At 34.9% G+C, this 121,896-nt stretch overlaps 8 protein-coding genes across 15 annotated transcripts; 4 read left to right on the top strand and 4 right to left on the bottom strand.

Annotated features, from left to right (window-relative positions):
• Positions 1–7,934: 7,934 nt before the first annotated feature.
• Positions 7,935–23,434, bottom strand: LOC130630466 (RNA-binding protein RO60-like). Of its 6 annotated transcripts, XM_057443975.1 has the most exons (9): positions 23,102–23,434; positions 22,210–22,289; positions 20,339–20,437; positions 18,249–18,678; positions 15,873–16,938; positions 14,498–14,662; positions 12,941–13,057; positions 12,182–12,439; positions 7,935–10,028 (listed from the first exon to the last, which is right to left on the bottom strand). In XM_057443975.1, the coding sequence occupies exons 4-9, from the start codon at positions 18,272–18,274 to the stop codon at positions 9,663–9,665; spliced, it is 1,998 nt and encodes a 665-aa protein (XP_057299958.1). In that variant the 5' UTR covers positions 18,275–18,678; positions 20,339–20,437; positions 22,210–22,289; positions 23,102–23,434; the 3' UTR covers positions 7,935–9,662. The 6 variants fall into 6 exon arrangements, with proteins under 6 accessions (XP_057299958.1, XP_057299956.1, XP_057299961.1 ...); XM_057443973.1 differs by lacking the exon at positions 22,210–22,289; XM_057443978.1 differs by lacking the exon at positions 18,249–18,678 and having other exon boundaries at positions 23,102–23,433.
• Positions 23,435–31,258: 7,824 nt separating this feature from the next.
• LOC130630465 (RNA-binding protein RO60-like) lies at positions 31,259–42,348 on the bottom strand. 2 transcript variants are annotated; one of them, XM_057443972.1, is made up of 7 exons: positions 42,243–42,348; positions 39,523–39,609; positions 35,998–37,316; positions 35,711–35,887; positions 35,521–35,637; positions 34,671–34,928; positions 31,259–33,405 (listed from the first exon to the last, which is right to left on the bottom strand). In XM_057443972.1, the coding sequence occupies exons 2-7, from the start codon at positions 39,572–39,574 to the stop codon at positions 33,040–33,042; spliced, it is 2,289 nt and encodes a 762-aa protein (XP_057299955.1). In that variant the 5' UTR covers positions 39,575–39,609; positions 42,243–42,348; the 3' UTR covers positions 31,259–33,039. The 2 variants fall into 2 exon arrangements, with proteins under 2 accessions (XP_057299955.1, XP_057299954.1); XM_057443971.1 differs by lacking the exon at positions 42,243–42,348 and having other exon boundaries at positions 39,523–39,727.
• Positions 42,349–46,072: 3,724 nt separating this feature from the next.
• On the bottom strand, positions 46,073–54,095 carry LOC130630464 (alkaline phosphatase-like). Its single transcript, XM_057443970.1, has 9 exons — positions 54,005–54,095; positions 51,844–52,041; positions 51,135–51,266; positions 50,546–50,773; positions 50,141–50,386; positions 49,341–49,481; positions 48,329–48,436; positions 47,856–48,131; positions 46,073–47,214 (listed from the first exon to the last, which is right to left on the bottom strand). Exons 1-9 carry the CDS (start codon positions 54,051–54,053, stop codon positions 46,970–46,972), a joined length of 1,623 nt encoding a protein of 540 aa, XP_057299953.1. The 5' UTR covers positions 54,054–54,095; the 3' UTR covers positions 46,073–46,969.
• Positions 54,096–59,711: 5,616 nt separating this feature from the next.
• Positions 59,712–70,211, top strand: LOC130630058 (serine protease hepsin-like). Its single transcript, XM_057443456.1, has 10 exons — positions 59,712–59,752; positions 59,947–60,152; positions 60,447–60,599; positions 60,774–60,786; positions 60,969–61,029; positions 61,089–61,218; positions 62,148–62,330; positions 62,962–63,144; positions 67,688–68,005; positions 68,899–70,211. Exons 1-10 carry the CDS (start codon positions 59,712–59,714, stop codon positions 69,027–69,029), a joined length of 1,419 nt encoding a protein of 472 aa, XP_057299439.1. The 3' UTR covers positions 69,030–70,211.
• A 2,387-nt stretch (positions 70,212–72,598) lies between these two features.
• Positions 72,599–80,239, top strand: LOC130630463 (uncharacterized). The gene is made up of 4 exons (XM_057443968.1): positions 72,599–73,447; positions 76,497–76,557; positions 76,746–76,852; positions 77,724–80,239. Exons 1-4 carry the CDS (start codon positions 72,995–72,997, stop codon positions 77,979–77,981), a joined length of 879 nt encoding a protein of 292 aa, XP_057299951.1. The 5' UTR covers positions 72,599–72,994; the 3' UTR covers positions 77,982–80,239.
• Positions 80,240–89,554: 9,315 nt separating this feature from the next.
• LOC130630461 (uncharacterized) lies at positions 89,555–94,280 on the top strand. 2 transcript variants are annotated; one of them, XM_057443966.1, is made up of 2 exons: positions 89,555–91,112; positions 91,528–94,280. In XM_057443966.1, the coding sequence occupies exon 2, from the start codon at positions 93,178–93,180 to the stop codon at positions 94,276–94,278; it is 1,101 nt and encodes a 366-aa protein (XP_057299949.1). In that variant the 5' UTR covers positions 89,555–91,112; positions 91,528–93,177; the 3' UTR covers positions 94,279–94,280. The 2 variants fall into 2 exon arrangements, with proteins under 2 accessions (XP_057299949.1, XP_057299948.1); XM_057443965.1 differs by having other exon boundaries at positions 91,191–94,280.
• An 8,411-nt stretch (positions 94,281–102,691) lies between these two features.
• Positions 102,692–104,416, top strand: LOC130630462 (N66 matrix protein-like). Its single transcript, XM_057443967.1, has 4 exons — positions 102,692–102,759; positions 102,868–103,203; positions 103,566–103,643; positions 103,721–104,416. Exons 1-4 carry the CDS (start codon positions 102,700–102,702, stop codon positions 103,859–103,861), a joined length of 615 nt encoding a protein of 204 aa, XP_057299950.1. The 5' UTR covers positions 102,692–102,699; the 3' UTR covers positions 103,862–104,416.
• A 6,377-nt stretch (positions 104,417–110,793) lies between these two features.
• LOC130630057 (uncharacterized) lies at positions 110,794–112,065 on the bottom strand. Its single transcript, XM_057443455.1, has one exon. The coding sequence runs from the start codon at positions 112,063–112,065 to the stop codon at positions 110,794–110,796; it is 1,272 nt and encodes a 423-aa protein (XP_057299438.1).
• Positions 112,066–121,896: the final 9,831 nt, after the last annotated feature.

The following is a 121,896-nucleotide window of genomic DNA, read 5'->3' as shown; positions in this document are numbered from 1 at the left end:
TTTTTCAAATTTTGTGTTTTCAACGGCTTGTTGTCAGTTTATTCATCAGCGTCACATTTTTGAATTTTATGATAGTAACCATATTTGTTTTGATTTTATTTCACGTTGTCATTTTCGCTTAATTTTTCGTAACCAAATCCTGGCGCGTTTTTTCATACGACGGGCTTTCATGAAAAGTTATTGACAACGTCATTCTAGATAGCCCCCGTTCTTCTTTCATATAGTCCCTAAGAGTTAAAAGATTTAGAAAACTCGTTCGACCTTTTAATTTCACTACCGAAATCAGTAATTTCGTAAAAGAAAAACGTGATTCATGTTCTCTCAAAATGATTTCCACCTATATTTGATGGGGTAGAATGGGTAAGCACAATATTGTTTTAAAACGTCTGCATTTCGAAATTATTAGGCGACCTGATCCTGTTTGTCAAACTTTGTTTGACAAACAGGATCAGGTCGCACAATGCTACTTTTTCATATGTGCAGATGAGGTAAGTAGCCTTTGAAATTAGTCGCATTTTTCAACATGTCTCCTTTGCATTATAATACAAGTCAAAGCCAATGATGGTGCCGACATTTGAGCAAAATGACCACGGTGACGTCAGCAAAAATTAGCACGGTTGGATAGAAGTAGAAATCTGATGAAATAACCTATGTCCTAAGTTTGTTGTAAACGTTGGAAAGTTTTAATTGCGAGCACCTAGTATAGATATGGTCTACATAACAAATTATGGGGACGTGCTTCGGAATTTGCCAACTTGTGTCAACATATTTTGCCAGGTTAGATTATATTTTTTTGTTTGGTACAAATTGAATTTTTTTTCTATCTTCTGCTTGCAAGCCAAGAATATAGCTGGCAGACGAAAATTCTGACAAGGACATATATGCACTGTTTACTTTACACACAAACAAAAAATTTTCTCACGGAAGCAGCGGACACACTAAGCTGTTTAACTGCTTTTGTTTTCGAGTGGATATACATTTTGCTCTATAGACAACAATACCTTGTTTCGATATTATTCCTAAACACTCCATACATGATTCTGCAAAGATGGAACTTCTATTTTTCACAATCTATTGTTTCCTGGGTAGGAGATTTTAATATTATATTTTTCACTTATTTGAAATATTACCTTTTGTTTTTAACGATGTATTCGTAATATTTCATTTATTCATTTGCGTTTTTTACTCACAACCAGCGCGGGTAGTGTGACTTTGAAACCTCAGTAAGTAATATATTTCATCCTGGCTGAATGTGTCTCTTGATACGCAGGATCATTTTTAACGATCTTCATAATATAAACCTGCTAAGAAAATAAAATAGCTAATTTCTGCTGTATTAGTATTATTGAAATTGTTTACCAAGGATAGCCTCTTCAGTTCCTAATGGTACTGCTATTAACGAAGGTCCTGCAAAGGGGGTCTTACTGCATTCCATGCTTCCATTTAAACTAGAAAAGTCGTGCAAGCACAGCAATCGCTCAACTAGACAACCACCTAAGATTTTAATCCTATTTTCATGCTGAACGCTAAGCAGAAAGCATAAATTCACACTTTTATAGTCTCTGGCATGACTCGGCCGGGGTTTGAACCCAAGACCCACTCACTGGAAGCGACGGCTCTACCACTAGGCTACTAAACTTGCTTATCTATCACAACAGAGACGCTCAGCATTAATGCTTAGATCCGTATAGACACGAAACTTGTAACTAGTGTTGCCCAGACCTTTAAGTAACAAGTTATTTAAAAATAAAATTTTGCTAATGACGACATTAAATTAGCTAAAGTGATATAGAATTAGATTAAATTTAAGGTTTGTAATATATATTTGTAAAATTTTACATTTGCTTTGTATTTAGTTACAAATAAACAAAAATGTATCAATATCTACCAAGAAGTCCTCTAAAGCCCCCAAAACACAGTAACAAAGTTTTCCTGAAAAATTTTAATTAACTCGAAAATTTGATTATCATGGTAACACATCCGCATATTTTTTTAAAAAGAATTTTCCAAAATATTAAATTAAGTAAAAGTTAAGAAAAGTAACAAAATGTCAAGGTGTAATAATAATCAGTAAAGAGTTATAAACAGAAGTTGAACCCAGGACGGGCAAGACTTATCTGCGTCAGAACAAGACCGAAATACCAAAATACAATCTGCTAGCCATAATTCCTGATCACTCCACTTTGGTATATCAAAATGAAGGTCCATATGAGAGAAAATTGAATTAACCTGCCCAACACTCTCAACATAAAAATCGCGTCTACCGAAGAATGATTGTAGTGATAAAAGACGTAGACATTTCGTGTTTCTGCCAACAATTTTTGTGGTAGAAGAGTGAAGGTTTTCGCTTGCCAAAGCGTATATTTGAGTACCTTATCAGACTTTTTGTAAAAAAATAACCTATCTCTTCTTAGGTGTACAAAGCTTTGTCTCAATGGCGGTACATGCACCAAGTTAGCTTTTCAAGAAGATTGTTTATGTCCACCTCTCTACACGGGAAAGTCTTGTGAACACAAAGAAGAGTTTTGCGGTCATCCAAATCCTTGCAAGAACGTAGGTTATTGTGATCATGTAACAGAAAAATGTCATTGCGTAACACCGTTTGCAGGTAAATAGAAGACGAAAATTGAACATTTCTTTGCACATTTTACTACCTCTTTACCTCCAAATGCAACAAATATAAACAGTTTTTTGTATTATATCCAATAATTTTGTCTTCTCACCATGCATATCAATTTTTTTAAATCTGTTTTCCTTTATTTTCTTCAACAACATCACTAGACCAAATGTTTTCCAAGATGTATACTGTAAAAGCTTACCTCCCGCGAAAAAACAAGTTGATTTCATATAAAAATGAGGTGTTCTTCTAAGGGTTTATCAAGGTATATGGTGATGTAAACATGTTCTTACTTATCCAGTTAAATATTTTATACTTACATGAACATTACTTCGTTATGATAAATATCATTCCAACCACCAATCGTATTGAGTATCTCATCGATGATGTCATAATTCAGCGTAATTAGCTAAAATTTCTAGACTTATATCTCCAAAATCAATAAAGATTCATTGAGAACTTTTAAAGCTCTTTTATATGAACCCAACTTGTTTTTTTGCAGAAAGTAAGCCATAACAATATAGCTCCAGCAATGTAAACCTTATTCTGACAATAACAAATCAAGTCTCTAAATTATATATATTCAAAATGACTTTGTGTAGTTTTATTTCGGAAAACTTGCAGAGACAATTTTATCACTGAATAAGGCTGAGCAATATGCTGAGCATATGTTTGAAATAAAATTTCGTTACTAAGCTTGAATATTTTATAAAGCATTATGCTCATAAAAAGAAAATAAAGTCCTAGTGCATTTGAAGCTCTCATTTGAACAACAGAATCCGTGCAAACACGATATAACTTAACCACACAACCGCCTAAAACATCAATCCTATACTAACGCTAAACGTTAAGCAGAAAGGATCAATTCACATCTTTATAGCACCTAGTACGACTCAGTAGAGATGAGATCCTACTCCTGTGCTGGAATTGGACGCCCTATAGCAAGGCTAGTAGATAAAATAGTTTGCGTTTGCAATGCGTTCTCAACCAAGACTGGCACGAGTACATCAAAAATAATGCACACGCAAGTAAAACCATAGAAGTTGATAGGCACGAGAAATACTTATACGGGTGATTATTTAACATGTCACATCCGTTTGCTAATTCTCAACAGGGAATGTTTCAGCCTGATTGGACCACGGATCATGACGGGTGAGTATAATTGATATAAATCGTTATGAAGAAGGACTACTTTGCGCATCATGACATACTCCCATAACATCATAACAAAATCTATGTTTTTCCTTTTTTCCTAAACAGGGACAGTAGCAGCTTAGGGGTAGAAAGGGGAAACGGCCTCCGACATTCTTGTCCATCATTTGTGCAGAGGATGTGTTTTTACCTAATTTTAATATTTTATGTTAAACAAAAAGGTGATATAGAACATTAGGAGTGTTGTCAAAAACATTACAACTAAACGAACTAAAACACAACAGAGGCCAACGTAGCACCATCTGTAGTTACAAAGACGTTTTTAGGCTTTTGTAATAACATAGGAAAACACACACACATCCTTCTGATGTGTGTGTGTTTTCATGTAAATTTCTGTTCAGTCTCTTCTACTATCACACCGGATAAATTTAACCCTGTGCAATTTTACCTTAAGTTTTGTGGCCAATTTTAAACTAAAGCAGGATCCATATAGCACACAAAGTAACATGTTCCTAAATTGTTTCTCCTATAAGCAAAACGTAAGTATACTGTAATTAACTGATTGTGTTTTTAGCAAAAGCATATCTCAGCCTGATTTGGAATTTTGATATACTTAAAAAAAAGAAATTTAGGGAGTGACGGGGCTAATGCTGGATAGGTAACTGTCATTATAAATCTTTTATCTACGACCTCTGTTTCTTTTATAGTACGATACTGCAAAAAGGTGAATTGTATTCCTGCATGCAAGGAAAATTTAGAATGTGTGATATCAAAGAATGGAACATCATCAGCGTGTATTCTTGTGGAGCCTTTTGGTGGCACGTGAAGTGAAGGGGACATGCCAGTTCCAAGAATTTTCGCAGTTGTATTTGTTTTATTTATTAATTTCTTTATATAAACGATATAAATGATTATTGTGGAAAGTTTATCATTTCTTGAACATGATAGTTTAGTGGGCGACGGTTTGAGAGATTCTTCTTCCATCATCGGGCAAAATAAAACGATGTTGAACATCTCTATAATAATAGCCGTATCCGTCTGTCTGTCTATTAAAAAGGGTTACCGATAATCCTTTGATCTTTCTGCGATTTTTACAAACCAGGTGGTTGTTTAATAGCTTTTTATTTTCATTTGTTTTTTTGTATGTTCTAAATTGTTAAGATAAATAAATTGTCACGTTTTTAGTCACGTACAGATCTTAAACGCACCAGTTTTAGGATTTTTGGCTAGGAACGAAGATTTTGGAGGCTAGCTAGCTAGAACCTTACTTATTACTACTCTGTTATGGTATAACAGCTTTTTATCCTACCCACCATTTATTTTTGTGTTGAAACTGTAGCCATTTAGCTAGCTCCAATCTTTGGTTAAAAAGTGAGAGTATAAAAATGCAGTTTGGCTTCAACAATATTCTTAAACAAAAAGTGCTAAATGCAGTTGGCTAGGTAGCTACATCTTTTATTATTTTTTCCTGGAAACCTTTTGTGAAAATAAAATGACTGACAGATTATTTTAGCTGAACCGGTAATGACAGGCTGTTCCCTGTGTTTTCATTAAAACCGAAGTTGCAATGAATTATTTTTGGAAAGGGGTATTACGCCTATACGCCTGTCCAACACGGTTTAACTGTAATAAGCGCTTATCCCAGTGTCACGATAAATTCTTTAACTTTCACAAAAACTTATTCCGCAAAATAAAATAATATTGACTGATTGTTTTTGCTATGATGGGGTACCGACTGTTGTTTGTAAACTGTGTTTTTATTTCAGCTATCGTTGCGGGGAATATTTTTTGAAAAATATGTTACAGTCGCAAGACTATAATGGTGTATGCGCTTCACTTAATTTACGACATACTGTATACCTGTACTAAAGCGCTCCACCTGATCGTGTGGCACAGTTTACGGCTCTTATTAAGCGCTCCACAGAGTCTTCAACGTCAGGTCACACCTTGACTTTGGCTTACCCCGGCGTTTCTACACCAGGGTAAGCCAAACGTGAGACGCGCTTTAGTGATATAAAAAGGATGGGCGGACCCATGGATTTTTCCACGGGCCATCGACTAGTCTATATGATAATGCCCGTATACGTCTGTCTGTCTGTCTGTCTGTCTGTCTGTCTGTCTGTCTGTTTGTCTGTCTGTCTGTCTGTCTGTCTGTCTGTCTGTCTGTCTGTCTGTCTGTCTGGATGTCTGTCTGTCACGCAAAATGGTAGCTTAGCTGCGACGGGCGAACCCGTGGATTTTTCACGGGCTAACAACTAGTGTATTTATATAATTGCAGAGGATTAAAATTCATAACAATTAACCAATCAGGAACAAGTTGTTAATTATAGTCATTAACGACAAATAAAATTTTCGGACCTAGATAAAAATTAGGACTTCTTCTGTAGGGCTGGTAACCAAATCCCAGGAAGTCGATACGAGATGCTGTTGATGTGTTTGTCACGTTCTACACTATAACGGTTTCCTTTATCTTCCTAGCATTTCTTCTGGATTCTCTGTCAATGACTTTCTTCTCATGCAAATTAAACTGATGAATTTTACTCCACCTGTGGTCCACAATTTCATTTTACTTCACATCTTCGTTTGTTATTGCGCGCATATGTTCTCCATACTAATGATGAAAAAAAAGTAGGACCGGATTTTGAAAAAAAAAACAAAAAAAAAAACAGAAATATGCAGGGCATATATAATAACTAAGATAATAAGTAAGAATGTATATCACATTGTTTTACAAGATAACATTGTGATTTCCACAGACAACACGTTTTTTAGAATACTGTTGCTAGGGGTTTAGTCTGAGATTTCGCTCAAATAATGTTTAGCAACTAGTCACACTGAACCTTGGGAAAATTAGGCAAGTCAGATTTGAATCTCCAAGATCTTAAAAGCAACCTGTAAAATAGATCTTTAAAAGAGCGAAAAATCTTTTAATTAAAAAAAAGAGATGATAAAATTAGAGCGCAAGAAGCTAGTGTAGACTTTCGTAAAATTTAAACGTAAGGTACCATGCAACACTAATAAGATAAAAAAAATAACAATCTCTATCACCAGTCATTATTTTCAGTATCACTTTACTTTATTTACCTGTTTTTCACCCCAAAACTGCTATTACTATTGTCCCAAAATTTCAGTCGTTATTGCGTGTCTAACAAAAAGGATTAATTGGCTTATGCGTGGTACTGCTTTAACTTCCTCACAAGCAACTTCTCAGTAGTTTTAGAGGTCAAGCAGGACAGGTCAAGCATCCTACGCTTTTTGTCGTCTAAGACTTGGGGGGGGGGGTCTGTTTGACTAGGCATAACTTTTGTAGGGCACGTACGTTAGTGCTTAAATTTGTGACTTCTCCAAAATTTTATTGGGGTTTGTTGTGAAAAAAACATTTCGAAAATTTTTACACTTCCCGGAGAGTATTATTTAAAAAGTGCTAACTTAAATTTTTTTTAACTTTTTCCTGACAAACACAATAGAAAAAAGAGGAACAATTTTGTTTTGAAATCTTGCTAATTTCACCTGGTTGACCACTTATTTCGCCTGGTTGACCACCTATTTAGCCTGGTTAAACTAATTTAGCCTGGTTGACCACTTATTTCGCCTGGCTAACCATTATTTCGCTTAGTTCACCAAAACTCGCCTTGTTTATCAGTTGATTCCGTGACCAACCACGTGACCCACGACTACCAGTACGTATATACAATATAGAAATTTTTCAGAACAAAATTGTTGATATCCACATGATCAAAACTAGCCTAAAAACCCTTCCAATTGGAGTTAAACATGGGCGTAATTTGAAGCATGAAGATGATCATTTTGTCAATGAGATTTTCCGCTTTCTCAAGACGCATCCAGTGGATTTGAAAAATATAAAGTTAACGCTTATTGCCTTAGAATGGCGAACAAGCAACGAATTCAATGAAAAAAACATACCAGATCATAAAAAAGGATGTCGTGGTTGTTATATTTTTAACTACATGTAGATTACTGCCGGTCAACCTTAACCCTGTCGGCCAAATTCCACTATCGTATTCTGTTTTTCGCCCAGTTAACGTGATTTTGCCCACAAATAGAGAACTTAATTATTACAGGCGTCCGTAACGCACATGTGTTATGGATCTGACAGTCAGACTGGTATCCTGGAACTTTTATTTATATCCTAATTTCTGAGCTATAGAAAAACAGGAAATTCAAATATTCTTTTCAGTGACATAATTTACAATACTCTATTTTAGCTATAATCATGGACGAAATGAAACACCATAAAAATTATTGACAGTATGTCAAAAATTTCTATCACTTGACCGTTACACTCTCCTCCCTTTACCAATATCAAACTTAGATGTTGCAAATTATTTCGACCAAAACGACATCTTTCCAACAACTCGAGACAACATTAAAGTAAGGCAAGGGGGAATTTTAGCAGGTGTTTCATTAATTTTGTCCGCGATTGTAGATTAAATTTGTTATTAAAAACAAAAACAATAGTGAACAATACCATCTAAAAAAATCCAAAGGAAACCTTCGTTGTTAATGTTACTTGCACAGCAAATGTACATCCAGCATACATACAAACAACTCCTGGAATATCGGTTAATATGGACTTTTTGAAGAAGGAAGTCAACTAAAGGTAAAACATCTCGTTATTACGATTCTACGATTTAAGAGGTTGGTCGATGGCTGTCAACAGGAGTGAATTACCGTACATGTGTAATTATACGTGAAAACTATGGCAATTTAAATTATCTATAAATCAATTAAAGTCAGTTCTGTAAACTAACAGTCAATTTAAAAAACTAAAACCGAGACAGACAGACAGACAGACAGACAGACAGACAGACAGACAGACAGACAGACAGTTCGTGTAAAGATTTTGAAAAAACTAAAAATGCTTTTATCATAATCCTACCTATAAATTCTATTATAATTTATTATGGATTTAAATAACACTCATCGTAAAAAAATTACAACAACAAAAAAATTTGCATCAAATCTTAATTAAACATTTTGGCTCAATGTTGCGTAATATTCTCTCTTTCGCAGGTTAAACTGCTACTTACTTGTTACCTACTTGTGGGTTTTTTCTGATCAGGTCGGCTCGTGCGGTAATCGAAATCGAACTCCTGTCCTAATCGGAATCCTCGCAAAAACACACACATGACTTTTAGAGCAAACCTTTCTGATAATCCCTATTGCTGTTATTCCTTCTTCTTTTTCATTTCCTCACTTCAGACTGGTAATTGCGTACTAATTGCTTAGTTTTCAGGAAAATCTGAGCCTCCTATTCCTTATAATAAAAAACATGTACAATGACAACCGAACAACAATTGTAGCAATATGTAAAGGTTTTGCGTTAAGAGCAGTTGATATGCGCACGCATTACTGTAGGTAGAAAATATAAACAAAAGATCACAGTAGTCAAGTCCAATAAAAAAATCGCTTAAAATTGGCGAACTTTTTTTTAAATAAAGAAGAATATAGCTGAAAAATTATTTCCAATGTCTTTTGGATCTTGCCTTTCCAATTTTCATAAATTTGACTAATAAAAATTTACCCAAAATGACCCTGCATATTTCCTACAAGAATGCACGCGCGGATGCAAAAATCCGCAAACCCTTTTGTGAACATCTAAAGACAGTAGCAAATTCAATGTGTTAAAATTGAATGAATGCAATTTTATTAATTCATAAAAAACCTTAAACCTAGTGAGATTTGCGAAGGTGTGACTTTGAATATCTATCGATAATGATCGAACGGGTTTACTTATTTTACTAACTGGTTATGGCTTTTATCATTCAGCTACTCATTTTGTTCCTCACAGTACAGGGAGGTTAGAAACTCTTTTTCTGCACTTTTTGTTTCTCAAACGTGTGTAAAAAGGTTCTTTGGACTACTAACTTTGTTAATCGTCACCCTCGCTATCTTCTTCGTCATTTTCCACCGCCCGACAGCAAGGACAGTCATCCTTCTTCGATAAGCTGACAAACTCGCGAATTGTTGTGAGCATGTTTTGATCGAATCCGCACACGTGGAGAACAAAAGGATCATCAGCTTGAACGATTGTTTCATCGTTACTGCTCATTGCGCAGACAATTAGTTTTGCATCAGGATTTTCCATGGTGCTTCGATACTTTTGCAGCATATCTGTGGCGTCTCCCTTGAGACCTTTGCAAGCAGTAAAAAAGATAAACACATCCACCTCTATTCTCTTGTCCCTGGCGTTCTGGATAACAACAGTCGGGTCGATTTCCCCGCCCAAATTATTAGACTATAAAAACACAAAAAACGAAGGTATGGTTAAGTAAACTTGAATATCATCGTCGTTAGCCCGGCAGATCGCCCGTCTCTATAAAATTGCCGTATTCTGTCTGTCCTCAATAAAAAAATCATTAAAATAAAAAAATAATTATTTTATACGGATATTAAGTAGATATTGACATTAAATCTAAGCATTGTTGGTGAAAACTGGTAATTTTTGGCCGGGTTTGGATAATCTTAAAATATTCTTTTATATTCTTCTAAGCAAATAGGTATTAAGCAACGTTTTTATCAAAATAATTTTTTAGTGACTCAAGCACTGCGTGAAAAGTTAAGTTGCATGTAAAAGATACGTGTGAACAGTTGCATAAACTGGAAGCGATTTTAATACTTAAAGGGATTAGTCACAATTTCCGCCTCTTTATACAATGACAAACAAATGGGACGGGAATTACATTATTTTACTGGAACTTAAGTTCAACTCATGGTTATTAATTTTCAAGGTTATTTTAATAAGTGCGTTTTTCCATACAATTAATTACAGAAAATTGGAAAGTAGATTTTTTTACAAATACCTTAAGGAAATTTTAGCGGGAATATTTTTTTTTTCAAATTTAGTTGAAACTATTTCAGACGCTTAATTCTAGAAAAAAGTTTTCGTGATTTTTTTTGCATGATTCGCAAAATTTATACTGCAACGTACTGAATACTAAGCTATTCACTGAAGAAAATCGTTTCTGCTAGGCGTGTTAACCCACGGCTTTTGCGGTTTCCATTAGACCGCTAAAATTTGCAAGTCAAGAAACGGCAAATATTAAATGCCGCAAAAAATTGAAAAATATTTAATTGTCAGAAATTAATTTCTGCGAAAAGCACTTTTTAGCTCACACTTTTTAGCTCGCAAAAATAAATTCTTGCGAAAAAGTAATTGTTTCACGAAAAAGCAATTGTTGAATTTCCGCGCCCGAAGGCGTAGGAAATTCTTTAAAACCGTCGTTTTTTTATTTTGGGGCATTTTTTGAGAAAAAAATCGATCCTGGGATTACACGTTCCTCCGTCACAGATGTAAACTTCGTACCTAAGCTCCCTAACTACTGGGAACTCATCCAAATGACGTTTCAGGACAAAATTTGTTTTCGACAAAATTTGGCACAGTTAACAAAAAACGTATGCTGAACATAATGGTGACATAATAATTTTGATTTTTTGCCACCTTAAATGTCATTTTAGGACAAAATTGGTCCAAAAATTAAAACTACTTCATTTTCAACAAAAATTGGCAAAGTTAACAAAAAAAGTATGCTGAACATAATGGTGACATCGAAATTTTGATTTTTGTCACCTAAATGCCATTTTAGGTCAAAATTGATCCAAAAATTAAAACCACTTCATTTTTGGCTAAATCTGGCACAGTTAACAAATAAAGTATGCTGAAAATGATGTTGACATAAAAATTTTGGTTCTTTGCCACCTTAAATGTCATTTTAGGCCAAAATTGGTCCAAAAATTAAAACCACTTCATTTTCGGCTAAATCTGGCACAGTTAACAAATAAAGTATGCTGAAAACGATGATGGTACAAAAGTTTGATTTTTTGTCACCTAAATGTCATTTTAGGCCAAAATTTAACCAAAAATTAAAACTGCTTTATTTTCGACAAAAATTGGCACAGTTAATAAAAAAAGTATGCTGAAAATGATGGTCGCAGCAAAATTTTGATTTTTTGTCAACTAAATGCCGTTTAAGACCATAAACGTTTCAATCGCAAGACTTTCAACCATGAATGATAGGCTGTATTTTTTGTTAGCAATTTATTTTAAAATGTGAGTTTATTATGACACGTTTCGTTTTGTTTGCGTTTGTTGTAAGATATAATGTCACTTGTGTGCTTTATCTTCAGAGGTTCATGCACCAAACCTCCTCGAATGTTTGGCACAATAACACAACGAATTAGCAGGTTTTCATCAAATATTTTGGTAGCGAGCGGAAATTCTTAGAGCCCCCAGGGCTTCTTGTTTCACTTGCAAAAATTAAATTCCGCGAAAAACAACTTTCTTGACTCGCAGAAATTAATCCTCGCAAAAATTAGTTTCATTAACGGTGTGTTATGAACAAATTCCTCGCAAGCTATTCTTTGCGCGTATAAATCTTCACACTCACTAACCTTTGCGTACTCCTCAATCTGTGTCACAGTTTCAGAAATGGTTTCAGCAACCGGCACATTATCCGCTAAATCCTCACCAAATGCCACCACTTGGCAACGGGGTTCCATTTTACGCATCACCAGCGTCAAAGCAGCCGCTGCAGTGACTGGCGAGATGACGTCACAATGATAACACTCGCTTTCCTTCATTATCGTACTGCAGTCAATCGCCAGATAAAATTTTTTGTTGGTTGGACTATCAAGAAATAGTTGTCCACTCTATTAAAGAAAAAAGTGTTAAAAAAGTGGACACGCATTTCAAGTGGCGAAGTATTAAAACAAAGAAAGGATGTTATTATTCCATATACATTGAAATTCCTTGATATTTCCTGGACTTACGGGATTATAAACAAATGACAGAAACTCGAACACACACCAAAAATCAACAATCAACACAAAAGTAAGAGATATTTAACAACAGAGAACAGTCTAAATTACATTTGATATTTTTAATTTGAACTGATAACGTAACGTTAAAAGACGATATTTGTATCAATAAAGTTTCTAATGTTGATGAGATTGATAGGAAGAATTGTCTTGCGAAGAAGAATGCACAAATATCAAGAACAAACGAGTAGCGAATTATAAAAATTTAAAGAATACGTTATCTATGTTTGAAGCACAATGTCGAGGTGAAATAAAACTTAACTGGAATGTTGCTACAACAGTGTAAGTGGCTTTTATGTTTGATGATGAATTGAAAAAACAAAATAAACATACGTCAAAACTCTGATGAAATGCTTCATCTAACGCTCCAGAAATTTCTGGGTTTGGATTCCACTTTAATTTTGATTGATCACTCTCACCCTTCTGGTAAGTGTGTAAAGCTATTAAGATCTAAATAGAATTCATGTCACTACAGCTAAAATAAAATTGTGTAGATTTCATATGCCTTTGCCATTTTTTAATCCATGAAGACTTCTGTTGAAGTAGCCTCATGTACATTCTAAATAAGTACATGTGATTGATTCTCTTTCATTCAAATCTCATATAGAAAAAATAAAACTCGAATTAGGGAGAGGGTCGAGTTATAGAATAGAAAGTTGAGTGTTCTAAAAACATATGTTGAATAAAAACGAAAAAACAACGAATTTTCCATTTATATTATCAGCGTCTGTCTCAGTCATGCTAACATTGCTAATCCTGCCTTCTTTCCACTTCCCGTAAGCCTTGTTAGGGACACATTGATAAACAGACAAATATATCAAGACATTTAAAAGTAAAGTAAAAGCGGTTTATGGTAAAACTTAGACATAGGCAGATTCGACTTACGGAAAGGGAGATAATACCCAAAATTCCCAATAAAAACCTGATGGAGCGTGGCCTTGTGGTTATGGAGTTCGCTTCGTAATAACAAGGTCCGTGGTTCGGTTCACAGCGCAGGCATCTTTAGCAAGTGGCTTCACTACAGCTACGGGTCAACCATGCCATGTGAGGGAAATTGGGTAGGTAATGCCGGTGTATACTTAATGTATACATTCCGAACACAGGACCCATATTGATAACAGTGTTTCCGAACAGTGAAGTTGCTATATCCTGTATAAATACCCGGAATAATAATGATATTTTATTTCAAAAGCGTGGGCTTATCCGCAGATAGGCTTGTGTGGACTCAAAAAAAGCGTCAGCGACACAAGGACAAATAGAAATGCCTTGAAAGACAACAGAAACAGGACAAAAGGGAGAAAACTGTATTAAATATTAAACAATTAACATTATTCAGTCCAGAGGACGTGGATTATTTTTAAAGGACAACGATGGATAGGATAGTCTTCTTCGTAGAGATTCTTTTTCTTTTTTTTTTGCCATCACTACGGCCAACTAAGTGAAATTCACTTCCAGGTTTTGACTATCTGTAATCATCAAGACTTCTTGAGACTTAAATTGTAATTCCGTGTATTTGTTACCTATATGGTGCCGAGATTAGTAAAAAGGGAGTTAAAAAAATAAATTGTGCGAGAATAAATTAGTCGTGTATAAATAATTTTAATTTTTTTTTTAGGTATTAGCGGAAGTGAACTTAAACGCGGAAGGACTTACACGCAGGTCAACTTAAACTCGGGCGGGGCTTACACGCAGGTCAACTTAAACTCGGGCGGGGCTTATACGTAAGTCAACTTAAACGCGGGTGGGTTATACGCGAAATTTTACAGCAAGTTTCTTGAAGAATTTTCACAATGTATTTAAATTCGTTTGAATTACAGAGATATTGCATTGCAGAGAAGCGAACGAGCAATAAAATATTAAATAAAAATAAGAAATCGGAAAACATCTTACTGACAACGGATGTATTCTCGCCCTCCTTAAGATTTCAGGATCACGCAGTGCTGAAGTGACGCGATTTACATTTTCCTGATCATCGAATAATTTTAGTTCAGTCATTTTTCCCAGGTTGCGTATCATACACCCCAAAGCCATATTTGGTAGTAGACGCTTCCATACCTTAACAGACAAAAAATACGTGATACTACTGGAATTTAATATTTTGTAGAAGCACAAGACATGTAATTCTCGTTCATATCCAACACATTCTTAGACGCTGTATCCACGGTCAAACTATACGTGATACTACTGGAATTTAACATTTTGTAGAAGCACAAGACATGTAATTCTCGTTCATATCCAACACATTCTTAGACGCTGTATCCACGGTCAAACTAACCAATCAGGACTACGTAATTAAGTGAAGGAAAAGGAAAGACATATAGAATAGTTACGTTCTAAATACACGTTTCCCGAATTACATGTTTTTAAAAATTTTGGAATTTTGATGTTTTGACCTTAACATCATTTTCAGCATCAGTAAATTGGTGTGTGTAAAAATTTTTAACTTAATCCGACATGGGAAAGTGCTGTTTCGGTGGCATCATTGTTAGAGTCAAAGCCTTCTTAATTTTCGACTTGTACTAATAAGCCTCATCTTCGAAGGTTAATTACTACAAAATTAAAAAAACTGTTGTAGTAGGTTGTTTGTTTGATGTATGAATATGAAAATTTCACGATGCATCAATTTTCAAGTGAGGATTTCGAAAATTACATTCATTTTCTTTAAAAAAAGCTGAGAAAGAGCTGCGGCACATCAAATAAATTCGGAAAAGGCGTATTAAACATAAAATTTGAGGCAAATAATTATTGCTAAAAAGATTGCTTTTTAATCATACACACACTAGTCGTTAGCCCGTGGAAAATCCACGGGTTCGCCCGTCCTTTTTATACCGAATTGCGTGCTTCTCGCTATTGCGCAGCTAAGCTACCATTTTGCGTGACAGACGGACGGACGGACGGACAGACGTATACGGGCATTATAATATAGATGAATATGGAAAATATACAATGTTGACTCTAGAATATACATCAGATCACCCTAACCCTCAGAAAAGGAGACAAAAAAAGAGACGAAAGAAAGAGACAAAAAAAGAGACAAAAAAGAGACAAAAAAAAGAAACAAAAAAATAGAGACAAAAAAATAGAAACAAAAATAGACAAAAAAAGAGACGAAAAAAGGAACAAAAAAAAGAGACAAAAAATAGAGACAAAAAAATAGAGACAAAAAATAGACAAAAAAGAGACGAAAAAAGAGACAAAAAAAGAGACAAAAAAAGAGACAAAAAAGAGAGACAAAAAAAGAGACAAAAAATATATATATATATACCTCAGGATACTGGAAAAATTTAGTTGGAACATGCTCTTTGCAAATTCCAAATGATTTCCGCTGAATTTCTTCAGAATTGTTTCTACGATTCATTTGACCATACAGATAACAGACGTTCTCCCATTCCTCTTCACAACAAAGTTTTCCATATTTCTCAATTAGACTGCAAAGGGTGTCTATGTTTGCAGTATCGTCATCAGGAGTCAGTGCTTTGATTCTTTCCAAGACGTCGATCAAATCAATTACCCTACCTACTGTCTCATTCACAGGTGAGGTTGACATTCTACTCTTCAATGAAATGTACTTTTTATGGTGATAACCATATCTGCTATAGGTCAACACCAACTCTTTCCCTTCTATTAAATTAGAAAATTTCAAATGAGTAAATAAAAGGATGTCTTCATGCGACCAGTTATGACGTCTTTTGTATTTCGTTACCAAGTACAACAATCGTAGAGCATTTTTGTTGGCGTCTGTGTAAAACGACGCAATTCCTTTCTTCCTTTTTGCTCCCCAGCCTGTTGATTTTTTACAAAAAATCTTTGTTTCTTGTGACCCTGCATCAGATGATGAACTTGCTGAAACAACGGCAGAATCTGAAAATTGCCGTCTTCTTTTTGTGACTCTTTTTAATCTTCTTGAAATGAAGTTGTCTGAACGCCTTCTGCGGGCTTCCACAAGCTGCTGTTGAATGCTTACAAATTGAAACAGGTGCGTTGGAATTCTACATACTTTATTCAGCTTTGCATAAGCTTGTTTCATCACATCTCCTCCTCTAAAACAAGAGCAGCAAGCCAATGCAAAAATCAGTGCTCCGACTTTGGGCACTCTTTCACAATATTCCATGATGACATTAATAACAACTTCACCGTGCCCTTCTCTCAATAGAGAATTCAAGTGACCATCTACTCGACCATGCAGAATGGGCCCATCACCTTGCTCAAGGTCTCTGATTGAATTAACATCAATTCCAGTTACAAGAAAACGCTTGAAAGTTAACAGTTTGCAATGCCTAACCACAGGTGCTTCTGCCATGGTTCTTCTCAACAAATTCTTTTTATTAACCCTATGCAAAAAAAAACGTCTTCAATATTCATGCTAATTTTTGCACAATGCACGTGTGGTAAGATTTTGCAGTTCTTAATATTTGTGGACCAATAGTTAAAAATAATTTATCATGTGTTTTCCCATACATTTTATTTCTCAGGCAGAAAACAAAAGAACAGATGAGGGCTATTTTAGGATGAACTAATCATTCCAAAAGATTGTTTTGTTTTTCTGAGGTTTCAACTTTTGTACTTATAAGCTATTTCATAATTACCTAGCACCCAAATTCGCCATTTTTTACCACCCAACCACCCCTTAACAAATCTAGTACCACCTAACCTCCTTGTTACGTAATATTTCGAATCTAAGACCTCATCTATTCATTTCTTAAAGTACCAAAAACCTACATGTAATATATAATAAGCCAAGCTAATGCTTATAATATAAGCACTAGCTTGTAGATGTATATAACAGGGTCATTAATTTAACACAAAAGATGATATTTTTGGTACTTTTGTGTAAGTTCAGAGGCAAGAAAGATGCAGATCATACACAAAAATATCTAAAAATATAAAAATGTGTGGCATAACTCTTCATAATTTTAATCTCCTTTTTTCACAGCTTTTTTTGGCTACTTAAAGGAGTGGTCCCATGAAAAATCAAAAAAAATAATTTCATCTTATTTTATCTAAAATGTTTTATTTATTATCATAACAAAAAATTTATTTCAACAAAACTTCTTTTTTGCTCTTATTCGGCCCTATTTTACAATCCTGTTTAAATAGCTGTGACGTCATAGTTGGCGAATGGATTTTTTGTGTGCTAAGAAATTTAGCAAATAGAATGATATTGTAGAGAATCATAAATCGCAATTTCATAATTAGAAATATTTTTTTTAATTTTCTTTTCTATAATTATAATCACATATTATATATTATATATTTTTTTGTTTATTCTTCCGAATAAGGGACATAGACACCATCCTCTTCAGCAGGGAAAACTTGTCTTATTTTCTACACGATAAACAACGGTATAACTCGATGACTGCATTTTCCAAGTCGTTGGAAAACGAACTAAGTGAATTGCTTGTAAGCAGCAAACGGAAAAAAATTTTGTTTGTAGGTGTGGCTTGCAAAAATTCCCCTCTTGTTCTTTAAGATAACTTATACGAGGCAAAGTTGCTTGAAATCCTCGTTCTCTGTTATACATTTTAATCCTAAAAAAACAACGGATATTTGTACGATACATATTATTATTATTTCATACTTTAACAATACTTTTTATGTAGCCTAATCATATTTAAAAAAAATTATGTTGAAGCACATATACCTTCTAATTGTTTGTCTGTATTGCATCCACTTCCGTTGAACAAAGACAATCAATCTCCCTAGTTTCAGTCTCTCAGTTATTGCACTTGCACCATTCGTTTCTGCCAACACGAAAACTTTTCCAATGTTTTACTAAAAATATCGTTTCTCTCTCAGTTTGAATGTTTTTATTATCACAGCGGGCTCGAATTGAAAAAGTTGAAGCCCGTGAATTTAAAAAGCTCATCAAAGGTTTCCATCTTATCATCTCATCATCTCCAAAATTGTTTTCTTCTTCCATAATATCATACTCTAAATCTTCATCGCTGTTCGACATCTTGCTTTCTTCTGGGTTCATATATGTGATAATCTGAGTATCAAGCTTTTCTTTCTCTCTATGTCTCTCTTTCCCTCGAAACTAACATCGCCAATTATGACGTCACAGCAAAAGGCTTTTTAAAAAAAAGACAATCATTGCGCATTGATTTAAAGATCAATAAATAATTTTTTTGAAAAACGAATTAAAACTTTATACTAATTGAATAGTGGAGAATCCAAAGAACGAATAAAATTTTTTTTTAAAAATTTCATGGGACCACTCCTTTAAGTGTATTACAATATCAGGGCTCAAATTGAGTTTAAACTTAATTTTCAAAAAAAAATGAAAATCCAGTAAGCCAAAACATTTATGAACTTTTTCTTAAGTAGTTAAAAGGACACTTTTTTGGTACATGTTTTTTATAAGCATTTTGGTTATAACCATACCGGAACTTATGGAAATAATTTATGCAATAAAAAGGTATGTGACAAACATTTAAAATGACTTCTTTCCCTTATAAAAATAGGATTGTGAAAATAAGAAACCATATTTCTGGAAAAGCATATTTTTGAACTTGGAACAAAAGTTTGTTAGGCGTAGTTCACCGTGTTTTAAAATTTTCAAGTGCTTTAAAAAACAACAAAAACAGTACTAAACAGATACTGAAAAAAAATCGTTGCAAATTAACAAAAATTGACTGATTCACGAGAATTAGTCTTTGCCAAATGCTCTTTTTTGAAGTCGCAAAAAGTCTTTGCTTACTTATTTTATTTTATTTTTATTTATTTTAATTATTTTATTTTTATTTTATTAAGCGAATATTTATACTGGATTCATGCATTTTAAGTGTATCAATAAAGGCAAGCCTTTAATACTGTAACCCAATTCCATTTTAACGTCCCTCTGTTATTATTATTCTCCCAAAATTTAATGAACTATGTTTAATGTTTGAAAGGGAATGTTAAGAGATTTATGGATTCTTTGAGCATGGTCCTTTACACAAAAAGAATGGGAAGGTACAATACTGTTTTTGCATTGGTGCTTCAGTTTTAATGTATATACAAAAGGTTTTTTCATTTTCTTGTCTGAAAAATTTCTATCTGTCTTAAATCTGTTTTTTTTTTAAATTTGTTGTTATTGTTGTTAACAAAATATGAGAAATATCAGGGTTTTTAGGAAGTGTAATGGTAATGCATGTTGGAACCCTGTCAAGACACATTACCATTTTTAAGAATTATCACAGAAGGTGAATTTTACACGGATTAAAATAATTTCGAAAACATTCCCTCTCTTTTCAAGCATGACATTTCTGACTACAACTACACCCTCACAAATCTTTCTAAGTGGCAGATGTAAGTGAAAACCTTTTTATCATTTGACTTATACCAATTAAACTTTTATTTATTGATGTAATATCAAAATTCACTTATTGCAAAATAAAAAAAAGTAGCCCACTATCTTTCCAATGTAAGCACTCCTTATCTATCATTTTGTAATAGAGATGCAAACTATAAAGAGGTTGTAACTCTTTTTATGCATCTCTTATACAAAACTTTTAAATGGGTTTGAAATTTGTTATATTGAGAGTGTATATACAGATGCTATTAGTAAGTTAATGAAGAACTTTGTTGTGGTAAATAAAAGACTTTCCAAAAAGAATACAGAAAATAAAGTAGATTAAATAAAATTGGTTAAAAAGATATTTTTCTTTCCCCGAAGTTTGATGGGTATGGTTGTATATCATTTTCACAGATTTTATAGAACATGGAATTTTAAAAATATTCTGTACTAACCATGAAGACAACAGAACCAGCAATTTTTCTTTTGTGAACCGTGAACTGAACCACCAATGTAGGTGTTGCAAACCAGCAGTCAAGTTACACTTGAAATACCTATTAAGAATGTAAAGTATACTAAAATTTATTTCTTCATAAGGATACATTTTTGTCACATTAAACTCACACATAAAAAAAACTCATCATTGCAGAGTACAGTTCTATTGCTGTAGATAGGACAAAAGTTACAAAAACATTTATATATAGTAATAGCTGAAAATATATACAAGCATGAAATGAAAGTAGAACACATTCATAATATAAGCAACAACAAAGCCAAGGTAATAACACATCTCTATATAATATTAATAAGCGTGTACAAAATATATATATACATAGCATAACTCACAATGTAAAATATGTGAAAATATGTCATGCAAGGTGTGATGCTAAAAGTCATTGGGCAGAAAACCAGTGAGCAAGGGGCATGTGAAGGTAGAGAAACATACTATCAGATTTCCAGTCCCCCAATAAGGATATGACATCCAGGGGAACACCTGCCTCTAAAGCAAAGGTAGCACCCCCACGGCGAAATGAGTGGGTACCATATAGGGAAGAAGAACACCCTAACTTTGTCAACACTTTTTTCATAAAGGACATGAAAGTCCGATATGTCAATACAGTGTTGGGTAGCATTGAGGTTTTGTATCAACAAAAGGCTTGAGCATCAGCCAGAACAACTGGAGTGAGAGAAAAAGCATGCAAAATAGCCTGAACTGGACAAAGAGGAGAAGAAGGAATAGCTACCAGTGGAACAGTAATTGTGCGCTAAAGTTTTTTTCGAATCTAAAAATTAAATATCAGAACATTGAGTTTTTATTGAAAGTTTCACTATAATGACCACCTAATTTTGCTGTCATCAGCATGGTCATTCTTTTCAAATGCATGGGCTCTGTTATAAGGCTGTTAAAAAAATAATTTCATGAGGAGTTGCAGTTTAGCTGGAATGATACATGGCTAGACACATAAATATCAAGGGATATACCCTGTCTATTTTTCCACAACGGCCATAGCTTAGATGGAGAGTCCTAGAGTATCCAATGCTTATTGTGAGCTATGCAGACCCAATTAAGGTCATCACTCTGACAGAAAACTCTATGTAACATGCAACAGTGTGACATCTCTACTATTTCTGGGGTAAGCTATGGTAAGATTCACTCGTCAATATTAAATCAAGAGGAATCGAACCCCGGTCTCACGCATAAAGTGTGTAAGATATAACCATGAACTACTTGGCATATATGTTGTTGCAGAAAGAAGTAAATAAGTATTATTTGGTGAATAAAATTTATAGACTTATTTATACACTTCATATATATTGGCTTAATATAAATAAACAACAACATAACAGTTGAATACCTGTAGACTAAACTAAACTAGGAGTAGATCTTCTGGTTAATTTTTATAGTTCTACTTAACACAACTAGAGAAATTTGAGGTCATTTTTGGTGAAAGATAAGGGCAAAATATTATGGCTTGACTCTGTACTCCCCCGATATTATTTTTTAAAAACTTTATTATTTTTAGTTCACTCCTGGTGGTGAAATTAATGTGAACATGCACAGTAAACGCTTCTGTCTTATATATAATTAAACATAGTGTGTCACACAAGTTTAAATATAAAGTGTATGGCAGAGGTCTAATATAAGAAGATGGTAAATATGATAGAGTGTGAAAATAAAAGACAAATTTTAGCTGGGGTGAAAATATGTAAAACTTACCATTTACTGTGCAGTAAGAAAAGTTTTGTAGACCAGGGACAGCAACACGGTTGTTAATTTAATAGACATACAGTATTAGTTATTATTTTAAGTTAAATAATACATTACCTAATCTTTCCTCCTCAAGTGTAGTTGCGGTGGCTGGCTGCGCTCAGACTTTTTATAAACACCTTCAGTATTATTCACTTCTAAGAATTTTGAATCTCATGGGTCACACATGCGTAGTTTAATTTGTTTAATTTTAACTACTATCAAGGGCCGAGAAAGTGTGTACCGGCATTCAGCGAAACTACTTTCACTTCTAAGAATTTGATTGTTATGAGTCACACGTACCTAGTTTGATTTGTTGAATTTTAATTAGAATTGAGAATCAGGAAAGTGTGTACCGGCATCCATCAAAGGCATAAAGCCGCGAGGGAAAAACCACAGGTGTAAACAAAAAAGAGGAGCGGCGGAGCGATAAAAGTGTTATTTTTCCAAATGCTACTTGTAAAAAAAAAATGTCTAAGTTTTTAATGTCATTTAATCTTAGGGGCTGTTTATATGAGCCTGGTTGGCAGGCTGGCCCGTTTACCGAGATCTGGCTTGTTCCTCATTTTCCTCATATTTTAACTCATCTGGTTTATATGGTCAAACGGGCTGGCTCGGTAGGCGAGATCTCGTTTCTCAGAGACGAGACCGGTAGGCGGGATGACGGGATGAACATTTTCTCATATAAACAGTAACAAATCGGGCTAGCCCGCCTAGGAGAGATGGCTTATTATGCTCAACTAATAAAATCTTTTGTTATGAAAAGTATTTCTTTTGTTCTATATTATTTAATGTTTTCATTGTTCAGAGCCAGCCCTCCGAACCGAAGTAGTTTTTTCTTATAAACACAAGTTAAAGTTAAAGTTAAAAGGCAAGTGAGCCAGCCCGCCTTCATATAAACAACCCCTTAGAAGCCTTGGTGTAGAAAAGAAATGTATAGATAAAGCAAACAAAAACTTCATATTTTTACCTTTATTTGTCACATCGCACTCAGCGACATCTATGAAGTCTTCTATCTTGTCATTTCAAGAAAGAAAGTTCACTGCAAAATTACATTTTCAAATTTTTTACCGCTTTTTATTAGGTTTAAATACTGTATATTAATTCGATCTTTGTACTTCCCTCGGTGTACTCTACAACACAAAAACTGTGATTTCCTACCTGTAACAAAGTGAAAGTACAAAAATGAATATGTTTGTACTTTCCCTATTTACGTGGCTTTTCCCAAACAATATTTAATAAAAGTTTTGTTTTGTTTTTTTACTGACGTAAAAATTTTTAACAATCCTAGCAACAGATTATTCCTTTCGTTTTAACCTTGGAGGAAGTCTTACCACGAATAAACAATTATGATTAATAATCAAGTTCGCCCCAGTCCTTTCTTATACGAGGTTGAATGATTTTTCGTTATTGGCCAACCTTGTCCCCAGTATTTTCAGGCCATTCAAATTTAAAAAGCCTAGTAGTTCTGGGGACGAGGTTGGTTATTGACTTGATTTTTTGAGTAACAATAAAAAAACACACGTTGGACACTGAAAGAATACTGACGGATCAAATCTCGTTTTTAGGTCTTCCTTTTTTACATTATTGTAGCTATTATATCAAAAGATGCATAGTACTAGGATTGCTACCCAAAGCATTATTGTGTTGATATTTCACCACAGATTTACACCTTCCTAGAAATATAGAATCATTCTTGTAAGCACCCTCGTCCCCAGGGTTTTTTGCCTCTTTGACATGAGAAAAAACCCAGGGGACAAGTGTGCCTTGTAAGAAATTCTAATAAATTGCCTTTGCCCAAGACTTAATGTCACGCCATTTTATTACACGTTTTATTATAAGAACGTCCAAATTGTCAGCTGAGGCTGGATGTGCTGAACATGCCCTGGGGTTCTTGCCTTCTGAGTATGTCCTTAATAAGTTTTTAATTTTTGAAAAAATCTCGCCTTGACATTCGTATAAAATAGATTCTTATACAAAGAGGTACGAATGCGCGTTTTAAGAGCTTCTTTTACATTACAGAGAAAATTGACGTAAGAGTTGGGACGAATGAGATTGTTTCAAGACATAGCCGCAAGATTTTTCCACCTAATCTCAATTGCTATATTATATCAGCAATTTCATGGTCCAGAACCATGAATAACAAAGCCTTCTATCCATCAATCAAAAGTTAAACATTATTTAATTCAATAATAAATTATCAATACTACCAGCAGGATACTTAAAATGTAGTCTTGGTAGCAGATGTAGTTATTCAAGTTTTTCGTATCAACCATAGCATAAACTCGTCGTCATCGACAGACGAATAGAAAGTGATTAAGACAAAACAGTGGTGGGTACTCCATCGTCACCCTCCACCTTTATTGCACAGTGTAAGCGTTCTAAGGAATTTTGTTTATAAAAATCCAGAAATTTTTTGTAATTCTTTCAGAATTTATCAATTTTTTTTTTTAAATTTCAGTAGTTTGTCAAAGACGATCAGGCAGCTAAGGTCCGCCCAATTTCGCTCGATTCTGACATTTTCTTGGACCTAATTTTTGGACGAATTCCGTATGTTTTCTTACAAAAAAAGAAAAATCGAACTAAATAACATAAAATTATAGTTGAGCGACATATATTTATATAGTCCATATAATTTATATATTTTGTATCTTAAGACCTCGTCTATTCATTTTCTATAGTACTAAAAATCTTCATTTAACAGACAATAGGGCAAACTAGTGCTCTAATATGAGAAATTGATACGACAGGGCCATTTATTTTACACACAAGATGACATTTTTGGTACTTTCGCGAGAGCATACACATAAAGAAACGAAAAATATCCGTAATACATAAAAGTTCTCCATTACATAACAAGAGCTCTGCTCCCTCCTCCCCCCTCTTGCGCCCCCTCCCCTCTCCTCAACAAAAACGATCATACCCCACCCTCAAGCGTTACGTACATATTAAATTGCCCCTAAAATTAATTTCTAAGGAATTTTTCATTTGAAGTTATTTAAGACGTTTAATGTTTCGGACGCTAATGTCTTTGTACATTTCTTTTACCCGAGATTTTTTCCGATTAATGTAGTTTGTGAACAAAACAAAAAAGGCACACTCGATTCCAGGGCTTTTTTCGTCTAGTCTCGCTGTTATAAAAAAGAGATTTGTGAAATATCCACTTGTGACCTCAATGAGTACTATAAATATAACTGATACTATAACAATAAAACTCAAATTCAACCTAGTTTCTACGTCTTTTTGTTTCACAACAGTACTCGGCGGTCATTTAGATATTTAAGAAAGAACGTTTAGACCCTGGGTATGAGGTTGTCAAACAACCTGATATGTCACGGAGACTTAAAGGCAACCTTTGAAGACAAGGGTGAACTTGTCAGGGCTTTGTCGTTCTCAGCTTAGTGAGAAAAAAAAGCATGTTCTGACAATCTCGTCCTTGGGGATCTTTTGTCAAAAAAAGAAAAAGAACCCTGGGGACGCGGTTGTACGTCCTGGATGTTATATGAGTAAATACTTTACAGTTTGAAAAGGTTCAATTTATTCTCATTGATTTAGACTTCGGCTACTTTGGCACTTGCCTGAGTAGAATTTGCCAATGCTAAAATCTTGTGTATCTTAAACTAGTAATTGGTCTAAAAGCAATATATAATTTTATTATAAGCGTTTAATTAGGTTCCTTTTCGCCCAGGACTCGAGTTAATAATTTGCCTCCACTCAGGATTGTTCGCTGAGGCTTCTCTCTCCTTCGATCTGCTTTGTCAAAGTATTATGGTTTTCACGGTAGTGCTGCATTTCGCTGATTTTATTGTTCTCGATTCCTTTGTTTTCTGCCGTAAAATCAGTCGACTTCGGCTGATTCCTGTGTTTCCCGTTTAAACCGAAGTTGTGATAAAGTTTTTTTTATGAGCCGGTCCCCCGGCTAGTCGTCTCTTTAATAAAAATACCATCTGTCTGTTTGTGCGAGGGAAAACAGTTGTGTTACGGAAACACGAAACGCGATAAAAAAAGCACAGGCGAACCCGTAAATTATCTACAGGTTAACGACTAGTTAACCTGTAGATAAATTGATGTGATTTTTAAAATCCTAACCTGAAACTTGATAAAATCTGACATCTTTAGGTTCATTAGCTAGCAAACAACCTGTTAAAAACAGTTTTTTAATTTTGTACTAATTGACCTCTGCTAAAAACAGATGCTTATTAGTACAAATCAAAAATTACGAAGACTTTGACCGTAACATTAATACAACCAAAACAGTATTTTCAAATGCTGGATTAAGTTGAAAATTTACACACATTCAATAATGCTGAATATGATCTTAAAATGAAAACATTAAAATTCTAAAATTTTAAAAACATGCAATTCGGGAAACGTGAGGAATCGCTTTCTACTGACTTGCAGCAACTAAGTGGAAGTATCTGAGTTTGAATATATGATAGCGTAATGAAGATTGGAAAAAGGTTGCTAAGGAAAACATTACTAAAGAAAATTTATTCTCTGTGTCGCTTATAATTGCAGAAGAAAAATAGTCGTGGTTTTGACTTGACGAAAATCATAGCTACGCTTTGAGGTACTGTTTATTTTTAATTCCAATAATCTCAGAGTAGAAAATAAAGATTGCAGTGTATTGCTGTGCTTTCAAGTGTGAAGATAAAAATGTTTAGTTTCATATTCAACAAATTTTAACAAATTCAAAAGAGCTTTAAGTTGTCCAGGATTTCTTTTTTATTGAAGTTAACAAGACACTTTATAACAACGCAATCAATGGAATAGCTAGCCAGCTGCTTATTTTCTGTAGCTGGCAAGTGTATAATGTATAACAATTTATTGACTTTCATCTTGACTTTGTATGTTTACTTTTGTCGATCCAACTCTTTTGGCAACAGACACCTTTTAAACGATTTTTTTAGCATGCTATAAGACCTTAAATAAAACACTAGTTTTGGGAGGAAGACTTTCACAAGACTTTATGATGCTTTGGTTTAAAATCTCCAGCGTCGTGTCGAAATAATCCCTGGTAATGGTGCTAATTAGATACAATTCGGATAACAAAGAGTCATGGTTTTATTTAATGGGCAAAATGAAAAAGGCTTTTCATAATTGCTAAAAAAGTTGTTATACTGACAGGTCTGGGGAATGGTTGTGGCACTTACCAATATGGCAAAAACGACTTGAGCATATAACACTATTGCAACCCTAGCCAGACGGACATAAAAATGTATATAATATAGCTTACGATATTCTACGTCAAAAGGTATTCAAGCATGTGTAGCCATTATCGCATAACAGCTACGCAGTATTTTCAAGTTTGATTCAACACTTTAAAAGTTTGAGCCAAAAGTCGTATCTTAACAAGATACGAAATCATTTTAATGAAAAATAAAAAATGTTTCGCTTTTATTAGACTAATAAGGATAAATATTTTTTGGAATAATTGTATATACGCTAAATCAGTGTTTATTTTTTCCTTTTTGTATATTGGCTATTACTGCTTAAAAATTCAAATAGTTGGCCTGTACCAGCACAAAATCTTGATATTCTATTTTTTAAACTATAGTATATATTTGTTGTTGCGTTTCTTGTTGTTGTTGTTTGTTGTTATGATCCAATAACATAAATAAATCCTATTTACATATATACCTATTTTTGTGTTGTGGTTTTCTGCTTATTCTGGTCCCAATATTTTTCATCATCTGATAAAGCCTTTACTTGTTTTTAGAGTGTTTCTCTTATAGGCCTTCTGTTTCATTCTATAAAATGTTTTGCATCAATTAAACATGGGAAGTGTCTGTTAGTTATACAGTTTTGTATCACTGAGCATAAGAAACTGTACATTTGTTACTACTGAATTTAGTTTCTAAGAAATTTTAGCCTAAAATTAACTAAAATATACCTTGGAATAGACCAAGGCCATTATTTTCACTATTACTTGCAAAAACCAGACTGTAAATGTGCTGAAATAAGTGATCGCACTGTCGTTAAGCTTCGGGGACACGGAAACAAATTTTCATGCGATTGAAACAAAAATACGATTTGTTGCAAACACATAAAAATGTTTCCGTGTGTTCCCTCGTTAAATTACTAGAATTTGCAGCATTTTTTCCTTAAAGTTGTTGTTGCTAAAACAAAAAAATAATTAAAATCAATTTGAATTTTTTTTGTTTCAGCAACAAAATTTTCATGTTTCAAAAGTAGAAACCTGTCGTGTCCCCGCACCTGGAGTAATTTTTTGCAACGTTTTTGTTTTTTACCAATCAAATTCGTTCATACAAATAAAAATAAATAAAAAAAACATTTTATAACATACAAGCAAGATGGCGGACGTTACAACCAAGGCAAAAGCTTTCCGATAAAGAAAAATCAAACCTTATCAATTTTTTTAAAAAACACGAAGCACTCTGGTCTTCAGACGTTCACTTTTGGAATAAAGAGAAGGAATCTGTAGTTAAAAAAGATTTGATCCAACTCTTTTGATGGAAAATAAACAGAAACTTTCCTTGACAAAAACTTCCATGCTCTTCGTACCGCTTGTAATCAAGAGTCAAAAAGATATGAAGAGAAAGAACCAAAGACGAAATGGAAGTTTTTTGAGCAACTCTCCTTTTTAACAAAAGAATTTGAATAAGTAGAGAAAAAAGTTATTTTTAATTCAGAAGAGAAGGAAATGTTGATTAACTTTTTCAATTCAAATCTACCCCTTTGGAATCACCCCCTTTTTGAATATAGAGATCGTAATTTGCTAGATTGACTGCTTGAAAAATTGGTTAAAGAATTGGTTAAAGCCTATAAAAGGGAAAAGGCAAGAGAAGATGGTTCAAAGGTTTCAGGTTCGGGTTCCTGTGAAGTATACGTTTCTAGTTGGGAATTTTTTAGTCAAATGGAGTTCCTTGACAGTATAGATGATGTGGATACGTGTTATATATCTCTTGATAGTACAGCATGTGCACAACCACCGAAAAACATCAGGAAGCAATCAAGTTATGCCGAAAGCTGGGCTAAAGCGGAGTTGTGGAAATTATTGACTGCTTTTTTGAAGTCACAACAAAAGGTGACAATAGAAAATACAGAAAATGATGAACTAACAGAACAAGCTATTTTATTTGGAGAAGTTGTTGCTGATTCACTCTTGCGGTACGACCCTAAAGAATAGTCTTATTTGAAAAAGAAAGTTATGGACTTGTTCTACGACTTCGAACAAAAAAAAATGGTTAGCCATCCAAGTTACCATAGCACGTCCTTTTGCATCAATTGCACCTGCTTCAATTGCAAGGGAATCACTTCCAACCGGGTCCATTTTTTAACATGGTTAACACCCATGCTTCAGCAAATTAAAATGCACAGTTTGATCCATTTCACCTGTTCTAACGATTCCTACACATTTAAATTAGACACGTATTTTGTTCTCTACGTTACATTTTTGTATTTTTATTTACTTAAAAACGTTTTTGTTATGTTATCATGTACAGCCATAAAGAGAAATCAATAGACTTATACACTAAAATATACTATTGTTCCTATTTTCCTTAGACATCAAGTCTAGCACAGCGCCACTGCCACGGCACACATCCTTCATTGTAAAAATAATCTAAATAAAAAAAAGTACCATGATTCGGTGGATGGATCTTTTCTCCAAGATCCCTCAGTTAACTTGCCAGTCATCACATCTTCATTATCAACTAAATCCCTGGGAACATAGATTTTTCCGTATTTAGAATCCTTTCGCAACCGATTATGAAGTGATTGCAGCGGCCGTGATAACTTTTTCTGGTTCCAGTGAAAATGGACGCTAAAACACTGTCCAACGATTGGCTAAAATACCAAATTCATTTTCAGAAATGCGTCGCATTCTCGAAAGTCTGTAATTGAATACACGCTTTTCGAACGTCAAACCTTTGTGAAGGTATGGTTTCATCATAAAAGTGGAAAAAGAGGAAATGCATTATCACATATGGTATTCTTTTAGATTGACCAGGGAGTGGTGCAGGCTCAGGCAAATTAAGTGCGCCAGACTCCAAGGCAAATTTTAAGGGGCTTTGGGACCAGTTACCGCCATCCGAATTTCTACCATTCATTCCAACATCTGCGAAAAGAAACTCATATTCAGGTCCAATCATGCTCATTAAAATTATGCTTACTTTAAAATTATCGCTTACTTTATAGTTTCTATAGAGTGCTTTGGTTGTTGTAAAACAATATGCTTTCCGTCCACTCCACTCAGTCCATTTGGAAAATTCCACAAAACTTTTTCCGATATCTTCATCCACTCTTCCGTTGTTTTTGGCGTTGTAATGTTTTCTGAAAACATCGATAAAACCAGCGCACACTTCTTGAATTATATAAAATATTGCTTTCTTACTAACCCTGAATTGGTATTCCAAGGATCTGAATGATTCGCCGCTTGCAAGATATCTTAAGGCGATGCAACACATGTCCTCAGGCTTTATACATTCTCTCATGTTGGTATCTTGTTTTTGCAAGATGGGGTAAGGTGAACCACCTCATTGAAATGTTTAACGTCCATTCTTACATAACCTTTAAAACCTTCCGAGCCCTCTTCCTAAATCATGGTAATTCCCATCAATTTGTCGGCGAAGCAACCATGGTCTTGTCCAAATAGAGCGCATTTGCGTTTTCGTTTATTTCTCTTCATCAAGAAGAAGTGCTATTGATGCTAATACCACATTATTTTTTACAACCGCCATCTTTCTTCGTAGCTACATGCAAATTTGTTTATAAACTAGCTCCCATACGACACGGGGGAAAAATCATGTGCTTGAAAGCAAAGATTGCAATTGCATGAATAATGTTTCCGTGTCGCCGAAGCTTCAGGGGGTAACACCAATACTGGCTTTCTTTCATTAACCTCTGCGAAAAATACGCGTATGTTTCGTTTGTCTCAAAATTCGCCTAAGGTGAAAAAAAACCTGGATCCGCCCTGGGACGAGGTTGGGTAGCATTTAAGTTCACATTAATAATACTGGTGAGAATTGAAACAATTTCAGGAATGTAGGAAATTTAATGAAGGGAAAGAATATGAGCTTTATGGAATTCATACAGTTGAAAAGTCCAGAAGAGTAGACAACCTCGTGCCCTATTGCAGACATAGAAAATTTGAGAAAAAATATCATTGTAAGAGATTTTATGATATCTTTTAGCAATTTAAACTATTACATATAATGTTTTTTTACTAAATACAGAAATACAGAAATACACTTCACCAGCGCTTCTTATAAAGACCTTTTAACAGTATTTCATATATGTTTACATCATATACGTTAATATCATATATGTTGACTTCATATATGTCCTCTTTATATATGTTGTCTTATATATGTAGACTATATATGTGAAGCCAACATATACGTTGGCTTCATATCCGTTAATTTCATATTGACTTCATATATGTCTTCTTTATATACGTTGGCTCATATATGTAGACTATATATGTGAAGCCAACATATACGTTGGCGTCATATGATGGTTTCATATATATATGTTCACAAAACACTACAAAAGGAAAGACGTCTTTATGGGTTTATAACACTAGTTGCAACTTTTATTTAATGTACGACATCTTTTGTTATCAGTTCGCATTTCTTTAAATCAGCTTTAAATGTCTTCTGAGTTAAAAGTGCTAGTTGTGCGAAAGTTAAATAATTAGTATACAAATCTAAAAAAATGGGACAATAAAAAATCATTTCTTTTTCTTGCGTTGATTCTTTGATAATACTTAATTATTTTGTCAGTACGGGAAGAATCTAAATGGGGGCACGGAACCCTGAAATTTATTTAATAATTATATAACAATGTTAACCTCAATCAGGTTATGCAGAAAGCCCCATTGACATGTAGGGTTAACAGTGTTATTCGCTTCGGTAAGCTCCGGGTTTGTACGGAGATTTTAAGGTATGACTTTTATCGTTGCCTTTTCAATACAGCTTTTAAACATGAAAATAAAAAACCTGCACACCCTGATTTAGGCGTTATACCCCGATCGACACTCTTCTTATGTTTTGACCAAAAAAAAATTGTTTTAAAAGTACACAAGTCGCAATTTTGCGTAAAACAGGTTAGGTCTCCTAATTTTTTGAAAGCCTTTAATTTTTAAACATTTTCTCTACGAAGAGTCAGCCAAAATGTTAAGAAGTTGATGGCTCTTATAAAAAAATTATACTTGTAACCAATATACCTTGAAAAATAAAATATTTAAATGAAACATATTTTTAAAAAAATTGACGGGTACATTACGTCACAGAAAACACTTGACAACGACGTCATAACACCCGTCGTTTTCTGCCGTCAATAGTGAAACAACTAAATTATTCAAACCACTAGAATAAGAAGGTGGTTGATGAACATTTAGTAGCACAACCATCCTTAAAAGCTAAAACTTAGTATAATCACTACAGTACTAACTTCAAACTGGTATAAAACAAATTTAAAATTACTAATACGTACCCTTAACGAAATTAAATTTTGCAAATTGAAGCTTGAAAATTTTTAGAAAGATTAATTTTTACGAAGTGTTGGTAAAAAAAGTTTAAAAGAAAATGCAAAAAAAGAAAGCAACTTGCATTAATTTGTATATAGTTGTAGAATTGATATTGTAGAATTTATATTGAAAAAGTATATGAGAAAACGACTCAATTAACTTTTTTCTTATCTTCGCGTATTTAACAAATTTAGTTTAGTTTCCGTATGACATTTATTTTCGTAAATAGTCCCTATTGTCACTTTTTACAAAGACTTAATTTCGCAAAAATGAGATTTGCGAAATTCGCAAAAAACAATTCCACAAATAATTAATCTCGTTCAGGATAGAAAAACATTATTATACATAATTTAATAAAACTCAAGAAAAACTTCATTTTATACACCTTACATCATTGTCCTTGTAGCACATAGCATTTAGCCAACTGTTGTCTCCATCTTTGCTTTCACTGCTTTGCAGTCAGTACACACATCGCATTGTCCACTTAGAGTATCCTTCGCGAATTCGGAAATAATATCCGGAACACTGGTATCAAAACCGCAGATATCCATCATATTGGGATCGTTCGGATCAGCAATTGTAAAGTCGTTGGTTTGCATAGCACACACAATCAGCTTGGCATTCTTTCCTTTAGCTGCATTGTACTTTCGCAGCGCAATGGGCGGGTGAATGCGACCGGACCACGTGTCTGAATCAGTGTACACAATAAAAACGTCAATATCCAGGTTTTCTTGGAGCGCATACTGCATTGGCAAGGAGCAATCGGTAGAACCGAAATTCATCTGTAGTATAAAAAAAAACATGAACAGAGTTCTTGTGGAACACTTAGTTCCGTATACACGCACATAAAACAGATGTATCTGCGCAATGCTATAGTTCGAAGGGGATTTCTAACAAGAAAAAAAGACACACCCTATACTTGATAACATTACAAGTTCTTTTTTATTCAGGTGTGATAACAAAGTTGACAACAATTTTAGAAGGGATTATGCAGAAAGAGAATAGACAGAGTAGAAGTTTAAGATTAACGGGCTGGTTACATGGAGAAAATCAGGGTTAAAACCTCAACCTTAACCAGTCTAGAAAATGCTATGTTATTACATGGAGATTTCAGCACAATTTCAGCCTGGGCTGAAGTTTTTTTAACTCAGCCAAGCTGGAATATTTATATTATAATACCCGTATGCGTCTGTCTGTCTGTCACGCAAAATGGTAACAACAGTAGCGACACACAAGGTGGGGTTAATAAAGGACGGGCGAACCCGTGGATTTATCCACAGGTTAACGACTAGCATGTTCTAATTATAGAATATAAGTAAGTTTTAACTATCAGAAACTATCACAGAAAAGATGGTAGCGCAGTATACTGCACAGGATTTTGTAAACAGACACAGCTTATCTTAACAAACAAATAAAAGCTTGCATTGTATTTTAACAAATTTAATAGCTATATACATCTAACAAAACTGAAAAAGATGTCTATTTTTTTTCTTGGATTTGTTAAGTCGATATTTACATCTTCGCATGCTCACAGCACGCACATGGTTTCTTAACCTAGATTATTTTTTTTTTTGCAATTACATGACCATTCACCCTGGGGAAAAAACCCTAGCCCAGTTTATCCCAAGTTAAAATTTCGCACTGGGCGAAATCTCAACCCGGTTTGAAAATATCTTCATGTAATCACAATTCTTAATGTGAGTAAATTTTAAGTTGTAGGCAAGATGAAATTTTCGCCACCAAGTTGAAATTTTAGCCTTGGCTGAAATTTTTCATTTAATCACATGTAATCACACCGCCCCCTCACTCCTCTGCCCCCTCCCTCAGCCTACGAAACAACAAAAAAGTACGCTAAAAAATCGGTTTTCATTCTTGCACAGATCACAGATCGTATTAATAAAAATGACATCTAAATAATAAAAATAATATGTTAAGAAGTGATCAAAATAGGTCATATTAAAGGAAATAGCTAGCTTGTTGTTTCTAAAAGAGATTGAAATTTCGCAACATCCAAAGTAAATTTAAAAAAGAAATGGGGAATACACACCCGACTGGTAGCTCTCAGTGCTTCATTCAGAGTCATATCTCTCTTAACTTTTTCTTTCAGTGACACAAATTGGCCCCCAAAAGCCATAATCTCACACTCTTCTTCAATATTCCAGGTGACCATTGCCATTGCCATGGAAGCCATGGCGGGAGTCATGTTCTCGCATCCATAACAACCCTGCCATGTCATTGATCCACTTACATCTAAGCACAACATAAATTTCTTGCCTGTCTTGAAATTTTTGCTCAGGTCTGTACTCTAAAAAAATAACATATATATTTATACCCTTAATCTTTTACTTAATGGTCCCTTCTAATAAATGTGCTACTAAAAGTCAAAAATGATTTTTAAATGCTATTATTTAATGTTTTCTAATAATAAATAGCCTTCGTCACCCCCTCAATCTTATGACAAACGTTCTACCAGCCTTTCTTGTTTCATTTTTTAGTTTAAAAAAACATAATAATACTTTAAAATAAAATTTCTCCCTTTTTATTTTTAATGCCTTTCTTTATAACGCCCCTTTATAATATCAAAAACGCTATAGAATCTTACCATGAAAGCAAAACAAATTATTTTACTGGAAATGCCAGAACACGATGATCACTCAGACTTTGGTTTTCATTTTACTGACATACTTTTCTGACAATATTCAAGGTGTGAAATTCTTGCAAATAAAACACTTACTATTGAAGATATTAATTCGGTTTGTCTGTTCAGTATTCATATCACTGTGGAAAGTTTATCATTTCATGAACATGATAGTTCAGTAGGCGAAGGATCTCCCGAAACGTCGCCAACTAAACTATCATGTTCAAGGAATGATAAATTTCCAAAGTAAAACACTTACTCTGAAGGTCAAATAGAATGCCGCATCAAGTGCAGTACAAATTTCTTCATTTACAGGCCATGTTAAGTCACCTTTATCACCACGACCAGTTTGATACACGCGTAGAGCAAGTAAGATCTATGAAAATAAAGGAATAATGTGAGCTTCAGAGATTTTATGCAGTGAAAAGTAGTGTTTAAGTAAAGCTTACCTTGATGGGATGAATTTTAGCCTTTTTCAATCGGTTTACATCAGAAAGTGCAGCCTTGATAATGCTGACATTAGCATTCTCTTCGCCGGACTCTTGGAATAATCCAAGTGATGACATTTTACCCAAGTTGCGAATCATGGCTGTCATTGGCATATCCAACAACATTGCTTCCCAAACCTAAAAGTATTAGTTAATCCACTTTCTAAATTGTTTTTCCAAAACGTTTACAAAAATATTTATCTCGTCACTAAATTCACATCACAGCATAAATTAAAAATTTAACAAACCTTTTTCGATTTGAGGAAATTGGTGGGGATATGTTCCCGCACAAGTTGGAAGGGAACTCGTCTTCCATTTGAGTTTGGTGCTGGTTCAAGACTGCGGGGATATGGGAGTATTGTAAAATCATCATGTTCATTGCGTCTACCATACTTTTTAAGATACTCCAGAAGCTGCTCCTCGTCACCTTCTTTTTCATAAGATAACAGGCTGACTTTATGAAGAACATCAATGTGAGCAATTACTTCAGAGACAATATTACTAATCCCTGGTGTGCTCGCATACTTGTCTGCTACAAGTTTGTATTTTTGGTAGCCACGTGCGCAGTACGTAAGGACAAGATCTTTTGCAACCTTTTCTTCACCTTCCATTTTGGGGTGAGCATAACCCAGAACCTGCTTGTGAGACCAGTTGTGGCGGGACTTATATTTGGTCACCAAATAAAGCAATCGGTTTGCATCTTTTTTCTCATCAGTATAAAAAGATGCAATACCTTTCCGTCTCATGCGACCCCATCCAGATGATTTTTTCGGAGTAACATTCACCTTCTTAAATTTTTGTTCAGTTTTTTTCATTCTCCTTTGCTTTTTTGCAGGGCTAGGTTCGATACTGGTGTCAACATTCTCAGAAGGTCCCTTAGACTCAATTTTCATTGACTTGAGCAACACCTCTTTCTTCTTTTGAGGTTGGGGTTGGGGTGGGTTGGATGCTCGCCTTGCATTGATAGCAGTTTGACATAAATCAAGGAAAAAAAACAGTTTGGTGGGAATGTTGCAAATAGTGGAAATCTTCTTGTAAGTCGCTTGTTGAATTTCTGTATCTGCAGACATCGCACATGTCATCAGAGAAGTCAGTATGGGTTTTTCATTGGCAATTCTTCCTGCTGTGCTGTATTCTTCTAACAAATCCAACACAGCTTGACCATGTCCTTGCTTGATGAGTCTTTTAACACACTGCACACTGTCGAAGAGAATATCTTTTGAAGTTGTATAGTATGTGCCGCTTTCCGAACCAATCACCAAGAAACGTTTAAGCTTCATGAAATCGCACACTTGAAATGAATAACCTCCTGCAGAATTCATAACTTGTCGCTCATTGTAAGGCATACTTTGAGGTATTGGTGTGGTGCTGAAAGGTTTTAACTTATACACCGTTGATGTCATTGGTGGCTCTTGATCGCCACTATCCGTAACAGGATCGTTTACTTTTGCCTGAGATGACAATGTTTTAGTGATTTTTTCTAACTGTGCAGCAAGTTCAGTAGCATCATAAGAGTCAACATTCTTGGACAGCTGAGCAAGTTTTTGTTGCACATCAATCATAGTTTCTAAGAAAATGGAAATTAAAAACAATTACGTTAAGACAGAAACAGACATATTTTTTTTAACAAAAATGATTAAAGAAACCTGACCTAACCTAAACTATCATAAGGAACCTAACAGGGCTTGAAATCAGTCTCCAATATAGATTCTTATCTACAAGCCCAACAAAGGAAAAAGAATTGGATTTTCATGGTTAGAGGGTATTGTCTGCCATGTTTTTATTAGTATGTAATATGTTGTGTTTAACATTTTAAAAAACCAGTGTAGATTTAAATGCAGCATTTGTACATAAATTAACGTATAGTACAATGTGGTATTCAAAAATATATTTTATGATTACAAACATTAAATGCCACAGACTTTCTGAATTTAAAGAATCAATTTTTATTTGAGGAGTCAAACTCAGCACCCTAGAAAGCATCATTTTTTATGGGGAGGGATCTTAGTGTTTCCACTATGGTTAGGACCAAGGGTTTTAAAAATTTGCAGTTTGATGACAAAAAATACATAAATTATGTATTAAAATTTTATTGTTGTTTTGATTGTAATAATAAAGTTATTGGGGAGGGCTTAATAAGTGTAACAAAAAAGATTTACTGAAACAAGCTAAAAATTGTGAACTAGTGTATTCGTATTTGTATATAATAATTACTAGTGTCACCTTGTGTTAATTAAAGAAGGGGACAGAGAAATATTAATACAGGGTTACCTTGCCTTCTGACAACCCAAAAAAATCCTAAATATAAAATCCTCTTCAATAATCCTGAAACATTTTTTTGTTTTTGTTGAAAAAAATTTCTAAAAATCTGCTAAATTTTTGAGTAACATCTATTTTTAAAAGTAATTTTTTATGAATTTTATTTTCTGGAATATAAAGTCCGAAATATTTATCTGCTTCAAATATAAAAACTTGATGAATTCAATTTGATTCTTGTGACACTTAAAAAGTTACACTTGACTAATTTAAATTCTCCTAATATTATCTCCTAAATTTGTGTAACCCTGGTAATTAAAAGAATTTCCTAAAAGAACAGGGAACACCCCCGTAAATGATCCTATCATATAAAATGAGTTGCAAAATAAGTTGGAACCTTGTTATAGCAAGTCGGCCCTAATATAAAAACAAATTCAAAGGAATTTGTTTTTATATTAAAAGTCTATGTTTTGATGACTGCCTCTTTTGACCTCCTTAGGATATGGTGGTTGCACTATATTAATAAGAAGAGTTATTTAGTGGTTTTCTTATCATCTTTTTCCTGGACTCCAATACCATTGTAATTGCAACCAATTGTTAATATTAGATAATATTTTACTGTGTTTAGTGGCCATGGAATGTTTTTTGTATATATGTATATTAAAAGTGTTTTAATTTTCATTAAACTACATTAAACTTTGTGCATATTTATGATATTTGGATGCCTAATGTCCTCCACTTCTACAAATTTAATGAACTCCCCACTAAAATAATTATACAAACAAGTTAGATTTGATCATTGTTTGAAAAAGTTTACCAATTCATATACGTTTAAATGCTTCATAACTATTTGTTTTTCATGATTGCCAGTTCTTTATGAATATGTCCTTTTATATAAAGATTCGCTTTTCCAAATATAAATATAACTTTAAACTAGCAACTGTCACAAACTTGTATAATATAGGACATGTTACATCTTCTTTTATAAGAATTAAGAATACTTCAGATGAAATTAGACAGAAAGTCAAGAGTATCCTATAGGAATATTCTCATCTTGAAATTTTGTATACATTCTATAAAATGGAATATAACCAAAATACAACATAAACTAGTATCCTATTTATTTATTCTCTGAAAGAGATGCCATTAGCAATGCGTTGCATATTAAAAACTCAACTGAAAAAGACCACTTTTGACAATAGTTTGATCTTTGTATTATTCAAGTGTAAAGCTTTTAGGTTTCATGATTTTTAGTAGGGGCTTCAGGTTGAGAAGATATGACCTTTATGGGTTGGAGGTGTGTTTCATGTCTATGTAATTTTAAAATAGACAAAAAAATAGCAGTCACTGATAAAAAGCTAAATTTCACTCAGGCCATTAGCAGGTCTATCACCAAGACTGCTATAATTTTTAAAACGTGTATAACTCTAGGCTCAAGTTATACTTTGAAAACAGATACAAAAAACAGTAAAAGAAGTTGTAAGTCAGCGCCTATTTATTAAATATTTCTACATTACCATCTGAATCCTTCTTTCCCATTCCAAACCAACTCTTTAATGTGTCTGCCATTTGAGAGAATTGTAATTTTTACAATATATAATTACCTAAAATGGAATAACAATGTAACGAAGCTTAGCATATTACACAACACCTAAATCATATTCATGCTTGACAATTCCAGGGTTCCTCAATGCTAAGGTAGGGTGGGCTGTTTATTATATACGAGACTTATGCGTTGCCAGACCTTAAGTAACTTGGTCAAAAAAATTGCTTGTTAGCATTTTTGCCAATGAATTGCTAAAGTGGGTAAAAATTAGCTTACAAAAATAATATATAATACTAGTTCATAAAGCCTGTGGAAAAATCTACGCAGGATAACAATGACAAATCACCGACTTTTGATAACGACGTCAATGACCCGTCCATATACAAAAACAACTTTAGAAACTTTGATGAATAAAATACATAGGATCATGTGCTTTTGACGTTAGGGAAATAAAGGTTCAAAGATTTTGCTGAGATGTAAGCATAATCCCCTAAAAGTACAAAAAAATTTCTTTGATTGTTGAGCAAGAGAAAGTATAGGATCATGTACTTTTGACAAACATTTACAGAAATATTGTGGTTTAAAGGTTTTTTAATGACGTCATAAACCTGTTCATTCCGAAACGGATTTGGGTATCCATGTTTGGGAAACTTACACAATTTGCTTCAAGGTGGTCCCTAGTTACCCATGCGGTGAAATTGACTGGCGTTACCACCTTGTTTCCAAGTTATTTAGTTTCCAAGTTTTAAGTGCACTGTAAAGGGCTTCATTAATTTAAATTAGGATATTGACGTTAAAGTAGTGATAATGTCTTGCCAGTGACGTCAAAAAATTTAACATTAGAGACTTAGTTTTTCGGCTACATCAAGGAAATATAAACACATCCACTTTGACTGTTACAGACAGACAGGCGGACACAGTCTCTGTTGATGATTTCATCAAAAAACATTTTAACCACAATATTTCTGTAAGCATTTGTCAAAAATACATGATCCTATACATTGGTTGCTGACGTCATCAAAAATCAAATGACGCTTCTTTTTCATGCCTCAGTGGATCAGGGTTAATTGAGTAGTAAATTTAAATTAGCACCCTGGCCAATTATATAGATAAATATAAAAAATGTTTCTTAAAAATTGCACTTAAAGGGAACCCAGGCTATAAAATGATGTTGGACTTATATTTCAGAGCTTAAATAGTTGGTTAACAAGTCTTTTTAAAGTTTTTAAAAAGTTCATTTCGTTCTAAGATATTTACATTTGAGGCCTGGGAGGAGCAAACAAGTGCCATTTTGGCAAAAAAGTTTATGTTAATCAATTCACTTTTATGAAAGCATTAATAAAGTTTGAATGCACATGCCTTAATAGTTCTAAAATTATATACTGATGACAGAAAATGTCAAAGTTTGCTGTTACTTAAATATAACATCATAATTTATGCAGAAAAATTAAATTTAAAATTCTTTAAAGGTAAATATCTTGGGAACGACTTGTTGACCAACATTTTAAGCTTGTAATACAATTCCCTTTAACTTAAGAAAATGGGCACATTTTCCACAAAAAAAAAATTAGGAAAAGTCACAAAATATTAAGAACTATATACCTATATACTATAAGCCCAGAAACAGAAGGGGGGGTGCCGGTCAGGAATATGGTTAATATTTGTATTTCTGGAAAGGCTCTGCATTTATATAAAAGATAGAGATTTATATATAGAAAAAAAGGAAAATTAATTATCTTATATATATAAAACTTTTAAATTTGTATGAGAGTCAGGCACCACCAAATTTGGCCCTAATTTCGCAAACTATAAATTTCTAATGGGTGGTCAATAAAGAGGATGAGTGATTATTGGGAATTGGATAGTATATTTTATAAAGCAGCTTCCAAAAAACAAAAATTAGGGATGAAAATATAAAAGCTATAGAAATGATGACTCTAGCAACTGCTAATGTCCAAGTAAAAATATAAAATGTGTTTCAAGAAAGAGAAGAAGGAAGACACAATACAAAAGACACTGAAATCAATTTTAATAATTTTTCTCTTCTTAAGGCAAAAACAAGTCATAACAATTTTAGTGAAAGATTTTTTGTTTCACTATAGCTACCTTTCCTTGATCATCATTTTTAATGCTAAAATCCTAACATTATATACATCACATCAAAACTTGTTTATAATGTTTTTCTAGTAACACAAGGCAATGAAAAGATTAAGTGCTGATTCTAGAAGAAACATGACTGATGCATTGTGACGTGTGGCAACTAATAAATTCAACTATAATACAAGCGAAATAAGCGTCACCAATAGTAGTTAAATATGTAAAGGTGATGACAGAGAGGTAGCTAACCAAGCTACTACTAGCTATACTCTCCAGCATATACTTACTAGCAAAAGAATGAAAGAACCTTCACAAAGCGTTGGGAAAGATATTTAGCTGAGATTATCACTATTAGGGAAATTCCATTTCTTAAAAAAGAAAATTTAATGAATCATCCAGTATTGCACCATTATGAGACTGCCATAACTATTTTTAATTACATGGCACAACTGGAAAGAGAACGATTGGACAAAGCAAGTTGGCCAAACAAAAAATACAAAGATAAGTTCGTGCATTGAATTCGTCGAGATTAAGTAAATTTAACCATACTGCAATGTACACTTAAAAAAATGTGAAAACGTTATATTTTCAAACCTTTTTTCGCTAGATATGGCTCGTCCTGACCAAGACTCAGTCTTAACATCCCTTCACTTTTCCCCTCATGTTGTTATTTCTTTCCCTGTTAGCAGGGGAAATTCCCTACCAATTCAGGAATATCGGGTTTTCGGGTAAGCTGTTCCGTGGCAGTAACCCTTTTAAAAATGGGAATTTTTTCTACATAATTAGTTACGAAAGGATATTTTCAGACTATATATCCATATTTTTTCTGTTATATCACACTTGTCACGATTTTATAGATAAAATACTATTATCTTTCACCAAAAATATTTAGCCTCAACAATCCCTCCTTAAAATAAATCATGAATAATTAATTGTTCTGCTGAATATAGTGTAAGTCTAAAGCGCTTGCGAATTTGTACAGAAAGAAATGACGTAATTATTAAAGAGAAACGTTAAAAACAACAAAGATGGCGCATTATGCAGAAATATAAGACGATCTTTATTATGCTACACTGCACGTGCTTTAACTTTTGATAGCATTTTCGTTTTACTTTAAAATTTTCAGACATGCTTGGTGAACCATGTAGCCATGATAAGGTGTGCGGAAATCTTTTTATTCGGAATATTTTTCTTTTAACTGCGTTCAATGCTGCAGGGGATGCTAACAAAGAATCTTTTAAAAAAATAAAAGGCTATTGTTAAAAAAATATGAATAAACAAAAAAACTCAGCACACCGTTTCAACAGGGTTAACCCAAGAGGTTTATTTAAAAACAGAAGGTGATGAAAATAACGAGATTGTAAACAGTTGGAGCTCATAAATGACAATTTTTTTCTTGTTCATGATACATTTTTAAATAGAAATTTCTGCTGACTCAGCAATTTTGTTGTTAAGCTAAAATCATTTTATTATGTACTAAGGCCTATATTTTTAGGAAATAGTAAAAAAATGGTATAAATAAAACACTGAGTAAATAATTGAGCAATTTGGACAGCTAAAAAGGGCCAGGGACAGTGAAATTAATTGATTTTCTATAATATATGTGATATTCGGTCTCACTCGCAACCTCCAACCCAGGGCCTGGGTTCGAAGTTGGTCTCACACGCTAATGTCCCCACAAGTCAAATATTTGGACTAACGCACTAATGTCCTCAAAGTTGCAAATATTAATCCACGGACAAAAAATTGTCCACAAAATGCAGATTTGTCCCATTCTACGTCGTAAACGTAAGGAATTTTTATTTACAAAGTTAAAATTAAAGAATGTCTTTAATACGTGCTTCTAGTAGGCCTAAGATGCAAAATCTTATAATCCATTGAATTCCTTAAATAAGGCCCTGCATCCAACATTGTCCCCAGGGTTCTGATGGTAAGGTTTGTATTCTTTATCTGACACTGATTGTTGTTGTTGTTCCAGTTACCCTGCACGGCAGAATCCTAGTGACTTTGGTTACACAGAAAATAATGCCAAATACAGAGTGCACCTCGTGTATGTTGCGTTTGAAAAGTAACATAACGTAAAAACAAAGCGGAGTTTCAACCCTGGGGAAGCCGCGTCTTACGCGGTCTTAAAGAGAATTTTGGATTGTAACTGCATTTTAACCTGCTGAAATACGCAAGAGCTTCACCCTCAGTTTAAAGGCTTTCCATATAATTTCTTTCCGGTGATGAATTTATCTAAGGGGAGGGTGAAATGTCCTAAATCCACCTACTAATTTTCAAAAAAAAATTTACATGCCACACGAGTTTCGGTTGAGATACTAGCCTAACAACAGAGCAAAAAAAAACGCGCGATTTGGTATTTAGGAAGTAGATAGACAACATGCTAAGAAATAAGGGAAAACTAAAAGCGAAAAACTTTGTCAAAATTTTTGTATTTTTTGTAAACAAAGCGTCTAAAAAAAACCTGTGTAATTAACGACAATTCATTTTCCGCTGCCACTACACCATCTCCAAGGCGGATATGGTGTAGTGGTAGCGCATTCGGCTTGTAATCTTAAGGCTTCGGGTTCAGGTCCCCACTCCAGCGCACTTTAAATGTAGTGTTGTCAGCCCCCATCTACTGACCGCTAACCGGCTGGTGTGGCAGGCAAGCAAGTTATAGCAATGATATATGTATCTCTGGCAGGGGAGGAAGAGCCAACCGTTAGGGTAGAATCCCCAAGGCCATTAAACTTCCCATTGCTTACTTACTTACTTCCTTTGCAGTATGGTGGTTGTGTGCACTATTCTCACTTTATTTAAGCTTTCCGTAATGAATGATCACTGGCTAGCAACCATAAAACTGGAATCGGATAGTTAGTCATTTTTTTACTTTGATTCAACTAAGTCATCATTCATTCGCATCGAGTTGACGTATATCTTTATTTTAAAGAAATTATATGTTTATATTTATATTTATTACAAATTCATATTCAGTGAAAATAAAAATCTTATAAAGTCGACTGCTGTTTAACGAACACTCAGAACGGATAAAAAAACGACGAAAAGGCTTTCTAAATAAGAAGATACCTTAATAATCGGACATGTTTTCGTTATACGAAACTGAACTTTACTACCGAATTAACGAATAGGAAAGAAAGTACGAATGCTTGACGATAAAACATTCTTATTCTAACTTCGTGCTTCCCTAACTACTATTGATATGAGTGTTTCTGTCCATACTATTTATGGTTTTTTTTTTCACTTTTCTTGCTGTCCAAGCGGACTCTCGGTCTGTGATCTTTTTATTGTCCAAGTCAATAATATGGTCATTTTTCCACCTATGTTCGGCAATCTCATATTTGTCTGCATCTGCATTGCGTACGACTCTTTCGTGCTCTTGCACACGTTCTTTGAACATTCGTTCCGTTTCACCAACATTGCTCATGACACGGTAGTCTTTATATTATTAAATGACGACGAATGAACAGATGAGTGGTAATATTTTCAAAGTTTACAAACTTGTCGCTTACGAAACGAGTGCGTTGACCCAACATTAAAGAGTTGGTATAATTTATGTTCCAGGTGGCCCGTAATTATCTACGCAGGATACGATGTCATTTATCTCCATCCGTATTAAGATGTTGGCCCTAGGGATATTTTGTACACTGCAATGACTTTACTAATTTTAAGAATGCTATAGACGTCATTCTAATGTATTGGTGTCGTGCCGCCACGTCGCAAAGTGCCTTTTACAGGCGAACATACATACATATTATAACAGACTAGTAATAAGGCCGGTGAGAAAACAAATTGAGCGGGTGAATAGACCAGTTTTTTTATTCGTTATGGCTTTACTTGGCTGCCAATACAGATTGGGAAATGCTGACTAATCGTTTTTCAGAGACGAATGAATTGATTAAGAACTAAATTTAGACGCACCTAGACTTTATTCCAGCAAACATTTGTTGCAATATGGAGTATTTTATGTCTGTCTGTCTGTCACGTAAAATGGTACCACAAGTAGCGAGATGCACGCAATGCGGCATAAAAAGAAGGGGCGAACCTGTGGATTTTTCAACAGGCTTAGCCTAGTATCTAATAACTGCAATTTCTATCAAAAAGGTAGAAGAATGTAAAAAGATTACCTTGTGGTATCTTTAAGAGAATTTTTTTTGGTGGAGAGGGATTTCAAGAGAAAATAGCAAATTGAGGATGTACGAAAGCAAGCTATGTGATAAAAGTTGCAGGAAATTGAAGTTAAACTTAGAAGATGCTAAGAAGGACGGTTAATCATTAGAAGTGGTCAAATTCTCATGCAAACATTGGTTTTCTCTAAAATAGTCGATCGTTTCTTATTATTTCTTCTTAATCCCTAGTTTTCAGGTTTTCTTAGGTATCAAACATCCAGGGGGTTAAAACAGGGGTGTCTGAAAGATTTCAAAAATGTTTTTTCTTGACAACATTAAGAGAAAACTTCTAAAATGGGATTACAAAAACAGTTTCACGCACGTCTCCAAAATAAAAAAATATTCAACGTCAACGTCCGTTAAGGTTGTTTCAGGAAAAGAAGTATTTCTAACCATTGTGGGGAAATTTATTCTTGGCTAAAATGATTATATAAAATTGATATGGCTACATTATTTATAGAATCATTGCTTTTTAAAAATAAATGGTAGAAGTCTACTTTCAAATAATATCCTCGTTAAAGTTCTGAAATATTTCCATTATAATCTACATTTTATATATGGAGTATAATTTTGAAATTTTTATACACTCTAACTACTGCACAATTTCTTTATAAGAACAATGAGCTTTATGTGACTCTTGGCACGTCTTTCTTTCTTCTATTTCTTTGAGTTTGTCTATCTAATAGTAAGTCAGTAAAAAGTCATTGCAAATCCCAGAATATTCCTAAACTCGTTCTAAATTTTTGTCTGATGAAAGTTACAAAAAACGACAACAAAAGCACGTAATTATGTATGCATTTAACAGGAGCGAGTGATAGCTTAGATAGCTTCCAAAACTTTTTTTCTTATTCTGACAGTAAAAAATTTAAATAAAGTCTTAGCCAATGTGGAGGTTTTATCTTTTAACTATTTTCCAGCGCAAACCAAACCATGGTTGGGCCTTCTTTGTAACCATATTGCTCTCTCTTTTTCCAAAAATCAATTTGTCAGCTCTGCTTAGTCTAGTTTTGCCAAGATATGGCAAGTCGTTTGCATCGAAAAAGAATTCCGCTCGCAGATAATTCCCGCTTTTGTTATTCATTGCAACCTAAACTGTTCCTAGGTATAAGGCATCATTTATGTAACGTCTTTAAATAAAATTATTGTTGTTTAAAAATTCTTAATCATTCCAAGTTGAATATTACACAAAGTTAAAAAAATACTCATGTACAAGAAGTAATGTTGAATATTGTGAACACTTTCGCTAAAGTTTCTTCGATCCATCAACCCTTCGCTGCGACATATTGATTTTTTGCTCTCTGATAAACATAATGCGTAATCTAGCACGTGGAAGATGTAATTCTGTTCGACAACACCTCGAAGAAGATGAGCTTGTGGACCAAGTGCATATACAGCTGGTAAAAAAATAAACGCATTAAAGTATTAACAACAACAACCACAGCAACATCAAGAAGAAGAAGAACAACAACAACAACAACAACAACAACAACAACAACAACAACAACAACAACAACAACAACAACAACAACAACAACAACAACAACAACAACAACAACAACAACAACAACAACAACAACATAAAAAAACATCAACAACAACAACAACAACAACAACAACAACAACAACAACAACAACAACAACAACAACAACAACAACAACAACAACAACAACAACAACAACAACAACAACAACAACAACAACGACAAATAGAATGATAAGGTCAACATCATTAAAGATAGAAGCAGCAATAGAGATGACAAAATCAACAAAAACTTTTTTTATTAGTGCTTGTGTTTTTCCTCTTTTCTTTAATAAATTTTTCAGATATTTGGTACGTTTTGTAGTATTTTTTGTCATCATTTGTTGGAAATTATACGCCCTACAACTTCATTTACGAATTCCAAAATATTCTATCTTATTCGCAAATACTAGTACGAAGAAATTAAATCACTAACATTTGTTGTCTTGAAGCTGCTGAAGACAGTTCATGTTTTTTTGGGTTATTTATATTTCTTACAACTTTTTCAAAACTTACCAACGTCTTCTCCACCGTGGGATTCCGAATTTACATTCACCAAACTCGGCCACACAAATTCAGGATCTCTTAGCTCCTTTTCTGTCACTGGATTCCTTGATGCGTTAATTTTTGCTCCGGGACCATTAACATAACCTAATGTCGGGTATCTCATGCCATCATTAGCAATAAATTGATCAGCATTTGTCAACCCAAAGATGGGGCTGCCACGTTTCTGGTAGCCACCAAAGGTAAAGACATGGGAATGGTCAGCAGTAACCAACAATAACGTCTCTTCTAAAAAAATATATTGTTGAAATCCTTAAGCGATATATTTTATCAAAATCTCCATCGATTGAGAAGTTACCAGACTCATATAAATGCTTGTCATTTACAGCACAAGCCACATGGTCGTTGTAAAAAATACAAGGAATAAGTTTGACGTGTGCATTCCCTTCGCAAACAGCAAAGATTATTCAAATTGAATCATCTACCCTTCTTTGTTAGTTCTTTACTCTTTCGCACAGCATTGGCTAGTTCCACTGTATCGTGAAGAGCATGGAATGCTTTTGATTTGTGATGGGCATGGTCTATTCTTGCACCTAAAAACAAAGAACAGAAAAAAACCCTAAGCACATGCTATTCAGCTGTAATTTCTAAAGTGATATGATATTTACTCTTCTTCGTAGTTGCTTTCTAACATTTGTTGCTTTCACTAATTAACCTGGATATCTATCTTTATTGCAGCCCCGTACATGGGTTAAGTATACTTTTGTTAATTTTGTTGTTGATGGTAGGGGCTTTAAAAAACAAGCTATCTACGATGGCGTTGTCGATTTCTTAAAAGTTCGTCATACAAAAAACGCGCCAAAAATTGATTAGAAAAAAACTAAACGAAATTGACAACGTAATATATACACAAGAACTATATAAACAAAAATTATATAAACAAAAAATATATAAGCAAAATATCTTCGAAAAGACAAAGATTTATAGAGAAGTTGTGAATGTTTACAAAGTTCCGTATATGCGCGCACATTCTAATTGGCAAGAAATGATGGACCACATAGGGCAAATTGACTATGATGCTAACTAATAAGATTGAAAATGCATTGGTGTTTTTATTCTCAGAACTATAACAATTCTTCTCTGTTTAATGATGACCTTACCAACTTTAGCATCAGTGTTTTTTTACTTAATATCTTCAATCGCGGTCTAATGTTTATATTTTTTACCAATGTATGCGTACGCATGTCCATTTGTTCTCGACACAAGATAAAAACATTACCTCACGCTGCAACTTATCTATATGATGAGGTATGGAAATGCCTCTTATTAAAAAGATATTTTGTCTTTACCTTTCCAAAATACTGTAATAACAGTTATTATCCGTTACGTTTGTATTAAAATTAAAAAAATATATAGAAAATATAGAAAATATAGAAAATATAAAAAATATAAAAAATATAGAAAATATAGAAAATATAGAAATAACGTTATATCTACCTTCCACTAAGAGAACATAACCTTTAGGGTTCCTTTCCAAAGTTTTGATAGCAAATTCAACCATTTCAGTTAAAGACGGCTCTCCAGCAGTGTCTTTCTTGCGATTGTGGGAGAATTGCATGTGGCTGTAGTCGAATAAACCTAACAAGAAAAGGCTTGTACATCTCCACATAAAATCTAAACTGTTTTTTACTGACTAAATTTTTATTCTACGTTGTCCTCACTGTAAGCTGTCCTCACCGAAATGGAAGTGTTAATTTGCCAGACAGATTGTTATCATAAAACATTTTTTTGCAATTTTCTTTTCCCTCTTTGTTTTATTCATACTCTCTACAACCCAATCAAAATGTTCAACGTAGACTGACGATTGGGGAGGTGGAGGAAATAAAGAAATTCAATTTCTAGAAATAGCTAAAACCTTTCTATCATAAGTTAACAAAAAAAAAACCGTCGAGTTGTGGTGAAATTATCCTAGCTTTAAAATTTAACAAATCTGAATGTTTATTTAAAGAGTTTATACAAAGAGTTTTAGCAATGTTCTCATATTCGATTTATTTACTTGTGGATTCCTGGAAGTTGATTACAAATAAACTCATTTCTAATAAAGATTCTGTAAAGCTCACCACAAATGCATTTGCTTCTGCAAATGTGACAGTCCTACAATAACTTACATTAGGGACACAATCATATTTACACGTTTTTAAATAAAACAGATAGATACCATCGGAAGATCTGCACCGTTTAAGCTCACCTTCGTATTACCTGTACTTAAGACCTTCAAACATAAAAGTCTTTTTTACCTAAAACATGATCCACTTTGGTTGGGTCTAACTTCTTGAAATCAGTTTCATTCCAAACGTATGAAAAGACTTTATCTTTAGTTGTTTTCTTTACCCATTCATCAACAAGATTCCGACCATCTTTTCGTTTGCCAAACTTTCCTTTTTCCTCCGGATCTTCGATAGAAGTTGGAAAAAAATATTTCCGTCCTCCGCCGAATGCAATCTCCAATCCGTTTCCATACGGTGAATCAATTAATTGACTAGCTAAAAAAAAAATATTTTTTAATTGAAATTCCTCTTTTCATCCTTTGGGATTTCTAAACTCTTTTAAAGATTTTTTCTTTTAAAGATAAAGATTTCAAGCACAATACCATTAGACTTTTAAAGCAAGATGAAATTATTAAAAAAGAAAGTTTATTATACCAATATCCTTGCAGGTGGAATTAGGTTTCATGTCAGCGTCGCATTCCCACCCACGATCTGCAGAATGTGAGTATGCAGTAGATGGTGTAGCGTGTGTCAGCTCTGATGTTGTCACCACACCTGTCGACAAACCAGCCATCTCAGCCAGCATAACAAGAGACAACACTTTATTGGTTTTGCTAGCCTCGCAGTCATAACGAGGCACTTTCTCGTTGACAGATACAACACCTAAAATTGGCACCTCATGGTTTTAACATACTTTCATATAGTTGTGGTGTGAAGTACAGGGTTAAAAATATTGTTTCGACTTAGCATTCAATTGCATTAAACGGTGACAAAAACGCATTTAGGCAAGCTTTAATATTTAACTAAACGATTTGTTCCTAGCAACAATTATGACGTAAAATAAGTCACAATTCAAATTTGATCAGAAACAAGCTAATTTGTCAAAAACAATTCCAGGCAGATATTCGACTTGATTTATATAACAATGAATTTTTAGTGACTATTCCTGTTGTATTTTTATTTTTACCTGCCTACATCAATGCTACTCCCTACCTCTAATCTAAATGTAATTAATACTTTATACCTTCCCTTGCTTTAACGCCAGTCAAAATGGCCGTGGCCGATCCAGCTGAGTCAGCAGTTTGAACATCTGTGTTGTATGTCTTCGATAAAGCGACGTTAGGAAACTCTTCCCAACTTAACACATTCTCTTCCCCTGGAGAAAAAAAATATTTGACTTCGCTTCAATTTGAAATAGCAAGTCACAGGTAACTAAACATGCAAATAATTTCAAAATAAACAGGTTAGGGGAGGTACATAATTCTTTTATACAAAACAATGGGAATAAATTATGTAAAGTAAAGTCAATGGAGGGCAGTAAAAGCTCCTAAATACTGTAAGTAATTGATATAAAGTTTTTTTAACCCTTCTCGATTGCGCTTTGTATATATCTTGATGAACATCCCCTTGGGACTTTCAAATATATTTACAGAAAACAAACCCAGCCCTACAAATAAATAACTTTCTCCTTTGAGCCATTAGCTGGATGTCTCTTTAAGCGTTACGGGCGGCTATGCAAAATTTTGATTTTTAAAGGCCGCTCATTTAGGAGAAGGTGCTATATCAAGAAGTTAATGCATTCTAAAGATTTCTTGTATAGTTCCTTACCCGTTAATACGTTATGATGTACAAATTTCAATAGCCAAAGTTCAATAACCGCAGTTTTCTGTTCTATGTCCTCTTGCTGCGGAAGTCAGAATTAAAAAGAAAAAGTAAAAAATATGTATCTTCACCTGTTTTGTTTTGTAGTTGTCCATCTAAGATTCGAGCGGCCGTGACAGTGCTCACTCCCATGCCATCACCGATAAACAAGATTACATTTTTAGCCTTTTTGTTGATATTTTTGTTTTTTAAATTCTCCTTGATAAGATTAACGCCATCTTTAAACCATTGGTTGTCTTTCTGCTTGTCATATATGCCATCTGTAGAATCTAAACGAGGCGAGATTTAATTGCTTCGAGTTGTATTTGTGGTGTATTATGTATTTGAATCGGTCTATATTTTGTTCAAACTTTTTCCTAGTTGGTTTGTTTAATATTCTGCAGACCATTATATTGTTTTCCTTTGAAATTATTAAAGAACTTCCCGTTTTCTTATCCTTACTAAAAAGTTTTTCAATGTATATAATTCTAAGAAAATTAAGTTCATTAGTTAAGAGATTTTTATATCAGATCATTGTGCTCTTGTCTATTTTAAGTGGAAATACCATGAAAATAACAGAAGTAGTATTAATTACACTATTTTTCAAATGACATTGTAAAGGATATGGTGTAAAGTAATTAATTCTCATTTTACATTCTGGACATTGTAAAGGATATGGTGAATTGCTTAACGCTGTTTTTCAGATGCTGTCTAAAGCGTCAGGCATTTTATACAGATATGAAAATTAAAAACCTGTCAGAGGTTATGATTTAGAAGATTACTTCTTTGAGCAATTTCAACAATTAGTTTAGTCTAATGGTGAATGGTCGAAGACTTTTCCTATTACATCTTGTGTTAATCATAAAGATCAATACGACTTTCAGGAATACATAAATCACTCGAAGTTGATTAAATTTGCTGACGACTCGGTCATATTCATTCGTATAAAACATAAGAGATTCGCTAAATATCGATCTGTCACGAGTATAAAAATTAGTAATTAACGTCAGGCAAAAGACACTAAAATTGTTTAGCAACCCAAATAACTTTTGAATGGCTAAGTTATGTTGAGAAAAAATGGCAGAAAAATAGTATAGCGTAAGAAAAATTGGTTGGTGGGAATAAAGAAGTGACTTCTGTGATTTTGCTATGACATCATTTATTAAGAGTGTGTAGGTTCTCTGAGGAGCAATGTGAGTCATTTGGATTGGCTTACACTAATTTTGTTCGCCAAATGTTTTCTATGTTATTAACCTTTATAAAACTGCCTTTTGGGATAATACAAAAGTTGAGTAAAAAATTCTTGAAAAACAGGGTTTTTTTTCTGACACCGCTTTTAGAAGCACGGTTGCAGTGGCAACTTCTAAAGTAGGATTTCAAAATTAGAGATTATTTGTGTCATCAAGTTTTGGCTATGTTTGAGCAGTATTTTAGAACAAAAAGGTGAGTTAGTAGTGAAATCCCTAAACTCCAGTATCAATAGGGGTAAACGCGATGTAAGAGTCTTAGACTTTGTAACTACCTTCGGTCAGTTTTTGCTAGATAAAGAAAGATTTTTGTCCTAAAAGCTTAACGTATTACCCTTAATAAAGATTTAAGCTTAAAGTTTAGCGTAAATCCACTCTTACAGCAGTTTTGTGTTCGAGATGGAAAAAAGTAACGTCCTCAGAAAACCTGAATGCATATATTACAATGGATTAGGTTCCTTGTGCGCTACAGTTAGACACGAGCAAAAACAGAAATAAGAACTTTTAAACAGACGAGTCATTTAACGTGACCTAGGCGGAATCAAAATCAACATTCCATCATGTTCTTTACAAAAAGTATAGATAGTAAAATTTGTAGTCATTCAATTCAATTTATTTAATCAACGCTATTATTTATATTTTAATATACAGTGCATGTTTTACACCCCATTAAGAAAACCCGAAGAGTCATCATTAAACTTAAAATTGCATTTTAAAAAAATGTTTGAGGTGATGATTTTTTTAAAGTTTCCAAAGTTATAAATATCCATGCTGTCTATTTTATTTTTCAGATGTAAAAGGACCTGTCCTTGACTTGATAAAGAAAAGCTTATGTGTGAAGCTTAACAAAGATTTGAGGTAAAAGCTTAGTGCAAATTCAATGGGATGGAAATGAGCCTTTAGAAGGCTAGTTTAGGGTGACGCCTATTAATTAAAACAGGTGTAGTGAAAATACATTTAAAATCACTTTTAAATTTTGATTTATAAGGATTAAGATACTTCGTACCTTGAGACTGGACAACGGTCACAACACACACCAGTGCAAGTAGCCGCATGTTCTTACTTTCTTCTACTTTTCACACTCCACATGTGCTAAGTGTGTTAAAAAACACAAACTATGCAAAGCATCAAGTTTCTGTTTATAAACCGTTTTAAATATTCTCCTTCGTAGATGTTAATTTGCATCGCTCTCTTGTCAGATAGACAAGTTTTAAATCGCCAGAGAAGGTTTTGGCATATGACTCACTAGCATCACTAGAAGCACACTGAGCTTTAAAGTTAGCCTTAAAGTTTCACTTTGAGATTTACAAGATTGGAATGATGAAATGATGTGGAGAATGGAAGTAGAGTCAAAAAATGATCAGATGTTTGTTACTGGAAACCTTGGCATGAATAAGAACGTGAAAAAGAACCAAGAAGATGATGATGATGAAGAATTAAGCGAAAAAGTGAATCGAATGTCTAAATCATAATTAATTCACTTTCTTTAACTTTTTTTATTTTATTTTAATGCAAAGATTAAAGTAAAAAAATGTTTAACATTTTTTAGGCCCTAACAGCTAATTTCTATGGAAATACCAAAGCCTATGAGACTGTATACGGGTGAATTTTTGCAAATGTACGTTCCAAATTGTAAAATGTTCGTCTATCATACTATTCTTAATGTAGGGTAGATATTCACTGTGTGGTATGGCTTATTGGACAAAATTAATTTTTTTCTAAATACACATCACCGTGAAGTTAATTTTCGTGTAAGTCACGAATGTAAATCAATTCGCAACAGAGCTAACAACGTGTTGTGTAATAAAATACAAAAGAAGATGGAGAGGTCAGCTCAAATTTCAACGAGCTAATTAAGATTGTCTTTAAGCTGTTAAAAACAAATTTTATAGTTTTAGAATATTTTCATTCATTTTTAAAAATTGATACACGTTATATGACGTTTTGAAAACCGCAAAACCGAAATTTGTTGAAACGAACATTTAATAGCGATCATTTCTTGTGTCGATGCGACGAAATCACACACGAAATATGGTTAATGGCGCAATTAATATTCCAAAGCAAATTTATATCATGCACAAAAAGGCTTTTAACCTTGTCCCTAGGCTTTTCTTTCAAAAGCTGGGGCGAGATGGAGTTAGTATTAACAACTTTGGGTGTTTGTTTAAAAAACAAAGCAATTAAAAATTCGGTTTGTTTGTTTTCTAACATAAAAGGCTGATTAAAAGTCAGGATGACCACATCTCACCATTTCTTACCCTTAATATTCTGTATTTATGAAGGTTTTATAAGAAAAAGGATAGATACTGGAAACCTCTCCAAAATTCATATACACGTTCCGTTATTTATGGCTATTGTTTTAGGAAAATTAAGAGCACTTTTAGAGTATATAGAGTCCTGGGGACGAGAAAGTATTACAAAGAGGATTAGCAATTTCTGTACTGGAAACGAAGTTATACAACTCAGTGCCCTATTTCCTGGAATCATCCTTATCCAACTTGCTAACAACGCAGTGTTTTTCACTAATAGCAGTATTTAGTTTGCCATAAGACTGGCTTGCCTTATTTTTTCTATATAACTAAGTTTATGTGTGAGCCTATATGGAAGTGTGGAAGGGTGGATTTATTCCCCACTCCCCGTCCTCGGTTTTAGATAACATTTTTTTGCAGGAGGTATAGCCTAAATTATTTCACTTCCATTTTTTGCTAATATTTCTTTATGCCAGTTACTAAACAAAATTCGATTTTTTGCACAACTTAATTACGCCTTTGATGGTGTTGCAGCAAAAGTGCAGAACCTATAATTTTCATTATTTTGTCACTAAAAGATTTTTGTATGTTATTCCTCCTGATTTTCCCACTCTCCTAACGCCCAAGCACACAATATTACGCCACGAGTGTGTGTAATAGCCTATACATTTTTCTTCGCGCTTCTGCCGATTTTTAATGTTGAAAGGTATGCAAGCATACATTCTATAAAAGAGCTTGTTTTCTTTATCCTGTTTTGAGATAAAACAACTGTAATAAATTTATGTTGAAATTGTTCATTTTGGCGCCCTATCATAGCTACAAAAAATCTCAAAAACAACAAGGTAATTAATAATTGTCTATAGGCGTAATTTGATAACTTTTCGAATTTTACAACTTTTTTGAAGAAGTGTACATTGCAACAATCAATATTTCGCAATTTTTGAATTTTTGGTGATATTAGCAATCAAACAAGTGAAGAAACAGGAAAATGTGACTGTCAAATTTTTTAATTTGTGATGGGGAAAATTAACTTTGAATACATGACTATAGTTCAGAAGTTACAGAGGTATAGTTAAACCTTTAAACAGGTCACTCAGACTAAGGAGGATAACTTTTTCACATGCAACGAAATTCCGCACTAGTGATATATAATGGCGTAATTACGCGCTAGTAATATGTTCACGAAAATCACACATGGAAGAAAGTCTTGAAGAGCTACTCAATCTTGCACCTACAACCTTCTTCATTTTTAGGGTCAAAGCTAATATGAAACATTTCAGATGTTTGGTTAAACGCATACACACAAACTTCTTAATAAAATGATTAAAATATGGTAGTTCTAACATTTTGGCCTTTTGGCAAAAAATTGAATGCTTTAACCTAATCAACAACAATGTAACAAAAGAACATGGTTTAGAGATTTTGTAAACAACTATCGCTTTCCCTCTATATGTTTTTTGTCTCTGATAGAAAAGCAATAAATATACAGTGAATGTCTGATTATAGAAAACCCTGGCAAAATATGGAGAAATGTGGTATTCCTAAAGTCTTCTTACTCCCCCCAATTTTTCCTCAAAGTTAACGTTGCTCACTTCTAAGGTTTGCTGATGCACTTCTGTTAGCATCATTTAAGTATATTCCATCTTCAACATTTACTTTGCTGGGAAAAGAGAGGTTACAATGAGACTCCCATATATTATGTCCACAGCTGTATGATTTATAAGATTACATTAATGTCTGGAAAAACAGCGTTTTCGAAATACTTTATGATCTTAATCTATTATATTTTCTGCGAACAAATGTCTGAAATGAGAAATTGAAAAATATCTTTAAAAGTACCAACCATTGAATTCTACGTCAACAATTTATATCTACACATGAATATTTCATTTAGCAAGCTCTTGGGCTTTTCTATTTTCTGCGAACTTGAGATGAGAAAGTGCATTTAAAATTGCTAAACGTTGAATTCTTCGCAAGCTTATAAAACAGTATTTTCACCGCCATTTAATGAGCACGGAATCTTGACGAGCGAAAAGTTGATAAACGCCCGGAAGATGCTGATTACAGGAGGACACATGTTTTGTTTATAAGCAAGTGAAAATTCAAAATTAGGCTGGGATATTTTTATGCGAAAGACACAATCATGCTTAGTAAATTCTTATGTTATGCTTATTGGAGAAACATATTAAAAATTTAAAAGTTACCTGATGCAATAAGATGAAATGGTCCCGTTAAAGAACAACAACGAAACTTACACTACAATTACACGAGGCAAGTTTAAATAGTATAGTGATGTTAATTAAGTCTTGTGTCTATAAGGAATTAAAATATCTGTATCTTATAGAATACTCATAACACAAGAAGAAAGAAATCAGAAAACATGCTCAGCACATGCGTGAAAGGGTCTCTTATCTGTTAAGAGGCTACGAAACGGCTCTTGGTTTTCGACTTTAGTGACTGACACAAAATTCGAGCTATTGGCGGTGAAAAAAATTAAGATCGTTGAGGACATAAACACCAACTAAAATCATCCTAGATATAAAGGATATCCATGATTTATTCGACATAAGTACTTACCTTTCTTTTAAGTCGAACTATTTAATAAAATAAAATTCAAACCTTTGAACGAGGTAGCTAGCTATATCCTTCAAAATTTTGCATAGAAGCATGATAAGTTTATGTACATAAACCCAGTCGAAACAACAACAATGACCTTAAAATCTCTCTAACATAGCATTTTTAACAAATACAGCTTCTCGTGTCGCCTCTGTTCCCTCGCCAAAACAAACTTTCGATTTACAGATATTTAATACACCTCACAGACCGTAGCTTATTTTACCCTGAAAAGGAATACTAAAGGTAAATTTTACTTTTTTTAGTAAATAAAAATTAAAAAATAGCATATTTATTATAAAAAAAAATTATTCATAAACAGGTTGTCTAGTCGTCTGATGATGCACACTTTAGAACTACATAGTTCTAACGTGTGTATCATTTCTTGCACTGTGACATTTTAAGTGATCCATTTATTACACGCCTTTCTTTAGAATGGCATTACGCTTAAATAAAAAAAACATGTTATGTACAACAAATTTTTGCTCAGTCTCAGGTCAATTATGTTTATCAACTACTTGTGCTCACTAGACACCTCACATGTTTCCATGCCAACATTTGTCCAGCTAACGTCAAATCTCAGTTTAAATAGAAACTACCAAGCCAAACATTCGTAACCAGTGGAAACTTTATTGCTTTCGCGATTGGAAAACATTTTCAAGTAAAATATTTACCAAGGGAACACGATCGGTTGAAATAACATTACCATTTTTTTTCTTCTACCCGACCAATATTAATATTTGAAGAGCTTAGACGTGTAAAGAAGATGTCTGGTTTGCTATCGTGTTGTTTTGTCTGCTGTGAGTATTTTATTTCCCAGTGATTCAAGAAATTATTTTTGTAGCCACATCAATTATATTAAGAAATCTCATTTCCTGGATTTTCACAGTTTTTCATAATTTGTATAGTGTTTTGTTGTTTTTATTGTTGTTATTTTACTTAGTGTTATCCACCTGTAAAAAATATTACATCTGATTGGTTAGGAATATCCAATCTTACTGGTAAAAATAATGGTCTACTGATTGGTTAGGAATATCCAATCTTACTGGTAAAAATAATGGTCTACTGATTGGTTAGGAATATCCAATCTTACTGGTAAAAATAATGGTCTACAGGAAATGAGTTAAAACTTCGCACAAAGTTTTGTCACTTTAAATTTTCGATTTTTCATACATTCATTAATACTTGCAGAGTTGATCCGCATTCTTCGTATCACTGCCAGAATTTTTTTTGTGTCAATTAAGGTAAGAAAGATTTAAAAATTGGCGATGCAAAACATAAAACAAATTCACAAAATGCTTGAAAGGACATAAAAATAATAAATTAATTAACATCCTTCAGACTACAACGAACAATTTTGGAGGCATACAGATGTTTTCTACCTTGCACGTGTCTTTAAAACATTGACTTTTCTAGCAGTCCTAATGCTATGCTAAGATAACATGAAAAGTACCCGCTTGTACTAAGGCTAATTTATAATTTTCGCTTTTACCTTGTGATTCGTTAAATGTTTACTACAAAACATTTAAAAAACACCTAATTATATTGTAAGTCCATTAGACCTTTGAATTTGTATATTTATACCCGCAACATGTCTTTGAGCGACTCGATAGTTATGCTACAGACACATGAAATGCGATACATAAGGACGAGTGGACATGTAATTAATCTACGACTAATTTAGAAAAAAAATCATTAAAAATTCCCTCATGTAGAACGTTTTTATTTTGGGTAGATTTCTGAAAAGATTTTCCCTGGGACAAATTAGTTCATAGCAAGGAACAAACTAAAATATCTTAAAGGGGCTACGAAGCAATTCCATAAGCTCAATACCCGCAATTTCTAAAAAAAATGGCGTGTAATAAACGACAACTCAAAAGGTCAAGGTGCAAGTAATTAAACACACTTTAGAATTACATAGACGTCTAGACAAGCGCTTTATGAATGATTAATTTTTTTATGATTAATTTGATATTTTTTTTTTTATTTTTTTTTTTTTTATTTTTGTAAAAAAGGAAACATTTTTCTTCAGTATTCTTTTTGACGGTAAAACAAGCTACGGTCTGTAAAATGTATTAAATACCAGTAAATCGAAAGTTTGTTTTGGCGAAAGAACAGGAAAAACACGAGGAGTTGTATTTGTTAAAAAATGCGATGTTCTAGCTTTAAGAAGAAAAAAAGATTTTAAAGTTATTATTGTTGCGTGGACTGACAAACTTATTATGTTTCTACGCAAAACTTCGAAAGATATATCTAGCAGCTTCAAAATATTAAAGTTTACTTTATTAGAAAGTATGAATTAAAACAAGGGTAAGTACTTATATCGAATAAATCATGGATATCCAATATATGTAGGGATATTTTCTGTCATTTTAAGTTATATTTGGATGCTAAGTATGCTAAGATGTTTGTTTTTACCCTGAGTGAACCTTTCCACCGCCATTATCTCGACTTTCCTGTAAGTCACTAAAGTTGGAAACCAACAGCCGTTTCGTAGCCCCTTCAATGAAGAAGAAAATAAAATAAGTGAAATTTAAACTTTGATATGACATAATATCCAACAATTTTTATTATTTTATTTTGTAGTGATTATTGTGACGTTGATACTTGGAACATCACCTCATGTCACCTTCTCACGAAAACAACAGCTATGTCACGAAATAGCTCAATTCACACCCAATATGTGTCAATATTCGACAGCCCGACGTTACTGTAAACAATTATGCAAGAATCGCAAAGGTACGATAAAAATACGATGTTCACGATCATAAACACGCAATTGGCTAATTTTTTTCTGTTTTGATTGGTTGAGAAGTGCAAAATTTATTACAAGTTTTGGACGACCTGGAGGTTCCATCCTAGCGGTTCGTTCTTCCTTTCTTCTAACTGTGACTAAGTTACATAACCCACTAGAGTTTCGTATAGCGTTGCTCTAACTTCCCTGCCTGTACCACAACCCAACCAGTAGATGGTCCCAAATGGGCTGACAACACCACATTAAAAGTGCACCAGAGTGGGGACTCGAACCTGAAACCTTATCATCACAAGTCGACAGCGCTACCACTACACCATCTCCGCCAAAATTGTCAGTTTTTTTACTCTTTATAGGGCAAGTTTCAAAGTAAAAATATTCATCTACCCAAGTAACCATTCCGAAAATTTAATTTCTGTGAGAAAATCGTTGTTGATCGAACATTTAGTAAAATTTATCGAAATAAAAGATTATAGGAAGATGGAAGTGCTACAGACACAAATAGATTTTGTTCTAACATTTTACCAGTAAAGTATATTAATAATCATACTCAATTTTATACGAGAAAAAAAATAGCGAATTTAAATTTTTATGAAGCATATGCAGGTATGACTTCGTTAAATAAGGAGAGACTTTTCATAAATATAAATGTTTTAATTTTTAAAATTGAAACATGTTTTTAAAAAATGTTAATTTTGGCATTTCCCGGAAGATGTGGAATTCACTACTCTGGGTAGCACTGGAACTCTGGGTAGGACTGGAACTTTGAACAACACTGTAACACTGGGTAGCACTGAAACTCTGGGTAGTAATGGAACTCTGGGTAGCGATGGAACTCTGGGTAGCGATGTAGCTCTGGGTAGTAATGGAACTCTGGGTAGCACTGAAACTCTGGGTAGTAGTGGAACTTTGGGTTCACTGTCATTCTGGGTAGCACTGTAACTCTGGGTAGCAATAGAACTCTGGGTAGCACTGGATCGACGCATATTTTACGTTTTTTATTGAGAATTGGATATCCGAAGACAAACTCAACTTAGTTAGCCATTATATTCTAGAACGAATATATACTCTCGCCGATTCAAAATTTAACAAAAGCAAAAGAAAATAATGTTTAAAAAATGGCCATTCGCAAAGGATGAATATCGTTTTAAGGGTTTAAAATTTATGGATTTATCATAATTTTCAGTTATCTTAAGGATGACCAAATTTTTTTGTTCTCATGTGAGTCATTGCATAACAGCTGGTCGAAAAAAAAAACAGAAAAAAAACTGTTTTCTTCAAATATCTTTATTAATACTTGCATAATTGAACGATTTTTTACATTTTTATTAAATAATTTTACACTAGAACATTTGAAACTGTTTGTCTTATTTCATTTAGGTTCCATCGATTAAGCATTTTGTCGGGTTCGAAAATACAAGATAAATTTTCTACCAATGTGGTAAACAAAACATCCAAAAAGCTTAGCCTTAATAGGGTTAATGCATTCCCTGCTTTTAAATTCTAAGCCTACGTTTATATCCTTTTCATTTTAGATTTGCATCTTCACTGTGGCGAACGTCAAAAAATAAAGTCGCGTGTTCGCCGTATCGTAGGTGGTGTAAAAAGCAGACCGGGCGAATGGCCCTGGCAAGTCAGTCTTCGAATTAACGGTACACAATGGTGTGCTGGATCCATTTTATCAGAAAATTTTATCCTCACAGCCGCTCATTGTTTTGGTAAGTGCGTCTTCTTTTAAAGCCAGTTATCTATAATATGACGTTTTAAGTGCGTTGTTGAAAGAGGAAAAATCGAGTGGAGAAGAAATCTGTTTCCTATTAAAGGTGCAATTTCTAGTCCATAGAAAGGAAATAACTGAGTTTTCAAGAAGTGAGTAAGTTTTGCAGATTATGATGTGCTTATTTTGTTTTAAATATTAGCATCATGCAGTTGGCAATTTCAGAAATATTTGAAAATCATATAGTTCGAAAAAGTAAATGCGTAAACGAACAAAACCTAAAATTCTAAAACACATCAACACAAATTGGCTGACATTGCTTTTTAAAAAAAAAATTTTGAGAAGGAACTAAGTTTTCCTTTTTTACTGAGTCAACTGTTGTTCACTTGTTGCTTCTTAAGGATCTACTTGCGAAGTGGTGATGGCAATGTTAACTAACATGTTTGACCCGGTTGCAGCTAGCTGTCAATCTTTAGATATAGTCACATTGTGTCTCTAAAACTTGTATAGCTTTCAGAACAAGTCTTGGAGACTACTATTATTATTATACTTTAGTATTTATTTCTTTACTACTACTTATTATAATTTATTTACTTTTTTTTACATCACACTTCACACCTTTCGTTCTTTAGATGCTGTCCACACAAGCTTAAAAGCAGAAGATTGGTACATTCATATAGGCGATCATCACCTCTCAAGATATGACACATCTGAACAGCGAATACAGGCTAAGAGAATCATTGCACATGCCAACTATAATCTAGCTGGTTATGGAAATAAACCAAAACAGTGGGCTATGGGACATCACGATATAGGTATGTGTTTAGACTTTGCTTTACCTTGCGCTCCCCTCAACGTAAATGTTAAATGGATTTATTGTTAGAAGTTATTTGCATTTTAACAAAACTTAAATAGCTATACTTCACGAAACAATGACGCAATGTTAATCTGTTGTCAGTGATAATATTGCACCAGCAGGAGGGCTAAAAACTGTCATTTTTTCGTAATTTGTCATGACAATAGATGCGTTTTAATAACCATAGAAGCATTTCCATGATCATAGAAGCAGATTAAGTTTATTTATGTGACACTGTGTTCGGATTTGCTTTCTTAGAAGTGTTCCTGTTCCATTTTACACTATTGTAAAAAAGAAATGAATATCTCGAAGTCTTTTTTTAAAAAAATACTTACCGCCAGAGATTTTCGCGGGAAGTATAATTTTGCGTTTTTTAAGAGATTGGTGAAGTTGAATTCTACGAAATATCAGGGAGTTTTTGTGACCCTGGAAATTTAATTCAGCAAAATTGCAAACATTATACAACTGTTAAGTAATCCTCTGATGTAGTATAGCTTCATTCAAATCTATATTTTTTAAATAATAGCTTATGTCACTCTCTTGCATAAACCATGAACATCTTTGCGTTTGAGAAAACATATAACAAAAATAAGAGCAGCTCCGCAAGCCTATCATTTTGAAGAACGGGCAAAAAGAACAAATATGGTTTTAATAATGAACATATGATGTCTTTAGTTTTGGGCAGAACCAACAAATTTCTGAAGCATTTCACACATTTCAGCTTCGCAGATCAAATGATTCAAAATAATCTTTCGTAGAATAAGTGATCAATGCTTAATCAATACCTGTCCAACCAACCGCGAATGCTATTTTCCGCAAACTTTACTGCTTTCTCTCACTTGCAAAAATTAATTCGGGGAAATTAATTACAAAAAAATTGGGTTTTGCGAAAATTTCTTACCGTAAAATTCATTGTCAAAAAATAGCTGTAATTTTCAAAATTACGTAAACAAACTGTCACTGTACGTTACGTTGTTTTGAATTGTATCTGTTGTGATAAAGAAGTACCAATAATAACACCAATACATGAAAAATCAGTCCACTATTAAATGCCAATTATGTAATCGATTGAAGTTTAACTTTTGCATACACACTAATTTAATAACTGCTGAATAAGAGCTTAAATAAATAGTCAACTTTCTTGATCATAAGAATTTCAGGAATTATTGCTATACTAATCGATTGCCCATGTAAACATCCACGGGTTTGCCCGCACTTTTTATAACCTTAGGCATGCGTCTCGCTACTTGCGGTACTATTTTAGGTGGCAGACAAACGTATACGGGAAAACCAAAGGGGTTCACGTCCTTTATATATCACATTTCGTGTTTCTGTAACACGATATTTTTTCGCAGACAGACAAAATACAGCTTTTATTATTATAGAGGTTATGCCTTACGTAGCTGTAAATAGTAAAATAATTTAGTATCGCGAAATATCTTTTTTCATGTGATTGAAAATACTTTGATGCACATGCTATCAATTATCACACGTGTGTATCAATTGTGATTATGCGATGAATGAAAAACAATCTTAAGTGAAGACAGGACACACTCTTGTCTCTATGCAAGTTGGTACAGTGGAATCCCTCTAAAGCGGACACCATTGGTGCAAAAAAAAGTGTCCGCTTTAGAGGGATGTCCGCTTTATAGGAAGTTGACCAAAAAATTAGTTTTAGACCTAATTTTGACCAAAAAAGCTTTTTTTGTAGTACTGGCGGGTATCATGGGGTGACTTGCAACACTAGGGTAGACGGCAACATCAATAGATTTAGCTTATCGAGCAAAGAACCCAAGTTGGCTGTGTAAAGTAAGTTTAGCAGCTCAAATTTGTCGGTGTTGCAACCAACCTTTAAGTGTTGCTAAGGTTATAAACTAAGAAACCAAGTTATATTACGAAGATATATTTCATTTATCTTATAGGTCTTTCAATACACGTTTTTCTCCCTATTTGAAATAATCTTTGATTGAGGATTGTTTTCTATTTTGAAGCTGAAGTTCCTCAATCTTTTTCGTAATGGTTGACAACATTTCTTGGCATGTATCATCAAAAATAGTAGATCGCTTAATTTTATCAAGCATAGTGATTAGCTCGGTGAAACCAAGCATTTCTTCTTCAACCACGTCTTCACTCTCATCATCATCCTCGGAAATCTCTTCGACCTGACATGCCATCTCTGGATTTTCAATTGCGTTAATGCTAGCTTCTCGGATTTGATGTCGCCAATTTATTTCTAATTCGTTAATTCTTGGCTCCGAAGCTGGAACATCGGCGTCAAAATCGATGTATTCTGCAGCAGACATATCTTCAGTTAATTCCTTCACCAGAGCTTCAAATTCCAAGTCATCTTCTTGATCTTCCATCAATTCACTTTCTCCTTGAACTACGCCACATTTCTCGAAACAATTTTTGATGGTCAAGTTGGTTACTTCTTTCCACGCATCTTGAACCCATTGAATAGCCATAAGTATGTCTACGCTCTTGATAATTTCAGTTGCAGATTTATTCTCCTGGATCCTTGCAAGCACGTATTTGACCAGTCTTTTTCTGTACTTCACCTTGAAGTTTTGGATGATCCCCGCATCGAGTGGTTGAAGCCTTGAAGTTGTGTTCTTCGGTAAGAAAATGATTTTGATTTGTGAAAACTGGCCTATCATTGACTCCGGATGACAGGTGGCGTTGTCCAGAAAAAGAATAACTTTTCTGTCCTCAAATAAAAGTTTTCTGTTAAAACGTGCCAGTACAGTTTCCATTACTTGAGATGTCATCCAAGATTTAGGATTTGAAAAGTAGTGAACGTTAGCTGGACGCGATGGATCTTTCAATTTTTTAAAACAACGCGGGACTTTACTCTTCCAGATAACAACAGGCTGGTTGATCTTTTCCCCAGCTGCATTTACAAAAAAAGCGACAGTTAATCTAAGCTTTGACTTTTTCCCACCTTTTGCTTGTTTTCCTTTTTCCACTAACCCTTTGGCCGGTAGAGCTTTAAAAAAACAGCCAGACTCGTCCATGTTCCAAATATTTTCTAGTGAATAACCTTCAACCAATTCTTTGATCCTCTCCATCCAGGAAGTAACCGTTTCTGTAGAAACGTCACCAGCTTCACCAACAATACGACGTTCTTTGACGGAATATGTTGTTTTCCAACGATCCAACCAACCGTCAGAGGCGGAGAAATTATCAAAATCGCTGTTCTTAAGTTTTTCCTTAATTTCCAACGCCTCCTCTTTAAGCATTACACCATTAGGGTAGATGTTAGAAGCGCAACATCTTTTGTACCATTCGAATAAGATCTCATTTATCTTGTGATACTTGCCATGGCGGTTACGTTTTTTTGTTTTCTCACGAAAAATTTCATGTTGTTCACGAATTTTCTTTTCGTCTCTTAAAATATTTGCTGCGGCTGTCTTTCCAATCTTGTAAATGTCTGCTAGTTTTCTACATCCAAGTTCTGGATTTTTTTTGGCGAAATCCAAAAACTTGATCTTATCATCTAATGATAAAGTTTTCTTCGCTAGTTTACCAGCAAGCTGCTGCTTCGACATTGCCATGTTGAATGTGCATTAGAAATTCAAAATTCGAAATTCTTTCCAGTTTAAAATTTTACGCTGCAATGTCTTCACGATTCGAATGCTATTTTAAAGTTAAAGAAGCTGAAGAGAACACAGATATGTCGAACGTTCAACTAAATGAGATGCTTCTCAAAAACATTGACAAACAGATTGAGATTATCCTTATAAAACAGAAAGAATATCGCTTCGACTCGTTTATCCGTGGATACCATGCTTACATGGACATATGGAGCCCAAAAGTCGGAGAAGAGAATTTTTGTTTAAAAGCGGAAGAAGATAACGAACATGACAAGTTTGCTGTAGCTGTTACAGATGACGATAAAGTAGTTGGGCACGTCCCTAAAAACCTTAGCAAACTATTCAACAAATTCATGTCGCTTCCTAACTGTACCATCGGATGTAAAGTGACTGGGAAGCGAGTGAACCGTGGTGCTGGCTACGGACTAGAAATTCCTGCCCAGTACCAATTAATTGGTGTTGAAAAGGCAGTTGAGTGGGCCGAGAAAAATATAAGGACAGTGTTGGACTCGGTAAATAACAAAACTCAAAGATGTACTAAGTAAAATGGTTTAAATTTTAAGAAAAAGTGACATTTCATCTCGTTATTTTTCCATTGTCCGCTTTATAGGGAGTGTTTATAAGGGAAACTGTCATTTGGTGCAAAGATTTTTGTCTGCTTTATAGAGTGTCCGCGTTATAATCGTCCGCTTTATAGAGATTTTTTTATGAGAGTTTGACCTAAATTCTGCCGGTGCAAAAATTTTTGTCCGCTTTAGAGGGCTGTCCGCTTTATAGGGTGTCCGCTTTAGGGGGATTCCACTGTACATTGAGTAATAAAGACGTTTTTTTCTGTCAAAAATATTTTTACCAACCTGCAAAGAAAAAATGACATCTATTATCTAGGCTTCACGTTTTTTTTACTTCCAGCTCTAATGCAGCTGAAACATTCAATAAAGTTCAACGTAACAACACGGCCAACTGTTTGTCTACCCGACAGGAACAAACGTATCGACGATTATTACAACTGTTACGTAGTCGGTTGGGGCCACACCTCTTATAATGGTACGCAACCGGATGAATTACGTCACGCGAAAGTTTACACGGTACCGAACTCTGTCTGTAACATAGAAGTCGCTTACAATAACTCAGTGAACCCAAAAGAGTTAATCTGTGCTGGTTATAAAAATGGCGGCATAGATGCGTGCAACTATGATAGTGGTGGAGGACTTGTTTGTAACAAAGAAGGTAAGTTTTTGCTTGGTCACATGCAGGAAAAAATTAAAGTAGAAAATCCGAACAATCCGAAATTCAATCCGAATAACATTTCCGTTCTTCCGATTATTTCAGGCAGTAAAAATAGACTAGTTTGTAAGAGAAAAAGGTGTTCATTGTCTTTGAAAACTTTTCGTCTATCCACAAAATTACATAACATATGCATCTAAAAATGCAAGTAAAAGTGAATAAACAATTGCATGGAACGAGTTTTAAAATCTTGGGGTTTTTACGCCCTTTCTTCATGCTTAACAGAGAACATTGCATTACATTGTTGAGGTGTTTGTATGAGTATTGTATAGGGAGGAATTCACATAATCTTTTTTAAAGCTGTTATTAGACATTACAATCTAAAATCTTGTTATGTTGTCCAATATGTTGAGACAAGTCAGCTAATTTCGAAGTTCGCAGCCACAAGTAATTGCGTAATATTAGATTCACGCATTTTGAACTTTCAAATGCTCAAAGTGAACTTAGAAATGTGCTAACTGTTGTTCGTTGGCCCCTACGTGTATTACTTCGGTGAGCGGGCATGCTAGAGAATGCTACTTTATACACTGTACGCGTAGCCTAAGTAGCATTGTCTATTAGGCGCTTTTGTCCACATTTGAAAAATGGCGAAAAACTGGCTTTGTCTAAACATTTTTATTATTGATTGCAGTCCGTTCTGTGTCAGAAATTCTTTTTTTGGCGTGATGAATTTACTTTCAACATACACATGCATAATTCGTACACGATTTCCCATGATGCTAACGAAACGTCCATAAGATATTTTGCGTCTGTCATCTTATGATAAAAAATTATCTTCTTTCATATGTGCTCATTGCTACCTGCACTGGACTGTTGTGTTGCAATTCTTTTTACAGATCGATGGTATGCGACAGGAATCGTGTCTTCCGGTTATGAGTGTGCGAGGCCGGATTCGTATGGTTTGTACACAAACGTAGCCGAGTACAAAAAATGGATAATAAAGAATATTCTAAGAAAAGCAGACTGATAGATATGTTAATTAATATGTTATAATATGTATTATAGTTCTCATACGCAAAATATGATCAGCTTTATAGATTAAAATTTTCGCAAGAGTTGTATTTGCGCGGATATTTAAGAGCGCGAATTATTTGTAAGCGCGTTTTTAGCACATGAAAATGAACTGCGCATATGGTAATGCATTCTATCCTAAACTCTAGCACAATTGATTTTTTGGGTAAATTTGGTTCTACTCGAACAGGAAGTCGTTTAAATGTATCTACTAGGGAAGCTTTATCCGTTAGTTGATGAAAACGCGCGAAAATAAAACTCACGAAAATTTTACTTATAAGGGGGCCAAAGCGACTAGGTTTTCTATCTTTTCTTTTGTAAATAATGTATTTCACATGAAAAATATTATCCGTAAAACTATAGGTGTTGTTTGTCAGTGCCGTGACAAAGTGGTTCTACTTCCTTTAGATTTGGTATTGGTAACTCACCCATGATAGTTGCTAATTTCAGAGCGATATAAAGATTTCATGAATGAAAGAATTTTACACACTAGGCCCTTCAAACAAAGGTAAAACCCTTTCGGAAAAGTCGTCCGTTTTTGGAAAAGTAATTCACTAGTTTGGCCGCATTTGGTAGGGCCGTCCCAAAACCTTTGTGTTTCCTACAAAAATGATCTAATTTAGTGACTTTCGCTTTGTTGTGTGGCTTGCTCCATGTATTTTTTAATCTCAAACATTCTCTTTTTCGAAACTCCCTTGCTTTCAACTTTCTTTATCTGAAAAAAATTTTCCAGTCCCTTGCGAGTTTGAGGTAAAAAGTCCAATGTTCTTACATTATATAAGAATCTCAATATAACTTTTTGGGTGATACCATTAAGATAGTTTATCACAATCATAAATATCATGCTGTGGCCAACATGAGCACAGCGAAGTGAACTTTTTCACTATATGAATATCTTGTTACAAAGGCTCTAAAAGTTATGGGTTTACATTCGCAGATGTCAAAAATTTTTCTTCCAATGTTTGCAATTTTTATTTGTGCTTATTCTGATAAAATAGTGCTGACTGAGTGGTTTGTGTTAGCTATGATGACAAAATGACAGGAAGTTTTCTGTTATTTTTTTGGAACCAATCAGCTGCAGGGCCTGTTATGGTTTAGCTGTTCTAAATATTAAGTATTGCAGATTCGCTATTCTGATTGGTAAGAAATTAAATTCCTTCGTTTGTGTGGAAGTTTTTTTGGATCAAAATAAAATTTCCCTGCACCGATCACATGTCGTATTGTATTGTATTGTACTGCATGTCTATTACCCAATCACGTGTCTTTAAGAGTGGCATCATGGGATTAATTAATAAGAAAAACATATCATTTGCATCGTCATTGAAAACTTTTAATTAAGGGTTCTCAAAAAAACATGTTTAAATAGATTTTTTTACTAATCTCAAAAATGTCAGGACTGTCTAATAAACTTCTAAATAGACGATAAATTTCAAACTGATGATAACATTTTAAAATTATCTATCCAACAATTCAAGGACCACTCTTGAAAATACGTTTAATCTATTTTTGTAATAAGAATGTATACATAGCATTTTCTTATAGCTAACTTTGGATAGGTATATATTTCTCACAAAACTCCTGTAATCTACGAGGTCTCTATGTACCAAAAAATACTTTTTAACACTTTTACCCTTTTATTTTTTATTAGGTAAATATTTACTCTTTCAAGTTAATGTAAAATTTGTAAAAGATTTCTAATCAATAATGTCAAAAAATAAGGTTAAGTACATCTAATTACATGGACACTTGTTTTGTGCTTTTCATGTTCTTAGGGAAAACTAAAAACGTTTATTAACTTCCTAGAACTCTCGTGTGTCTATTTGACGTAAAATAAAAATAAAAGTTCCAGCTATGGAGGCTGAAAGCACACAAAACCTGTGTTGAAAAATGATAAACTAAAGTTGCTGGAAATGTATTTCTTAACAAAAGATATTATTCAAAAATGGTGCACCGCATTAAACGGAATGAAAGCACCTCATACGTATACTCTGCTCTCCACCCAGACAGTATACCTGTGCTCTCTCAAACTGATGGACAACGTGAGATCCTCTTGATTTATCTAATCTAATGTATAATACATACTTCTTTTAGTTTCCATTTGTACTTATTTTCAAAAGAGTTTATTATTAATCTCTTCTGAGAAGAAACTTCCAGGAAATCTAATTCGATAGTAATTAAAAAAAACCCAACATATTCTTGTATCCACTTGTTCATCTTCATGACAACCCTTCCACCAATGTCTCGAGGCTATCCAACCTCGTCCCCAGGGCTTGTTAGATTTGTTTTGACATGTCCCAATACAAGCAACCTAACAAGCTCTGAAATTTCCCTGAACTGAACAAATGTGGATTTGTTTTGATTAGCCAAGCGCGTGTTTTTATGAATGGCATCATGGGATTAATTAAGAACAAAATTTTATCATCTGCATAGTCATTGGAAACTTTTAATACTTTTTCTTATCTATAAAAAAAGTTCTAAAAAATCATGTTTATATAATTTTTTCTTACTCACCCCAAAAATGTCAGGATTGTCTCAAAAAGTATATGATAAACTTCAAACTGACCATGTGGTTTTGAAACTTCCTATTCAAAAATTCAAGGACCACTTTTGAGAATAAGTTTATTCTATTTTTGTTAAAAAGAATGTATACAGAGTAGTTTCCTTTATCTGACTTTTGATAGGCCTAAATTTCTCACAGCCATACATGTGTTTTCCCGCCAAACTTCAAATGGATTGATACCAGAAGTTTCTCGAGTTGTGCTACCTCTAAACATCCAGAAATTGGTAAAAAAAATCATTTTAAAATTAAATATACACATTTTGTAATGCAAAACTGAGCATACGTTACCTTTCTTAAAGAAATTATATAAGCACATATATGAACATATTATGAGTTAAAGTTTAGAACAGGTTAATATGACATCATAAACTTTAAATGCTCTTCATCTAATGACGTTAATGAACTATTTAGATCGCTACTAAGTCTGTCATTTCCAAGAAGGTCTGAAGAATACTCGTATGCTTTTCAAATACAAAGACTTTTCAATTCGAAAGTTTCTGAACAGTATTTACTATGGGATTTTTTCAGTCAGTGGCGATATTTTATTACACTGACATGGACATACAATGGAGATGCGCGCAAATTTCTGTAAGTGAGAAATATAAAAAACAGCCCCAAACAGTGAACATAGAAGCCCTTAAAATTATCAATACTTTTTTTAAAAAAAGAGTAGAGTTAGAAAAATCAATTTCAGTGCCTTTTGGATCTTGCAAAAAAATTCATTACTTTCTTTATCCATATTGCCTTGCATGGTTCTGCTTTTTACCTACTAGAATGCACGCGCATGTAGGAAAATTCGAAATGTTTCTGTAAATTTTGGTAATCTATAATGTCTCCATGTGCAAAAACATAGTTTTTAAGTACACCTGATTACATGGACACTTGTTTTGTGCTTTTATGTTTCGAGGGGAAAACTAAATACGTTTCTTAACTTCCTAGAATAACAATCTCCCTTTTCATAGTCTCATTAATTACTAACTATCGTATGTCTATTTATGCTTTAATTGTAACTTAGCCAACCTTAATTACGAGGTTTTTAATTTAATTAGAAACATCACTGTGTCTTGTATGTACACAGATGATCTCTGAGTGTTAGATCACAATATGTGATCATGTTGTCTTTAAAAATACCCTAATTTTTAGAATACAAAGTCAAAATTTGATCGTGCGTGCACAGTCAATGCTCGATCGATGTTAATAAAATAAACAAACGCGGTTGTTCTAAACTTAAAAAATAACATTATGCAAACAACTTTTTTCAATATTGTGGAGGAGAGCCTCAAGTTAAGGGAATTTACGCTATGGAGATGAAAACATTACAACTTTCAATAATTTATTTTTAACACTCAAGCTAACAGAACATGTCTGAAAAGTTGTTTTACTCTACACAAAAAAGCGCGGACAGTGGCGTCGGAGATGAAGAGCAGACCTGTAGAGAAAGCGCAGTTCTTTGCGACACTGAGTGTGACAGCATCTACAGATTGTCGGGTCTTCCGATCGAGAGAAAATCGACTCAATACTGGAATGGTTACCATTTTGGTAATGTTTTATCGGGAATGAGAACTTCCAGATCGAAGTCAGTCATAATTCTGTTGTTGTTGCTTTTCGTCAGTGTCATGGTTATGACGTCGTTCGCTTATTTCCACATCAAAAACGACCTAGATGCTACAAAACAGGACGTGTACGAACTGAAAGTTGAAATGGTAAATTTGAAACGAAAATCAAACACTGGTCAGGTCGCCACAGATTCATCAAAAAACAGGAATTTAAAAGCTCTTCTTAATGTTAAGACGACAGAAAATACTGGTAAAAAGGTAAGGACAGTTGTGTGTTTATTTTAAAACAATTAACTTCTACAGGAATACTTTAAAACGCAACCTCGTTCCCAGGGCAATTTTTCGCTTTTTTGATATCCGAGACGGCGCGAAGAAATGACCCTGGGCCAGGCTGGTTAAAATCAGCACGATTCGTGCTGATTTTTAATTTATGCAAAATTTGGTCATTTTGTTAAGAATTGCATGCGGACCGCCGAGAACACCGTATTGCTATAATTTATGCAAAACAATCTTGGATCGAAATCAAGGATAGAGTTTTATTTTTAATCTGAAACAAGTTACCTAAAGTGTTTTTGCTTCAAGAAAACATGATTGCAGTGTTGCTTCGCTTTTTTTTGGCTACAAACAAATTTTAAATATATATTTATTTTAAAGTTTTCAGCCATCTATGCTAGCTAGCAAGCAAAGGTCCAAGACGTACTTTTGTAGCTACAAAGGTTGTGCAAACCAAGGTAGCTAGCTATACACTTTTTTAATTATGATTTTTAGCTATCTTTAATTCATATTATAGTTAAAAGTGAAAGTACTTTTAGCTAGCTATAGCTAGCTACCAAGCCACAGAATTCTCAGAGGGTTTTGTGATTAGAATTACTGAAGATGCCTATTATTATTTTATTATTGAAATTACTTACCCAGGATAGCCTTTTTAGTTCCTGTTGGTACTGCTATCAACAAGGGTCCTGCGAAGAAAGTCCTAGCACATTTAAAGCTCCCATTTGAGCTATGAAAGTTGTTCAAGCACAGCAATCACTCAACTAGACAACCGCAATATCAATCCTATTCTCATGCTGAACGCTAAGCAGAAAGGATAGATTCACACTTTTATAGTCTCTGACATGACTCGGTGGGGTTTGAAACCAAGACCTTCCGTACTGAAAGCGAACGCTCTACCACAAAGCTAGCTAGTTAAGTTTTTAGTATTTTTTTAGACACATGCAGTCTTTCTAATTCTATTTTTGTCTTGCGGGCGACTTATTGCTGACGTGAACCTCTATAAACCTAAGTTGAGGCTTTATCACGCCGGCTTTATAGTGGCATGGTGTAGTTATATATTATACTAGTATTGAGTCATCAACGTTAAACCATGTGTTAGATACAGATCAGATATATACGTTTTGACGTATATAATAACTGGCTTCTTTTGTCTGTTATTGTAGTAACGTGCATATACACCTAAATAAAATCGTATTGTCTAAAAATTTTTACAATTGTTAAGTCAAAATTTATAATTGTCTTTAAAAAAACTTATCGCCCTGCTTTAAATGGCTAAATTCGGAAAGTATAGCTATTACAGAATCATTTTTTATGCTAATCCCATCACACCAGCCTAAAAGCATCTCCTAACAAGTTTTAACTCAATATCTTTCTTTTTCATTCTTCTTTTTTATCATATTGCAGTTTCGGTTTTCACGAAACGGGTCCCTGGAAACTCATTTACAACTAGATGACCACTATGGTCAAACCAATTGACTTTTTTCAATAAATTTATGTATGTTGCTTTAGTAAGAGATTAAAGTCATAAAACATAGGATGTTGCATTTCATGCAGTCAGAGCTTAAAATTGTTATTTAATCTGTAAAATAGATTGTTATTTAATCCATAACCGATTTAATTAAGCGTATAACTATTTAGTTAATTAAATGGTATGAGCTTCTTAATCTAGTTTTTTAATCTTTTTCAACCAAATCAACAGCATATGATTTTATTTTTTTGTTTATGTGTTCTGCACCGAAAGAATATTAGCTAGAGTGAAAAAGAAGGTCTGTTCGGGAGAAATAGAATTAGTTATGTATACCTGTATATACCTTGTGTTGTATTTAAGCTAGCTAGATAGCTGCTAAACATGTCTTCAAGGAAACCTTCATTGTGTTTTTTACTACACCCTGTGCACAAAAGCTAGCATAGCTAGCTTTAGAGTCTAGTAGCTACCTCCTCAACTGCACTGCAAAAAAAAACAGAAGCTTACTTTAACAGCCTCTGGGTACAACTAAAAGCTATTTAATTTTGTTTGCACGTTAAGCTATAGTAACAATGCCAAATATTTTATTTTTCACAAAAATAAATTCGGTCCAGCAGAACATAAACATTCCAGCGTCCCGTTCGCACATAAACTTAGCCTCCACTATTGTTTTTCTGTTATTATTCATTCAATTTTTTACGCATAAATTAATTTATCTTCATAATTAACGGAAACTTGAGAAACCAATCATATCTCAGAACTGACCAGTGTGACCCAGGGTCATTTCTTCTCGCCGTCCGAGATCGTCAAAAAGAGAAAAATGGGCCTGGGGACGAGGTTGTTTAAAACGGTGATTCCCCTTTTTATTGTTCTCTTTTCAGCGACCAAGAACCAATTAAACGTTAGTAATTCAATAACCGCGCAAATTAATTCGTGCTCAAATTACACAACAATAAGACATAAAGTATGCAAATTTATGCGTCTAAAATATTTGCTTAAGGTTTGTTAAGCTCTGCGTGGGAGCTTTGATTATTATTATCCTACTTTTAAGAAGGAGAGCTTTAAGTGCTATTTTTATGAATGTAAGTAGATCTGTACGAACTTTGAACACGATCATGTGAAAATTTGTCTGGAAAAACTTTTAAAACAAAAAAGGTTAAAAATGCTATTAAATATCTGTTTTCTGAGATAATAAACCGTTTTTAGGTCAGTGCTATATTGTTCGGAACACGCAATCCTGGTCGAATATTTTTGTAGAACAATTTTTGTATCTGCAGTCATCAAAAGTTACGTTACAACATTTGCTAAATTTAATTCGTTATTAGTATTTTTCGCCTACTCGCTTACAAGGTTGAAAACCATAAATAATTGTTAAAAACAATAGAGAATTAAGAATAATGACCAGCCTGGTTAGAATTCTGATATTCTTGTAAAGAAAAAGGTGTACACTAAGTATATACCCGCATACAGGGAATGTTAAAATTGATACTGTTAAATTTAACTCTATTTTTACTGCGCAAAAAGTAATGAATGAAAGAAAGATAAAGTTTTTCTTCTGGTATCACTTAGGCATCTTTTATTGCTATCAATTTGATTGGTCGAAACAACCAGCTCGAAGAAACTGTGGCAGGTACGTAATAATTGCACAAAAAAGTTTCCTTTAATAATACTCGTAACTTCGTGTTAAGAGTGCACGAAACAGTGATGTCCAGAATATGTACAACGGGTGATAATCTGAGGAATGGAAACTATAGAACATACAATTATTATCTTATTTTTACACCGTTTATTGACCTTAGTATTTTTTTCACTTTTCAGGTCATCCCATTGCAGATTGGGCGCAAACGTTATTAGTTGGAAACATAGCAAAATTCCATGAATACATCACAATAAAAGTGACAGGTTATTATTATGTGTACGCGCAGGTATGTAGTGCTGATATTTATTGACATGTCACTATTGACTACGTGTCCATTACTTGGTTAGGTAATCGGAGCATGTTTCAACATCTCCTGTCTTTTTATTACCACACAAAGTAAATCGATCTAAATCAAGTGTTTATCTCCACACGAAATTCTCGCGACGCGTTTAGACCATGTATGGTAGCTGCAAAATGATTTACGCTCGCTTCCAGTTTGCTGCAGGAAAAGAATTTCAGTTTGGTCTGAACTCAAATTTACTGCAAAGTCTTGCGTCACAAAATGCAAAAATAAAATCCAGTTATTTCAAAATTCAATGTAAACAAACAAAGCAAAAAAGCCCCGTAAATGGCATGCCGCGAAACAACTGCGATTTTAGTGTAAATTTATCTTAAAATATACATTTGGACATCTGTGCAGTTCCGTTTAGAATTTACATAAACGATGTTTCTGTACTCTTTTGCAATTATTTTCTCTTTACTTTTTTGTCTTTAACTTGACATAAATAATAGAACCAGGACGATATATACGACGCGAAATATTAAACTCCATAAGATACACATTTTTAAAGAAAGTTGTTGTTAACAGATAAGACTGAGATTTGGGTTGGAACGCCAAACAAGGCCTTAAACTGCATAATTCAACAAGAAACCTTCAAAACACAAGAGTGAAAATTGTTCTTTTTCTCTTGTAAATAATAGCATTAAAGCGGCAAAATAATAAGTGTAAGGGTGAAGTCTTATAAGTTTGATCTTAATCTTAAAAGCACCCTAAGTTAAAAACAATGTTGTTAGTAAGAAAACGTGTCAGCTAATCAATGTTGTCGCAAGCTTCGGAAATCAATATAGAAGTTAATGCATTTTATATCAATTTTTAGATGTTTTTCTCTGGCAACGCCTCATTTAGAAAAGACACGTTACACTTCTTCATTCGCAAAAATCGAAGAAAAATATTAGTCGTAGCATCTGTTCCCCGCAAGGCCTGCATGACCGTGTGCACTCGCTATGTGTCACGTGTCGTGAAACTAGAGAAGGGAGAAGATCTTGCAGTGTCATCATACGACAGTGGTATAAAGTTTAATATGTCAAAAGATAAAACACAATTCGGCATATATCTGTTAAAGGAATTAGAATAACAAAGCACTTTATTAAGCACACTGAAAGATCAAAGCAAGTCACTTTTCTACATCGTATGCAGGTGACGACTACGTACCGTATTCACCATTAATTCCTTATTTAAGGCAGTTAATGTTACGCACGTTTCGTTAAGTGAAGTACCTGTGGATGCATACAGTTCAGGCGAGAAAACAGAACACCTGTTACTTCCAGCTCTGGTGCATTTTTCAGGCGCTGCAACAACGTTTAAAGGGAATCAGATGCAGGAATACGCTCAAACAAAGAAAGCCACCCACCTTGTTTGTAGTGGTCAGTTTTTTAAAATTTCAATCCTACAAATAACAAAGCTATGTTCATATTAATACTACGGTATTAAGGAGCAAAATAATCTTGCTAACTTTTTAATGGCAATTAAATTAATTAAATATTTTTTTATGCGCATAAGAATATTGTCAGAGAGATACATTTTTTATTAACTGTCACGTTTGACATTAGCCAAACTTATAAAATAGTTATTTTAAACACATTAGCAGTCCATTTCGACTCGACTCAACCGTTATAAAAGGTGCGTGTAGCAGAATTAAGGCTGGATGAATAAGAACAGCTTAAATAATCAGCCTAAAGAGTTCAAGAAAATTCAGATTACATTGTTTTTAATCGAAGGAATATTCTTTAAAATATGCATAACAAGTGCTGTTAGAAAAGCTTCTCTTTTAAAGTCAGACTATCGTTGACTATCTATGCACTGTGATAATATTCAACAAATTCCGTGCAGTGCACCTGTAATCAAAAAAGAACACTGTCCTTTATGTGTGTCTCGCACTTAACAGGCAATGTTCCTTTTAGAGTTCGAAGTTAGAACCATGTTCATTTGACAACTTTTAAGATAATACTTTTTTACATTCTCTTATATTAAGTCACATTACACAAAACTTTCAGGTATTTACTTCAGTTCCTATGGTAACTTTGTATGCATGAACAAAGCATGTTTTCATGTATTTTTAATGTTTGCTTTATGTGCAAACATGTGATAATATACACGTATTGTTTATATATAAGAAACCGGTTTATAAGAAACTAGATGCTGAAGCATTAAAAACTTTTTGTTATTACAATTCTTTATAATTTCTTTTTTCTTGTTCTTTTAACGTGATCATTGTGATTTCGATCGATCGAATCTTAATTTAAAATCGAATCAAACAGCAAATTTCAAAAAAGGGAAAATTAAAACACAAAAGAAAAATCAAAAACACAGAGAAGAACATGTAACTGATTCACTGTGTTTAAATCATGTTTTCACATAAAAAGGCGGAAAGATAACCTTATTTACGTAGATCAAAGTGTTTGGGCTACTGAAAAAAAATTAAAAACCCAATAAATAACTTTAGAGCCTTTAACTATTTTCTTATAAAACAAACGCGTGTAATAGTTTTATTTTTAACAGTGTCGTAAATGCTCGATTAAGCGCCCTGGGTGCTTATTTAAAATTTAAAATTTTAGGGTGGGTGCTTCGAGAGGGGCGGTAAACCGATTTTTATGACATGGAAAATTTTTCTTTTTGGAAAACTAACAGAAGATATATATGTAACGGGCATAAATAAAATGTGTCTGAGCTTAAAAGTTTGCACCAAGGCATGAGAAGTAAACATAACATCGAACTGTTTAAAAAGATAGGCAAAAACATTTTGACATGAAACTTCAGAAAGAAGAAGGTTGTACTTGAGGAAAAGGTTTTTTAAATTTTTAAAATATTTGAATAGGCGCTCCCTCTCGTATTATATTCAAAGAGGCGCTTAAAAAAATTATAAAAAAGGTTCGTATTCACTCAAGATGGGGCGCTTAATCGAGCATGGTAGTTATTTTTGTATATGTGTGCGTCCTACTATTGTAAATAAACTTGTAAATATTCAAGCAAAAAAAATTAGAAAGTAAACTTAAGGTGAATGTCCCTTTGATTTTTTTGAAACGTCGATTTAGGTCGTCCATTATTGATGAACTGACATGAATCAACATTGTGCATTGACTTATGACGGCTTGTTAATGAGTATGAAAGTTGCAATCTTTTAAAGATTCTGCTTAATTGCAAAAACTCCCTTTTGGTACTCTTTAATAACGCCCGCTCAATATTATCTGCTTATTGTCCTGATTTCTTCTGACATTTTTAATCAAATTCCCTTACATTTCCATTAACTCTCTTATATCTATCTTATATCACGCATGCTACAAGCAAATTTAAGGCGCTGTTAGATGCTATTACCCATATTTTAAAAAATGACTTCCTTTGCTTCAATAATTTTGTCCGCAATTGTAGCTGTGAAGTACCAATTAGATATATACCTCCCATGTATTTTACCTATTTCAGGATTTGAACTTGGTAGAACATGTTTCAACAAACATAACCCTTTAATATGTAAAACCAAACTCAAACTAAATTATCCCAATTACTATTCCTATTTTTTTTTACGAGGGATGCAATAATAACAACATTGTAGAAATCAAGATTGAAGAAGACATGTGCATAATTAAAATATTTTCTTTCGTTCTGGGAAAATCAACTGTCATGAGTCGCCGTACACTTCTACCAGATGTGAAACGGGAAGAACCTACTTTGTTTCAAAATGTGGGGGTTAATGTGTGTAAAATATAGCAATCAATGGCAAGTTAATTACTTTTACATATGTCGCACTATTATTAACTTCCGCGTGTTTGTCGGATGTAAAATCCATAATGATCAGAAAAATGGCGGGAAAACAGGGTCATGCTTCATTAATGCAAGTTACGTGGCTTTAAGGCAGGTTTTAAAACAAAATGGCTAATCGTGGTAGTAATGGTAATGATACACATTTATCCAATCGCGTGAAAAAAACTGTTTTTGTAGTTGTTGTTGGGCGCAAATATTGTTGTTGGTTAAGGAACGCGGTTGCAGAAACTTTTGTACAACAGTTCGTTACGCCACAGTTTAGATTTGAAAAAGAAACAGTCGAGACGTGTCGAAATATTATCGTAAATAGGCGAGTCGAATGTACAGCCTTGTATGGTGACACCCTGAGAGTCCTTAATGCACACAGCACCATTCCTTTTATATTTTATATTTACATTGAGGGCTCTGAGGGTGTCACCATACAAGGTTAAGAACTCAAAAAATTCATATTTTATTTATTATTTCTGAAATCTTTACAGAGGATCAGTTATATTTACAATAATAAATATACTGTTATTAATATGCGTCCTCTTCTGATGTATGTGTGTGTGCATGAAAACAAAAAGTTATAAATGATCAAAAGGAAAAATAACAAACAATAAATACCTAATAGATCATAAATAAAATAAAAATTTCATTTCAAGAGATCATAGAAAGCTTGTGCATTTGATTCATTACCAACCTCAAGAGAAATATCGCTATAAAATTTTGCTCCAATAAAATAAAAAGACTTTTTGCCAAATTTAAGCTTGCAATTTGGTAGTTCTGTTGAATTTTTATTGCTTCTTGTGTTCATGGCTTAATCTTGTTTTACGAAATACCATTAGATCTAACAAAATCTCATTTACGACAGTTTTAATCATTTGTTATCATCATTTGGTGAACTATGGCTGTCAAGTGCAAATTTAAAATTATTTGCAAATACCGTTTATAATAAAGGCGCTCCACTCTACAATTGCTGGGGTTTTATTGATGGTACACTTAGACAGGCGGCCAGATCAAGTGTTCTTTAAAGGATCATGTATATTACGACATCATGGATATAAAATGCAGTTAGTTAGTACTCCAAATGTTCTGATAACTGATTTATTTAGACCCATAGAAGGTTCTCGTGACGACAGTTACGTCTTACAACAATTATAATTTTTAGACGCTTTTGGGTGATTTTCTAAAGCACCGAATTACCAGCCTATATGCTTGCATGGCAATCCTGCTTACCCTTTACGAGAACATTTACACACTGGATTTAAAAACCCAACAGTTGCTGATAAGTTTTTTTTTAATAAACGCATGCTGTCAGTGACAGTATCTGTTGAATAGGTGTTTTGAAATGTCATAGAAAGGTTTCACTTTACTGATTTTCCAAAAATGAAAAAAAACCTTTTAAGTGCTGTCACGAAAGAATATATTATATCAGCTTAGAATCATAGCTTTCTGGCAAACATGTTTAAAAAAACGGCTATTTTTATAGCCACAAACATATGAAAAACATAAATTTAGTTAGACTTTTACTTCGTTTGTTTTGCATCTTCACTTTGCCCACTCTTACTGGAGCCAGGTAGCTGGTCATCATTCCTTTCTTTACATGACTGAGCTTTCCTTAAAAACCAATAAATAATTAAAACGTTAGAATTTTTAAATAAAGGATAGGCTAGCTAGCTAATATACTTACTACTTTTTTCAACCAATTTATCCCAAAATTCCACGGCTTCATCGTGTCAGGATTAATAGAAACAAACTCGTTACAATCACCTAATAAATATTCGTGTCGCCACATATCTGTGTTGTAGGTAACATTGTCTTTACACAAAGACAACATTCAATGTGTTCTTCATTTTTATTGGCTAAATACAAAAATGTTGAGTCAGAAACGTTTAAAAAACTTTGAAAAAAAAAACACCAGAAAACACCGAGAAATATTTAAATTGGTCGCGGTTCATTTTGATAAAGGCATTGGGATTTGTTTAACAGATGTTGAAACTTACAATAACAAACTAAGTGAAATGGTATATTTACCACAATTTGAGAAAGTACTTCCTAAACGAAAAAACGAGAAACATCCAGTTTTGAAAGAAGAGGAACGTATAATCATGTTTTTTAAAAGGTTAAAAGAACCAAAGAAAATAAGCGAATCTTTATTAATAAATTAAGGTCTATTGGGTGTCAATAACCCAATATTATGTTTGTATGGCCTTGCTAAAGTTAACAAAACAAACACGTCATTGAGACCAGTTTTGCCTGGTTCAGCTTACTACAAAATAGCGAAACAAGTAGCAGACTGGCTCGCAGTGGTTGAATAATGTAAAATTAATTGAACAGCAAAATCCATTTCAGATAATTTGAATAACATTTGCTTAGAAGAAGATGAGGTACTTGTAAGGTTCGATGTGAGTTCTCTTTACACCAATGTTCAAGTTAAAGAGGCCAAAAAGGACTGTGCTAATATTCTTTACTCAGACAAATATAAAAAAACGGCTGTTAGTAAAGAAACGTTTTGTGAACCAGTGAGGGTTATTACCAACAGAAAAACGGGTTAGCAATAGGTAGCCCACCAGCTCCTTATATAGCAAATGGTTGGTTGAGTAAGTACGACTCAAGAGCAAGAAATGAGGCGATGTTATATTTCAGATACATGGATGATATATTACGTGTATGGTGGCCGAGGAGTGACAACGCGTAAAATGAATTTGAGAAAGAGAAATGTAAAGTAAAAATAAATTAACACAATTTCTTTTTTAAATTGATATGTCAGCGTAAGTTTTATTTCAAAGTAAAAACAAAACTCAAAATAACTTTCAAAAGAAAACATGAAACGCAACTGATGAAACTTGTCGGCCAACATCGTGGGGATGAGTGTTACAATTTTTTTTGGTAGAGTCAAATTTGATTTCAAAGTAAAAATAAAATTCGAAATTATTTTCAAATGAAAGCTTGAAACGCAATTGACGACACTTGTCGTCAAATCTTTCACAATAACAACTTTCTCGTCTGTCATGTTTGTTTATACTTTTTAATTACCGTTTCCAGCTGTCCTCGTGGTTTCGACATTTGACACTAGTTGACCTCATGGTATAAATAAGAATAGATAAACACTGGGTATGGTAGAGGGGTTAGTAACTTGTTTTTTGTGTTGTTTCTGATGGAAAATAGTGAGTATATATTCTATATTGTACTCCCTTTATTTTTTCTTCTTTCTTTCATGAAATAATGTCCAGGTACCTACTCTGCTTCCAGTAGATATTTATATGTGTGAGTATAATAATAAACGATAAGTGGCGATGTCTTGGAAAAATGATATATGCTTGAAGCATAATCCGGAAAAGTATGCCAGGCAAAACTATAAAAGACCAGAAATATTAGACTTTTGAAATCAGAGACTATGGCTTTTATTTTGATGATCGACCATGTAATATGAGTACATTGGCTCGTATGCTAAAGCATTTTGAAATTACGTATATTGATTATACTGTGCCTGCTTATAGAATAATGACTAGAAAAATAAGGCAAAAGCATGGGTTGTGTTGCAAGAGATGTTGTTCACGCTACAATGGCCACGGTTGACCAAAAAGTATTAGAAATTGGAGACTTGGTGCAAAGAATCGGAAAACAGAGAAACATTTTGTTACTGAGGGTGTGAATTAGTTTTACCGGTAGATGACCATGACAATAAATGGGTTTTCAGAATTCTACATTTCCAATTTCAATTCATGGAATGATGGATAAAGCCAGTAGCAAAATGTCGATGTTAAAGTACAGCGCCCTTCAGGTAAATGGGTGATGAAAAGATATAATAATTGCAAAACTTCTGGCAGAATTGGCACCTATACTGGAACAACAAACAAGGAAGGCTGTTCAAATGACACGTCTTTCGGATCATTTCGCATCAAAATTAGGTCATTGAAATGCTTCAACACTAAAATTCAGATATATAAAAACGAATTTTTGTGAAATTAAAGACATAAAAGAGTTTGTAGCTGTTGAAAAAAAGGAAAAGAACTAGTTTATGAAATGTTTGAATAATGACGGGGACTGTTCAAATGTGCGTCAATCGATTATGGCTTGACAGGCAGAATTCTTAGCACATTATTCGTTTGTAAAATCAAGAGAAACTCTCCTTTTAACTGATATTCAAGGGCATAGTGCTTATCAATGTCGAAAGTTATCTTCGCTCTTTTCTGTGAAAGATAGAACCAAGGATGAACACAAACATGATGTTGTGTACAAATAAACTTGTCCGGTGGATTCGTGCGATGCTACATACATTGGTGAAACAGCGAGGAGGCTAAATGAAAGAATGATAGATCACCAAAAGCGCCATAAGAACTCTCACATCCTAAAACATTCAGTCACTGAGAATCACCCACTTGCTGAACAAAAGAACTTCAGTATTTTAATAGATAATTTTACACCACTTTAAAAAGAGAAAAATAGCTGAGGCCATGTATATTTGTGATAACAGTCTGACGCTTAATGTACAGAAATTGTCTGTTCCATTAAAATTGTTTTAAGATAAATATTATTTATAGTCAAGGGGAGGAGTGCATTTGTGCTCCGCGCGGTGGACGTTACCCTTACCAACGGTATATAATTTAAATACCCTTGGGTTTGCCATCATGTGTTATATGTTTTGTTGGGTATTGTTTTATACGTCCTCTGTGTATTATGTATATTTAAAAAACTTGTTATTTACGCCTTCTCGTACTTATTTTAATTGTAAAAAAAGAGTGGACAGCTACAAATCGTATCGGTGTTACTTTTACCTACCGACACAGAGCCCAGGGCTAAGTGAGGTAAACTTGGAACCCAGCCCTTAATTGAAAAGCAGCAAACCTGGAAACAGAAAAGCTTTCTGACCTTGGACATAAACACTTGGGAAAACGTATCGTAATCGGGCTGACCAAGAAACCGCTCCTTTGAAAGGTACACTTGGAATCCAGCAGCGGCAACCCAGAAAACCATTACATATCGTCTCGAACTTAAACAAGTAACTTACTTCACCACCCAGGTAACTTTTATGCTTCGAAATCTGCCACATTCCATTCTTTAAAAGGAGTTATCAATCGTCTCGAGATTGCAACGGAAGGTTGCGATTAACAGAAAATGTTGCAAGCAACACAAAGCTACACTTGTTATCATTGCCTGAGAATATTGTCTCGTCAGAAGAAAAGAACGCAGAATTAATGTTTGCAAGTTTGCCTCGTTATCAAAAAACTTAAAATTGACATTTTTTAATAAGAACAGACATACGCAAACTTTTATGTCCCCTTTCATCATATTCGCAACTTGTTTACAATTGTTCTGTAAATTCAGCATAAAATTAACTTCAGGCTTGGGATATAAAAAACAGAATGGCTACTTGAGGTTACTATATTGCAACCTTTTAACTCTTCAATTTCAATAAAAAAATGTGCATTCGCAACTTTTTAGAAAACTCAAATTTCTCAATATTTTTTTCTTGAAACAATTTTCTTTTTTCAAGATAATAATTCATCATCTTTTCTAGCCACCTCTAAAGCTTAAAAGAAATCAATTTTAAGATTTCGGCTACCAGTCGTAAGAAGCAATCTTAGTCAACTACAACTGATCGCCGTAATAAAAGATTAGAAATTGGCAAACAAGAAATCGAAATTCCTTTTCTTAAAGTCAGCAAAGTATTTTCTATTCATTCTTCCGGATTTCTGACGTGCAATCTTTCACTTTTACACGCAATGTCTGCTTTATTAGGATAAATTTTCGCGGGCATTAAACTTCACGGATTCGGCGAATTTTGGCCTAATCCATGCGAAGAAATTTTTGAATAATTGTCTCATCCGCGTAATTTCCAAAAAAAATTCCATGGTCGAAATCTTCACTTCCAGACGCGTTCGTACTTTCCTTTCCTATACGAAGTTTAACACCAAGCGGAGCAGAAGGAGTTACATTATTATACTATATTTTATTACACATTATTTTTATTCTTAAGGTTCAATTATGTCAAAGATAAAGGGTGATAATATATATATATATTGGAACAGTCCGATATACCCATTGTCTTGGAAAAAGTCACAAGAAGTGAAGAGAAGTCGGAAAGTAACGAAGCATTTATCGACAGATTGTATAACGAAACGAAGGTAAAGGCGCAACGTTCTAATGAATGGGAAAGCAAATTTACTTTTACAGATCGCTTTGTCTTGTAAGATTTGTTTATTTCTTATCGCGAAAGAATAAAATTTCTTAAAGAGGAAGTTAAATACAAAAAACAACTTGATAAACCGCATTCTATCTCTTCGAAGGTCTGGAAAATTACTGTTTCGTGAAGAGCGTGTTTTGCCTTCACGGGATAAAAACACTAATTCCATCGAAAATTTCTCGTTGTATGAAAATGTGGTAATCTCAGAGGAATTAAAGCCACTTGGACATAAACACGAAAATGATTTTATTGATAAGCATTTCATAGAAATATCCATGATTCTGAATTACAGAAAACTAAAAAACAATCTGAGAAATCTAAACATGAAAAAGAAAAACTTTATGATCAATCAAACAAAATTGCCCGTGATAAAGATAGATCAAATAGCGTTATTGACCGAAACAAAAGAGTTATATCTATCGTTGGTGATTTAATATTGAAAGATCTTAAAGGTCACGATTTAACGACATCTGAAAATAAAATTCTCGTCAAATCGGTTTCTGGTGCAACAGTTTCATGTATGCATCACTACATCAAACCGACCACGGCTTTTGAACCTGCCGTACTCGTCTTGCACTGTGGAATAACAACTTTAAAAAATTCAAGGATCCTAATGAGATAGCTGACGAAATAATTGGTTTAGCATTAGCCGCTGCTAGCATGAATGACCTAACGTCTGTCGTAGTTTCTTCGATCTTACCCAGGGGAGACAAGTTTAAAAATATGGTATTGAAAGTGAACGAACTTGTATAAAAAATATGCGCGGAAAAAATACTGGTTATGTTACTCACTCCAGTTTTGATGAATCACACCTAAATCGCAGTAAACTACATCCTAATAGAAAAAGTACACCTAGTCTCTAAGAAAATTTTAAATCATTTCTGAAAGTACTGATGGACTTGATAATGATAATGATCTGCAGAACGTTCGTATGCTATATAAGAATAATGTTCTAATCTCATATCTTAATGTCAATTTTATTAAAAATATCTACTTACCAGATAAAAAAGGTACCATATTTTTTGTTTGCTAATAAAAGTACTAGTTTCGTCTGTCTGTCTGTCTCTCTCTCTGTCTGTGACTTTTGCAAAGTGGAGAAAAAGAAAATAATTTACAAAGAGGTGGCAAGCCACCGCAATGATGAACTCAACCTGTTAGGTCTTTGGAAATAAGCTAGAGGTTGTACTCCTCTAGAAAAAATGCCTCTAAAAGCACAATTCTCCCTTTTTACAAGGAATTAATTAAAAAAATATAAAAGAATAAGGACACAATATATTTGAAAAGATGAACAGAACCTTAACCAAGGGCAGGTAGGTTTAGACCCATATTTCTGAACCTAAGTACCCTGGATGTCTAGCTGGGTCACCTCGAAGAGGTCCGCGGACGGTCATCAGCAGAAACTAGACATCCCTATCTTCTTTAAAGAAACATATACATGGTCGTTCAGCATATATATTTTTATGGTAATATTTCGACCTCCGTATTGGAGGCCTTCATTAGACTATACAAAATTTTTTAACGGTTGTCATTACATTGACATCAAATCGACGTCACTGCAACGACTTCTGTTTAAGGTACGCGAACATTGGTTTCCAGAATTTCGTCGTCACATACTGACCATCGTCTAGATTAAGGCCATGTTCACTACGCGGTGACGTGTCCTGGAACTGTATTTCCAATGCTTCGCGTACCTTACGATCTAATTTATTAAATTCTTGTTTTAGCATTTTCGCATTGTCCTAATCATAACCAGCATTACAAGAACTAGAGTGAAATGAAACTCCTGATGCGCTCCACTTTTCCTTAATGATGGTGTCTTTGTGTTGTTCGAAGCGGGTAGCAATTCTCAACTTCGTCTCCCCGACATATTTTTTACTGCATTTGCATGGGGATAATGTATACGCCGGATTGACTTAGTGGTGGTAGTTGGCATTTGTTTTTCGATGTCAATATTGTCTGAAGATTAGCAGAGCTTTTAAAGACAGTTTTATAGCCGCAATGATACTATCCTTAAATCTTGTTGCTGCTGTCCGTCTCTGTTGCAATAGGTGCAATAGAGAAGCAATGGATGTAATTATAGAAATTCTAGCTGCTGCTGATGAAATACGTATGAGAACGAAATTGACTCACTAATTGAATTATGCCTGTCTAAGTGTTACTTTATATGGAAAGATAAAATCTATCTTCTTCAAAACTCGGGTCCAATTGGCCTAGCTCTTATTGTTGTTGTTGCAGAGGCGTTTCTTCAATATCACGAAAGAAATGCAATTAGTGTTGCCCTCCAACGTAATCCACCTGTTGCACTGAAATCGTTTTAAAGATATGTTGACGACAGCCATGCCAGGTTTGAAAATCTTGAAGAAGCCAAATCGTTTCAAAACATTTTGAACGAACAAAATGACAACATAAAATACACGATGGAAATTCAAGACATGACAAAATCACTACAGTTCAGACCTAAACATTCAAAATTGTGATGGATGCTACAAATTCAAGATCCACATAAAAAACGCTATTACAATTTCGTAAAAGGTTCAGGTTCGATTCCTGGCAGGAGTAAACTATATGTGATGCAGGCAGTACCTTTAAAATTTGTGTCACTCTATATATTTTTTAATTTTGTAGATCCTATTAAAACCACCTATCAAATTTTATGATATAAACAAATGGACACAACACAATTGTTGAGCCCAGGAGAGGTGTTGCTGGTGTTTCTGTGAAGGTATTTTGATTTAACTAGAAAGCTAAGTTTAAAGAATTCCTGCGATTGTTTGCGAGTGATATTCCGGCCCATAGTAACATATGCGCAGTTAGATTTGTGGGGGATATTTTGGAAAAACTATCAAGGTGCTCTACCAACAGATATCACCTCTTTACTTAAAACCACAAATGGGTACAAATTTCCATCAATCCGTGAAGTTTTAAAAATTTTGGCTACGATTGTTGTAACCTCATGCACTTGTGAGAAAAGTGTCTCTGGGCTAAGGCGTTTAAAGACTCAGATGTAAAACACGATGTCGGAGGAAAGGTGAAGCAGCCTAGCAGTTATTATGTTTAACAGGTCAATCACTGTGATCTCTGATGAAGTGATAGAAGAGTTTGCTGAACAGAGTAAGAGATAAAGACTTTTTTAAATATATATATATACTTGCTGATTGATTTACATAGTTTTTTTTATGTATATTGTTACTTATTGTACTTTTTAACGCTGGAAAAAGCCTGAGCAAGGTGATCAATTTTGTTACTATTAAGTCCACCCATTTAGCGTATTTTAACGCCCATTCTGGGCGGTGATCTTCACAAACATTTTTTTGCTTAGTTACAAAAACATCCTGGATCCGACCCTGTAAAGACACGGAACAAAAGATCAACTACTACGAAGAAATGTTGGTGAAGATCAACTTAAGGATGAGCTAAAGTTGATGCAGCAAGAAAGAGAAGATGAGAAGTTAGAAAGGAAACAGAACGAAGAAAGTGAGAGAGCAATGCGAGAATTTGAAGAGCAGAAAAAGATCCAGACGATGAAATTAAAAACGGAGAAGGAATTGAGACATCGTGTCGCGGAGAGCGGAAAGACATCTCGGGCAAAATTGCTGAAGCTCGAGATATCGAAATTTAATGGCATTTACATAAACTGGCCAATATTTTTTTTCTTGGGGGGGGGCAGTTTAATGGCGAAATTAATAAATTGGATACTTTTTGCTGCCATGTTTGTGCTAAAAATAAGGAGATGTTGTTAATGGTTTTAGAAAACTCATTTTATCCGTTTTTTGTATATAAATAATTTAGCTTACATTTGTTAAAAAATAAGCATGTTTAACGCCATTCAAGATTTAGGTTTTCTTATCGCCAATATGTGTAGTTTTTGGTTTTCTTAGGTGTTCAAGGCAAGGTGAACTCCAAGTTAACCAAAGAAGTCGTGGAATCAAAGTCTTTAAAATTGATATTTTTAGTCCAGGTATGTTTTCTAAGGTATATTATTATTTATGACATAGATAAAAAAAACTGTAAATTCTTTATTTCTGATGCAATGAGAATTATAAATTATATTTTAGCTGTACTCCCATAAGCATAACACAAGAAGAGTGGCATAACCGTGAGCGTGTATACAAATAATCTTAAATATAATTATCTTTCATTAAGGACGACAGCTCGTATGCACTCAGCACAACTGTTGTTTTAGGAAATATGGACGATACTTGTGTTTTGAATCTTTTACCAGATAATCAAAGAGAGTTAATCATTTCGCAGATCATGCACCATTTTGGTAAAGAAATGGAGGTAACCATGATATTTATTTACGCATCACATTCTCGGCCTATATAATTTTGTTGGGTGATTGTAAAGTGTTTTGTCTAGATGCATGATTATTATGGAAGCTGAATAAATTCTGCATCTAGTGATATAACTCTGTGTGGCTGTCACAGTTAAGAGATATCATTGGATAAAGAGTGTTTCAAAACGTTCCTTCTTTTTTCTATCTTTTTGTTCTGCTATTCCCTAGTGATAGCAAAAGGCTGCATTCATCATCAGTTTACCATTTCAAAGAATTAGATAGCAAAGAACTAGAAACTGAACGTGTTGAAGTAAAAATGAGATCTTATTCAACAATTGAAGGTTCATCAAAGCTCATCGCATCGTCCCGTGTTCGAAATGTTAAAAAGCAAAACATTATTGTACGATTTACTACTTTTAGACATCGCACCATACTCTACAAAAAACGTAAGTCTATTGAAAATATCAGCATCAGACTTGATCTAACCAAGGAAAGGTATGTTATGTTAATGTGTGCGCGTGAAATGGTAGAGGGAAATGAAAATGTTAAATTTGTTTTTGCTGATATAAACTGTAGGTTGCAAATTCGCTTTGCTTCAGGGATTGTGAAACCTTTTCAATTACTATTAGATGAATTTTAAAATATGGTTCAGATCATCCGTTTTCTTTTTGCAATTGTATGGTTAATTGCTGTTTTACGTTTAAAATTTTTTATAGTGTATTTAATATATTGTTATATATGTATTTGTTATTGTGACGAGGTTATGCTAATTCCCTTATTGTCATTGAGTGTTTTGATATATTGCGATGCCAATAAATAAAATTCAATACCGCGCAGAGAACTTGCGGTCATTTTTTGTGGTGTAGATTCATTTTCTAACAATATATCTCTGGAAGAAATACGCAACATGTGCCCTTCCCCATGTCATGTAGTGAGCCTTTTTGCACTGTTATAAATTTTTCCACTTTTAATACTAACTACTATAATTATTTCTAACATATTCAATGTTATCAAAATTCTTACAAACTCTTATCTATATATTTATGTTTGGATTCGTATTATTTGTAACTTGTTTTGGTTTGCCATTGCTTGTCACAAGGTCTTTGCCAAGTTCTTGGTAAGCTATATTTTCTTTTATCAAGTTTGCATGTTTGTACCATTTCTCAGACTTGCCTTAGTAATATCTGGTGACATTGAAATTAATCCCGGACCTAAAACAACATCTAACCAGAACCTTTCGATATGCCATTGGAATCTAAATGGAATTGCTGCTTATAACTGCGTAAAAATTTCTCTTTTAAAAGCTTACAACGCAGTGCATAATTATGATATAATATGCGTCTCAGAAACCTTCCTTGACTCTGATTATTCCAGTAATGATCCAGGGTTATGATATGATCAGATCCGGAGGAGGACTGTGTATTTATTATAAAGAAAATCTGTCGTTTGTTAGAAGAGATTATATCTCCTGTTTAGAATATTGTATTGTCGCAGAAATTAGAGTGAAAAAATTGAAATATTTTGTCACTTGTATTTATCGCTCTCCAAACCAAACAGCAGATGAAACTGATATTTTCCTTTCAAAGTTCGACCAGATCTGTTCTAGCATAGCCCTGGAATCGCCAATTTGCAGTTTCGTTATAGGAGATTTAAATGCTAAATGTACTAATTGGAGGGCTGGTGTGACAATGCTTGTGGATTGGCACTATATACCATGGCTAGCATATTAGGATATTTGCAAATAATCAACGAACGAACTAACTTTGAACCAAACAAATCCCCATCGTGTATTGATCTGATTTTTGCCAGCCAAGCGAATCTAGTAGTGGATAATGGTATCTAACCTTTACTATTTAAAACTTGCCATCATCAAATAGTCTATGCAAAAGTTTCCTTTAAAGTACAGTTACCATGTTGCACTATACCACTATTGCGGCTACCATTTTGATATATAATAGTTTGTTTATATATATGTCGGTCACGGCAATTCGGTAACACGTTTTTAGTACGAATTAAGATGGCGTCCAGTTTCTCATCCTTCTAAGTTGTAATGTGGTGTCAGAAGTAAAAATGAATACATCACATAAACGACCAGAATTGAAGTTAACTGGCAACATATCTGAAAATTTCAAGAATTTTGAACTTAGATTCAATGACTATTGCATTCAGTCGAACTACAGAAATTTGGAGAAAGACTCACAAACTGAGCAAGCAGAACATTACAAGCAACCTTTGTTGGAGATCTCTGCAGTGAGATCTTCAATGCCAGATGAAGCTCTCCAGGTGATACGTTATACCATTGAGCCATCCATTCCAGTAGATGATAAGAAAAAACCGTGGATTTGGATGAATCGTCTACGCACACATTACACAGGAACAACAGGATCTACCCTAATGACTGATCGGTTCAAATTCTGGCATTCGTCCCAAAATCAAGATGAGACAGTCCAGGATTGGGAGGTCCGAATACGACAAGCCGGAAGCCTGTGTGAATATGGAGAAATTACAGACATTATGTGTCGTGATAAGTTTGTCTTTGGACTTTGTGAGGACACAGCACGAACTGAACTGTTAAAAACACATCTGAAAACAGATGGCACACAGAAAACAATGTCAGATGTTGTCGCAGAGGCCAAGTCAATGGAATCTGCTCGAGTGACAAACAAACTCATCAGTGATGCATCAAAAGGGACAGAAGAGAATGTTCACTGGACAAAAGCAACAATACCACCACAACAAAGAAAGAAACACAGAGACATGAAATTGAGACGTGAGCCAAATACTTGCCACTGGTGTGGAGACAATAAAGGACCACATCCTTGGGCAAATTGCCCAGCTAATGGACGTAAATGCACAAGGTGTGGTGGATTTGACCACTTTGCAAGAGTATGTCTAGAACAACAAAATGTCAGCCACCTTGGCAACAAGGGATACAACAGACCCAACTACAACAGAAGAAATAACCAACGTCCTCCACAACCAAACAGCAATCCGCAGGGTATGCAAAAGTCGACCAACCACCTTCATGCAACATCAACATATCATCAACCAGAAAGCAGAACAGAATCACCTGAGCAGCAACAACCAACATACTACACTGATGAACAACCACTGTATTACAGCACAGCGTACGCAACAGATCAACGGAATGGACAATCCCAATCAAATTAGGAAAAATTTTATTCAAAGCTTTTGTGTTCATCAACAGGGAGAAACTTTGTAAACCTACAGTTCCAAATCGACTCCGCCGCTACATCCAACACCATATCGCACCAGGTCGTCCAGAAATACTTTCCTGATATCGAGCTTCAGAAATCGCGTTGTGTATTACTTCCTTATGGGAACAAAAGTGAGCCAATCAGACCCATCGGGAAAATTACCCTTTTGTGCGAAAAGTTCAAAAAGTATCATAGTCTAGTGTTCCAAGTCCTTGACTCGAAGGACATGATCGGAAAGCCAGCTCTCCTTTCCGGTAAAGACTGTGTAAACATGAACATCATGACAATCAACACAGGGGATATCTACTCTCTGCAACAGCAAGGCAACCTGAATCAGCCAACAACCACTAGCCAACCAAAAACACATGTTAACAAAACAAAGCCTTTAGATACAACCCATCCGCTGACCAAAGAGTCATTAATTGAATGCTATAAAGATAGCTTTAACGGTGTTGGCTGTCTCCAACCACCAGTATCATTCCGGGTAAAAAATGATGTTACACCAGTTCAAATGCCAATTCACCGGATACCACTGAGCAAACGTGGGAAAGAAAAAGCAGCTATAGACAGATATGTCAAAGAAGGAATACTGGAAAAAGTGACACAACCAACTCCATGGTGCTCAAACATACTTTGCAGAGAACAACCAAACAAATTTCGTGTATGCATAGACCCCAGCCAAACAATAAACAAAGCAATAGAACGACCTGTATACCAAATGCCAACACTGAATGAACATCTACACAAACTGAACAATGCAAAATGTTTCACATTAATTGATGTAAAGGATGGGTATTTTCACGTGCCGTTAGATGAAAAATCATCAGATATGACAACAATGCACACTACCTATGGACGTTATCGATGGAAAAGACTTCCATTTGGCATCAACAGTGCTCCAGAGGAATTTCAAATGAGACTCATGACAGCGTTAGAAGGACTAGAAGGTATCGCACCCACAGCTGATGACATCCTAGTATATGGTTGTGGGGAAACATACCAGACAGCAGAAAGGGATCATGACAAAAATCTCATTGCACTAATGGAAAGAGCTAGAACCAAGAACATCAGATTCAACCCAGCAAAACTCAAATTCAAGCAGAAAGAACAGAAATTTGTAGGACACATTCTTACACAAAATGGCATCAAAGCTGATCCGGAGAAAACTGATGCCATCCTACAGATGCCAAAACCACACGACAAAAAGAGCCTGCAACGCTTCATTGGAATGGTCAACTACTTATCACCTTACTGCCAGAACTTGAGCACTGTCATCCATCCGGCCATTGACTGAACTAACAAAAACAGACATGGCGTTCACATGGTCTTCAACACAACAGACTGCATTTTCAGATGCTAAATCACTTATAGCATCTACACCTGTCCTACAATACTTTGATCCAGCTAAGAAGGTGATACTCCAGGTTGACGCAAGTGACAATGGTCTTGGAGGAACACTTCTACAAAACAACAATCAAGAACAGTTACAACCAGTCGCATTCACATCTTGTACTCTCACTGAAACTGAGAGAAGATACTCTCAAATTGAGAAAGAGTGTTTAGCTATATGTAATGCATTCTCCAAGTTTGACCACTGGCTGTACGGACACAAAAACATTGAAGTACATAGCGACCACAAACCTCTGGAAATCATCATGAAGAAGCCACTCAACCGAGCACCGGCACGACTCCAAAGAATGCTATCCAGACTACAGAGATACCAATTTACGGTAACCTACAAGAAAGGAACCACACTCTACATAGCAGATACCCTATCCAGAGCACCACTCACCAAACCTTCTACAAACACAATAAATGCCTTTGAAGTATTCCGCCTTGATACAGAGTCAGAGTATCCACAACACCACCATCAGCTCAAAAACGACACGGAAATGAACATCCTATCAGCTACGAAAAATGACCCAACCTTTCAACGGCTCTACACCCTGATACAAAGAGGATGGCCAGATGAATCACAACAACTTGATCAGGATCTCAAACCATACTGGAACTTTAGAGACGAACTGTCCATCAACAATGGTTTTATATATAAAGGACATTGTACCATGATACCAAACGGACTGAGAAATGAAATGCTTCAGAAAATACATGCCAATCACATGGGTGCAGCTTCCAACACGAGAATGGCAAAAGAAGTACTTTTCTGGCCAAATATGGCAAGAGACATTACTAACATGTGTCATGACTGCTCTGATTGTGCAAAATACCAAAGATCAGCATCTAAAGAACCGATGCGATCAATTCCTGTTCCGTCACTCCCTTGGCAAATTGTTAGCCAAGATCTGTTTGAATACGAGAATAAGGACTATCAGGTCACAGTATGCCACTTCTCTGACTGGTTTGAAGTTGATCACTTACCAAACACCCTTGCTTCTACTGTTGTAAGGCATACCACAGCACACTTTTCGCGTTATGGGATCCCTGAAATATGCCATACAGACAATGGACCACAGTTCATCAGCAATGAGTTCAAGAATTTCGCCAAACAATATTGCTTCCACCATACTCGCTCTGCTCCATATTACCCAAAAGGGAATGGGCGTGCTGAAGCTGCAGTCAAAGTTGCAAAAAACATGCTCAAAAAGTCTCAAGACTTCCAAATAGCGCTTCTAAACTACAGAAATACTCCGCAACAGGGACACTTGAGTTCCCCTGCACAAAGAATGATGAACAGAAGAACCCGAACTATGCTACCAACCTCAAAGTCTGCACTTTTACCATCACCCATAGACGTAGCCAATACAACACAACAGATAATTGACAAACGTAGAACAGCCAAGGAAATATACGACCGTCATTCAGGACCGGTTCACGACAAACCAGACGTTGGCACATACGCATATGCTAAACCACCTCCACAAAAACGGGGACAACCATGGACGTATGGACGAATAATCTGAAAAAATGACATGTCGTATACCTTGCAAATACCACAGAATACCATTACACAAGAAACCGGGTTCACATCAAACCAGCGGCAGCACCATCCGGGCCACTGAGCATACATAAAACTGTCATCGTACAACCTCAACATACCACAGTCAAACCACGGTTGGATCAAATAACACCTGCACACAATCAAGCACCTGTAACCCATGTAGCACGACCTCTTCCATCTGAACGACCACGCAGCAGTCCACAAGCAAAGCAAGCCTCAATCGAAGATTCGTCCATGACACCAATAAGGCCACAGAGAACAACTAAATTACCAACTCGCTTTAAGGACTATGTCATGTCGTAAAGAAAAATAGGACAGTACTTGATCAAAAGGCCATCGTTTTATTGACTCAGACTCACTTTTCTTTTGTTAATTTTTTTTTTTGGTAGGGAGGTGTTGCACTATACCACTATTGCGGCTACCATTTTGATATATAATAGTTTGTTTATATATATGTCGGTCACGGCAATTCGGTAACACGTTTTTAGTACGAATTAAGATGGCGTCTAGTTTCTCATCCTTCTAAGTTGTAACTACCATACACATATGAAAGGGAAGTTTGGCACTATAATCGTGCTCAAATCAACCTCATTGAAAGAAGAACTTTGACTGGGTCAGGGCCTTTGGAAACCATAATATAAAAGACCTAGTACAGATTTTAACAGCATCGTACTAAATATTTTTCGAAACTTCGTTCCACACGAATCACTTAAATGTACCTATAAAGATCGACCTTGGATGAATACAGAAATAAAAAATGCTCTTCGACACAAAAATAGGGTATATAAGAAATACATTGCAGGTGGTAAAAAACAAGATGATGAAGTAAACTTAAGGGAAAATACAGATTTTGTTTCCAAACTAATTACAGACACAAAGTCCTCCTACTTTAAAAACCTTGGTGAAAATCTAAACGACCAATTGACTTGTCCCAAGACTTACTGGTCTATCCTAAAACGTCTTATGGATAAGGTCAAAATACCTACAGTTTCTTCTCTTCTTGTGGACAATATTGTTGTGACTGATTTTAAGGAAAAAGCTGGCATCTTTATTCTGTTTTTTGCTGACCAATGTAACATCCTAGATCATGGAAGTACTATCCCTGACATTAATCTCAAGACTGATAAGCGCATAAATAGTATTACTTTTTCATCCACTGACTTGTCAAAAATCATGAAGGATTTAAACACAAATAAAGCACATGGGCATGACAATAATTCTATTAAGAAGATACAAATGTGTGGTAATTCTATAATATTTCCCTTGAAATTTCTCTTTGAAGCAGGAATAAAATCTGCCTGTTTTTATACTTGGAAAAGAGGAAACATCATCCCTGTCCACAAGAAGGGAAATAAAAATATTGTTACATTGTTATTGCTACAGATCAATTTCACTTTTATCAATTTTTGGCAAAATATTTGAAAAATTAATCTACAACAGTTTATTTGGATATTTTCAGGAGAATAAGCTTTTGTCTTATCAGCAATCTGGATTTCGTAGAAGTGATTCCTGCACTTCCCAGTTACTTGTCATCAATCATGAATTATACAAATCTTTTGATTGCAATCCTTCTCTTGAAACTGGAGGTGTATTTCTTGATATGTCCAAGGCTTTTGATAAAGTTTGGCACGAAGGTCTTCGTTATAAATTAAAATGCTGTCGTGTCGAAGGTTTCTACAATATTTTGCGATTATCTATGCGATAGAACACAAGCAGTAGTTTTAGGTGGTCAGTCATCCAATTGGCTCAATATTAATGCTGGTGTTCCACAAGGCACTATCCTTGGTCCACTGCTTTTTTTGATTTATATTAATGATCTTCCTGAAAACATTGTATCTGTATCCAAGCTGTTTGTTGATGACACATCTATATTTTCTACTGTTTATGACATTACAAAGTTTAGCATAGACCTAAATAATGTTCTGTCTACTGTTAAAAAATGTGGGCTTTTCAATGGAAGATGGCTTTTAACCCTGATCCTAGCAGAGAAGCTAAAAAGGTAATTTTCCCCCACAAAAAGAAGTCCATTAACCATCCTCCTTTATATTTTAATGACTCTACCGTAGTATCTTTGCCAACACAAAAACATCTTGGATTAATTCTTGATAATAAACTTAGTTTTGATCATTATTTGAATGAGAAGATATGTAAGGCTAACAAAGGTTATAAGTCATTTATTAGACCACATCTTGATTACGCAGATGTAATATATGACCAGCCACACAATGACAGTTTCTGCAATAAGATAGAATCTGTCCAATACAATGCTGCTCTTGCTATAACTAAAGCTATCAGAGGTACTTCTCGCAAGCGTCTGTATGAAGAACTTGGTCTTGAGAGCCTTAGCGACAGGCGTTGGTATCGCAGACTTGTTCTCTTTTTCAATATTGTATCAGATACCTTACCTGGCTATCTAGGTTCATTGCTTCCCTTGAAGCAAAGTTCTTATGACCAGGCTAAAAGTAATTTGTTTAGGAATTTTAAAATCAATACTGAATATTTTAGAATACTTTTTTTCCGTGCACGGTAAATGAGTGGAATAAACTTGGGCCGGATTTAAAAAATTTACTATCAATCTCGAAATTTAAAACAGGTCTTCTTAATTTTATTAGGCCAACACGGCTGTTTCAAAGCAAGCAAATCGGAAATTAAGCGTTTCGAAGAGGTCTCGGGCGAGTTCGGGAAATATGTAAACAAAAACATCATGAATATTTACACTTAACTCAAAGTCCTTTTTGCTTGTATTTCTTATCTTCGATGAATAAAATAGTTTGAATTTGCTTTAATAGGGACCTGACTACTCGTGTATTTAACTTTTAAACCACAAAACTTTCAAACGCGCTTGAAATAGCTAGCTGAACTGAGGGTACTTGTAAAATCGTATATTTTCACCTATCACTCAAGAACGTGCACAAGCCAATCAAGAGTTTTTTAAAGGTCCATACTACTAGCCACAGTTTATTTAATAGCTACTTTTGCTTTGTGGAAAATACCAATAACACTTCAATTTTTGTTATGAAGATGTATTCGCCTAAACTTTAGTGATTTTTTTTTATAAAAATGGCTGACCTTGATGAAAGTTATGGACATTCAAAGTCTATTGAGAGACTTTGTAGAATTAGCTTTCTTTTTCATATTAATTTGTTAAGCCTGTTATGGCATGTTGAATTATCTCGTCGTAGTTCTCGTCAAAAATTTTGCCTGATAGATAATGAATTTTCATTTGGGGAATTTGGGGGTGCTGGGCTGCCCTGGGCAGCCACAAAGTGTAGAGATGTGCGTGTACCCCTGGAAGAGTATGGTGTATTTAGTACAGGTGGGAGGGGATGAACGACGGTGCCCCACGCGAGCAGGACAGATGACTGTGGAAATAACAGCACGGGGATGCAGCGCTGACAGTCAGAGGTGGGGCATAAGAGGTTAATAACAGGTGTGAAATGCTTAAGCCAGAAGAAAAGGGAGCAAGAACTTCTCCTTTTTTCTGAGAATTAGCCAATCCGAATTAACTTTTCATTACATTATACAGTACTTACATACATCCTGATATATCATTGGAAGGAATGCGTAGGGCGAAGCGAGCAGCAGAAAGGAGATGTTAAGCGAAAGTGATGAAGAGGGTCCAATGGTAAAAAAAAGAAGATGCCATAAGTACTAGGTGAACGTATGTAAAGTGAACCTATCTTTAAAAGTAAAAAGAAAAGCCAAAGAGCAGACTTTAAACGAGCTCATGGTGGCAAATTTCGGTGACAAAGATGCTGTTTCAGAGAAGTACATAAATGGAGTGCGAAACTACACGTACAAATGCGATGAATGACACGCACCTATCCGAAATAAGATGGCAAGGCATTTAGTTCGAGTTCACAAAATGGAAATGAAGGAGACAGCCTTGAAACAAAGTGTAAAACGAGTGATGTTTCTATGGTGTCGATCAAGAAAACACATTTGTCATTTACCAGCGCCTTGTTCTTCATGTAATGAGTGGTTTCTTCTGATTGATCATTATTTCGGGGACCACAAAAAACATGCCAATAAGGACGAAGAAAAACTGGCAAAAGATGGTGTCACAGGTTAAGAGTATTGTATGGGATAATGGCTTGTCGACAAGTAAAACTAGGTACTAATTCCCAACCTACAACATCACGATTGATAACGAAACCAGTCGAGATGTTAAAACTATATGACACATCAACTGGCAATAAAGACGCAAACGAAAGTGACAATGAGTCATTTTCTTATCAATCTAAACCTGCACCATTGCCTGTTCCACCGGTAATCTTTTGACAGCCTTGTAAAATGACCTAATACAGCGATGAGACAAACAACACTTTGCAACATCAACTGTGGGCAACAATATGACTATATTATATTGCCGAAGAATGCACTATCAAATCTTCATCTTTATTGAACTATTCACACTGATGTTGATATTATTGTTATTTACACTTCTGTTTTACATTTCACACAGTATATATATTGTTCACTGTTTTTTACGTTTATTCACATAAAACACTTTGATCACTGATAAGTTGTAAAGGATTTCCATAAGGAACTAAATCCTCACATCAAACAGCGAAAAATTGACGTGCGACGTAACAAAACTTGCCACCTTTTAACTTCACAGCACTTCATTAGGTACGGTCGAAGTAAACACGTGCAAAAACTTTAAGAATAATGGCGGAGAGCAGAAAGAGTAAAAAGTACAGACAAAGCGGATTAGCAAAAAGGCAGCAATCGAAACTCACGAGTACTGGATCAATAGTCTTTGCATTGGTAATGGACTTCGAACATCCGACGTCATGGAATTACGGATTTCGATGAAAGTAAAATTGATAAGAAATATCCTGGGCATAGAACTATAACCAATAGCTTCTATAAAACCTCGAATATTTATGATGAGAAATTTGGTTTTAAGTAATGATCTCCAAGACCAATGTGACCAACGTGTTCTACCAACCATAATTGAGAAGATAATTAACTCTCGCATGTTTTTCCTTTCATCGTCCCCTGTATCAAAAAAGATGATTAAAACCAATATACACGCTTCACTAAAAGGATAGGTATTTTTCAAGCTGCAGAATACCAACGAGTCAGTTGCACAAGAGTAAGGTGCGGGATTGCGACGCTTGCCTGTAATGAAGGCTGCTTCGAATCCGCTTTTTTACCAAACACTTCATGATAAATCAAGAGGATACAACTGATGTGCATTATAACTAAGCATTGCAATGAAACTATATCAATCATTTACCAAGTCAGATGACTCAGTGGTTAAAGTAAAGGCAGCAGAGATGGATTCAATAACAAGTGAAATTAAACAGCACACGGTTGATTTTCCAAAGAAGGAGACAGTTTTAAGGTGGTTAAAAGACCGTAATAAAGATATTTCACCGAAAGAAATTGTGGAAATTCGACACCATAATGGGAGAACTTGAAACTGTTAGTGGGAACTCTTTGTCTTTTTATGGAAACACCGTCAACGTAAGACATAAATATCCACTAAACTCAATAATTTGTAATTGTACAAAAAACCGACACAAAATAGTTGCCTTAAAATAGTTAACAGTGATAACGTATTTTTTTCTGCAGGAAGTTGGTTTAGATGTGAATAATGATGTTGATGACAATGGTAGCGATGGAGACGTTGACGACGTTGGTGACGTTGATGATGATGGTAACGATGGTGAGGTTGATCATGATGGTAAAAATGGTGTCGTTGATCACAATGGTAACAATGGTTACAGCAATGCTGATCGAGACGTTAATGATGGTGGTGGTGAATGTGATGTTGATTTTGCCCAATTTGTTAATAATGATAGTGGTAAAGGAAATCTAATTTATCATGTTAATGACGACGAAAATAACGTTATTCTTGGTGAACCTGTCGACGACAATAGAGATGGCATTGGCAGTGATGACGAAAATGTATAAGTTACTTTTTTTGTTTATCTGCATTACAATGATAAGTTAAAATTATAAAGAATTCTTCTATTAGGTCATCCATCTGTTGGTGGGTTAAATAACTCACCTCGCACAAAATGTATATACAAGCTAGTTTGTTTATTGTTATTTAAATGCTTATTACACCCACGCATGTAGCCAAAATTTCACTCCATTCTTTATCTTTTAACTACCTTTTTTATGTCTGTTAGTCACTTAAGAAAACACATACTTGCAGAAAATTGTTTCCACGTCGTGATAAGAGTTCATTAGGCATTATTTGTCGAGCAGCACATTGTACAAACCAATACTGTAGATTGTTTTTGAAAGAAAACATATTTTTTAAGGAAAAAGACACCATAAACTTACATGGACAAAGTGACAAAGGAAGTTCCAATAATGACGATGATTATGAGCTAACTAAGGTAAGAGTACTTTTTCTCACAAGAAACTATAATTTGCTGATTTGTAACTAAGTGGATTATGACTGAATATGATTTAGCAACGGCAAGCGCGAAAACGGAAAAAGTTGTTTGGCGAAGATGTCTTACGAAAGAAGTGCAAAAGAATGATCTGCGAATGCGAACCAATAACAAAAAGTCAAATCAAGGACGCATTAGCTGGTACTAACCTGATTAAATAGACTGATTGGAAGCGGCTCAGTACAAGGATAGCGTACGAAAGAAAGTTATATTTTGATTAGAATTTTGTGTTCATTAAGTTGTGCTTATTGTAACTTTTATATGTTCTCCTTTTTTATAACAATAACACAAAATGCAACTGCTTTTTTTAATGTTTTTTTGTGAGTTTGCAATGACGTTTCCAGCTGTGCCATCTAAAAAATGATATTGCCAAATGAAATGCTAAATGATGATAGTTTTAGTGGATTTTGTTTTATGAAAGAATTCTAGTTGGTAGCTCGATTTCAGGAGACTTATTGCTGAAACTTCTGCACAAAGATATGTTTGTGCAAAATTGTTTTGATTTATTAACATTTGACCCCTGGTATAAGCTGCGGTAAAACATCTTGCATGGGCTTATCGACCAGAGTGTTGTGTATGCGCTTTGACAGAGTATGTTAAACTGGACTACATATAGATATAAGAAACCTAAAATTAAACATTTCAAAACTGGATTAATCATTGTCTTTGGCAGCGTTAATTCTTTTAAAGCCTATCTCCGTTGTGAATATTGCAGAAAGGAGAGAGCGTTATTGTGGCGCCGTAGATTAGTGGTTATAGCTCTTCCATTTTGTGCAGGAGCCAGGGTTCGATTCCTCTTGACGGCAATTTAATATTCAATACCCAACATTTCCAGACGTCATCAATAAACTACGTGACCAATTGTTAAAATAAGCCATTTTAGTTATCTACGACCTAAACTATGTGAATTAAATGTTTTAACTTATTCTTTATTAGTATTTCTCAAAATTTAGCAATACTTTTTGCATTTACAACAACAAAAAACAATATAGGTGAATATTTATCATAGCACATTCGTATTTCATTCTCAACAGAGAATGCTTCACCCCGATCAGACCTCTGATCATGACGGGCGAGTGTAATGCGTGTGAGTCATATTGAAGAAGAACTATTTTTTGTTCATCACTAACATACTGCCAGTGAGCAGTATGTTAGTGAGCGGGATTCGATCCGCGGTCCCGCTCACTGCTTGGCAGTATGTACCTCCTTGGACCTAAGGAGATCTTCTGTAATGTGTTTTAGTTAATTTTGCGTTAATTCTTGCGCCCTTATTAAGCAAAAATTTGGTTATTTGAGATATTGTCATAGGCAAATCCAACCATTCTCTTGACATTCTCTTTATTGCAAACAGATCACACGGGTTGTTTTTTTATATCCACATGGCAATACTTCTGAATCGATTGGTTCTGGTAGATTGACTTATAAAAGTGGAAGCCTCTGTCGGCAGTTTGCACATAAACAATCTTTTCGCGTGACATCCTTGGTCCTTCTATTAAGCTGTCTGATATTTCACTTTATTGCAAAAAGCTGCTGTTCCTCCTCTGTGACAGAATACGATTCATAGAATGCTTAAATAATTCAAATTTGAGTTGTTTAATATTTAAATTCAGAAGTCATACCAGAAGGTTATACCAGAAGATGTCAAAAATTTATAAAAAAAGTAAACAGCATCAGAATAGCATTAAACAGCAATCTGCAAATGATAATCAGGATACAGATATTGCAATTAAAGTTGAGGGTAATAATTTGAATATATCGACACAAACAGAACCTGTTTTAGAACTTTTAAAAGCAAATAACATCACAGTCGAATATATCCAAACAGCATGAGGAATTATTGCCAACAGTTGGAGAGTACGTGAAGAACAGATTTAGCAGCTGGTACATCGTTAAAGTACAACAGGAGTTGACACAGGCGATCGAGGACATTGATATACAGTTCCATTTAACCACTCTGAAGCCGTTAAGTGGACATTGGGTAATAAAAATATTTAATGAACTTACGTCTGAAAAAGGTTAAAAAGTTTGAAGTTGAAGTCCGGGATCTACGATGCTGTAATGCTCGGGTCAAAGGATTTGCCTAGCGTAGATTCTATTTAAGATATTGAGCCCTTAGAAGTTTTTGATACACTTAATGAAGCAATGTCCACAGAGGCATCTACAGAATATGATAACTCTGTTAATGACCGACCATTTTGAGACAGCGACAAATCTTAGTAGGAATTCGATTTCGAAGCTAGTAACGATGATAACGAAGATGATGGAATCATTTTTGATCTTTTTGAATGACTTTTATGACATTTATTTATTGAGAATAGTTTATATTTGTTGAATTTGTTAATATCAAGAAAACAAAAATTTCAACTCTCTTGCCACGCGCCAAAATTTATAATGTGCACCAAAATTAGTAGACGTGAAATCGCGATGAAAGTAGGGTGTGCCAAAACAAGGTAAATAGATATTGAAAAAAACAAAAAACAAGACAAAAACATTACATCAAAAACTGAAATGCTTTATTTAATTTTCGTTGCATACCTTTCAGACAAGATTATTCGGTAACTTTTATTGATTTATAGTTAATGTTCTGAATTCCATTTGGTTTAGTTTGTAACCACATATTTTTTACAGCGTTTATTATGAAAACCGTGTTACTTTTTTTGGTACATTTCCGTTCCCTAAATATTTCTACACTACTTTTAATTGTTTAGAGAAGGAAGACCTAGTAGTGATAAAATATCCTAATTTACAAGATGTAACGTAGGTTACACGTAAAAATAGGTAGTTACATCAATGATCTGTAAAGCTGAAATGGAAGGGATTTTGTAGTGCACATTTACTGTTTTAGGACCCTGAAATAACATATATTCAGATGCTTTATACTTCTTCATCAAAACAAATTGACATACTTTAAGGTTTTTTATCTTGATATGTCGCACTTTTTTGAGGAAATTCCATACAATTGGTTTTCAATATGCACGGAGGAAAAGCAGGAGAATGTCAATCATTTTATCAACGACTTGATGAAATAAATTCGGAGAAAAGAAATGTCTGAATGTCAAGAGGAAGCAACTGGATAGATCAAAAATTATCCTTTGGTCTATGTAAATGCATCATAACGTGCATACGAGGTTCTAGATTGTTGGTGTCAAATGAAATCGAAATAGAGAATGAGAGTAACTACATCGCTATGCAGATATAACTAGCCTTAAGACAAAGATGTTAATGAAAAAAAGAAGAAAAAGAATAAGAAGCCACTGGAGAACTTTTGTATTCTCCCCTTTACAGGGATGATTGAAAAGCTAAAAGATTTCAGCTGTCCTGAAACAAACACCTATGAATGCGGAAACATGAGGATTGGTGATATTCACTCATGCTTGGGATCTGGTGCGGGCGCTTGAGTAAGGATCCCCCGCCCCCCTGCAAGACAGCATCCGCATTCATTGACACCATCCACGAAAACGTTGGGAAAAGATAATCTCAAATATTGGCTGATCGCACTTGCAAAGCATTTAGTAGTGTCGAGGAGTACTCCGACAAACTATCTAAATATATAAGCTCTTGGGATGTATTGTAAAAAAATAATTTTTAATGAGAACAAATGGGAAAAATTTTGAAAAAAATCATTGATTTTACAACATAGAAACATGATGTCACCATATCCAGAGCATTGCAAGTACCTGTCAGTAATAACGTTTTTAACATATTGAGATAGCATTAACATATTTAAGACAGCAAAGCAAATGAAAAAGGCTAATCAAGATGTTGTAGGTGAGAAGTGTATACGTAATGATGAAGGTGTTTTGGCTAGCACAGAGGAGGAGAAAAAGGTAGCTTGGAAGAATTATTATCAGAGGTTGATTAATAGGGCATCTTCTCTCAAAGCAAGGTATTACAGAAAATAATTAACAAAGAAGTGGCTAGCCGTCGCAATGATGAACTCAACCTGTTAGGTCTTTGGAAATAAGCTAGAGGTTGTAAAATAAATTATATATTAAAATATATATTAAATTCAGCTGATCTGTGGTACCATAATCAAGTGATATCATTTTTTGGATATAGTGACTAGCTTGTTTCTAGACAAAGAAACTAAGATGAGCAAAGCAAGCTGCGGAGTACCAGCCACAAGTTATTTGTAAAAAACGTGAATTTCAACTCTGTTTTAAAAAAGAAATAACCCTCTTGGAAAAGTAAAACTGAATTGAAATTAAAGAAAGGGGAAAGAAAGTTGAAGAACTTGTTTCCCAACATTAAGGTTCTGTCGATGTTATATCATGGTTTTAATAAGAAGTACTATATCTACAAGTGTCCTGTCTGTGGGATGTTTGTCAGCTAAAAATTAGGAAGACATTTGCAAGAAAAACGTGACTGGATGCCATGCTAGAGAAAACGAAGATGGTGTATTTTTTTGCGGTGCAACGCAAAGAAACATGAAACACATTGTTTCGTTGTATGGAGTGTAGTGAAAGGCATATCTGGTAGGGTTTTTTTAGCTATCAAAGCTCCTCTGGGCGTCGTCGCCCTTGTCAGGTTTTTAGCAGCTCTCTTTTCCTATATTGTATGACTACGATACTTCCTAGGCTTCATATTAATCGATCACAAAACCGATTATTAATAGCCTATGCCCTAGGATAGCCTTAGTGAATAAGTACTCAAAACTACACCTTAAATTTCTAGATTTTTTCAAAATTGAGTTTAAAATCAAGTGGAATAATAAAAAATTTGACATGTGTTTTAATAAAGTTAAAAGCAAAATTTATTTCTCGATCAGAAACTTTAAAATAAACAGTAAACCTTCTAATGTTCCAAAAACCTCGAAACGCATACGTGTTTTAATTTAATAAAAACGTCAATATTTTAATACAAGGTTTTGAATACAACCCCTAGTACGCAGCGTAGATACTTTCTTCAACGAATGCATTACGAAGATCTATCCAACGGCAAACACGTTTAGTGGTAAAGTAGCAATGTGTCAAGGCTATTTTGAGCATTTTATTTTTATTTTTTAATGCAATTATTTTTTCCAAAATCTTTCCGTTACTTACTTACCGTTACATCGTGTGCAGCGGCCTAGCTGCTGGAGATAAACGCAATGCGCAATGCCACTTTAGACGAAGATGTTTTAGTAGCAGGGCATTCAGCTTGCAATCATAAGGGTTCAGGTTTGAGTGCCCACGCCGGTGCACTTAAAATGTACTGTTGAACAGGCAAGCAAGCTGGAGCAATGCTATACGTATCTGTACGTTTTTAGAAAGTGAAAACATTCATAGTGACTCATTGCTTATACTATACTTTAAGGCTAGACCATCATCTTAAACGTCATCCTTTTCATAAACAAAAAAAAGCAACAGTAGTGCAAGCTAGGGTTGAACACTGGAGCAAAGGATTTAGAATGAGGGTGAAGTACAGAACGAGAACAAAGTAACAGAAAAGTCTACATTTAACCTAAAGCTAAGGCGCCACAAGAAACATTTTCATGCGCGTGCTATGCAACATTGCTGCATAGCACGCGCATAAAAAAAATTACTCGTGTCCCATGCCTATTTTTCACTGCAATGCAGCAAAAAAATGTTGCATGGAGCAAACATTTTGCTCCACAACTTCGGGGACAAAATAGATCTGAATCTATTTTGCTCCCGTGCTCCGGGGACAAAATGTGCTGAAAAATTTGTTGTGGAGCAAATGTTGCACGTGTCCCCACCTTCTGCAACAAATATTTTACAAAATTATTTGAGGCATTATTTTATTGACCAATCAAATCACAGAAAGATATAAACAAGTTTTTTCTTGAGAAGTTGAACTGCAAGTGAAGAGTAGCTAGTGAGAAAATAGCGAAAATGGCGGATGAAAAGAAAAAACTATCAGACGAGGAGAAAGTTACTTTAATAAACTTTTATAAAGCGAACCCAACGTTATGGGACAGTGGGAATATATATTACAAAAATAAAGACAAAAAAGAAGCTGCGAAAATAGACCTTGTCACTGAATTTGAGGGGGCGTATAGCTGTGATTTTCTAGAAAAAGCATTCCATTCTCTTCGTTCATCGATGCTCCGTGAAGTTAAACGTAATGCTGGAAGCGAAGTTCCATCGAAAAAGTGGAAGTTTTATGAACAAATGGAGTTTATCGTAACTGATCTTTCAAAAGAAAAGAAAAAAGCGCAACTTTCGTCCGACGAGTTGGAAGAATTGATTGATTTTTATCGTGAAAATCCCGCGCTTTGGAACCACACTCTACAAGATTATAGAGACAGAGTGTTGCGCGAAGCTCTGATGGTCAAACTGAGTGAGCGTTTTGATGGGAAGTATACCGTAAACGAGCTCAAAACGTCATGGCATAACGCATTGACAAAGTATAGAAGTGAGCGCAATAGGGAGATTGGATCAAGATCCTCTGGTGCAGGTGTAAACGAAGCATATTTTTCTACCTGGGACCATTATAATCAAATGGATTTCGTTGAGATTACTTGCGATATGGATGAGACCGTCGATACAATGAACGAGGATGAACCACGTACCCCTGCTCCTAAAAAACGACCGGAGAAGAAGATGACGGAGGAGCAGTGTGCCAAAGCCGAACTGTGGAAAGCGTTGACAACTTCCATCACACAAAGGGCTGATCACCATGAAATCCGGCCGCAACAAGCTTCTACATATGGATGCGAAGCGCAATCTGCTGTCGAAAAACGTGCCCAAATTTTTGGAAGTACAGTGGCCGACAGTTTGGTCCAGTGCGAACTAAAAGATTGGCCAAGGTTGAAGAAAAAAATCATGGATATTTTTTTCGAGTATGAAGAGCAGAAACAACACCAATCTATGCCTACCAACCATCATGCTCGTATGTTCGCAGCTTCAACGTTTACTCCATACACCCCATCATATCCCATGGCAAATACATATACTGGTATGCTGCAATCGCCACCTCTACCTTCTCAAAATCAGCCGTATTCACCCGCAAATTCATCCTGTTCGAACGATACGTTTTGATACGTTACGTTATGGTTGGCAGACATTTTCTGGAGTAAAATAAATCAGAAAAATATATTAAACGTTCAGTAAATCTTATCATTTTTTATTTATCCTCGCAAAAAATAAAATTAAATGTCAACTCTAGCGCAATGCCACTGCCAGCGTACAGCACCTTCCATTACGAAATACTCCGTGAACTCGTCTCTTATTGCTTTGGCTTGATTACTAGATCGATTGCCGTAAATGTCATTGGACAGTGAAAACCATGTGCCAGTAGGAGTATGTTCTCTCCAAGCACCTTCAATAATTTCACCACGCTCATTCTCTCGGTCGACAAGACCAATTGGTAGCTCAATTTTGCCCACAGAACTTTTGCTCCTCTGCCAGTTATGCAATGCCACTGTTGCCATTGTGATGGTAGAAACCTTTTCTGGTTCTAAGTTTATAGGTCGACGAAAAATGCGCCACCGATTTGCCAATATCCCAAATCCGTTTTCAGAAATTCTTCTCTTTCGTGACAGTCGATAATTGAAGATGCGTTTGTTTACTGTCAGATTTTTTTGTGGATAAGGCTTCATCAGGTAATTCTTAAGAGGAAACGCATCATCTCCTGTTATCACATACGGCACTTTGTTGTTTCGACCTGGTAAATTGCAAACCTCTGGTAAATTTAGCGATCCACTGTCTAGCGCCTTCTTTAAATTACATTGGTCCCATATACCTCCATCAGAATTTCTACCGTTCGCTCCAACTTCCACATAAAGAAACTCATATTCTGGCCCGACAAGAGCCATGAGCACTACACTGTCTGTCCCTTTATAGTTTCGGTAATGAGACCCTGAATTTGGGGGCTGCTGAATGACGATATGCTTCCCATCGAGAGCACCTAATCCATTTGGGAAGTTCCAACGCTCATTGAACTTTCTGGAGATATCTAGCCATTCCCCCTGTGTTTTCGGAGTTGAAAGGAAGGTTGGACCCAACCTCTTTATGATAGCTTCAGATACCTCCATAACAGCTGCTGAAATTCTTTTTCTTGACACTCTGAATTGAAATTCTAAAGACCTGAAAGTCTCACCAGTCGCTAAGTAACGTAGGGCCACGCAAACGAGCTCAGCTGGTGTGATAGAATTCCTCATATTTGTATCTTGTTTCTGCAAATCCTCAGAAAGAAGACCGACTAGGTATTCGAATTGAGCGTTATTCATACGTATATACCCTCTACATTTCTTCTCATCGTTTTTTATTTCGTTGAAGATTGTATGAAAAGCGCCAAGACACTCTCTATTCCCAAGCCACGGTTGCACCCAGCAATTTCTTGGTGGTTCTTCACGATCTTCCTCTTCTTCTTCGTCCAACAAAAGTAAAGCTAAAATAACTTCTCTGTTTATTCCTGCCATATTTTAATCACACATGAACTCAATAAAAAACTTAAGGATACGGTATACCCTTTGAGCATGATTTTTTAACTTCGATTTTCGAAATAATCTTGCAGCAAATAAGATGTGGCGCCACGAGAAACATTTTCATGCGCATGCTATGGGACATGTTGCATAGCACGCGCATGAAAATGTTCCTCGTGGCGCCTTAGCTTAAATGTTGAGTCGGATTGGGACGCTTTTGTGCAAAGATCACAACCAGTTTACAACATGATCATCCTAGTTTTAATATTCCGCCAGGATCTTGCTGCCTCACTTTGTCGAAACGAATGGAATTGGGTGTAAAATCCGATGACTTTTTTAGCATTTATTTGTCCAAAGCAATTCAACATAGAAACCAGTTTAAATTGATATGGACCTTTGTCATGTTTCCATTAAATCCCCTTTTTACATGCATTTTGTAAGCGATTATTACCATTAGCCTACATTTAAACTATTTCCAAAAAGGATGAAGTGCAGGCAAGTACTACAGGTTTTGGATCTTTAGAAATGTTTCTACAGCACCTCCATCGTAACGAGATATTTGCCTAAATAAGCGGATTGTAAACTTCCTCCTGTCTTTCCCTATCCGCTAATGATTTCAATGAGCAGTTAAACCGGTTGGTAAAGCAGAGAAAGTTCGAAATAAGAAAAAAACAAGTACAAGCATCTGCTTCGACCAATGCATTTTACTAAGTATGGGGAGAGCTCATTTGTGCAACATTTAATTTCACAATTGTAGAAGGTAGTAACAAAGAAGTGCAATTCACAAGATCGTTTGCTATTCAATTTCGTGACTACTTGATTATCAATTTAGTTAATGGAAACGGATTGCGCACCTCTAACATTATCGAGTCAAAATAAAGGATGTGGATAATGCCACAATTGTGGAGGGCTATGAAGGACAAAGAGAACTTTGTAACTAAAAATATAATATAAGTACAATTATGGCGAAAGATTTATTCTTGTAAATGACATGCTCTATTTGCAATTTCAAATTTTCTTCGCAATTTCATTTTTACCTCGCAATTTGAGATCAATCATCAGGAACGCCGAAGATGAGCCAAAAAACGTGTCAGCAAGCTTAAAGGCAAGCTTTAACTTGCAAATGTTTTATCCCAAAATGAATACTAACGCACTTCATGTACAAGAGTGCGATGTGGTCAGGCAACGCTTGCTTGTAACAATGGCGGCTTTAAATCGGGGTTATTTGCGAAGCATTTCATGAAAAACAGAGAACAGGCGACTAAAATGCACTACAACTTTTTATCAAATCGCAGACATGCGTAGAATACAGCCATGAAGTTGTATGCTTCTTTTAACGGCGTCGATGGAAAGAAAATTACGGTAGAACCAAGAGTCAGGGATAGCATACCCATCACCGTAAAAGTTGACGTGGCGGTCACTAATGCGAAATATCGCAAAACCTGTCCAAATACGGGTAGGTACAAAACATCACCTATGGTACCTACCCATTCAGCCGTCACATAAAAGATGGCAGAAGGTTGGTACGTTTCGTACCTAGAATCCACGTGGAGGATATACCCCACGTAATGATTATCGACGGTCCATGATATACCCTCTTTTCAAGGGGAAGAAGATGGACTGTGCATCCTGCAAGACATGCCATTCAGAGTGAGAGGGTTGTCTACTCGAGGAGGACCCCAGTGAGGACGAGATATATCAACTCTCCGACGAAAACAACTTGGTCATTGACGAGTGGCCACCCACAACAAACCCGCCTCCACAAGATAACAAATCACAAGATGCTGTGGCGGAAGAAGTACAACCACGTAAAACGCCGGACGTCACTCCTTCGCCATCAAAACAGAACAAAAAGAATGAGCCTCCGAAGCAGAAGCGCCCGGGACGAGCTGTAGTTGGGGCTACGAAGCCCCGTATAGATTCGGCAGAACGTACCAACGGTGAGACTGAACTTCTAAATAAAGACGCGAGGGCGGAGGCAGAGCAGGCAACATCGCCACCAGACAAATTCCCGCTGGTGAAAAAGCCTGCTAGAACGCCGATACCGCGGCAAGGACGGGAATCCACACCTCCCAGTAGAGCAATCTTTATTATTTTCTACGTTACTTATATGTATATAGAAATGGCGGTCACTATTGTCAACACAAATGTCAACGGGCCTAAGCCCCCCCCCCCTCAGGTGTGGTACAATTGTAAACCACCTTCTTGGGGAAAAAGCAACTTTCTATTTCTTACAAGAAACACATTTTGCAAATACCAATTTAGGTAAAATAAAGAAGTCATGGCCAGGCTGTGTAGTTTACTCGCCTTTAACTAACAACTCCATATGTGCGGTACCGCAAGATTTGATAACTCATTTTTATTCATTTTTTGCTTTCTAGTTTAAGAAATTACCTTTTGGACGATTAGAAGTATTTATCACCACAGAACTGGATGAAGTGTTGGATGTTTCACATCTTTCGGAAACATACATTGCAGACAATGGCGATGACTATCACACTTTGAAAGATTCCGCAGACATCAAAAATCCGCTGAACCTGGTTATACTTTATTACCAGCTCCGATCATCAATATTCTTTTAGAATATGGCAAAAAATTTATTGTGAGTATCTCTTTAAAAACCACCTTAGATAGGATTTGGAAATTCACATAGACAGTTCTATATTTAACCAATTACAATATATCAACTTCAGTATCCATAAAAATGTTTATTCAATAGGGACAAGTATCGAGATATGGACAAGATGCACCAGTATCTGACGAAGCTGATTTGACGGACAGCGCAATGGTATATGAATTTTGCGCACTACGCTTGGAATATTATTAATCAAAATATGAAGCATCTTGCGCAATGGTATATGAATTTTGCGCACTACGCTTGTAATATTATTAATCAAAATATGAAGCATCTTTACTCCCACGTTTTGAATTTTTCACGTGACATTGCCGCACCGATTTTGCGCAACAATAAGAGTAAGAGTGTGTATCAACCTCTCACGAAACTGATATTGTTAACTGACCAGAAAACAGCAAGTATTGAGCCGTCTCTTCATTTTCAACGTCAGGATTCCTTCATCGAGGACAGTACAATGGTAAGTTACCCTATATATACGGCCTGTGCTTTATATTCGGATTTTTAGATATGCGTAGATGTACTGGTGTCGAAAAATTTACTGGGCAACTTTAGACATATCGTACTATGCTTTTATTTTCTTTCGTAAACGTTTTCGTTTAGCTTCTATTACAAAATACTACATTAGATGACTTACCACAACCACAACCACGGTTACCATCACTAATGATTTACCACAACCACAACCACGGTTACCATCACTATCACCAATACCCGCTGAACCAATTGAAACAGAAACAATAGGTGGTATCAACAATTGGTGATATCACAGCAGATAACAATGGTGTATACCGCTATGAGGGGTCTCCAACAAGCGCAGTTTATTTTGATGGGATAAAAACATCTAAAGTCCATTGTTATGATGGTGTTTGGAAAAAGGAGAGGAAAGGAAAAAAGTAGGTGGATGTGGCTGTAGATGCTCACAACGTTTATCGTCTAATGAGAACGTACCGCCGTCACAAAACAAATAAATACCTGGTAAATATCATTTGCAGAGTACAGTCTGTGATAACACAATCGTTTGGACATTATTGTATGGTAATCAACAAGTCGATACTAAACAGGAAATCCCAGAGAAATTTGAAATAACTTGTCATGGGAACTCAAAAAAAAAATAATAACAAAATATCAACACCATATATTCGAACAGCTCCAAGCATTCTCAAAAAAATGAGGGAGGACAGCAAAAAAGGCATGGATGCATCAACTATTTATGAAAATGCTATAGAAACTAGTGGAGGACCATTGGGCTGTTCTTCCCAAAGTAATGAACCCAGAGACGTACAACAGGTATTTTTTACATATTAGCTAATGTAATAAAGATCTCACAAAGCAATAGTAGTCTGAATAATTTTACACTTTCAGTAAAAATACATACAAAATTTCAGTGTTGATTATGTGGAATATATTTTGCTAAAATAAAGTATTTAATATGCCGCCATCAATATACTACCATTAATTATATGTTCAGGTTTATAACTTGCAGAAGAAAGAAAAAGACAAAGAAGTCGAGCAGGATGAAATCGTATCCATAGTCAATATGATGAAGAATGAGCAACCAAAGTTTATTCGAAATTGCGTCCTTCAGCCAGATGAGTACATGATACCATGCTTCTACGATCAACAGTTAAATGATTTCAACGATAGAGCAGTAATTTTCTGTGATGACCGCCTTATTAACAGTCACGATCGTAAATTTTCTTTTTAGAAGAGCTGAGGTAAGAATATTTTAACCAGAATGAGTGAGCAAGGGGGCTTGACTACACTCAGTCTCGTCTTTGGAGAGTGACGACTCCACTTATTACCCCAGTCAAAAATAAAGCAAAATCAAATAAAAATTAAGTTAGCAAGGGGGTTAGATCATACTAGCTTTTCTCTTTGGAGAGTGACGACTCCATTTATTTACCCCAGTTAAAAAAAAATATTAGCAGGGGGGTTTGATCACACATGATCTTGTCTTTGGAGACTCTTATTACCTGAGTTAAAAACAAAGAATAGCACAGTTGAACAGAAAGTGGTCAAAGTTTACTTTAGGAAGATAGGGATGTCTAGTTTCTGCTGATGACCGTCCGCGGACCTCTTCGAGGTGACCCAGCTAGACATCCATGGTACTTAGGTTCAGAAATATGGGTCGAAACCTACCTGCCCTTGGTTAAAGTTCTGTTCATCTTTTCAAATGTGTTGTGTTCTTTTTATTTTTTATATTTTTTTAATTAATTCCATGTAAAAAGGGAGAATTGTGGTTTTAGAGGCATTTTCTATAGAGGAGTACAATCTCTAGCTTATTTCCAAAGACCTAACAGCTTGAGTTCATCATTGCGGTGGCTTGCCACCTCTTTGTAAATTATTTTCTCCTTATTCAAGCTCCGTCTGGATTATGGCTCGACACATTTTCACCGGAGGCAAACATCGACATGATACAAACCCTCAACTTTGGCGCTGGGGAACGGCCAGTACATGTTATCCCCAGAATCAGGGATAGCATACTTATCACTGTAAAAGTTGACGTGACGGTCACTAATGCGAAATATCGCAAAACCTGTCCAAATACGGGCAGGTACAAAACATCACCTATGGTACCTACCCATTCAGCCGTCACATAAAAGATGGCAGAATGTTGGTACGTTTCGTACCTAGAATCTACGTGGAGGATATACCCCACGTAATGATTATCGACGGTCCATGATATACCCTCTTTTCAAGGGTAAGAAGATGGACTGTGCATCCTGCAAGACATGCCATTCAGAGTGAGAGGGTTGTCTACTCGAGGAGGACCCCAGAGAGGACGAGATATATCAACTCTCCGACGAAAACAACTTGGTCATTGACGAGTGGCCACCCACAACAAACCCGCCTCCACAAGATAACAAATCACAAGATGCTGTGGCGGAAGAAGTACAACCACGTAAAACGCCGGACGTCACTCCTTCGCCATCAAAACAGAACAAAAAGAATGAGCCTCCGAAGCAGAAGCGCCCGGGACGAGCTGTAGTTGAGGCTACGAAGCCCCGTATAGATTCGGCAGAACGTGCCAACGGTGAGACTGAACTTCTAAATAAAGACGCGAGGGCGGAGACAGAGCAGGCAACATCGCCACCAGACAAATTCCCGCCGGTGAAAAAGCCTGCTAGAACGCCGATACCGCGGCAAGGACGGGAATCCACACCTCCCAGTAGAGCAATCTTTATTATTTTCTACGTTACTTATATATGTATAGAAATGGCGGTCACTATTGTCAACACAAATGTCAACGGGCTTAAGCCACACCTGGGGGGAGGGGGGCCCTCCCCCCAGGTGTGGTACAATTGTAAACCACCTTCTTGGGGAAAAAGCAACTTTCTATTTCTTACAAGAAACACATTTTGCAAATACCAGTTTAGGTAAAATAAAGAAGTCATGGCCAGGCTCTGTAGTTTACTCGCCTTTAACTAACAACTCAGGCGCAGTAGCTACACTCCTTCCTAAAGATTCCAAAGTAGAGATTACTGCTGATGATGGTGGCCGCTGGGTCTTAGCGTGCGGCATGTTGAAAGAGAAAAATTTCCTTTTAATTAATATCTACGCACCTTCTGGTTGTACACAAGCTAAACTGGACGAGCGAAGACTTTTTCTCAACCTACTATCAAAAACCCTCCCGGCACCAAGTAAAGAAGAAATTATTTGTCTGAGTGGTGACTTCAATATCACAACAAACCCAGAAGAATGGGAACACAACGACCTCACATACAACTGTCGATCTAGACCCGCCTTACAGCGACTCCTAGCAAAACTACAGGATACCTGACGGGTTCTTAACCCACATGAAAGTGAATTTACCCTTGTCACGTTACAAAATGCGTATAAGGATAGATCGATTGTATCTAACAAAACAGCAAAGATCACAAGTCACCGATATTAAACACAACCCGACAGTAATGACTGATCACCATAATCTTGTAAAGAACTAAAAAAAAAAGAACTAAACTAAAGCTGGGCAACCTCGACAGAGGCCCTGGGTACTGGCATTTTAATAAAAACATATTGAACGATGACACCTATAAGAATACTGTGCCACTCTGGTGGGAAAACTGGCAACAACAAAAACTTAACTTTCCGTCAATGAAGGAATGATGGGAAAAAAGAAAAACCTATGTAAAAAAATTAAAATTCGATTTGCCTCGGACATCAGTAAAAACAAAGAGGCAAAAAAACATCTAAAAAAGTCCATACGCAACTACCTAAATAGGCCCAACCTTAACGAAAAACAAATTAATAACCTAAAAACAACCCTACAATCCATTAATACCAAAGAATCCCAGGCTGCCAAAATACGCTGTAAAAAGGACTGGGGAAAATGTACACTTTTCTTGTTTGACTGGTGAGAGAGAAAGAGAGTTTTCTGCTCCCTAAAGCGAAATGATGGCACAACTGCCAGTACCAACCCGGACATTACCCAAGTAATGACAGACTTTTATACTGCACTGTATACGAAACAGGAGACAAACGGGACCGACCAGGACCAGCTTTTACATAGTCTCTACAGCAGAATAAAACCTACGGTCTACGTTGGAACAGGATATCACATTGGACGAACTGACTAACGCACTGAAGGCCATGAATAAGAATAAATCCCCGGGAGGCGACGGTTTTACTGTGGAATTCTACCAATTTTTTTGGGAAGTATTTAACAATAACCTACACAGATCCTTTCTAGAAAGTATAATATTAAACGTACTACCCACCCACACAAAGGGAAGGGATTCTCTGTCTACTTCACAAGAAAGGTGACAGAAAGGACCTACACAACTGGCGACCTATAACCTTACTAAATGTTGACTACAAAATCCTTTCGAAGGCAGTGTGCAAGAGAATGGCCAAGATCCCTCCCACATATCATAACAAATACACAAACAGCTTATATTCCAAGCAGAACAATTTTTCTAAATTTATTAAAAACGCGCCACATAATACAATATGCAAGCGACAACAGACTGCCAGCCAGTATAGTAACAATCGACCAATCGAAAGCATTCAATTGGGTAGACATCGACTTTTAAACATCCATAACGAAACGACTTGGATTTCGTTTGAATTTCATTTGTTTGATTCGACCTCTATATAACGACATCACTGCTCGTTGCCTTGTCAACGGCTACTTATCTGATGTCATACGACCGACACGCAGGGTAAGGCAAGGAGACTCTTTGTCTGCCCCCCTATATGACATATTTATGGAAGTCATCGCGTCATATGCGTCTCTAGACAAAAATTTAGAAGGCATTATCACAAACAAAACAGAACATAAACTATCACAATATGCTGATGACACTAATTTCTTTTTGTTAGCAAAAAAATCTATACAGAGCTTAGCTGTGATCCTTAAATTATTTGAAGGAGCCTCTGGGGCAATTATAAATAGAAACAAATGTGAAGGTCTCTGGTTGGGAAGCTACCAACAATCCACAACCCAGAGTTCGGGCTTTAAGTGGAAATCCTCATCCATAAAAATCTTGGGTAATACATTTGGTAATCCTAATACCAACACTTACGGAGAAAATTGGATAAGACGTGAAAGGAAAATTACAAGTACCTTGTACTTTTGGACTATTCTTCACCTCTCACTAAAAAGTAAAAAAATAATCATTTCCTCCTTAGTAAACTCTGGTATTTAGCCCAAGCTATCACAACCCCTACCCAATTCCTAAACAACATTACCACAATCACATACGATTTTCTATGGAACAACAAAAAAATTACTGTCAAAAGAGCCACTACACAACTCCCAATCTCACAAGGGGGCCTGGGAATCGTTAACCCCCACCTAAAAGTACAATCCCTTCTACTTAAATGGATCTGTCGTCTTTACGACCATGAAGATACTAAACCGTAGTCTAGAAATTTGAAATTTAAATTTGAAATATGCAAATTTTGTGTTATAGTTTATATCTTTCAACTTCAGGTAGATCCAGTTACATGGCACAGATGGAGCCAGGACAGGATAAGTCAGCATATTGACACATTTCTTGCCTTCAAACCCCTACCATCCTTGCTATATCGAAAGCCGGAAAACATAGGGAAAAAGCCAAATCAATCAACTAGAAAAGCACCTTGTTCTAGCATCATTGTGGAAGAACGCATAAGCCCAAACAACGAGACAGTTGCCTCTCCTGTTGTGATAAAAAAAAGAAAAATGGAAATTATCATTGCACAAAAACAGATCATCCAGTTGACTTGTATAGGCCTAATCCGAAAAGGACGTCAGAAAAGATTATGACACTACGTCTTAAATCGAAACTGCAGAAAAAAAGGAGAATGTCCTTTGCAAAATCAATGCTTAATATTGAAATTGATTTACCAGGCAGAGGTCGGTAATAACAAAGATGAAGAGAAGAGGATATACGTAGGCGCCGCTGAAACTACGTTTAAGGAAAGATATCGAAATCACAAACGAGATATAAAATCATTGGGGTATAGAAAAAGTACCGCATTGTCAAGCTACGTTTGGAACTTGAAAGATCAAAACAAAGAGCCAATTATCAGTTGGAAAATTATCAAAACCACGAACGCTAAAGCCAGATTGAATTATTGCAAATTTATCTATATCTATATCTATATCTATATCTATATCTATATCTATATCTATATCTATATCTATATCTATATCTATATCTATATCTATATCTATATCTATATATATATATATATATATATATATATATATATATATATATATATATATATATATAACAAGCGTACCAAGTACCTTAGCGCTCAAAAACTCAGGTTATTCCAAAAAACTTACATACACAAACAAACAAAAAAACAATACCAAAAAAAACAGAAAAAGAAATATAATTTGGTTTAATCCCCCCTACAGCGTAAATGTTAAAACAAGAATTGCAAAGCAATTTTTATCGCTAATCGACAAACATTTTACTCGAAAACACAAGTATCACAAAATATTTAACCGAAACAATGTTAAAGTAAGCTACAGTTGCGTGCCTAACATGAAACAACACATAGATGCCCATAAAAAAAACATTATTAACACCAAACCTTCCCAAAAAGAACACAACTGCAACTGCATCAAAAAAGAACTATGTCCCTTACATTTTACATAGAAATATCCATGACTTTTCAGGCTCAACCCAAGTGGTAGAATTTCGAGACATCCAGATGTAAAAAGAAGCAGTCATGGAGGTAAAAGTTAGGGACTT

The sequence above is a fragment of the Hydractinia symbiolongicarpus genome, chromosome 2 (genome assembly GCF_029227915.1).
Source record: "Hydractinia symbiolongicarpus strain clone_291-10 chromosome 2, HSymV2.1, whole genome shotgun sequence".
In the NCBI taxonomy this organism is placed as follows: Eukaryota; Metazoa; Cnidaria; class Hydrozoa; order Anthoathecata; family Hydractiniidae; genus Hydractinia; species Hydractinia symbiolongicarpus.
This window is presented reverse-complemented; position numbering and strand designations above follow the sequence as displayed.

Bases quoted from the DNA above. Each gene is read 5' to 3' on its own strand.
- LOC130630466 (XM_057443975.1), bottom strand. From the start codon at position 18,274: ATGCAATACAGACAAACAATTAGAAG. The intron at 13,058-14,497 runs GTAAGATGTTTT...AATTCTATTTAG, and splicing joins CGAGAATACATCCGTTGTCA to ATCTTAATAGCTTTACACAC. The intron at 10,029-12,181 runs GTTAGTGAGTGT...GTGTTTTTATAG, and splicing joins AGATTGAGGAGTACGCAAAG to TCTAATAATTTGGGCGGGGA.
- LOC130630465 (XM_057443972.1), bottom strand. From the start codon at position 39,574: ATGGCAGACACATTAAAGAGTTGGTTTGGAATGGGAAAGAAGGATTCA. The intron at 37,317-39,522 runs GTAATGTAGAAA...CCATTTTCTTAG, and splicing joins GGGAAAGAAGGATTCAGATG to AAACTATGATTGATGTGCAA. The intron at 34,929-35,520 runs GTAAGTGTTTTA...TTATTTTTTTAG, and splicing joins CATTCTATTTGACCTTCAGA to AGTACAGACCTGAGCAAAAA.
- LOC130630464 (XM_057443970.1), bottom strand. From the start codon at position 54,053: ATGCGGCTACTTGCACTGGTGTGTGTTGTGACCGTTGTCCAGTCTCAA. The intron at 50,774-51,134 runs GTATAAAGTATT...TGCCAATTTTAG, and splicing joins TGGCGTTAAAGCAAGGGAAG to GTGTTGTATCTGTCAACGAG. The intron at 48,437-49,340 runs GTAGATATAACG...CTTTGTTTTTAG, and splicing joins TTATGTTCTCTTAGTGGAAG to GTGCAAGAATAGACCATGCC.
- LOC130630058 (XM_057443456.1), top strand. From the start codon at position 59,712: ATGGCGTGTAATAAACGACAACTCAAAAGGTCAAGGTGCAA. The intron at 60,153-60,446 runs GTATGAATTAAA...TTTATTTTGTAG, and splicing joins AAAGTTTACTTTATTAGAAA to TGATTATTGTGACGTTGATA. The intron at 62,331-62,961 runs GTAAGTGCGTCT...TTCGTTCTTTAG, and splicing joins CACAGCCGCTCATTGTTTTG to ATGCTGTCCACACAAGCTTA.
- LOC130630463 (XM_057443968.1), top strand. From the start codon at position 72,995: ATGTCTGAAAAGTTGTTTTACTCTACACAAAAAAGCGCGGACAGTGGC. The intron at 76,558-76,745 runs GTACGTAATAAT...TTCACTTTTCAG, and splicing joins GCTCGAAGAAACTGTGGCAG to GTCATCCCATTGCAGATTGG. The intron at 76,853-77,723 runs GTATGTAGTGCT...ATCAATTTTTAG, and splicing joins ATTATTATGTGTACGCGCAG to ATGTTTTTCTCTGGCAACGC.
- LOC130630461 (XM_057443966.1), top strand. From the start codon at position 93,178: ATGAATACATCACATAAACGACCAGAATTGAAGTTAACTGGCAACATA.
- LOC130630462 (XM_057443967.1), top strand. From the start codon at position 102,700: ATGGGAGAACTTGAAACTGTTAGTGGGAACTCTTTGTCTTTTTATGGA. The intron at 102,760-102,867 runs GTAAGACATAAA...TTTTTTCTGCAG, and splicing joins TTTATGGAAACACCGTCAAC to GAAGTTGGTTTAGATGTGAA. The intron at 103,204-103,565 runs GTATAAGTTACT...ATATTTTTTAAG, and splicing joins TTGGCAGTGATGACGAAAAT to GAAAAAGACACCATAAACTT.
- LOC130630057 (XM_057443455.1), bottom strand. From the start codon at position 112,065: ATGGCAGGAATAAACAGAGAAGTTATTTTAGCTTTACTTTTGTTGGAC.